Genomic DNA, 132122 nt, shown 5'->3' with positions numbered 1-132122 from the left:
ACTTCTTCGAGACGCATTCTTAACTATGCTTGAACAGCACAAAAAGCTTATTAAACATTTGGTAATTTCCCCATAAGTGCCACAATGCTGGATGATAATGTCCCACTGTGTTTCAGCTTCCTACCAACATGCTTATATTTTGACTTATTAATAAAGGAAAACACAAATGAAGCAATGCACTTCAACCACTATAAAGCTGTCAAGTCAAGTGGGATTCATCCAAGCAAAGTGTTTTAACGCCATCCAGCCAGTTTTGTAATGATTTATTAATTTATTGCATTTATTAATGTACATGATCCAGGGAAAGACAATGAACTGTGTCCGGTCCTGCAAGACTGCAAGTAATTCAGTTCTCTGTTAAGGACAACAGACTTCCCCAAGATTACAAAGTTTTATGTCAGGTCTCTGGTCTCGTGGAGGAAGGTGAGCAGTCGGACACATTCGGACACATTTGAGATCTGTTATTGTGTGTGCATAAAGGTTTAATCAAAAGACTGTTTAGATGCTTTTTCAAGTCAACCCTGGAAATGCTTATTGACAAATCTTTATTTTTCTCTACTTTTCATTGACACTGACTGTTAAATGTACTATACACAAATGTTAGTTTGGTTTAGCTGAATGCTATAGTAACATGTAACATCATCAGGACACATGTAGTGTCCAGTAATAGAGGCCTACGTTTATGTAAAACAGATTTTGATGTTGAGTGGGTTATTTGTACGTAATGGCTCAAACAATTAGAGTACAACAATTTCACTGGTAATCACCCCTTCTGTTTGTGTCAAGAAGCCATGTGCAAGTGGGTGTACTGCAAATTGTAGACATTTGTACATTTGTAATGTTGCTTTTAAAATTTCTCAAAATCTGTTGTGAACAATTAACTAGTGTTCATAGATTTCCAATGTTGGACACAGCCTGAGTGTTTTTCAGTTTATTTTGTTTGAATGTGTGCGAATGACACCGGCTAAAATGTTCTATTCGTAGATTAATTATATAGATCTCAACGATTACCTTGTATGTCCCTGCTCACAGATGGAGGGTCTCTCTCTAACGCGTATGTAACTTAGCAGCTATTCGAGGCACAAGCTTAGCCAATAAGCTGCTGCTGATCCTGGCTTCCAGAGGAACATGTATACCTCTCACTTTTCACTGCCTGGCAGTGCCAATTAGGCTGACATGACAAGTTAGCCACTTCTCACCTTGATACAATTTGAAGTGTGCCACTTGTTGTCTAATGCAAAATCAGGGTTTGCATCTAAAACTCTCTTGGCCACGTTGTGCAAAGGTATACATCTTTGTATGGTACAGCCATCTCCTATCTAGTCCACCTGTACCCATCTCATTTGTTAACGTAAAACAACTATTATAGCCCTGGTGCACGTCTGTACGCCAAGAAACTTATTTCTATTTAAGTATAAGTTTCGCGAGCGATGTAGCTCTAACTAGACGGAAAGTTGGGTTAGCTTGGTTGGATTTGTAAAACCTTTATTTGTATCACAACTGTAAATAGTCGTTAATGTAGCAGCTTCTGCCCAATGCAGAATACTTACTGAGATCAACCACCTCTGCACCCCACCAACCGTCACAACAGGGCCATGGCTTGGCCTTGTTGTCGAAGTATGTGGACTTTATTTAATATGAGGGTCCTGCAACATCTTTTATCGAAGAAATCAAATTTGCATAATTAGTATTTTTCTTGTTTTTTTTGTGTGAGCTTGTCCCAGAGACTCCACAAACTACCTGGAGATACAGCCTGAGGCCATTCCGAAACTCCACTATACTTTATGCAGATTGTTTTGAGTAAAAACTTGGATGGAGCAAGACTAAGGAAACGGACGGACTGAAAGAATCAAGATCAACATTTTGCTTGTGGTGTAAAGTTAGCGGTGCAGGCCATTGAGTCTGCTCCTGTTTAGTTGGATGAGAACCAGTCGGATGTGAGGAAGGATGGGAAGGTCTCGTTGGACCTAAACCCACCTGGTGCATGTGCTGTATGACGTCCTTCTACCAACAGCAACAACAATGCTGATGTTGTTTTACCATGTCGTCATGCGCAGGGGCAGATTTATCTGTAGATTTAAAAAACGTTGTTGAAACATGGATTTTTTAAATCTGCCATTGCTGAGATTATTCAACTCGGTTGACTTTTAAAACTGCACTACGTCGAAACACACACTCACTGTAAAGGTGGGGTTATGTTAGGGACACGCTACTTAACACAACAGGTCACACCTCTTCAACTCACCTTCATGTGCTTCTGAAGATTACAGTTCACTTGTGTAAAGCCTGACCTGATTTGAAGTGAGCACACACACACACGCACACACACACACACACACACACGAACATGAAAACATTACATTTTACTTTGTAGTTCTCTAAACTTTTAGCAAACTGCAATATAAAGTCAATTACTGAAGGAACGTTTCAAAATCTGGTTGGAAAAATCAATACATTTATCGTCAGAAAGAAAATGCAGATAATGAGAGAAGAGCTCTGCAAAGGCGTCAATACATATGAACTAAAACCCGAATGAAGTGGTGCACTTGGAAACATTTTCTCACGCCTCTTTCATCACAAAAAAAGAGTAATTCAAAAAGTTTTCAACAGGTGATACACACAATTAACATTCAGCTTTCTTCTAAACTACGCTGCCAGCATGCTTCGTCACAGTGTAATTGGTATAGTTGTCAAGGACTGTGCACAGGCCTATGATCTGATAGGACCACAGGCTTCAGTCCCTTCAGGCTGTAAGCTCGTTGTGTAAGAGGCATTTGCTCGGGTGTGGGGATGGGAAGAAATGATAGATGACGCTAGAGGAGGTGGAGTAAAGTACAAAGTAAGATGGCATTGATCCCTGTTCTTGGACAGGAGAGAAGAGGGAGATATACTGAAGCAGGAGAGGAGGGGGAGGTTTCCTAGGAGGGGGGGAGCATTGAAAGGGAGGGAGGAGCCCATGGTTCCTTGCTTTCTGACCTGTTCGTTTGGGAGCTCCACCCTGGCTCAGGGAGGAAAATCTCACTCAGGATTTGCTGTCGGGATCTTCAGACAACTGAGCTCGAAGGACCTCTCTTTTTCAGATTCAATTTTCTGGAATATTCATTCAGAGACTCAAACCTGCAGGAGTCTTGAGCGGGAGATTTCCATGTCTGGTATGAGAAAAATGGGTTATTTTGTGTGTAGCCGTTATGTGTATTTGCTCTAATGTATTAACAGAGTCCAGCTTGATTCTTTAACTACTACTACGACTTTCACAGTACAATTGCATTTAAACATGTTGGATAAATGTTTTACAGTATTCATTTAGTGTCTCAGATGAACTATGGTGATTGTTTGGATTTATAAGATGAAGTTTCAACATTATAGTTTGTCCCATGAATGTTCATCATTGGTACTTTTTAACTTGTGCAGCTGCATAAGTGTGCAGGGTTTGAAGCTAATCTATATCTACCTCTGGGATTAAATAGCTCCCTAATGAGCTTCCACTAATGTCCAAGCTTCCCTTAAGATAGAGCTCACACCGCAAGTTCTCAGCACAATGACAAGTAAGCTACAGAACTTTAACAGAATCACCACCACTAATTTTGTTTTTAGCAATTCAGGACTGACATAAACGTTTTTTCAAAACAGCCAAGAGAGAACAATGATGATTCATTTTAGCCTTAAAATATTACCTACATGAAGTCAAAGGCTGGAATATATCGGCAGCATGAACAAATACACAAAAAAATACTATAATAATTGTAAATGATGTAACAATATAAACAAAGCAGTGGGATGGAAATATGAGAGTAAGAAACCTACTGCTCCCACTGTGTGGGATGGGTTATAAGGATTATTGGATAAAAGCGTCAGCTAAATGACGTGTTACGTAATACATACCACAGGTTAATTATAATAGATGAGTTTTGAAAGTGGCAAGTGATGGAGAATGTCTGAGGTGACGGGGGAGAGAGAGTTTCAGAGGGAGAGGTTTTTCAGCGGTTGAAAAGGAGAGGTGAGGGGTGTAGAAGGAAAGAACGTTTTTTGTGTTGTGATTGACGTCGTGTTAATCACTAATATTGAAGTGGGGGCGCCAGATTTGGTGGAGATGTAGAGCTGGTTGTCGTCGGCATAGCGGGAAATTATATAAACCCATATCATATGTTTTTGCATTTATAAACATTGTCTGCTGAGAAACTTTAGGTGATGGATAGATTGTGTGGTTTAAACATTTCCCTCAAATTTAGTAGAGTTTTAGTAGAAAGAAAAATAGGAATTCTAAATTCTGTTTTAATGAGACCTGAAATAATAGGTATCTTCTGATACCTAATAGGTATCTAATACCTAATAGGTATCAGAAGTAGAACATGTTAGAATCAAGATAACGTATTCAAATGTTATTTCAGACTCTGATTTGTATGTATACAGTTGTAATTAATTGTTGATAGTTGGCTAAAACAATATTTATTTCTGTTTTTCTGTCTTGCAGTGAGTAATATGAGGAATATACCTTTGAATGGGCTAGATCCTGGAATCAGACGGCAGGGCTTCCATTGAGCTTAGACTGGGAAGCAGCATGCTAACAAATCGGTGAACCGCTGCGGCCTGTCAAAGCCCCGTCCTCGTCACCACCTGCACCACCAACCCTGCTTCGGGGGTGACTCCAGACACTTCCACTCAGCCCGACAACCTAGGCCTACGCCATGGATTTCCTTCTACCTATTAGAAGTCGAGACAGGATGGCTTTCTCCAGCTCTGAACCTCTTCTGGGACCTCACAGTAGCTGCACCAGGCACCACTACCATGGCGTCAAAAGAAAGCTGCGGCCCGGACGGATTATGGGCTTTGTTATCAGCATGGTGGCGGTCTGCATATTCTGTTCATGGAGTGCCTTGTCACTGGTCACAGCAGTGGCCAAGGAGCTGGTGTCATCCGCTGAGGGTTCAGCAGATGCGGCGGTGCCCCAAAGAACTCTTATGCAATACCACAACCTCTCAGCCGTCCCAGAGGACAAACCGGTGGCCATGAAATCATCTACAATAGAGATGAATCACGGGGACTACCCAACAGACTTGTTTACCGTGGAGGAGAGACGTCAGGGCTATGTTTGTTTTCATATGTTTGGCATGCTGTACATGTTCATAGCCTTAGCCATTGTCTGCGATGAGTTCTTTGTTCCTGCACTCACTGTTATCACAGAGAAGCTGCAGATATCTGATGATGTAGCAGGAGCCACCTTCATGGCAGCAGGCGGATCCGCCCCGGAGCTCTTCACGTCTGTTATAGGCGTCTTTGTCTCCCACAGTAATGTGGGTATTGGTACCATCGTGGGCTCTGCTGTCTTCAACATCCTGTTCGTGATCGGGATGTGTGCCCTGTTCTCCAAAGAGGTGCTGAACCTCACCTGGTGGCCTCTGTTCAGAGATGTATCGTTCTATATCGTTGGCTTGCTCATGCTCATCTACTTCTTTCTGGATAATGAAATTACATTGGGGGAAAGTATTGGCCTGCTGTCGTGCTACACCTGCTATGTGACATTCATGAAGTTCAATGCCAAAGTAGAATTTGTCATAAAAACCCTGCTGGGCAGCAACCAGGTGGACGAGCTGGAGGCGGCACCAAAGGTGAGTCTACTCCGTCCATCATTCATCTATCTGTCCTCTTCAATCAGTTCAGTTTTCCATCCATCCCATGCATCCACTCATTCATACATTCATGTTATCCTATTCCCTCTCCTTTGATGCCTACTCATTCATTCATCCATCCATCAATGCATTACGCAGTGTTCCCATCACAAACAACTCAGAGGTTTTAATTCATAAAAACTGAAGTAAAACATCTCTCAAAGCTGGAAATTGCAAACTGCGATTCAAAAAGGGAAAGTCCAGGTCTTGTATTTTAAGTGGACAGTTAACTGATGAGTGTATTGGGTTACATAATTTCTAGAAGGGATGACTGGCTGTTCCTTTGTCAGTATATTTTGGCTGGAATCTGGAAATCTGTGGATGACTGATCTCAGAAAGGCACTTGTTTGTCACAAGGAATAAGACCGTTTTTGGCTACTGACCCCATGAATAGTCACGCTCTTATACTGGGAATTACACAGGGTGTTGAACAGACAGACCTTTGTCAAGTAGCCAAACCTTCTTGACTTCTTCTCTTGAAGGATATAAAGCTTGGTCTTAACCTGCCACCTGCTCGCACAGTGATCGACGTAGAGCCCGACTGCAGTCTCCTGTTGCTGACTAAGACAAGGAACGGGCTTCATCTTTACCCACTACTTTTATCGAGTCTCAGAATAGGGCTGAGCTGGTCCTTAAAATGTCCCACCTTTGATCACCTCAGACCAGCCTGAATTTACAAAGATCTTTCAGTCAAAATTTTGTATTCACCCCATTTTAAAATAACTTTCTTTTAGTGACAGGCAAAGCACATGATAGTTTTACAAGGCTTTTGAGGGTTGAATTGGAATTTAGCATATGGTGAAAATAAAAACCATAAATCCTAGTAGCAACTCTTCAATGCCACCAACACTTTCTTTAGCTCCCTTCGTCTTCTCCCTGACATTGTAAAAAGTCTTCTGACTGTAAGGAAGGTCATTGCTCTGAGTGTTTTTTTGTCTCATATTTATCATTGTGACATAAGTATTTTTCCTTTTACAATGTGAGTCCCACTCACAGGATGTTGATTGATGACAAGACACTTACCAATCACTTCATAATCACCCGACTACTCACTTTATGTTAACCGGGAGGAGACAATGCAGTCATTTTAAGATTAGTTTAGAGTGCTTTATGCTTTGTTTAAAACAGCAGATTCCAAACAATCATGTGATAATAATAATAATAATAATAATAATGATGTTACACAGTCTCTTGATCAAGTCTGTCTCTGCGTTTTTACCTGTCTATGTTTGTAATTTGAGGTCACATAGGTTGCTGTCTGATGTAATCTCAAACGGCACACAGGTGGCAAATACTAAATGATCTAAGAGCAGTTTGCTCACAGCCTCTCAGACCGACCGTCACCTTTTCTTCATTCTCCAAATAGTTTACTGCTGCACATCATCTGGGTTTGTTTGTCTGGAAACATTCATTACAAGTAACGCACATGTTATTTCATTATAGGCCAATTATGTGAGATATTTTTTCCATACAATGTATACAGAAAGAAACTGTCAAGATGCAATAGTGAAAACACTTCATAGAAGGAGGTAACTCATTTCGTGGTGGTGATTCAGGCCGTAAAAAGTTAGAGGAAACAGACAAGTTCATGGTCACCTGCTTTAAAAAGTCCTCTCCTTAAAGGCTTTGCTAACTGTTTTCTTTTTTCTTAATAGTGGATTGAAAATAATACGTTTGTACCTTTTAGTGTCTTCATCATCCTTTTTGTGTTTTATTTCAACTTAATGCATTCACATGGATTCAGTTACTGTCAATTAGACAGACCCTTTTTCCCCAGACACATGCATGCAACATCTGATTTGTGTTTCCCATCGCCCCTTTTCATTATATTTTTGTTGTAAACATGTGAGCATGTGCGTTTGGGTGCTGATCAGCGTTGTTACAGAAGCACTGTTTGACATGCGTGTCCTTCTGGGAATCCGCTGTTCTTCAAGCTGCCACCCCTCAGCCCAAGAACAGCTTTTCTCCTTTTGTCACCCGGCACTCGATGTCCACTGGCTTGCCCTCATGTGTCGGTAACTGCTTGATAATCCCTCAGGTTAATGCTCTCCAATCCCCTTAGCGCCACTAATAATAGTCAGATGCTCTCTGGGAGGAGCAAGAATCAGCAGATCACTGGAAGAAAACCGAATGGCTGCCGTGTCCTCGACCTGGAGCCATGCTCAATAACCTTTGTGTGGTTTATATTTGATTATATTCGAGTGTTTCAGGTGGGGTTTCACAGTGAATAGAGTGCCTACATAGAGAGGGAGAGAGAGGAGATTTGATGGTCTTCTTGCTGATGGCACTAAAGTCGACAATCTTCTCTGATCCCCTTATCAACTGCTTACCTTTCGGTGACGGCAGAAAACATGCACCTCGGCACACTGTCCCTCAACCTCTGCAGAGCACTTACGACATGTTCAAATTTTCCTCGCATCCAATAATATCAGACCTGGATTACAATGCAGCAGCAAAAGTGCATCTGCAGCTTCGCAAAATGTTTAGCTGAAGGTTTCTTGTCATAAATATCCACACAGAGAAGGAAGATGAATTGGTCAATCGTTATTATAGATTACATGTTGTTGTTACAGTTCTATTATTGCCTTTAAGAGAAGACAAGATCATCTAAGATGCAGGACTCCAACTGAGGATGCACTTTGAATTGTTTCATGTTGTTATCCAACCAGACACAGCTGAAATAATACAACCCTTATTCAACTACAGTGACACTTCATGCAGTCCATATGGTTCTGTTCTCGGGTCGGCCCAAAGCCCGTCTCATGGATTCTTTACTCGCACAGCAGAGCTGACTTTTGAATTTCTGATTATTGTGATCATGATCAAAACCCTCTGTCTGTGTTCTGTTGAGCGCATGTTGCTTTTCATCCACTATATTTTCTGCATTAAATTGCAGTGAGAATGAGCACTTGTGTAGCTGAAAAGGATTTTAATAGCCGATGAAAGGGAATTGTTTGACAAGCCTTCACAAGACCTGTGAAGGTTGTCGCGGGACTTTACACGCAGGCTTGAAAAGTAGCAGTCTAAAAGGAGTGATCTCTGCAGATTAATCCTACCTAAGTCCCACAGCTCGGACAGTCAGTCAGAGAAAGAGAGGTTGGGAGAGGGATGTGGGGGCGATGGAAATGTGTGGAACATCTGAAGAGGTATTCCGACTGTGTCTCAATGATGACAAAGATGATGGTTGGGATGAAAGATGGGAATCTGTAAGCTTTTAAGATTTTGAATTATTGTGTTTCTTGACCGGAGTCGGGACCAGCAGGAGCTGCTCAGTTAGTGTTGGAAAACGTTTTAACCTTTGAGCTTTTACCTTCTTGCTTTGGGTCACAAAGCGGTTGCGTTTGATCATGAACAAGCCTGGATTTGCTTGATGGACAGATTTTAATGCCTAAATGCTATTTATCAAAGTTTGGATGCCTATCATATGTAGGTTCCCCCAAAAGAAAAAGTTGTAATGTAAAATAAATTTCCCTGCGGCTTTTAACGATGTCCCATGACGAGCTGCTCTGTTTAAGTCAGTGACAAGAGATGGAGACCGATAAACCACAGCTGAGCTTTATGTGAAACTACAAAATTGACAACATGCCCCTTCCTACTTAAAGCAAAATTGTTAGATATTAGCAGTGCAGTGAAACAGCTGATTTGGGAGCTACATGTCAGTTATCTGACTGTTATATTTGATTTTATTCCTACAACCTGCTGGGCGACAAGCAAAAAGTGTTCTTGTTTTTTTTCACTTCACATGCTGGAATTGATTTTGAGGTTTTTGGTGATCGGCGATTGGAGTGAACCTGATGAGAGATTTAACGTCATGACTCTCCAGAGTCATGTGAGCAGGTTATGGAAGGTGTCCATAATTTACTTTGTTATGTTAATTGTTAACATATATATATATATATATATATATATATATATATATATATATATATTAACAATTAACATATATATATATAACATATACATATATATATTAACAATTAACAATTATATATTTATTGATATATTTATGTCCACACTAAAAACTTCTAATTATTCATAACAAATCAACTTGGCTATGAGGACTTGGTCACACATTTACGAAATCACATTGTGTGTTTGAAGCCAATGAGTAGTGGACAAACATGTGACAAGTGTATAGGTTGCTAACCCTTTAAAAACAACACTAGTCTTGTTTTTACTGCCATAACAGCTGTAGTCTGTTTTTAAGTAATACATGAATACAGAACATAACATAAAATTGGTCCTTATTATATTACATTGTAACTGCTAAGCTTTCTAATCACTTTCACTCCATTTATTACAACAACACGCTTATATTGTGGTTAGAAATGGAGCCCTTTGCTATATTCTTCCCCAGCAAACGTGCATTGATTCATGAACTTCAAACATTCAATCAAAGCTTTTTATTCAGCTTGACTTTGGAGCAACGTGACATTTTTCCACAGAAGGTCACGGGGTGGTTGCTCCCGTTGTGATATTACCCTCCTCCACTGGGAAAGCTACAGAGTCAAGTAGAGTACGTTTGTGAGGAAGATGACCCGCCCGAGCAAATCATTTCAAATGTTCCAGTTGAAGCAGTCATTGCTAAACATCTTTTTTTGTTTACGTTTGACTAAACAATGTCTCATTTGTGTGTCAGTATTTCACTACTGCATGTGGTTACATTGCTGTGATTACTCCAGTGGAAGGATTTTACATAGTAAAAGTAAATTCACTATAGAAGATAAAGATGTCTTGTTCTTGTGAGTAAACAACAGCCGTTCTTTCCCCGGTCGTATCATCTCTGCCCGTGTAGTACAATCCAACAACACCACACAGTCTAAACAAATATTGGAAATATGAAACTATGAATTTCTGTAGGCCTTATGTACTTGATTGCATATAATATATGCATTTACGTGACTGCCTCTACGCCACATGTGATGAGTAAACATGCGTGTTGATTTCTTTCTCTCTGTTTCAAAAGGCCGATGCCCCCGGGGCAGCTGGAGACGACGAGAGCAAGCTGACCGTGAGTTTGTTTTGTGTGTTTGACATTCCCCGTATGATCCCTGTGGCATCTGATGCAGGTCATGATCATGGGCCTGCTTGTATTTACAGTAGTCTGTATCGGTCAGTGGCTGACTATGTATCGGTCAGCCTTCTTACAAAAAGAAGCTGTATGCCATTGAAACAACTGCTCACGAAGGTGTTTTTCTTCCATCACCCTGTAATTTGGAAATGTATAATAAGTGAGGCTAAATATTGATCAAGCATTGAATATAATTTATATTTATGAATATTTCTGCATGTGTGATATATTTATAGGCCAAACCGAGGCTGCAGAGGGAAGGCAGCTGTGCCTCTCTACACAACTCACTGATGAGAAACAGCATCTTCCAGCTCATGATACACACTCTCGACCCTCTCAGTGACGAAGGTATGGGTAAGCAAATAAAGAGCACAACACCACACAAACATACACATGCACACAAACACACTGATGGAATAAGATATGACATTAGTACTATGAAGGAGAGACTGTGAATGCAAATTAAATTAACAATATTTTCTTAAATAAACAGCTTCAGGGGAAATAATGTTTAGGGTTAGAAATAGGTTCAGAAAATGTTCATAAGCACAGCGTTCGGTTGTGGTACCATATTGGAAGATCTTCATTCATCCAACAACTTTCCGGAGCTCTTTCCTAGAAATGAATCCTACCGCGTTGAAAAACATGTTGCTCCCCATTGCACGTGCTATGTATATACAATACTCAACCACAGATGTGCAAGATACACTGCTGGGCTGACTGGGGCTCTTTGATTTCAGGACAATTCAAAGAGAAGGCATCAATCCTTCACAAAATGGCCAAGCAGAAGTGTAAAGAAGAAGCTGCCTGTGCCAACGGTGTCGGTGAGCAACCGTGCTTTGTGAAACTATGGGAGCATATTTGTCCCACTGAAAGAGGAAGTAACAAACCAATCATCAAATATTTAACAAATTAGAAACTGTCTCTGTCGATGAATGATGAAAAAATACTTAAAAGTAATGGAATGACTGGACCTTGGGTAAAGAGAAGTTGTTGCCTGATGTTTTCCCTTAACTTCTCCCTCTTTTAGCCTGAAACTTTTTTAAAAGGGCCTTTTTGCAGAAGTAACAATATATTTCTAAGTGAAAGTAGGTTGTAGTTTCAATGACTAATTTGTACATTCCATCTGTGATTTGTTCTATTTGCTGTACGCGTTGCTGTGTTACACTCGTGAGGAGGACCTCAGAAAATTAACAAGTATCTTTTGTTTGTCAACATAGGGCCGCCCTCCCAGACACAAGCTTCAAGAAATGCAAATTGTACAGTTTCTGCTCTTTTTTATTTACATAATTTTTCACTTTTCTGTTATTTCAAATGAATACTGTTCCCGTAAACATGTTCCTTAAACCATATTCTTATCTGGCCTCTTTTTCTTTCCTCAAGCTGATAAAAACATCCCGAACAGTTCAAATGTTGCGGTGGAAGTCACACCACCCATGAACGGTGCGGCAGGAGGAGACGAGGTGCGCCTTTCATCTTTCAGCATTCCTCCAAGTTCACATGTTAAACCATAGATTTTATATTGAAAAATCATTATGTAAATAGTTCATGAGTGAATGTAAATGAATAATGTACAGTTGTTTTAAAGTAAGGAACTCTTTCTTCAGGATGAGGAGGAGGATGAAGACCAGCCTTTGAGCTTGGCCTGGCCAGACAGCACCAGGAAAAGGTTAACTTACCTCATCATCCTGCCCATAATCCTCCCACTGTGGCTCACACTGCCCGACGTCAGAAGAGAGGTGACAACACACACACACACACACACACACACACACACACACACACACACACACACACACACATATATATAACATGTAAATGAAAAAAGTTACAGTTTGAACACAATGCAATCATTGATAGAAATCCTTATTTTTTGATTGCTGGTTCAGAGAAACCTAGAATTACTAAGATTACATGTGTACCTTATTGTGTTCTACCACACAAACTGCTCTATACTTTTCTCAAAATACTGTTTGATATAATGACGTTTTAATTAAAGGCTCTTGACAGGGCCAAAGAAGAATCGAGTGGTCGTTTGGTAGATGAACTAAAACCTTGTTTCTGTTGGGTTTTTAGACCTCAGCGAAGTTCTTCCCTATCACTTTCATTGGCTCCATCAGTTGGATTGCTTTCTTCTCCTACCTGATGGTGTGGTGGGCTCACCAGGTACTTCATACACACACTGTCTCTACTTCCATGTACACCGACTCTGTGGTCTATTCTACTGCCGAGGCCTTTCTCATGAATCAGTCCAGCAGTCGGTGTTGAATGTGTGACTACGCCGGCTAATCCCAACTAATCTGCCGTGATCCGAGGCCAGATCAGCCTGCAGCGCTCTATTTTGACCGTGCAGATGCAGACCTGGCCTTGCAGCAGGAGGTCATGTGAGCAAGATGGAGCCTCCGGCTGCTTTTTGAGTTCACACGAGTGCAGAGCGCTGTTAGTCAGTCGAGCTTTGTTAGGTGAAGCGATGGATCTTTATTGTCCCTTCCTGGCGCATTCCCGTCCTCACACCTTCCACACTTCCCTGCCAGGTTCTAAACTGTGCGACATTGAGCCACTTATTCTTGCTTTCAGGTTGGAGAAACGTTCTGGATCACAGAGGAGATAATGGGTCTAACAATATTAGCAGCCGGCACCTCAATTCCTGACCTGATCACCAGTGTGATTGTAGCGCGTAAAGGCCTCGGGGACATGGCCGTGTCCAGCTCGGTGGGCTCCAACATCTTTGATATCACCGTGGGGTGCGTCAAGCAAGAAAACACTGAGTGTAGCGTCTGTTTTTTGTTCGTCACTCGCAACCTGAATAACTCCTCTGTGCTGTTCCCCCTCCAGTCTACCGTTCCCCTGGCTCGTCTACAACATCCTCAACGACTTCAAGCCAGTTGAGGTTAGCAGCAACGGCTTGTTCTGCGCCATTGTCCTCCTCTTCCTCATGCTTCTCTTTGTCATCATCTCCATCGCGTCTTGCAAGTGGAGAATGAGCAAGATCCTGGGCCTCCTCATGTTCATGCTTTACTTCGTCTTCCTCGTCGTTAGCGTGATGCTTGAGGACAAAGTCATCGTCTGCCCCATCACCATCTGAGGGAGAAAGAGAGACAAATATGATGCACCAATGCGCTCACGTGCACAGTGGGATTTAGGAGAGAGAGAGAGAAGAAATGCCGACCCGGACACAAACTGTCTCTTATCTGTCTCACTTACATACACAGTAGAAGGCGGCATGCAAACAGACACACACACACACATGCAAGTGAAAGGTGAAGAAAACTAAGCGACACAGGTTGTGGATGGCAGTTAGGCGGAGACTCACTGACTTAAATCAATTCAGAAAATTCCTACCGGTGCATCACACACGTCCAGCAGTTGGCAAACAAGCCTGTACATCATCGACCATCAAAAGGAGGTCTCTCTCTCTTTGTACCGTGTGACTACATCCAGTGGTCTTTGGGTTGAAAACTGATGGACAACTAATGTGAACGCCAAGATGGAAAGTTTCAATTGAAGATCACCAGAGATTGTTTTGCTTTTTTAACGAGAGGACCAGGTGGCAGAAGTACCTCCACTACTCATGCAAGAGGTTAAGCGCATAAACCCAATACGGGGGCTGGAAGAGACTTTAATTTAGATTTGCTCATTTACCCCCTATATGGCTTTGCAATGGCATCAAATGAGAAATATTGAGTGTTAAAAAAACGTTTTTCAATACAGTTTATTTGAGGACATTTTTGGCAGAAATGATTACTTAAGTCCTATTCATGGTAGGATACTATTCTATGATAAGATACATAAATGCTAAATAGTTACGTTAGGGCTTACACAGATAGTAGGTTCTATGGTGTCGTCATGCTCAATATATTCCAACTTTTTCATGTCATAAGCTCTTGAGCGTGTATTTTTCAGTTCAGTCTGCCTTTACGTTGCACTTTGCATTAAAACGTAATAACCAGGTCAGTGTGGCGTTTCCCAGCAGATGACGCGGTTTCGACAGACTGGCGGACTGAAGATTAGTCTTCTCCGTTGTGTTTTACTTCATGAACTCAAAAGGTTTTTCATGTATTCCTAAAGTTCAATATCAACAGGTATCCCCGGGCTTCTTCTGCCATGTTTTGATGTTAAACAACTCATGTACTGTATAAGATATTACGCCACTATGCTCACATGTTGGGACATAGAGGTTGAATTCTTAGAATTCAATTATTGTAAGAAACAGCTAAGTAATCCTGTAATTTCATTGTAAAACCAAACATGGACTATCGAGGCTTTATTCATTGCTGCACTTTAGCTTTTGTCTAAACGCTCTCTTTTAGATTTAAAGTGAAGTAACGTTGAGCAAAAAGCATGTGACTTTATCGTCACTAGGGTCCTGCTGTAGGTATCAGTGGGTATCTGTTTCAATCAAATCCTACAATCAAGTTCATCTGGATCAAACAATAACACAATAAAGAGCTGTCTCTAACTCAATGAATCCGTTTCCATTTTTCTTATTGTTTTACAAAATTCAAGTCAATTTTTCTTCCTTGAGTTTCAATGAGCAAAGTCAAACTGTCCTTAAAACCATCCAGAAACATACTTACTAATGTGTGCGGATATAATAGTGACCTATTGCCCATCACATAAATCAACTTTGTCCTTTTCTGTCTTCATCACCGCTTGTTGCATGAATGCTTCACGTGCGCTACAGCACACAGCGTTACACTTCTTTATGTTGCATGCTTTCAAATATACCTGAAGCACACCTGAATTCCCCCAGAAATATTCATCAGGGTCCTTCAATCGTATTGTAGACATCTCTGGATACACTCTCAGACTTTTATATCCCGTCCTAAATTCCCAAGAAACCTCATTTTTATTGACAGGTCAAATTGATTGTCCATTATTTACATTTAACATACTGTATACATTATTTCTTTGGATGAATGAATTGGGTTTTCCTGGTTACATTGCCATTGCGTTATAAGTTTAACACTAAAGGGTTACAGGTATTTCTCGCATAATTTAAAACATTTGTTTTATTGTGTGAAAATGTGTGTAAAAGATTTGTAAACTATAACACAAGACTGTATATAAGCTTGTGTTTATATTCACAGCCAGCACATACTTGAACTCCTGCTCTCACATTCCAGACATACACTGTCTTTACAGCAGCGTTGCACTGTCTTGCGGTGGTGGATTATGTAAAAGTGTGTACGAGTGAGCACATTTTGAAATATATGTAACAATTCATCCTCGTTATGTTAAGTATGGAATAATATTTATGTGCTACTTGAATTGTGTATCATACTGTAAAAAATATATATCATTCCTCTGTACAAAATGCTATATTATAAAAATTAAACGGCAATTTTCATTGCAGGTGTTGGGAGTCGATTTAGAAACTTTTTTCTGACATTTTAAATCCCACCCCCCCCCCGAAAAGTCGGGTCACTTTTCCCTCACATACCGCTCACAACACCGGTCAGATATGCAGTGTCATCCATCGGGACGCAATCTGCTTTTCTTTGACACAAGCCTCTTACAGCAGCAGGCCTGGTCCGCTGCCTGATCCGCATGATGCAACAGTGATTCACTAAACACCTGTGCTCAACCAATAAACAACATGCTCACCTGTTCCTCTTCACTGACATCTAAGGACATTCACTCACCAGACTTAGTTGAGGACAAACTTGCCATGTCTTTGTCCCACATGTAAACGTGTCCGCTGCAGACGAGTCCTCCAGACAAGCATCTTGTGACCGGAAGGAGATTAAGGTTCTAAATAATTCTACAATTTAAGTCTGGACTCAGACTGCGGGCTGAGGATTTAAACAAAATGAATTTGAAGCACGTCTTTTTTTTTTATTGGTAACGTTAGAGGTTATTTGAGATGAGTGAAGCTACAATGAACTGTGAAAGATGTAGATACTGAGAGCAACAGGCGAATGTTCTGAGTGTACAGGTACATTTTCTGTTTCACAATTGCTCATTACTTTGTGCATAAATAAAGAAAACAAAAATTTATGTGTGTCCACATAATCAGTCTCGCATTCCATTTCCGAGCAGCAGCAGACTTGGCGCCATCACCGGTTTGAGACATCCTTCTTTGCTAACTGTAAGAGAGAGGAGTTAATGATCCCCGCACATCATTCATTCTGGGGGGTTTTCTCTTCGTGGTGGCCAAGGGACTTTGGTAGCTGGTGACCTGAACAGTAGAAAAAAATGCTCAAAAAGTATTTAAAATCTCACTAGGGCATGTGAACATGAAATATCAAGGCTGCCTCAAAGAAAACGCATCCAACCTGCTTATAAGAGCCTTTGATCGTTCAGTCAAAGTGAATAATAAATCTGATAAGGAGACCATTTGTTGAATTGTCAGTCAGAGGGCAGATGCAACGCGCTGTGATTGTGTTGTTGTCGCATGTCGCACTGTAGACCTGCAGGCGGCGGCAACGCGCCGACAAACGTCAAACCCAAAGAAGAAGAATGAAGCGGAAGCTTCAGCTGCGTTTAGTTTTGTAACAACACATTTTATTGTTTGAATGTTGCGTGGATCCTGGACCGACTGTTCTCGCGTGCCCCTTCATCCTCGGCAGTGCGCGGGATCAGCAGCATGGACCCGTCCGAGCCACAAGGACCGGAAGCCGGTCTCGGGCCACAGCGGAGTCCCGAACCCGAACTTTCTGCAGCGATGCGGGCCAAAATCGAGCGGAACAGGCAGCAGGCGGTGATGCTCCGGCAGGCGCGACTAGCGAGCCGCTCGCTGGCCGCAGTGGAGGGGGCCACCTCGGCCAAAATCTCCAGGACCATCGACTCTGGCGCAGGCTTCTTCATCGAGGAGGAGGAGTGCGGGGAGGAGGAGCAGAGGACCAGGAAGGTGGTGCATCAGCCAGGTGCGTGTTTGCGTGTTTGTGCGTCTGCGAGCGGGGGGCGCGCCGGGCTTGTTTAAGTGTTGCGTGTGTTTTGTTTGCAGCCCCAGTCATCGAGCCGGACTACCTGCTTTGCGATGATTGTCAAAAACCCTTCATGGACTCGTACCTCAGCAACAGCTTTGACCTGTCCGTCTGTGATAAGTGCAGGTACGCACGCACGCACACGCACACCCGTATGGGCACGAACACGCAGACGCTGAGTGGCTAAAACATTTAATGTGGTGTTTTCGTGCTGCTTTGGAAAAAAAGCATAACATGTCTAAAATGTCAATGAATTGAAAAGTGTGAAAAGTGTACGCCTCTTTGTCCCTCAGAGACAACGAGGAGAAGCATAAACTAATCTCCAGAACTGAGGCCAAGCAGCACTACTTGCTGAAGGACTGTGACCTGGACCAGAGAGAGCCTCCACTCAGGTTCACGCTGAAGAAAAACCCTCACAACCCCACCTGGGGGGACATGAAGCTTTACCTCAAGCTGCAGGTACCGGCTGGATGAAAGGAACCATGTGTCAGTACGTTGTTCCGTGTCATCTAACGTCTATGTTCAGCAGGAACTATGATTTGCTAATGTTACTGTAGTTTTCAACAAAATGACCTGAGGCCTGAATAAGTCATCGGAATCTTAAATGTAATTAAACTCCATTTATTTGAGAGCACAAAATAACAAATTAAAAATCTGCCTCAAAGGGCTTTTCTGCTGGTCAATTATCATCATCTGTTTATGTCATTATTAAATAAAAGTACCTTTTGGATTTTTAACTGTTGCTCTGAAAACAACGACATCTGTTCAGTTCAGAGGCCGTGGGCTCTTGAGTACTTCACAATTTCATCAACTCCAGCAGTGAACCAGAAAAACTGTTGATCCATGGAATAATCATATCGAATAGAAAACAGTAACATCTCCATGATTGACAAACAATATTCCTTTTCTTTTCCTTGATTTAGTTCAATCAAATCTATCCTAATGGATTGGAGTGGATACGCCCTCAGTGTTTTGCATGTGTTAATGGGTCCATGTGAATCGTGTATTTGTACGTGTTACCCAGGTGGAGAAGAGGTGTATGGAGGTCTGGGGTTCAGAGGAGGCACTGGAGGAGGCCAAAGAGACGAGGGAAGAGAACCGAGAGACACAGAAACAAAAACGCTTCAACAAGAAGGTCAAAGGTCGGCCACCTGTCTTAGCGCAAATACCAAGGCATTTACATAACGAATTGTCGCCACATCAACATTTGTATTTGGGTGAGCGTCGGCTCCATGCGCTCGGGACGTGACGATCTTTCATGTTTGTGTGTCAGAGCTGCGCAGGGCGGTGAGGAGCAGCATGTGGACCAAAGACACCAGCGTCCACAAACATCAGTACGGACCAGAAGAGGTGGTGGATCCGGAGGAGGACCTCTACAAGAAAAGCTGCACCACCTGCGGACATGAACTCACCTACGAGAAGATGTAGATACTCGCGCTCGTACACACCAACACGTATTGCTTTGATGGGAAACGAAGCCTCTCAGACGGTTAATGCCTACAGCTGTGTTCTATTTCATGGATTTCTACTGGTATTTATTAATAAAACAAATTCCGATTAATTACAAGGGGCCAAAATCTCCTGTGTGGCACTTGAAAATACCATATTGCGTTAATGACCAGTATAACTACAACTTTTCTACCTTTTTTTAGGAAAACATTTTGAGGAGGATTCCATTTTTAGGATTTTGTTTTTTTATCTCTGCCACATGATTCTGTGATGTTTTCATCATGTAAAGTGTGTTAAGCTTGACTTCACCCTTTGTGGTATTTGACTCAACAGCATGAGAGCACAAGTCCTATTTCATTTCTCCATTTTCTTTCATCATTCACTATGTAACTTAAATTTCCAAATTAGAAATAAGACCTTTATCATTCACCTACTCTTGGCGAAGACAAAACGATCCGTAGACCTGTCTGGACTGTAGTGGCTCGGCCTATGAACTCATACAGCTATGAAGAGACAAGCTGCCATTGTACACATTGATATTCATACTACTGCAATACTCAAACTAAAGATGTCAAATTCAACAAAACTGATGCTTCAATTTTACAAGTATATTCCATCATTTTTCTCACTGTTGAAACCCCAAATAAGTTAGTTTCTGAAATGTAAAACTTTTCTCTGCCTTGTTTAGTTTGACGCTGAGAAAATCATAATATATATAATGCAGCTATTTGATGGGCAAGTCATTTGAAATACCTTTAAGGAAAATGCGGAAGGATTAAAGCTCCTACCTAGTTACTGAAAGACTAACCAAAAAATGACGATCTAAAATTGAAAAACTTAATTTTTTCCAGACCAACCTACTTGCCTTTTAACCATTTAAAAAAAATCCTCAGATGCAAGAGTGATTCGTTTGACAAATTATTCACTTATGGTATGAAGTGTTAAGTTTTCAAATAACCAATTCATATGTAGACAGAATGTAAACTTGTGCAAGTATGAGTGCTCCTAATTCCAAATGTTTAGGGGTTTTGCATAAGGAAATGGATTGTAATTCAAATACTTTCATTTTAAGCATACAATAAGCTGCGTAGGGCTAATAAATTAAATGGGTCCTTCAAATATCCTAATGAATCTACAAGATTACATTTGAACATATTGAAATCAGTTCCCTTTAACATTAGCTTGGTTATTCGACACAGGACTGCTAATTATTTCATCATTTGGCTCAAGAGTGGCGCCATATTCCAGTTCTAAAATCTCTGAAGCAAAGCCATATCACTGTCCTGACAGTTCTCTTTAATCAAGACAATACACATTTACTGTTCACGACTCAGGCTTTCACCGGTTGTCCTGTGTTTAATGTCACATCTTTATCTTCACTAGTCATGGGTCAGGAGTTAATATAACAGCAAGAGACAAGTGTCAATGTACAATCTTTATTTATTCACTTAAACACGCAAGACAAACAACCACCTGGTTTAAAATTCAAAGGTTCCCTGAGGTTCAGATGTCATAAACACAAATGAGTCATCCGTACTGTCGACCTTGACACCCACAACTTCTCCCTATAGTGCAGGAAGAGAAACAGAAAATGTTTTCAAACCTGAAGTTCATGGAGTCATTTTATGAGAGCGCCCTTTTCCTCAGATGTGGCAGAAGCGCTATGCAAAGTCGTTAAATTTGGTGAGAATCGATATACAGTAATGAAGTTTGCACTCCTAAACCATTTGTTAGACGTTGCTACTTACATCTCCAAAGTACTTCTCTATGAGGGCATGAGCAGCCTGGTAGACCAGATCATTGTCGTGGTTCTGCAGCATCTCAATGCGGTCCAGGCCTCCCAGCTCTTCCACCAAAAGGGTAAGTTTCTCCGTCTCGCCAAGCTTCTCTGCTGCCTGTCGTCATGTACAACTACTGAAACCGATCTGCACGTTCCAAGTCACACTACTGCAAGCTTTACAATATAGTGCAAGAATTTGATTTTTTTTTCATCCCCTCACCAGGAAAATGTTGTTTATTGCTTCCAGTATGACCAGAATGACTTTTGCATCTTTGACCTGCAACAGGTCAATGATTGCCTCCAGGGCTCCGCTCTGCACCAGATTGACCACCTGCTCCACAGCGCCACCACTGGTGAAATTTGTTACTGCCCACACTGCCTCCCTTTGAGTTTTAAAGTCTCCCTTAAAAAAAAAATAAAGATTGTTGAGCTACTTTCATAACATTTGTTGTCCATCAACATCCATGAAAACAGTCCTTTTTTTAAGTACCACTACAGTATGTTCAACATGCCTAAGAGGGGAAAAGAATCTAGATTGTGACGGCTTACATTTCTGAGCTGTTCCACAAGAGCAGGGAGCAGACCGCAAGTGATGAGCTGTTGGATTTGTCTACTTGGCCCAGCAGCGATGTTGGACAATGCCCACGCTGCCTCCTTTTGCGTACTGGGCTTCGGGTGCCTCATCAGTTGAGGTAGGACTTTTAAAACGCCAGCATCAATGGCCGTCTGGGTCTGCAGGTCGGACCCACTTACGATGTTGCCAATCGATCGGAGAGCTGGGGTCTGGAGGTAAAAAAAAAAAAAAAAAAAAAATTAATGACTTGTGAAGGTGCAGACCTGACATCTCGTGCAGTGTTCAAACCCTGAGTTGTAGAGCACGTTGAAGAAATTGAAGGGTTGAACGACCCACAGTACCATGACACTGAGCTCCTCGTGGCTCATCAGCTCCACCAGCCGGGGAACGATGCCAGTTTTCACCACAACATCAATACGTTCATTGTCACCCTCAGACAGGTAGGAGATTGCCCAGCATGCATCAGATAAGATGTCTTTATCGTTGAGATGGAGCAACTGGATCAGAGACGGTAGCAGCTGAAGGAACAGTTACAGCACATGAGTCATCCTCCTGGAAAGGATTGAATCTTCTGTGGCTCTGAGAGCAAAGCTCAGTCACTTGCGCTCTGGGGCCGCTGGAATTTCACTTACCTGCTGGACAGCAGACAATGGTGGAAACGGGTTCTTATTACGGCACAAGTTGGACAATGTCCATGTCAGGTTTCGCAGGTAGCCAACCTGTGATGAAAGCATTAAGACTAGAGACGCACTATTCAGACTTTCACTTGATGTTTCAAATTAAACTCAATAGCCAGTCGTCAAAGCTCCTTGAGGCTAGCAGCGCAACGCTAACTTCTCAGCAAACATACACCCACAACTCCAAATAAACGGTTTGTAATTTAGTTGATTGTGGAGAATTTTCTTCAGACGTTAAATGCTGTCAATGAACCTAAAGTATAATAGAAAAAGTGAAGTGACTAGTTTTAGCTACTTTTGACTTACGGGTGTGTCTGGGGAGATGCAGGCAAGCAAGGCTGGGACAACATTGCACTCGATCAGGATGTCCCGATAAGCTGCACCATCACCTGTTTTTTAATGTTAGTACAGCAAGGAACAAGGATATTATGTGTACTAGATTTATTTTTGCATTAGCGTCAATTATATAGTCGGACATGATTTTTGAAATATATTTTGCACGTCACCCGCAATGTTTCCAAGAGCCCAGACAGCCTGTTCACTGATGTGCAGCATTGGTGAAGCAAGCAAGGCGATGAAAGCTGGTACAGCCCCATGTTCCACCACCTGACGAACAAATGCATGCAGAGGAATTTTAAGCCACTGAGCACTCGGGTAGCCATGCTGGTGATTCCCCATGGTTTAATACGGGGTTCACACCTGTTGAGTGTGCCAAGATGTTCCAGAAGCAATGTTTGTAAGGGCCCAAGCGGCTTCAAACTGCAGAGTGGCCTCATCGTCCATACTCAAGAAGGATACAAAGCGGGACAGCAGGCCTGCATCGATGATCTCCTTCAGAGGGAGATTGCGCTCTTGAGACAGCAACTTCCTGGAGGAGGGGGGAAATGGAGGACAATATATATCAGGTTAGGTTCACCTACTTCCATGTGTTTTAATGTGCAACAGGAAACACTAGACATTTAAAGTAGCCCAATAAGGTGTTTGGTAAGACTGCAATTACGAATACCCTGGATCTCAATTTGGTGCTCCAGCCCCCAACTAGCAAAATAGTTCATTAGGGTTATCAAATTGGCATTTTTTGTGTGACACAGGTTACACTAGTCCATCACTACCAGTGATCAGTCGCGATACCAATCACTATTGTGATCAGCATCACCACAATTATGATGATCAACTTTATTTTATTTTAAAGCAGCACACAGGTGCATCATGTGCCGCACTTTTCGGTTTACAGACATTTAAAAAAGGCTCCCCGATGTTCTCACCTGGCTGCCTGACATCCCCGAGTTTGTGACTCCCTGGAGTCGGAGTTCACGTCTCTAACGATGTCCTCGATGGAGAGTAACGCCACCTAAATGAGAGGCAGACGCAGCGTTGGAGGCTCCGCTGGCTGCAGCGACATTGTAAAAAAAGGTTTCCGGAATACCGACCATCTCGTTGGAGATGTAACTGGGAGAGTGGGCCTCCTCGTCCTGGAGAGACGACAGCGAGATGTTTCTCCTCTTCAGGAAACTCTCATTCTTGTGCGCTTTGCGGAGCTCCACGCACACGGAGATGCGTTTCTCTCGCAGTTTCTGCAAGAGGTCGAGATGCGTTGTCGGTCACAAAAAGAGTATTAACACGTACGACAGTGGAAATTCAACCGCTTACTGTTGGATCTTTCCCTTTGTTTTTGAATTTGGAGATCCGCTCGTCAACAACGTTTTTGGTCGGCATGGCGGCTGTTGACGGAGAGTGGACGCGCTCTCGGCTTGACGCAAACCGTCAGCACGGCGGTTATAAGGAGGAGAACCAGCTCAGGTGGACCTGATTAGCTGTGATGATTGACACGCGCAGCTGCTTGCGTGTCAATCAATAAGCAAACCGCTTTCCCTTCAGCTCCGAATAGGTCTGGCAAAGGTCTGTAAGCTTTTTTTGTAGAACTACATATTTTAGAATAATTGGTATTTTTTTTATTACTTTGTCTTTAGTGGCCATTATAACATTTAGTCCAAGGCTTTTGTTCTGACGTAAATTGATGTTCCTTGTGTGTCTTAGATGAACTTGTACCTTGATGTACGAATTGCTTGAAGTTGTTTATTGAAGTCTTTTGGAAAAAAAATATACAGAATTACTGGAAATAGTCAAACAAGTAACTCGGAATCATGTGTTCTGAGACAGTAGGTGGCAGCATAGCACTAATTTTCTCTTATTTAACGTTTGAGTGCGTACATATGATTTAATTGTTAGTATGTATTGTTAATTCCTTATGCATCAATTATATTTTAACTTCATCACTCCAGGAATAAAACTTAAATATATTAGAAAAAAATGGATAAAATATCTGAAAGAGGAGAAAGTGACGCAGAGAAATAGCGTGACAATGACGGAGTCTCATCTTCCTCTTTAACAACCTGGAAGTGCTGAACAATTGCAGCTAAAGTGGAGGTTTCCCCCTCACCAAGTTGTGATGACTTCCTCTTGATAACACATGTACACAAAGACATGCGCACAAGGGTCTTGTAGCTGTGAGCGCTTAGACTTTTAGCGACCTCAGAGTGTAGGTCACGACCTTCGTCATGGTTGTTTCATTTAACGCAGCACCTTAAACCCTATTTCTGACACTGAGCGTTCTCAATCAAGCGCACGTCCACATTAGTGGCGAGATGCGCCGTTCTCGGCCTACAAAAGTTCCCTTTTCTCTTGTAATATACATCTGTTGACCCGACCTTGGCCTTGTAAGTTAGTATAATTAAACAAAATGTATAATATAATGTGACAGAGCCACATTTAATTAATTATTCAAGTGTGCAGCTCTGCTTGTTTGCCTCTTTAAGTTAATTATTGCAGCACAAAGCCCTAATAAAAACAGTTTATTAAGAATAGTCAAACAAACTAAAAAGCCAAATGACCAAAACCGAGCAAGATGAATGTTTTACTTTGAAAGATCGGAGGCCACAGGCATAGACAGATACATGTTAATTTTGTTGACATATCTGCATAACAACCATATCAAATCGTGAAGTCTGTTAGCTTGAAACACATTTTTGTTTGAGACTTACCAACACGTGGGATCGGTTAAAGCTATTAAAGCGGACATCGATTTATCCGCTGAAGTTTGTTGCTGAATGTGACCCTTTGCAGTTTAGTGTCCAGTACGGATTGAACATGTGTCTGATTTTTTTCTACCACTCCAGGATAATTTAAAAGCAATGAATTCCTTTACAGGGTGACACTTAAATATTTCAGTTCTCTGTTAGTGTTTTCCCTCTGTCAGGTGTGGGAACACAAAGAGAATGAATTGACGATTGAATTTGTTTTCTTGCTCTCTTGCTACGTTCATATTTTGATTAGCGTAAAAGTCAGAATGTCCTTCAGGGGACGAGCGTGAACTTTTTCCTGAGGTATTAACACTTTACAAACAAACATCGGAGAATTCAGCTTTCCCCACAGCCCCACTGTCTAGTCTCTAAAAAGAGTCACTCGTTTAGCAAAATGCTAAACCCGTGGACATCATTTGTGGCATAACGACCTGTTGATGTGGAGCTTTCTGCGGTGTGTGTGCGTGAGACAGACCTGCTCTGGTTGCCCGTGAGATCATCCTGCTGGCCTCTTGACCTGGAAGTGCTTATGATTCGTCAGAGGCACCCTGAAGGGTGTGGACTGTTCGTGCCCTGTTGTCTTTGACTCCTCAGTTAGTCCGAACAATGTGAGGTGAGTGGAGGAAATTCCACTGCGGTTCAGGGCCTCTCAAACTCTCTCTCTCACACACACACACACACACACACACACACACACACACACACACACACATACAAATCAGCAAATCAGCAAATACAAATCAGTGTACACAGACACATTCGCTTTCACATTTGCTCTCATGCTATTCCTTTATTGAAAGACATGCATGCCGAGACTCCTTCTCAGTTATATTGGATAATAATGATCAAAAGTTAATAAAAGCTACAGCTTCAAGTTAATCTGGCTAACGGCTATAATAACCAATAATACATTTGAGTTGCAACTCAAGCATCAATGTCTCATTCAAATCATCACTAATTATTTATTTTATATATATATATATATATATCACAGATTCATGATTTCTTATCATTAACAATAGCAGTTTAATTACTAACGTGTTGGTTAAGTGAGAAATTCTGTAGCATTTTATGATTAATTTGATTTTGAATGACGTTTAGCAACCTGGCAGCCCAAAGGTTGCTCACCAAGGATGACTTATACCTGCATCAAGTGGTCAACAGTGAGCACATCATTTAGTTGACACCTTTGTGGCAGGGTTTCATTTCACAAATCAGGACCACATCACTGGTATTTATCCTTCCATCCTCTGACTCTTATACTTCCATCCCGATTCTGCCTTTATCCTTTGTTCTTTTTTTTTCCATTTAATCTCTTAATTTGTCCCTTGACTTTTCTCCATCTCCTTCTCTCTGGTTCCCAGATCAACTTGAGGTGTCTATGGAAAATCGTTAGTATAGATTGTTCTGCAGTGCTGCGTCAATACGCACACACACACACACACACACGCACACACACGCACACACACACACACACACACACACACACACACACACACACACACACACACACACACACACACCCACACACACACTTGCATAATGTCTCCCTGCATTCAATACCGGAGGGATGCCTCAAGCTTCTTTGGTATGGACTGTAAAGTGTAATACTGAGGACAAACACAACACATGAGATTGCAAATATAATGACAAACATTCACGCTGTGTTGTGAGGACAAAGGTGTACTTTGTCCGTCCACGTAAGTCAGCGGTTCTTATATATCAAAGCAGAGGAGAGAAAAATAACCACAAATGTGAATTGTGATGAAAAGAGAAGTTTGAGTGTATGTTTGTGCACATGAAATTAAAGACGGAGGGAATTTCCATGGAGAGCAGAAAGAATTTCACACTGATATAATTTTGAATTCTCAGACACGTGTGCGGTATGTGGGCGCTTTCTTTTCCAATGCTATCCGTCAGTCTTCATGCTGTCAGGCCTCAGGTATGACACCTGTCATTGTAGTATTTCAAGCATCCCTCTCACTCTTCCTCTCTGCCCTTGGTCTGTATCCTTCACATTCTTACACCCACTCAGCTCCATTAATATTTCATGCTGCCACTCCAATACCTGCCTATCAATAACAGGGAAAAGACACACCTCAGGTCCAATCCATCATACCACCGTGCTGCAGGAGCGTGTGTGTGTGTGTGTGAGAGCGTGTGCTGATCGATCATTTGTTTTTTGCTGACAAAGCCCTAGTCGGTGGTGTGTATAAACAGGCTGAGGGCTCATCGGCTGAGGGATCGAAATAAGCCATTTATCATTTACAACAGACACAAGCATTCACACACTCACATGTGCACATACACACAATCACACCCACACACGGATACAAACAGATGTTTATTGGCAGACAGGGTTTAAAGATCAATACAAATTTTCTCTAATGATCGGTCAAAAATGATGTTTCTGAAGTTTCAGGAGATAGACGGAGGAAACAAAGTTGAATAAAATTAAGTTCACAAAATGTTTCATTAGTAAAAAATACAAAGTGATTTAAAAGCTTTTTATGTGAAATGTTTTGTCATGTAAAATGTTAAAACGTTCCTTCATATTAAACCTTTAAAGTGATGCCATCTCAGTTCCTCCCGTCCAGGTTCTAGTGTAGCGTGCATCCTGATACCAGGTTCATTTCACGTGTTTCTTATTTTCTGTTAACATTCAATTACTTACAAGTAGGATGTTTGCATTTGTGCGCCTGCATTCTAATGAATAAAACACAATACTAGATAAAAATGTTACTACTGAGAGCATTGCATTTTGGGGTGTTTTATATGAAATACGTCTCTAAGGACTTTTATTTTCACATTTCATATGTGTTAGACGTCTTTAATATGAATAGAGATGGAAATCAAAACTACAGCCGTGGTGCTTTTTAGTTTCTACATCTCTAGTTAAAGAATTATATGGTTATACGGTCCAGTATATTACAATTGCAATGCTATTTTAAAATGTTGTTCAATTTCAAATGCTTTTTGAATTCCCACCAGATAACTTCTGAACTGCACAGTGTTAAGGCAACACAACAAGAATGCCCTATAAGACGTAGACAGGATGGAGACGCAATGCAAGACCGATGCATTGTGGGTAACCCCTTTAATCATTAGGACTGTTTGTGAATGCAGTGAAAAGCCATGAAAAGGTTTCACTTTATTGCCCTTAAGCAAGCCCAGTCAAACAGTCATCAGCACGTAAATGTGAGGCTCCCTTTAATCCACCTGCATGCCTTGCAAGTAGCTGTGCTATTTCAGCAGATTGGTGACATGCTGTAAAAAGTGAGAGCACTAAAACAGTTTACAGTGTAGAAAGCACACCAATGAACCAGTGCAAACAAAGATACTGGGACAGTCTACCAACTGTCCATGCATTGTGTTTCCCAACTATCTTTTGCAAGAGTTTTTAAACACTCATCCCAAATGTTTGCCTGCAATCATTACTTACATATGTAAATGCAAAAATAAACAAAAAAACTGATTACAAAAGGTAACTTCTCCGTTTGCGCTCCATGTGTATGCTGATTTCCTCGGGGACAGGTAGCCTGGAAGAGACTGAGGGGCATTATCTGTGGATCGGCCCACTCCCCGAAACAAGAAAGGGAATCAAAGCAGTGGAGGAGAGACAGGGAGGGGCAGAAGGTGCTAGGAGATGCCCGCTAGAGAACTTCAAAGGTGAGCTCAGAGTTCATATAGATATGAGGCTCAGACAACCGGGCAGAGCCCTCACACACACAATAAAAAAAGACCTGAGCACGTACACACAACATACTCTCGGTGGGGGGGCAGCTGCCAATACTTTCCACAATAACATCCTTCATTCTTGCTGTGTGTCAGTGAGTGAAGAAGCCAGCTGGCAGGCAGACACAAGGAGGAGGAGTTTTGGGGCTTTAGGGGTCTTGTGGGTGGGTGTTGTTGTGGGGGCGGACCCAGGTATCGGGTGTATCTGGGCTGAGAGGCCCCTTGCATTGGCATCCTATTCACCTGCTGCCCGGGCCTGGACAAAGGCTTGGGCTCTGGGGCTTCGCTGGGCCCGAGACAGGCCAGGTAACACTAGAGGGTCTTAATGGCTCCAAGGTGAAGGGAAGATGGTTAAAAGAAGATTACATGGGAAAATGTTGGGTTAAAAACTGAGCTTTTTGATGATCTGAAGCTCCACCATCAACACAGTTACCTTTTTCCCATGTAGCCGGGGTTTAAACACAATGCTTCACGGAAACTACTTAGTATTGTTGATCTAGAACTTTCTGTATTCATTCATTTAACAAGCAACGAGGTGGAAAGCCGAGTGAAGGAATAAATCAGCAATGCGAAACACAATACCAGTATTGTGCTAAAATGTACAACAAAGTCCTTATTGAAAGAGTGAACATGAAAGTGCACGTATAACGTCCGCGTGTGACCATAATGTTTCATGAGTGACTGTGCAACTGATCCCTCTTTTAGCGCCTGTGTGTTCCTGTGAAACAACGTAGTGACGTTTATGGAAGAAAAGACGTAATTAATTTCTGGAATCTACTACACACAGCTACTACAGATGGCTGAATCTAAACAGTAATTACCATACCTAAATATATATAAATAATTATAACTTCTGATCAAGACCTTTTTTGAATTGTAAAACGATACTGAGACAAAAGTGATACACCAAAGTACAGTGATTGTAGTGTGACATTTTTAGATTTCCTACTTTTGTATTGTATATATTCTGTTGTGAGTGGGTTTTTTTTACCAGCCATGCTTTCCTAAAAAAGTGGTTCAGGGTAGAACCTCCGCCCTTAGAAAATACGGTTTGGAGCCTATATTATATTGGAACCTTATTTCAAAAAATTATGCTTCCAATATTTTAAAATGTTCGTCATGTTGTAGCACAATTCAACCAGATAGTCAGAATGCAGATTTAAATTCATGGCCATGTATTTTATTTACTTGTTGAGTAGGATGCTGTAAAGTTGTCCATGTGCCCATGTGTGTAGAGAGAGAGAGAGAGAGAGAGAGAGAGAGAGATGCACTGTGGGTAGGATGGATAACGTAGAAACATCAAAGAGCAATGGAAGGAAGAAACAGCTGGTCAGTGTATGTATGTGTTTGTGTGTCTGTGTGTTAGTATACTGCGTGTGTGTGTACATGAACACACCTTCAAAGGGGATCCTAGATGTGCCAGCCCACCTGACTTCAAGCATCGCTACAGGTACACGTACACACTTGTGCATACACTCTTGCAAACTCACCAACACGCATTCTCTGGAATAAACACACACTGAACATATACAAACCTCACCTGTCTCTTTGTGTGTGCGCATGTGCCTGTGCGTGTGTGTATTTCTTGTTGGTGATTAAAGCGCACCAGGGTCCCACACAGGTAAATCACAAGTTCTGTGGATGTTCAGGGTTGTGCACGTCCCGACATGTCCAGACTCAACGCTCCACAGCTGGGCCGCTCGGCCTGCGTTCAGCCTCCCTGGACGAGAGAGCTAGACATGAAGCAATGAGGTGGAAAGAGCAGCAAAGCCATCAGGAAATCCATAGGAAACTTTGTTTTAACATCTTCAGAGCATTGAATTCCCAGCTTCTAGTCCTGCTGCTGCAGGCTGCTAGGCGGCCATGTCCAAGTCCCACCTAATGCAAGTTGTTTGCCACGAATATGAGCTTGGAACAACTACATTTCGGTCACCATATTTCTTCTTATACTGTTTGCTGATTAACTGTTACCCTCTTCTCCTCGGCTGCCGGCAGGTCAAAGGCTTTGCCCTCATAAATCTTAGACGTAGCATTGAAGCATGTGATGTGCGGTGTCATTTACAGCTTTGTATTGTGATACGACAAGTGACAGAATTACTGAATGGGGCTCTTGATGAGCGAACACACTGCTTTCTTTCACTTCCAAGGTTCGTCAATGAAGAGAAAAAATATGATACACTGCTGCTCTGGAGAAGAAGAGAGTGAGTGTGAGAGTGCATGTGCCTACCTGCGCTCATAAGTGTGTATATCTAAGAACGACCTCAGGTGACGAGGTTGTTTATCTCTTGGCAGGTCAAAGCTGCTTGGAAGTGGTAAGGATTACACACAAACACACACACACACACACACACACACACACACACACACACACACACACACACACACACAGAGTTTGAGAGCTTCAGTCAGGAAAGGAAACTCCCTGGCTTAGAAGAGCAGGGATCACTCATATCCTGATCTTCTGATAGAACACGTGCGTGGGTTTCTGTGCGTGTGTGTGCGCGCGTGTTAGTGTGTGTGCATTTGCATGATTCTGACAGTGCTCTTAAGTCTCTATTGCCATAGTCAGCGTCCGTATTTGTTCATGAGGTAGTCCACGTACAAGAAAAGCATTCCATAGCTCTGCTGACACTGATTCTACACACACACACACACACACACGGACGGATGCTTTTGTCAAATATTGGCCCTCAACTCCACATGTCGTAATGACTCAGGTACGGATTCTGTCATCGTAGCAGCTCTCAGTCTCTCTATTTCTTTGTTGAGGTCTCTCTCCATTTAAAGCTAAATCACCGGTGAGGCAGAGGTGACACAACCACAAAATAAGGCATGATGAAATACCTTCTACCTGAGTGCGTGGTTGTGTATGTTCGCACAGCGGCTGTGACTGGTGAGAACAAGCCCACCAGTGATAACATAATTATTATAGTCACCAGTGCGTCTAGTGGTTTCCTTGTACACGCATGCTATGGTTTCATTAGGGCAAACTTATTTGTACTTGCATTGATGTGACACGCAACGTATATGCAAATGCAGTTCTCAAACTCTCTGCTTTATATTTTTTACTGATGAGACGCAGCAAGACCCACATAAAACCAGGGTTCCTAGGTTTTGGGGTGTGTGGGTGTTACCTTTTAACATACTATAAGCTATCCTTAAATACCTGTGTGAGTTAAAAGGGTTGGTTTTGGGTACAAACATTACTGCTCATTTCCCCAGAGGATTCTTTTTTTTAATCTTCAATGATGGTAGTGGATGTGCTCTTACTTCAGGTGAGCTGCCTACCTCCGTTACTAAAACGTTTCAAGATTATGCCTCTCAATATTCTACTCTACCATCTCTAAAAGTACATTGTTTTACTCTATAATTTTGCTATGACATTGTTGCATCAGCATATAATATATATGCTTTACTCTCTTTACTACTATAATCTAGATATCATCTAAAATCCAGACAAGCTGAGTGTGTGTGTGTGTGTGTGTGTGTGTGTGTGTGTGTAAGGACTAGTTCTTTGTGTTTGTACCGACAGCTACATGTTTCATAAAAGATCATCAGATAAAAGCATCGAGAAAAGCTGTGTTGCTAAGAAGCCATGTTTTGTTCTGAAAATCTGGCAACTATTCAGCCTGAATGTTGTCTACACCTCTCCTGTAGCTAAGAAAACAGTAACACACGCAGACACACACACACACACACACATTCATACACTTCTTGCTTTGAGAAAAGGTATAATAAAACTTCTCTGTCAGTCTTTCATGTGTGAGGCTTAGGAGCTGTCACACTAACAGGAGGAAACCACCATGCTTTGATAGGCCGTCCATATGGAACGGAAATCTGCACACAGCATGCATGGACGTGTGTTGATGTGTGTGTGTGTGTGTGTGTGTGTGTGTGTGTGTGTGTGTGTGTGTGTGTGTGTGTTTTCGTGCCAAATACTCTAAGGTTTCATTGCTCAATAAGGCCACTTGATATCAATATTAAATAGCGGTGAGACTAAACCGATGCGACTGATTATTGGAAATCTGCAGGACGCGACGTATCATTGTATCCAATTATTTATAAGTCGCTCCCAACACTGTACATCTGCCTCAGAGACGGTTCTTTACGTAGCAATGTTTTATTAAGCAGGTTTCTGTTTTGTCTCATTCACATTCTAGGTACTTGCAGAGTGTGATATTGCAAATGTTGTAAACAAATTAGTTCCAATCAGTTCCACACATGAATAAGAAATGTAGAAATGCACCAGCAAAAGGATGCTTGCAAATGTAAAGAGTGCAGGGGCCTCATTTAACAACCAGTTCATGTTCATGATTATTATAAAGTAAAGAAATCCAGTTGATTATGAGTATATTTCTGATATTACATCTACACACACTGGATCTGTAATGCAGAGTTGCTTGTTGTCAACAAGAGCAGCAAAAATATGTACAATGAGATCAGATAATGTATTGCCTTTAAAGGAAAAATCCTCCAGCATCTCTGGGATTTCATTCAAGAAAGTTTCTCAGCTGAAGCTGTCACACACACACACACACACACACACACACACACACACACACACACACATATACATGATTTGTTACGATATGCATTTGAAATAGTTTAATTTACATAATTTCTTTAGTTCAGTTGTTTCCATACCAGTGGTTATTACGAGCGAATGAGGTCAGTGGTGGACACTTCCTCTGAAGATTTCCCTACTGTTCCTTTAAGCATATTCAAATACACTCGTATGACACTTCCTCAAGTGGCCTGTTCAGCATGCAGCGTCATGGGGAAAGGCGATTCATTCGACATTAGACACGGCACCAATATTTTAAGATGTTATTTAAGAATTTTGTTCTGTTAACTACTGTATGTATGGTGCAGTAGACCAATAAAGGCTTTATCTTAGATTTACAGAAATACATGTCTTTAGAATTTGGGGTTGTATATCGGTAATTGGTTTGCCCGTAATTATACCTGTTCATCACTCTATGGGGATGCCTGCTCACATCACTCTAAATGTAATCACATATATATATATATAGAAAAATTATGTTTTATGCAAATAACTAGATGCACAGTTGAAGCATGAATCCTCCTTATGTCACCTTATGTACTTAGATTAATTTAGCCAACCATTTTGTTTTGCTCATTTCCTTTAGTTACATACAATAGGTATGTAATCAATTGAATTAAATCAAAATCAACCTTCACTCAAATTGGGTTGTCAATAAACTCAGCCTTTTAAATCATACCAAATAGGTCTGAAACGTCACAGAGGGATGGAAAAAGCGGGCAACACAGAATAAATGAAAAACAAGGGGGGTTAGAGGAGGTGCAGCTCATACGCATAGTGGAAGGACTCAGCCACTGGACGCAAACGCATTAAGGGTTGATCACAAATAGGAGATAATCAATTCCACATCAATTGAATTCACATCAAGCAGGGGGGAAATGCCTTTCAACAGAGCAGAAGAGGCCTTCTCCTCTGCCATTGATGGTGTGTTTGACACACATTTGTCATGCCAAGACCCAGTGGAGAATTTCTACCGATTATTCGGTAAAAATCCATAGCTTTCTGCTCCCCTGTCGCTTCTGGAAAATCTCCCGTCGACCGCTCTTGTCGTTTGCCATCTCAAGGGCTTTGTCCCCGGTGCAGTGTGGAGTCACCTGGGGTATTGGGTATTTATGATGACTATACAGACTGTGGTGAACTTAACAATCTCACAAACACACACTCAGAAACACACAGTCATCCCCCATGATGGACACACACGCGCTGTTCCATTGATCTGCTAATCTAGTCGGGTAGGGAAGTGCAAGACTCTCATTTAGTTAAAATCATTACTCCTCCCACAAGATAAAAAGGGAAAATTAAGAGATTTGGAGAGAAGGGAGAAAACAGAGGCTGGAGGGTTGAGAGGGGAGAAGAGCTGACGAGAAGATATGAGAAAAGGAGAGAGAGTCTGTGTCCCTTTCTATCATTCCCATCTCACATCATTCACACACACACACACACACACACACACGTGTGTTAGAGGGAAGTCTTTGCAGCGGTCGATAGCACTTGGCGAGTGATCTATTGACAGAGTGGGAGCGTGTGAGAGATGAGTTCAATATACTTCAATTTAGCTCCACTTGCTTTAATTACTTCCACTGTGTGTGTGTGTGTGTGTGTGTGTGTGTGTGTGTGTGTGTGTGTGTGTGTGTGTGTGTGTGTGTGTGTGTGTGTGTGTGTGTGTGTGTGTGTGTGTGTGTGTGTTAAGCCCCCAGAAGATGAATAGTGTTAGACTATCCGTGACGGCTGATAATAATACAGCTTTGTCTATTTTTGAATTCTGGGTCCGGTGAGTTTAGAGTCCAACAACCATCCCCATCAGGAACAACCCTTCATGATGGGGATGGTCAGATTTCTATCATTTTTGTCCATTTTTGTGGCAGCTTCCTCCAGCAAACCAGAACATGGTAAAGGATCAATCTGTCCCACCCAAATAAATGTCAGTTGTTGATGAGTCCTGAAGGACACACTAATCCCCACCTGCTTTATTAAGCCATGTGAAATGCTAAGTTATGACCATTATGACGGCCATGGCTGAGTGGTAGAGGAGTCTTGCTTAAGTCCATCCATCTAGGATGGAGATATTTGGCTAAAATGACATAAAACTGTAGACAAAGACAGAATTGGTTTAACGTTTTTATATTCCCCAAAGCCTTTTAGAGAGGATTAGCAGGGCAGGTCATCAACAACAGCAATTGCACTTACCAGCATCTCAAGGCTCCAAATACTCTAATACTCCCTGACCTATCCTTCCCTCCACCCCTCCTCGCGTGGTGCATTCATGGATGTTTCTGCTCCTACTAAGAATTTAAGAATGAATTAGTGAATCCAAAGCATTGAGCAAACATGACCGCTACAAAGCTGCACAAATGATTTTTCACTGCAAGGGTGGTGAACAACATGAGAATAAGTGTCCGCTGTCAGATCTCTAAACCCCTCTCTTCCCTCCCATCAGTTCCCAGTAACTCTTTCTCTTCACTTCCACTCACTTTCAAGTTGCTGTTTCACTTCCAGTGAGCTCATGTAAATGACAGGAAGTTTGAAAAGAAAAATCACCCAGAGTGCAAGGTAAAGATGTTGGCAATGTACATCAAATAATATGGTAACGTAGTTTAAAGTTTTGCAACTGCTGTGTTTCTCACTTGACCTCTTATCTTTCTTATTTGACATTCATGACCAAGAGGCCAGTTCTTTCCCACACCAGATAATAAAATTGACTTACAGCCGCTCTCCATCCTATAGAGAACGTCCAGCTCCGCCAGCTTAAGTGTTTATTCTGCTTGAGTTCAATGTCACAATGAGCCTTTCCTGAAGAATTTTTTTTTTGTTATCTGAACACCTGCAGGTTCAACTGAGTTTGTTGTTTTGATCAGAAGTGTAATTCAGTCAGCTATATTAATAAAAGCCATGAGGTGGAAACAGTTTGCAGTTACAAACAAACATGAATTTTATTTAAAATCCTTGCACAACGAATAATGGATGTTGATGTGTTTGGATAACTTACGAGGGAATTTGTTTGTTTATATGCTGGCACTGTTTTGTGACGTGAGGGCCAATGAAAATTAAATTGCAACACACATTGTAAACTAATGTGACTTTTATGACCATCTAAGAAAAATACTTAGTTGTTCGTAAAGAAAAAATATAACGTTATCCCGGGAAACGAAAGCACTGACTTTTTTTCTCAGCCCAATTTTATTCCATGTTGCTTGTAATTTGTGGTTAGTGGATATGAGCTGAAGACAGTGGTTAGTGGGGTATTTGACATGGAATCCTCACGGTGCCTTCTGCTCAACAACATGTTCTACGGCGGCTTCTGAACCGTCGATGATAACAGGGTTGAAAATATGTGCACCGGTGTGAATCTTTCATCTGCAATATGTCAGGTGACGCTCTTTCATCGAAACAGGCTGAGAGAAGAAGGATGGAGTTGCACTTGGTTTACTTTAGCCTGCGATGTGCTTTGACTGTGTATTGTTGTGTCCTCTGGAATTATTTAACACTGTGTTTTGGCAAACCTCTTCTCAAAGTTTCGGCTCTACTTTCTCATCACAAAGATCAAAAATCTCAAAATGGTTTCTCAAATACCTCCTGGTAGTTCTGATCTTCTGACTGATAAGCATGGTCTCAACTGTGAATTCCTTATAATAAATTATTGGTTTGCCGGAGAATCTTGTCTGTGCATCCAACAATGACGCAGACAGGTCTACAATGCAGTTACTTGAAAGTCAGGTGTATCGAAAGGGCGACTTGCACGTCGGTGTCAAGCACCGGAGGACATGACAAATCGTCTGTAACACAGTAATGCTGACTTTAAAACCAAAACAATGAGCTGACTAAGAATATCTGTAGCGCTCACAGGAACTGCAGAGTTGTTGATAAAACTCAACAAGCAAAACACATTTCATGCTACAATTCAATTCAATTAATTTTATTTTGTATAGCCCAAAATCGCCAATTACAAATTTGCCTCAGAGGTCTTTACAGTCTGTACACATACGACATCCTCTGTCCCGAAACCCTCAAATCAGCACAGGAAAAACTCCCCAAAAAATGAAAAAACCCTCAGCAACAAAAGGAAGAAACCTTAGGGAGAACGTCAGAGGAGGGATCCCACTCCCGGGATGGACAGACTACAATGGATGCCATGTGTACAGAATGAACTATGTATAATACATTCAATTCCTACATACAACTTCACACGGTGCCAACAGTCCAGACTTTTTATAATGGTGATCCCTCCTTCAAGTTCAAGTGCACTCGTGCCCACGAGCTTCGCTCAAACATGAGGCAGATGGATTATCTTCAAAGACGTCGGTCACGTAGAGACGTTTCGATGAACAGATTTGAACTCTGTGTACTTATATTGTCCTGTGCAACTACAAGATTCTGTACATTGAAATTCATTGATATTTAGTGGACCTCTTTCCTTTGTGTGATGGGACAGTATGTTGCTGCATAACGTGATTTCAATTTCAACATGAGGCCTTTTGTCACTCTAAAGTTGGACAAGTTCATGACTGTCTGATATGTCTACAAATTTTGGAAAGGACACAAGGACACACGTGTTTTCTTTTTCCTTTTTGCTCCAATTGACCAGAGCTGAGTCATTCGCACAGCACCATTAATCTCGTGCACAGAGAGGTGATGACAGACGGTGCGCGCATGTCTTAAGTGTGTGTGTGTGTGTGTGTGTGTGTGTGTGTGTGTGTGTGTGTGTGTGTGTGTGTGTGTGTGTGTGTTGACGACTGCAGGAAGAACACCTGTGTGGACGTAGATTGGTACCAGCAGAGATCACTAACTTCTACGCCCATTGAGGAAAAACACTCACACACTTTATGGAACATAAAAGGAGCAGCGGCTGAAAAAAGTAGTTTTTAAATGGGGAAAAAAACATTTTATAGCAATGAATAGATTATGGAATTTGAAGGGTTGCTTTTATTCAGCAACCGTTTAGGCTTTAAAGATGAGATAATTTTCTTGCTTCTTGGGAGACAAATTTGAGAAGACATTCATGCTTTTTATGCACCTTCTACTGGACATCAAGTTAACAGCAAATATGCAACAAAGAAGTAAAAATCCTTTTTTCACAGGTAGTCTAACATAATTTTTCTCTCCTCTAGTTCTTTTGCTCTGGTTATTTCTGCACGGACCATTACCTGCTGGATCCAAAAGTGGAGATGTAACCGGTCTATGGAAAACCCCACAGAGGACAGGCCGAGAGCGAAGAGAGGGGGTGGATGGTGGATATACAGCAACACATGCACATACGCACACACAAGCCTTCACACATCAGTCAGACTACCGTCAAGTCAGGAGAACCCCTGGCTCACCTTCACACAGATTCACAGATCACACACACACACACACACACACACACACACACACACACACACACACACACACACACACACACACACACAGAAGTTGTACTGACATGAATCTACGCAGTCGCTTTGACTCATATAAACATGCCTCCCCCTCCCTGCAAACACACACACACACACACACACGCACACACACACTTCAAAGGAAGATTGTAACCTGACAGGCCGGCAACACTAAGAACCCACATGCTGCTTTTTTTTCCAATTCTTTCACTCAGAAACCCACCTGTTTCATACGAACTTTCAAGCTGTACTTCTTTTCTCTCTTCCTCTCTTGCCTAGTTTTAAGATCTCTGTGTTTGTGAATGTGTGTGTGTGTGTGTATGTGACACACACTCTCAGTCGGTGTGTGCATACTGGTACTCAGTGGCTGTCCGTCTGATGTTCTCTCCGGCTCATCCTACACTTTCAGCCCTTATCTGAGGAGTGTACACATGCTGACCAATGTCGTAACTAGACACAATGTAGCCATGCTCCTGCCTGCACAACTACGCAGATGTGAAAATCAGCACCCTGCAATCGCATCGGAAACAGCCTGTATGCTGGTACCGCCCAGGCAATATCTCCTTGATGTGAAATGCCGCTGAAGACATGAAACAATTTGAGACACATTTGACAGAGCTGGTGTTTCCCCAGAGTCAGGCAAACAGGCCAGATGTTGAATGGTACAGGCTGACAGGTAACAACGAGATCTGCTTCAGTACTCTGTGAGGTCGGTCTTTGTTTTCGCTGCGATCCCCAGTACGCAGGTGTCCTTTCTCTGTCACGGTAGGGGGTCCAAGCATTGTCCTTCACTCACATAACCCCATAAAGACTGTTAGAGCACTTAGCTATGCAAAGTAGAACAAAGGTTGCTTCACATTTCGGGGGGGTAAATTCCTACATCACTCAGGGTTCCCAAGTAATTCTAGTGCTTCAGGTGCACCAAGGTAATTCCAAAGATTGATAAGTTGCTGAGGTCTGGTAACTAAATTATGCTTACTCCAGTTTCAAGCGGCTTTACTTTAATCTGATTGGACTTGCATTATCAGAATACCTACAAAAGAACACACAGAGATCAACAAAACAAGCCCCACTTAGTAACTTCTGATCATAACACAAGATTATTATCAGCAGATGGAGTTTGCACAGATATTTTTCCACGTTGTTAAGATTTCAACGCATTGCAAACGTTCAGATCTCGCAACACGTGTGTAGAGTTTACGATTACACTTGAGACGGATGGATTCCTCTAAATTGTTTGCATATTTCAAATAACTTATTTATCATTTATTTATTATAACTTAATAACAATTGTTTCACATTATTATCAGCATCATTATGTACTACAAAGGGCGTGTTGGCCCCCACAGTGCAGTATGGCATATAGTCTTCTTTGGTTAGTTTACAGAGGCAAAGGTTCACCTTCAGTGTTACTATAGAAAGGGCCTCAAGAATGACAACAACTGCATCTGTCTGGCAAACTTAATACTATCTTGAGTTGTGACGAGTGATCCGAGGCTCCTCAGTGACAACCTTGCTGAGTTAAAACACAGCCATGAGCATTACACCAAACGCAGATGTCCAGCTATACCCTGCAGCAAAGTCCCAAGTCTCTTTACAGAACTGGACTTTTACTAATTCAACAGTATTCATCTTGGTTTTGAAAGTAACTCAACCTATTCCTAAATCTCTGAAAACAGCACCATGCATGCTTCAAAACTCCAACAAATCCAAAAGTTTGACGGACCTTAAGCTGTGATTTAAATATCACTGTTAAGTGATTAGTGATTAAGGGAGAAGCTTTATGGCATTCTGGTCAATGTCTAACCGTAACCATCTCACCAGAATTCAGAAAATTGGAGGCTGCCATTTAGACTGATGGACCTTGAGGCAAGACGTTTTCCACAGCTGTTTTTCCACAAAACACAGAGCTGCCCTCATCAGGCGTAGAAAAACAAGTATCCCCTTGTTTATCAAAGTGTGGGGTATTTTTTCGGCCATAACAATTTCTGTAGCAACGCTCTTTCTGTCCTCGTAGCAGTCTTTTTCTCACCTATTCTATAGTGACACCTGGTCAATTCCGTTTCAGGTGTCATGAAAAGGAGGGATGACTCATCTGGCTGGGACAGGCGGGTGAAGAGAGAGATGAAGGGATGGTGAAGGGGAGGATGAAAGAGTGTGTAGTGCACTCGGCCTGCCACTCACTTGTCTAATTGCAGTGTCTGTCAGAGGAAGCGTGTGCTGTCTCTTTATATTGATGACTTTATGTTGTTTTTCTCCACCTTTCCCATTACTGCCAATCTCTTTCAGCCGGAGCGTACTCTTAACTATTTGTCGCCTCTCCGGCATCTCTCTTTCTACTTCCTGTGTTTGCGTGAGACAGTTTGACAATCAGTCATTTAAATATATCTAATGATTAAACATGATAACTTGGGAAGTGTTTAGAACTGCAAAATGCATTAACACAACAGTTTTTTTATTCTTGTTTTTATTTTTATTGGTAACACAGTCATTGATTGTCTGTTGCTAAAATGATTCAAAGGACAGTTGGATCTGGAATTCAAACTTGTATTTTCCCATAATCCTGTAGGTCAATGTTACGTGTTTTATCTTTCAGTATGGTATCTCACACTTTACTACAAAGATGAGATCATAGAAGAAAAAATGTTGTATTTCTGGAATCTGTGCTATTGCATGAGGAGAAAAGGCAAAGCATGCTGCCCTGCCACTAATGGTATTGGTTATTGTTATAGGAGTCACATCGTTCTAACTTTATCAAGGCATACTGGTGGTTTACAGTCCTTGACAACACAAACTGAAGAAAATTGTAGGACTGAATAAAATAACAGTTATCCCACTGGATCATATGTCAATGGAATGGGACAGGAACGTTCAGACCCATTTTTAAATCGTTTATGAATTCAGGCTGATGCAGTACATAAAAGATGAAATACTTAATCTTGCTGTCTCCATTTCTTAACAGACTCTATGAGGAATGTCCACTAGAACACATTCAACCATCCTAAAAATAATAATATGGAGAATCTGCAATGTGCCGGTTAGTGCTGTGTATAGAATATAGAAAGATACTGTATGTTGCAGGGGAACTAAAGTGGTATTGCCGCTTTAGTGAGCTGGTATAAAACCGTTTTATTGTATTCTTTCTGTGGACAAACTGGAGAAGCCTTGTGAAGTCTGAGAAGTTTACACAAGTGTAATAACCTGAGTACTCTCAACTATATTGAACTCAAGCTGGGGTTGAAACTTGAGAGTGTTTACTAGGCAATGGGGAGGAAAGACATTAGCATTGTGGAATGATTTAGGATCCAGTGGCTTGACTAAAGTCAGAATATCTCTGTCTGCCACATCGACTTGGACCATTCTCTTTATTTTCACATTCTTTTGGATATCAGGTTTAAGGTTCATGACGTGTTGATCCAACAACAGCTTCAGATAAGCAGACCGGATATCCACATGATAAATGGACACACCGTAATAGTGTCAGAGAAGTGATATGGATATACCCATTACATGATGAGAGTGGAAAGACTGCAGAAAAAAAAGAAAAATGTCATAGCTTGTTCTGGATCGCTTTTTTTATTTGATCTCATACTTGTAAAAATATATTCTGAAAATAAATAAATTTGAAATAAATATATGTATGTCCTAGGAAACAAAGACGTATAAATAAGAATACAATCTGTCAACGGGTTTGTAAAGGTGTCTTTGACGGTCACGTGCTAACGTTTGTTGCTTGACCGCAGTTAGTGGAAGAACAAGAGAAATCCTTCACCGGGTTCTTGAATGCGTCTCTAGAGTTCCCACAGAACACGCAGCGTCCCGTAGAAGGACACCACGGAAGAAGTCCTTATGAAACTCCATTGGATCCGCTCTTCTTTGCTTGTTCCTCATGAAAAGTCATATGATCTGAGTTTCAAAGGATTATCCTTCCAAGACGTTTCAGAAGTCTGTATGTTAACGGAGCTTCCCTCGGCTCTCTGACACATTTCCCACCACAGACATGGCCGATTTCCAGTGCATGAAACTACCTTTTAGTGTAAACCAGCCAGTGGATTAAGCATTTTAATCAATCAGTTGCCAGCAGCCACAGTGTTTTGAATAAAATGTACTTAAAACAGTGTAATTGACAAGACTCATCAGCCACAGCAGTAAAAAGCAATGTACTAGCAGCAAGCTGTTAATCTCACTTATTAGGTGCCGCACTTTCATCCTCTTGAACATGCATGTTTGGACTTGCAGGGAAACTTAAACAAATCCAAAAGTCATCTGTTTAGCCTCCGGAGCCAATAAAGGGAAAATATTGGGGCCCAGATGTGTCTCAAGGGACCTCGTCATCGTCCACAGAAGATCCCCGGTACCAATCAAACTCCCCCGGGTAGTGTGGTCAATAGAAGGTCTCTTTCCTCCCTCCGTGCCACTGGTGGGGAGCGTTTATTCGGTGCACTTTTTGTGATCCCCATATCAAAAGGATCTTCCATCTCACTCGAGAAGGGGTTTAGGATTAGATGCACTTTCTTTCTTTCCTTTCTGGCTCGTGGTAACGCAGCGTCAGTCTCAACTCTGGCCCAGTATGTCCCTGTATAGCTCCGGTACTCTATCCGGGTCTACGGGCCTTGGTAGGAAGTGAGTGAACCTCTGATGTCGTCTCGACCTCGTTCCATCCCGGGAGGTCCCATCTTTGTTCAAAGCAACAAAGTAAAATGCACCCTTTTCTCCATGCCGGTAGATGTTGGACGAGTAAGTGTTGTACCAGTTTTCTTCAAATTGCTCCCTAAAAATGGATTCTGCTGACAGCTTCTCCTGCAGGAAGAAAGACAACCAGAGGAAAATCTGAGTATAGCAATGCAGAATGTGCCTCCTGTTTTATACATCAAATATGTTTATAATTGATAAAGTAAAGCATGATAGGCTTCAGAATGTTCACAATAATGTGTGTACTCACCGATCCATATAGTTCTCCTTTGCTGTTCATGGCGAGGTAGAGGCTACTGTCCACCCCTCTGATGCTGACCAGTCCCACAGCCAGACTGATGAACTCCAAAATACCTGCACACACACACATCACTTTGCATTACATTAACTTGTTATACCCCTATTAGACTAAGCACAATAATATAACTTGAATAATAGTCCTACAAAGTTTCTTCCACTGATGGTCGTGCAAGAGGCATCAAATTGAACATATCTGAAGGATTGACCGAGACTAAGACTGCATGCACTCAGTGCAGAAAAAGAGATAAATTATAAATTGCACAATATCCTCAACTGCTGTCAACCAAGGGTGGTTGTGTGGAACAGCCTTTGACGTGAAGTGCAACCAAGAATAAATCAAGTGTCAGAAATGCAACAGTATACAGCACTCAGAGGTCTGCTTTTGATCTGCAGTACGCTGCCGATGTTTACCTTGATGACTGAAGAAAAATTTGCAAACTCATCTCAAGGAGTAAATATAAAAGTGTATAAAAATATAAAAGGAGTAAAAGTGCGTTCTAAATACTCAAAGTATGAAAGTTTTGAAATGATTAATGTTTCTATAAATTCTATAAAATTATAACACCAACTGCTGGCCACAGTTCAGGGTTATGGCAGCTGCTATCACAGTGGGCTACTTCATGTGCTATCATTTTTGATAGTAACCTGTATGGTTTTTGATACATCAGTGTGTGTGTGTGTGTGTGTGTGTGTGTGTGTGTGTGTGTGTGTGTGTGTGTGTACTATCACTACTATCACTACAAATAAAATACTACTAATAAGGTTAATTTCAGAAGGGATGTGTACCAAATCTGCTGTGGTCCTTTCTGGTGCCCTGCACGGTGCCGTCGGGACGGATCTCCAGGTGGAAGCCGGTCCTGCAGTAGAGCTGCCGCCGCCTCAGAATCCCCTTCAGGTGGCTGAGGTCCGCCAGGCTACGGGACAGCCTCTCTGCCGAAACCAGGTTCTCCTGCTGCTGCCCATGTCCCGCCGTCATCATTCCTGTCAACGAGTTGTAGTCCACGGCCCCGGCTGGGGTGAGAAAGAAATGAGAGCCAACGGGAGCCGGAGCGGCGCCCGCGGGGCCAAAGCTGTCCACAAATCCGTTGACGAAGCCCCCGACCTCCGCCGCTGCCCCCATTACAGATGCGACAGCCGACCCGGTTCACACCAAGAGCGGCCCAAGTCAAGGTCCAATTGATGAGTACGAACCGGCGAATGAGGAGCAGCCCGTGATGAGGAGAAAAGGAAAAGTTGGACGCGTTGGCTGAGAAAATACCCAAAGCGCGCGTTCAGGCGCAGTCACCAGAGAATGAAGACTTAGATCCGCGCTATATCTTGATGGATGCAGATAGTCCCGAGTGCAGCCGCCAGTGTTCCTTCTTCCCCACTCTTCTACTGCTATTTATCCCTCTTTACAGTCCCCTGTGCGCTCTCTCTATCCTCCTCACATCGGGATACTCCCCTTTGCTCCAGAGCACTTCAGGACTCTCTCTCTCTCTCTCTCTCTCTCTCTCTCTCTCTCTCTCTCTCTCTCTCTCTCTCTCTCTCTCTCTCTCTCTCTCTCTCCCTCCCTCTCGGACTCTCCAGCTCTATATTTCTGCGGTACCCTCCACTCTCTCCTCCAGCGGCAGCGTGTTGTGCAGCAAGACAAGCCCACCGAACTCAACATCTATAGAGCATATCACGCAGTTCACTGTTGCGGAATTCCTCCCAATTGCCATTTTAATGCAAACATGTTGCGATATTCTCCCGTCATGGCTCACATGTGGCCCCATCGTCCCTCTCCTCATCGTTCTGCTGTATCACCTTTGATGTTCAGTTTCACTGCAGAGAGCCTACGGGGACTTGGAGAGGAAATTAAAAACTACTTATACAAATTACCATCGCAGGCGTCCCCCATTTGCCTCCCATTGCAGCATCAGAGCGACTTCACTGAAGCTCATTTAGCTGCTATGTCCAATCGGCCACTCAGAAGGGAAGGGATCCAACTTGAGTGTGACAGACACGGAGGGGACAATGGAGACAGTTTGTGTGTGTGTTCTGTCAAACAGCATAAAAGTGGCATTTTCATTACCCTAAACGCTTTACAGTCCCACGCCTCCTTAACGAAATGACTCAGGTGCGGCCATAGAGAGAGAGAGAGGGAGAGAGAGAGAGAGAGAGAGAGAGAGAGAGAGAGAGAGAGAGAGAGAGAGAGAGAGAGAGAGAGAGAGAGAGAGAGAGAGGGAGGAAAGCCCCCATTTGCGTGATTTTCGCACTTGGCTGTTGATTTATGGCCCTCCCCGTTTTATGTAACCCAGCCGCACGTTAACAGCACCCGCACAGATACAAACACACACACACACACACACACACACACACACACACACACACACACACACACACACACACACACACACACACACACACACACGCACTCACACACACCTGTGCAAACGACATCACTTGACTGTCAATCCCTTCATTGATCTTTTCACTGGGCTTTGAACAGCGCAGGAGCCCATATTTCCTTAATTGTGGTCTTAAAAGACGAATCAAAGACACAGAGGCTTCAAAGTGCAGGGATCTTGTAAGGGGATCAGGCAATAACAACCAGAAGAGGGGAATATACCTGTTTGAACTGCAAGCTTCGATAATACCTCGACACTTGATACTTGAAGGGCTTCAGAAGATGTTCATATAATATACTAATGCACGGTGGTTTTATGCATAAACATACATTTTGGGACCATAAGTTGATCATAGTCCATGTATTTGTGTGACAAACATAATGGTGGTTCTCTTCACTGGAACTCGTTGCATTCATGGCTTAAAACGTATTGTACACACAACACCATGCAGTCTTACATTTAATTGTGCTTCTTTTGCCGATTTGTTTTTTGCCCCCCCCCCCCCCCCCCCCCATTCGTGGATCTTTCGATTTCTCAAATGTGGGATTTCGGTAGGCGTCAAACCGCAGTGCAGCCTTTACGAGTTTGATTTAGATACGCAGTGGCACATGGGCCCATATTCTAGCCTATATGGCATTGATTTTGGCAGCTATGCAGAAACCCACTCGTGCACACAAAACACACGCGCGCGCACAGCTGCCCCCTCCGCTGGGAATCGCGTTGATAAATGAGTTGAAGGTGCAGAGGTGTGTAGTGTGCGCGTTAAACCTCGGTCAGTTTGCACCGTGTCGGTTTCTCCTGCATGACATGGAGACAGAGGGATTGTGGTACCCATATTTTACTGTAATCCCCATTTATGTATATTTATTAGTGTGGATGTGTTCATTGCACGTGTTTGTTTAAGAAAGACGGATGAATTCAGCGGGCGTCTATACGTTTGAGGCGTGCTCCCTCCTCCCTCTGCCCCTCCCTTCATTATTATTTATGACTGTAAAAAAGGGAACTTTTTTTTTCTTCTTTTTTTACCGAGCTGAGAAGATCGATTCGAATTGCTGCAGGCCGATCGGGTCCGGATGCATTGGATATCGACCTGCCCACAATGAAGCCATACGGTGACACGTTTTCACTCAAGCTCACAAGGTGCATGCACCGTTCCCTGTAATATGCTTTGTTTTAAATTATATTTTGTGTTGGTTTACAGTCCTGTTAGTCATATGACAGAGCGTGAAACCAGCTAACCTCCATTGCATTCATAAAGGAGGAGGAGGCCCTGAGGGTTATCTATCCCCCCATCACTCTCACCCAAACCCACACACACACAAAGAAATTACAACCTAATCGGATGCCTGGATAATGGAATAACTGAATAAGTAGCCTTGAGGTTATTAATGTGAGTATAGCCCGAATAAGGGTCAAGGGATCTCCAGGGGTCCTTGAGAGAGAAGATTCAGAAGGCTCCAAAACATAGACTCTATATTTTATTTAGAGAATGAATGAGCATTTAATGGATGTTCCCAAAGGCCATGAAAAAAATCAACCTCAAAAAAAGCTTGTTCCTTTATTTTGCAAACAGTTATCAAATGAGGGCGTGCACAGGTTAATGTGTTTAGAGCCCTGTTACTTAAGCTTGACAGAAGTGACGGTCAATATTGAATGCAGTCTCAGTCAATTAGGTTAAATGTGTCACAATTGTAGCCATTCAACTATTTGAGTATTTTTCTTACGGGCCGATTGTTATTTTGCATTAATTATTTAATATTTCTATCTCCATCAGTGAACCGATTAGGAAGCATATCAGTCACAAGGCTAATCATCTGTATGACCAAAGTAATCAAAGGATCTACTCAAATCAAATCTACTCAATCCTTTGAAGGGTTTATTTGTACCAAGAGGTTTTGATAGTCATTGTTTGATCTGTTTTCAACTTTTGGCTAAATTGTCCTCATAGGCCGGGGTGATCTCCTCTTCATGTGTGAACAGGTGATAGGCCATGTGTTCAACTGCTCTCCTTTATTCTCTCTGCATCAAAGTCATAAGAAAAGCCCCATCAGGTTAACATCAGTCTCACATGTAAAGACTTAAATGAAGGGTTCATCTTTGATATTCGTTTGATATCTGCTCTCGATTGGCTCCTTTGATCCTGAACTTTCCACTGGAAATCAGATACCACACTGACCCTCAATCTAAAACTTATTTGATACATTTTAGTATCATTAGTCACAAGATTAGTAAACAAGGATCTCTTCAAGTATATTCCAAGACTCACCTATGCATATACATTTGTTAATCTATTATCTTAAATGCCTCATGAGGCATTTAAGCTAATAGATTAACAAATGTGCTTCTCTAACTTTTTTTGTCTTTTCACTGATGTCCTGACACAGTTGTGGGAAGTATTAGTCTTGCCAGGTGGACATTTGCACAATAACAATTTTGAGGTGTTTCATGAGTATTTGAAAAGTATTACTGGATACTGTATGAAGAAATATTTCCGTTATTTTTTTTACTTTTATTTATGTGCAGAACACCTGAACACATCAGGTGTTCTGCACATAATATAGGTGGACGGTTTAATTTGTTCCGTGGTACAACATGAAATCCGATGGATTACGCTTGTTCACTGTTTACCTTCGACCATTTCTGCTTCATAATTGACCACGGTTAAAGTCATCTCCGCCTCTCACCCAGTAGCCATCAGATCCTCTCCACTCTGCGTGGGACCTTGCGCAGCCTTCACGGTCCCCGCACATCTCGCGATGAAAGCAAGAAAACGCGATCTTTTTTTCCCCCCCCTCAAAGTTGTCACCGTTCAGCGGCACAGCAGCAGCAACAGCAGCAGCAATGGCCGCTTTCCGAAGAGTGGCAGCGCTGGCCGGTAAAGTAAACCTCTTGGCGGCAGCGAGGTACGAGCAGGTCGGCGGTCAGGCGGCTGGAGGAGGAAGGACGCGCAGGGGTCTGGCCGTCGGGACGTGCCTGGCGACGGGAGGCGCCGTGGCGCTGTACTTCTACCGCGATACGACGAGCCGCGCGGGCAGCAAGAGGATGGAGAGGCGCCGCGTCACCGGTCCGCTCCCGACCATCCCGTCCGTCGAAGCCAAGGAGAAGGTAGGACGTGGCGCCGAGACTCCTCGGGCTGCGGTGGCGGGGCAGGAGCTGCGTGGTCGGTCGTTCTCGTCGGTGTGGGCGCAGAGGCCTGTGAGAGAACAGGCAGAGAGCGCTAGGTTCCGCACAGCACTAGACCCGCGTTTCTAAAGACCTACTTGTGTCCTGTCGCCACGGCGGGGCCGGCAGTCTCGTAGTTTTCCTCTCGGGTGGAATAAACGGGGTCATTCATTCCCAGCACGCCCAGTGGAAACAGTTTCCTCACCGTTTGGCCACAGGACGACGGGCGCGCGCAGACGCAGTGAGTGGCGCTCTCCGTCGGAGGTGGTGCTGAAAGGACAGCAGGTGGAGGATGGACTGCTCACCACAACGTTTCCAGAGGAAGGCAAAAGAAGTCGCTGGTGAAGTGCTAGTTCCCACGAGGCTAAGATAGTGAATAGTAATTTAGTTGTAACTCAAGTTTAATGTTAACTTCAACAGACAGCTATGAAAATCAACCAAGTTTTCAGTTGTGGAAAAACGTACTTTGATCCTTTAATCCTGCAAGTGTCAATAATCAAAATTGAAACAATCCCAATGCAAGATTTTGTTATTTACTTTTAGCAACCGAATAGATCAAATTAAAAGGTACGCAGAAGGTAGCTTTTCAATTTTTTAAAAGTTTATTATATGATTGTGTTATTTAATATTACATCAACTAACATGTAAACATGTTCTTAATAAATAAGAGAAGCCAACGCATAAAATACTGCAAGTGCAAATATATAGGGATTCCGCACACAAAATATAGAGTAAAATATTATAAATGCAGGTTAGACATGTTGTGAGAAAGGTACAGATTTAGTAAGTACGTCATTGGCCTTTGTTTTGGGACACTGTTTATTCACTCTAGACAAATACACTACGTTTTTGTTTTTGTAATTATCCATTTCAAGACAAAGATTATATAATTGTGGGATAATCAAATGTTTACAGTTAAAGTGGTGCAACTAATTTAACTGGAAGGGAATCTCAGAGTAGTCATTGCATTCAGAGAACACTTACATAAATAATCCAATACATACCGTATGTCATAAATACTGTACTTACTACAGCGACCAGATGTGTTGATATACTCACCAGCTACTTCATGTAGCTATGACAATAGCGATATTTCAATCAATCAAGATGTTTTGGGCCCAGCGACAATCCAAGTCCTTTGATGATGTATGCCAATACAAAGTCTGATCTGATGCCTGCGTTTACCTGCATGAGCACATAAAAGCTACAGGCTGATTGCATTTGAAATTATTTTTATAACACATGCAATCTTACTGAAATGTGTACAGTATCCTGCACATTAAAAATAGCGGCTTTTTTTGTAGTGCTACTGAAATAAACAGACACCTGTGGTTTATTTTAGGTCTAGAACGCATCGTATCAGTCAATAGTGTAAAGTAAAGGTTAGGTCTCCTGTACCAGGGAGGAAATAGTTGCCTTTGAGGAGACTGGGATGAAGGAGGGGTAATTTATCAGTAAGTTGGATAATACGAAGGCAGACGGAACGCATGACTGGAGAATATGGTGTATTGATGGCCACTCAACTTGGGAACAGACTATCTCCAGTGGGGAAAAGGGAAACACAGCATTCTGTTACTCAGTAAGTAAAGGTAGCCTACACAGATTCTGAAGGATAAGGCTTAAACAAAGCTGCGGGGGCCCACAAGTTCTCCGAGACCTGCAATCGGGGGACTTACTAAGACCTGCCTACTCTGATGACCAGAAGCCTGAGATGGAAGGACCAGACTCAGCTTAGGTTTCACAAGACCTCAGAAAAAAATGCATGTCTTACTTCCAAATCCATGGCAAACTGTAAGTTCAAGTCTCATACCACCACAACATTTATTAAGCCGAACGATGCATTCATGATTTACACCAAATTTGGCACTTGAACTCAACGAGGGGATTTGATATCGCGCTGTGTTTGCCCTGAGCGGCAGCCACAGAATACACAGGGATGCAGCACATTCAAAAAAGACGGTAACAGCTGATAGGCTTGCGAAAAGGGTGTGACTCTGCGCTTATTGGCTGGAGGCGCCCAGCTGATAAACAGCTGATATGACTCCTCTGACAGTGACAGCCGGTGTATATTATGTGCTGCTGGTGGGGGCTCAGGACGAGCGAGAGGCCTACGAGCCTCGCGTCAGGAGATGGTCTTCCTGCCTGAACGCTGGACCGTAACTTGTTATTTGTACATAAACGTGTTAAGGACTTCTGGAACGTCAGACTCAAAAGATGGGACATTAGCTTGCTAGATTGCTTGACTGATATCAGATAATTAAACTTAAAGAGGGAACATGGGAGGGTTAGGACGGTTTATTTTTGAGCAAACTGAGTAAATTTACTAAAAGCTGCAGCTGTTAATGGAGGACACCGGTTTTCCTGAGGGGGAAACACCCGGAGCATCTGCTACTCAGTCTGAGAAACAACAAGAGAAAGCAACGGTAACAGGTTTAGGACATTATAACTACACAAGAACAGACCATGCTGTCATTTCAAATCACTGCCATTTGATTATTTTTATTTTTTATTTAAAAATGAATTCCCCCAATGAATTCCTTTTTATGCCATACTTTTTACATCATGTTGTGCAGAGTGGCATGTGAACCTAGATGCCTTTCCAGAACTTTATGAACTTCATTCATTAGTGAGAGCCGAGGCCACGGGCGTCTGTGCCCACACACTTGAGTACAGTGCATTCCTACGAGGCCGGGCGCTCATCTCCTATGCACGCCTTCAAAAGCCCCCTCGGTGAACGGAGCATCAAAGCCTCATGAATGAATCCGTGTGCTCATTAGCATGTTAGCTGAGCCGAGCAGGAACCTGGCAGTGCTGGGCCCTGCGGCCAAACAGGTTTAATTTTGGAAATCTCTCTGCTAATTAAACAGCTTCATGCAGCACAATCTGTCGGCGTAGCAGCTCTCCAACAGAGAGAGAGAGAGAGAGAGAGAGAGAGAGAGAGAGAGAGATGCTAATCAGGTGGAAAGTAGTGACAAAGTAAAGTAAAATTTGTGTATGTTTGTGCATGTGTGTGTGTGTGTATTATTGTATTGCGGCAGAGGTGCTGACTGTTTATAATCCTAGAGAGCTAAATAGAGACAGTAAATGCCAAGAATATATGGATCTCCTCATTATAGAGGTTCAAAAGTAGAGGCACGGAAAGTTTATATTCTCCCCAGAGACTTTTCTCTCAACAGATCCGAAGTGACATTCAGACTGTGATCATTGGGGCACATTAATACCCATCACTGTTTGGATTATTTAACGCTGCAGCTAAATTGTTTGGCCGACACATTGCTCATCTGTAACTATGATGTTCATGCTTCAAATAATGTTGTGCAAAAGCCTAAAATAATAAAACCTACAAAAAAACTGACAACAAAAACAGCAGGAACAGCACAACAGGCAGTAATATTTTGTTTGGTCTTTGCATTTATGTCTGCAGGAAAGTCCGTTTGACTTTGAGGATGGAGACGTCTACATGTCGTCACACGAGCATCGCTTCCGCATTTTCAGCTCAGTGGAGTATGAAGGGCAGCTCTACATGACACCACAGAACTTCATCGAGTCGGTCACCATGAGCGAACCCAGAAGTATGTTCGCCATTTGTATGTTGTGTAGAGACCACGCTTTCCTGGCCCAAATTATCTTTAAACTTCAGTCAGAAAACATCTCAAGAGAAATTACATTCCCTAATTGAATCCCAGCCATTTCAGTTTCACGTAGTTATCCACTTATTTTTTATCTACCTCAACATGTGGTTTAGATCTGTATGACTGTATCAAAATTTGGATGTATTTCCATTTACTTGTGACATCATGCATTTCATTTCCTTTTGATAAAACTACCGACTATATTCACTTCGTATAACATCCATTTTACAGATGCTTTTGGATCAAAATATTACATTAGGGTTGTATTTTAGAATTGGTACAAAGCCTAATTTTGTTATAATCATGATTTTGATAACCAACTAAATTATACGTGTTATTAGTTGGGAGATGACCATCTCTGCTTTAAAATGTATGTCCCGTTGTAGATCTCAGTGTCCTACCTATTTCATTTTTTTTATTGCAAGTTATAAAACACAGCAACACAACTGTGCTTTAAGCTTGTCTTTTTCTGTCAGCCTGCTGCCAGTCGTAACAGATTAGTCCCGTCCAGACAGCCTCAAAGCAGATGGCTTTACAGCTATTGTTTAGTCTGCGGTTAATGTTAGTCAGACACACGCATACACAGACACACTCGACTTCTCCACATTCCAGTTGCTCGTATTTACCTTTTTCGCTCAACCGGTAAATATCTAAATCAGACACTAAACTTGTTTTTTTACTTTAGGACAACTGGTTTCAATAGGCCCCCAAAGATTATCACAAACACCAAAATAGCAATTCTGAATTCTTCAGCTGGTGTGCGATAGTATTGCGTGCAAACAGTGCACCTGTATGCGTGTGTTTACATCAGCCCTGGCTCACTGACATATGATACAGCCGCACATATCCTCTCAGCAGCCGACATCCTCTAATGCCCCCTTTGAAGTTGAATTAGATGAACTTTGTTGTATAAAACAGAACAAAAGTAGTATGTGCTTTTACGGGGACATTCCACATACTACAAAGACAAGCACGGGGCACTTTAGAGGGTACAAATGGGCCTGTGATGATGACAGTGTATATACGGTGAGTGTGTCTGCGTGTGCCGGTGTGCGTGTTTTGTGACTGTACTCGGCACATTAAGACCCATTTCTAGATCATACAGATGTTATCTGACCGAGCCCACCCAAACTCTCTTCTCCTCTTTCCCTTCTTCTTCTCTCCTCTTTTGTCTGGATCCCTGGCAGACAAGAGGCCCTGGAGGTCCCTGGCCAAACAGGTGGGGGACACACTCCTAATGCTTCTTTCTTCTGCTGTTGCAGGCATCGGTTGCACAATACATCTGTTGCAGCCTCTGCAAAGATAAAATCCAGATTTTTCCATGACTGTTGAGGTTCTTAGAAGGTTCTACATGTACAGTAGCATTAATATGTGATTGCATATCATTATCAGTTTTATTGTCACTGTATTTAAGGGAGAAGAGCAGATGGCGTCCACACAGCAATTAAATTAAGAAGAAAATATTGGTACCGTTTTGAAATCCTAATACATCAACTAGCAGTCTTCTTGTTAGCAGTGTTAATTTCATGCATGCAGTACACATCTCCATTACTTCTCTCTGCAGTACTACAGAGGTTACATGCAAAAGCAGGACCCATCTCATGTTGAGTTGAAAAGAAAGAGAAACTGGTGCTCCGCATATACAGTACCAGTCAAAAGTTTGGACACACCTTCTCATTCAATTCAATGAGATGTTGGCCTTTGGTCATTCGGTGTATGTCAGGCCACTCACTCGTAAATTGTTTGTTTTTATACCAGGAGCTGGAGAAAATTTTGTCCGAAACTCCCCCAGTATGGAGAGGATCCTCCAAACTGTTTCGCAACCTGAGAGAAAGAGGTCGGGAAAAACAGACACGCACACACACAAAAAACAGTAACAAAGGCACCATCATTATATCTACACACAAACAAACCTAAATACATGTATCAGAGTAGGATTGGGTTTTTACAGTTTGTTTTGCTTCGTAAATTAACAGCACTCGCAGCTTTCAAGTGTACGGATACGAGGTCTTAACTCTGTGTGTGTGTGTGTGTGTGTGTGTGTGTGTGTGTCACTGTAGGTGTCTCTAATCCGGTGTTTGAGCCATGCTGTCCCTTCTTACAGCCAAATAACCTGCTGAAAAAACTTAAAAATAAACCTCCTCTCCTCCTGATTGCATATTATATAATAACAAATAATACAGAACCAAAGACAGGGAGAGAGGAATAAACGCTCCTCATAATTAATGCGTTTGCATCAGCGCGTAACAGGAACCACACAGTCTGTGAGTGAATCCCCATAGAGATAATATAACACACTCACACTGGGAGTTGCTAAATATAACATTCCCTCTCTTCCTCTGCCATGACAATGTTTTACACCTTCTAACTAATGTGTATGTGTGTGTCCTACATTTACACTTCAGTGACCGGTATCCAGGTGCATATCCCTCATGCAAATTATTGTTGCTATTGTGTGAAACAGAAAGAGAAAACACAAAGACAACAGGGAAAAATAGATGGAGAATTAAAAAAGAAAGAAGAAAAGAAGACGATAGAAGAGAGATGCGAGGAGGGAGAGAGAAAATGAGACACCTAAACGAGGAGTGGGAGACAAAGAGCAGTTGAAAAAGTTGGAAATTAGGAACGAGAGACAAGAGAGAGTCGGTCAAACTATTCATGTCCTCATGGGGAAAAAGAAGATTATAGAAGGTGCATGTCTGTTGAAATTGCTAATGGAATCCTGCCAAGACCACACACACACACACGCGCGTCAGCATTCATCGATCATACATATTTGTTTTTATCACTGCTAAACAATTCACCCATTTATTAAATTCCACGTCCTTATAATACCGGCCCTCTTACCAGCTGTATATAAGGGAGTGTTTATATTATATATTTCTATGCGTGTGATGTCAGGACACGCTCTCCTCTTCATGCAATGATGAGCGAGGACAGTTAAAATCCTTGGGCTGGCTTGGGATTTCTGAGAATGACTGTCAGACAATGGAATGCTGCTGTGTATGTCTGCCTGTCTGTGTGTGTGTGTGTGTGTGTGTGTGTGTGTGTGTGTGTGTGTAGATCATACAGATGTTGTGTGGCACAGTGCCTTGTTTTAGAAACATCCAATGTATTCAAAGCCGTGATAAGCTCATGGTTAGATGATTATTAAGGTACAGTAGCATGCTGGTTATCTGCGTCTACATCTCGTAGTAAATGTAAATCTGTCATCAGCTGTCCTTCAAATCAGTAGTTGTACGAACATTTGAATTTGAATGATTAGGAGACTGTGGTGTAGATTATCACTGGGATCAGATTTACCAACAAATGCTCTTGTCATTATCAACCTTTTTATTTTAATGTGCATCTGATTTGAGACTAACACAACTTTAAAATGTGCAACTCAAGCATTCTTGCAAATACAAAAAATCTATGCAAACACCACCAATAGTAGTAAACTCAACTTTATATATACAGATCATTCATCTAGAATGATTACTACCTGCTGACCCATATGTTTTTATTGAGCCACCATAAAAGAATCAACACAGAATGGATTTTAGAAACTTGAGTTGTTTCTTCTGTTCTCAGTCTACACATGGAAAAGAGCATTCATTTCCAAACCAGCTGCTCCACACAAAGCAGGCAGCCATCAGGAGCACACAAGGCTCACACTGGTGGTTTGACTGGTGTCATGTTCACCTACATGCGTACATACACACACACACGCACACACACACACACACACACACACATGGGAAAGCAGTCCCCCGTAACACTCAAGCGAGTCACCCTGAACTATCTTAGCGATCAGACAGAAAGCGAAAAAGAGGGAGAGAGGGATGAGATGGAGCAACAAAGATGTCTAAATGGGCCTGAGGCAAGAAAGGATCACCTCCTAAAACATTTTTCACTTGCTTATCCAAACACAGACCCATGCACACACCCCGACCCACCTCTGTCTTTACTTTGGACACTCGGGGTGTAGAAGAAGAAACGGTGTGTGGCCAAATGGCTTTTGGCAGCTCAGCTCCAGAAGACACATTTTAAGATGCTATCTTCATGAAAGGAGGGATTATGTGTGTCAGTGTGTGTGTGTCAGAGGGCCCACGGTCTTTGAACATCTGTAAACATTGCCTGTGTGTGTATGTCTGTGTTGTGTGTGACCTTTTCTTTAACTCTCTCTGTCTTGGTGTCATTACCAGGAATCATCTCATACACAGAGTACCTGTTCCTGCTCTGCATCCTGACAAGTGAGTCAATTCCGTCTCTCTACACATCCTCATTCACTTCTTCTCGTCTCATACTTCCTCCTTCTGTCTCACTCTCACGTTACTGTGGCGGTATGCTGGGCCCATTTTAGTGAAGGTATATGAACTGTACTCAGGCCCACCCAGGACTTAATAAGAGGCAATTATGACACACATCCAGTGGGTTTCCCCTTCCCCTTGGGGTGAGCAAGAAACTGAGAAAAGAAGAGGAAAAAAACATGTCAACCTAAAGCCTTTCATGACTCAAACATAGAAAGGGATGTGAGGCTTATTTTAAAAAAAAGAAAAGAACGGCTGCTGCCACCATTACTCTGTGAGAACATGAATGTACTGCAGTTTGTATTGTATTGTATTGTATACCAAAAACGCATTCTGGAATTTCTAAAATAAAGACATAACGTGACTTCAGCTTAATTTGATTTGGTCAGTCAATAGCTATACCTCATATCTAAAAAGAATGGAAGGGTTTTATTGATTACTTTTGAATAGCACATTTAGATGTAGCCACGCGCCCCCTCTCCCTCCCCTCTAGCCTATTGGCCATTCTTCCATTCTCCCACACTCACCCTATGTGCTCTCCTCTCTGTGCTCCAGAACCTCATGCTGGCTTCAAGATTGCTTTCAATATGTTTGATGCAGACGGCAACCAGATGGTGGACAAGAGGGAGTTCTTGGTGGTGAGTCTCTGACACAGAGAGAAAATCCATCCCATGACTTAATTCCTTTGTTATTATTAACATGACATTTCACTGTCGCGGCGAAAGGACAAGCATTAAAGATATAGACAACAAGTGTGATTGTTAGTGAGTATGTTTTTGTTACTTTCAGAAGAATTTAAAAGCTGATTCTCCCTATCTCTGAGGACAGGGTATACATTAACTATTAGCATTTTTTTAGATTAAAATCTATATGTAGCACATGTCTTACTTTCCTCTGTGAGATGGAACCACCAGCTTTTCAAATTAAAACACTGCTGCAGGCAGGAAGTGATCAGAATCCCTGCGGGGCTGGTGGGAGTTGGGGGGTACATCAGCAGGACTGGGACGTAATGGCTGATGATCCTGTGGGAGTGGACAGGTGCTGCAATGGAAAAAAACATTCCCACATCAAGGGGTTTGGCGACGCTATGATTTTTAAAAATTCATTCAAATAAAGGGAATAATAATCTCAAAATGAACAGTGTCAGGCACGCTTCATACAGGGCTTTAAATCTGTTTTGTCAAGAGGACCCTAATTCCTTCTTGTATTACAGCTTCAGGAGATCTTCCGGAAGAAAAACGAGAAGAAAGGGAGGAAAGGAGATGTTGAGAAGTCAGCACAGTTGGTAAGAGATCGGTAACGCAGGATGAGGATGTGTATTTGTGTGTAAAGAGAAAAAAGCCTCTTAAGTATTTAAGGACATGGGCTTCAGTAAAGCCACTGTCTAAACTTGCAACAAGTTAAACAATTTTGTTGTTGTAATACAACAGTCAAAAATAAACATTTATTAAAAGTTAGGTCCCTCTTAAAATGGCATTTCAATACATCCATGACTGGAGAACATCAACTCTCAGTTACTGAAGTTGTGTGTTGAAAGTGACCCTGTCAGCATCCTCCCAAGTTAACTCTCATCTGTATTCATACAGGTATTATTAGCTAAATCCATCGTTTGGGTGCAGGCTGTCTAAAATAAATGTTTTTGCAGTATGTTTTTGCTTTTTACTCGTACTCGTTGGATTGGATACACTCTTGAAATAATTTGTTCACTTCTGGAACTTAAGTTTTGGAGAAACAGCTACACTCGTAAAGTGTAGGTTTAGAAACAAGCACGAATGAATTCCAAAATAGGAATAGGTCGGATCTGGTGACATTAGCTTTTTACTAATATATCAATACATATGTATCAATATATATCAATAGGCATATGTGTCGGCCACAGGTCAGTGCGGAAAGGCAAAATATTTTTCTCAAGTAGAATGGAAAATCTTCACATTTCATTTCGAAGAAATGTGAAGGAGCCTTGTCAAGAATGCTAGTCTGTGGTATGTTTGTATGTAAAGTGTGATTATGGGTTTATATATGATTTATATATATATATATATTTATATATCATCAGTCAGTCTTATAGATCTGTCCTGGTAAAGCTTTTAGCTTACAAGAAGTCATACCAATAAAATGTATTAAGTAAATTCAAGGACAGATAAATCACATTTTCCTCCAACACATGAGATGTCATGGGAAGTGAAATGCACATTGTCGTAATGCAGAGTGAGTGTTGTTGCCAAATGTGAACCCAGATGTGTTGAAAATGACTCGTCCCTCTGCAGAGCGAATCCGTGGCCTCTCTGCATGTACTAACATGTCTTTTACCTTCTCTCTTCCTCCCACCTCCTTTGTGACTGCATGCGCTGTCCTCCTCTTTCACGTGTCTCTCTCTGTGTGTGTGTGTGTGTGTGTGTGTGTGTGTGTGTGTGTGTTAGAGTATGCAGCTCTATGGATATCAGGTTGCCCCCATGAACAGCGTATGTATCCAAAACCGCAAACCCTTGGTTTCCTCTTAGATAAAGAAATTGATGGAAGGATGAACAAAAACAGTGCTGGAGGTCAGCTGGGATATTACATGCTACATGGTTTACCTTTAGAAAAATGAAGCAGTTTAATTGACAATTTTGTAAGATAACAATGAAACCACATTAGGAACCTAATTAAGTTATGCTAAACAGATATTTTAACAACAATAATTCAGAATATTCAGAACCTCCTCTGATCTCTGTAGTCGACTAAACTGTCAATATTTTTTTCGGAAATATTTCCTTTAGTTTTATTTTATTAGGGCAAAAATGTACAAAATATTGTATACTTTCATTTCCTATTGGTAAATCAAATTAAAGAATAGTTTTATGCATACACGCGTTAGATCAATACCACTCCCATATCTGTTTGTTAGATATAATGTGACAACCATCAGCCGATTAACATAGCTCAGCTATTGCACATATACGTCAATTCCAGGAAGTAACTCTGCCTGATAGTCGGCTCTGTTTTATTTACCTTAAAGAGAGATAGGATAGCTGCTAAGCCAACTGTCACTTATTTCACATAATATTTACTCTACGGACACAAAAGTGGAATCAAGAGTCAAGCATATTTCTTTCTGAAAATGTTGAAATTGTTCCTTTAATTGCCCCTCAACCCTGCATTATTAGGCATCTAATTTTGTGTAGGCAAGTGTCACTGACTGAGATTATTTGAATTAATCTTGTAATGCGACTGATATACCCGATGAGGGATAATCAAGCAAAACTCCCCCCCGTGTTGTTGGGAATGTTTTTCCTTACTCTGGGGACTCGGGGGGTGTAAATGTAAATTACCTTGGGGTGGTTAGGGTTCTGTATCATGCCCGACCTGGTCTTTGAAGACGCCTTAACCCTGACGCAGTCCACACGGCCCTTTGTTCTCGATAAAGCGCAGACTGTAGAAAGTCCCCTTGAAAGGATGAATGGATAGAAAGAATTAGCAGGGTGGAGAGAGACTTCCTTCGAGACAGGTTGTCCATCTGTCAGGTCAGCCGGGTGATTGAGCGAGGGAGAATGGCAGAGGCCTGGATGAATGGAGCGAGGGGTGGCAGCATAGGAGTAATAGATTTAAGGGGTCAGGAGAGATGAACTCTTACAAAAAGAGAGTGATGTGATTTAGAATGACTTGAGGCACTCTAAAGCTCCAGACCCAATCAGATACTCTCCAGGTCAAACTGTGCCAGGACGGGGGCCGTTGGCTTGGCGGTGTGTGTCTTCCTGTTTTGGGTTTTGTTACACAGGTTGCATTTGTCTTTTGAGTCTGTTTAGTATGTCAAATTTAACACATGACTTTGATGCGTGATGGATTTGGGGGTATTTAGCGACGAGGTTGTAGTCTGGAACCAACTTAAACTTCTGCTGTGTGCTGCGAAAAGCAAATTGCCCCATCTGGAGCCAGTGTTTGGTCTGTCCGCTCCTGGACACGGTAGAAACATGGCAACAAACGCTAATCCCTTATTTCTCACACACTTACACACACACACATAGAGACACATACACTCCTATACATCAGTGCTGTGATGGATAGCTGCGTGGCCACTGTGAAGTTAGGAGCGGTGCAGGGTCATTTTAAAACGGTTGCTGACTTCTCCCCGGAGGGACGGGCGAGGTGGGTGGTCAGGAGCCCAGCAGCGTGGGTTTGTCTTTTTAAAACGGCTCTCTGAACAGAGGCGGCACGACAGCGATGTGTTTTGCTGCTCCGCAAGATCTATTAGATGTGAACGTTTTTTCTGTCAAATTTTGCTTGAGTTTGTTGAATAGTTGTTTAAAGAATTTAGATCTAATGGTCTTACAGCAGATCAATAACTGAGGGTGTTTGTCTGACACTTGATTCCTGTTTTGTTCGACGCTAATGGTATTTTCAATGCTTGGATTGCAGTGGATGGGGGGTAATTATAGATGGATCAAACATTATAAATAGATACAGTACCACTACAACAGGAAATTAAATTGATAAAATTGACAAAACATGACTTCCAAACATTTACACTGTCTTTCTTCCTTCGCTTCTGTATTAGCCATTTTATAACAAACAGCATTTCATCAAAGTAGTTTTAGGAAATAATTTAAAGTATGTGTAGTTTGCTTTTTGTTGTAACCATTATAACATAATATGCACTTCAATAAGTCCAGATGCTGGATAAGCCTTATCGTGTAAGTACTTACCACTATTTTATATTGAAAATTGCTTGATGTGACACATGTGTATGCAGTATTTGTACTGTATATCTAATGTTTGGATTTACAAAAAAAAAAAATCCCTCCATGAATTTGTGTGTGTATTGAGATTTGTTGATGTGAATATTGGAGGCTGAAGCTTTCTTCCTGAAGTGGTGGAGCTGTAGGTGAACTGACCCCGGTCCTGCTTGACCACTCCTACAGGTGCTAAAAAAAGACAGTCAGGAGTTTGTGGCACGGAGTTACTGGGACGTTCTGAGGCGAAGCGCCAGTCAAGTCCTCTTTTCTGACCTAGCAGAGGTACTTGGACCCATCTGTCCTCTGTCCCTACATCCCTCTGTCCTTTCTGTCCTTTCTCCTGCCCTTTTGCTCTTCAGTTCTCTGCAGTTGATGTTACTCCTCCAATGATCAAGCTCGGCCAGAATAAGACCAGACATTATTTTCCTTCAGTGTAAAAGCTTTGAAGGCACAAACCTTTTAAATCTGCACCAATCGTACTTACTACTCATATTAATGAGGAGTGAAAGATTGTTTTTTGTAAATACTGTTTTTAAAGTTTGCTTGTTGTAGAAAAGGTTTGATCGCTCTAAAACGTTTCCTCTGGTTTGGCTTGATTCTGATCATCTCATCGACCGGCCTTTTCATCTTTCTTTCTCCTGTTCTATCCTCAACATTACTTTGTATCTATATGATTGTGAGGACTATATGCCAACCCACTGTTTTAGGAACCTATTAGTGTACAGACACTACTCGCATTCCTCCATTTCTTTTCTCAATTTGGGATTGTTTCTGCTTGGATGGGCTTTAAAAGACATCTTTTCACTAATCACAACACATTCATCTGAAAACTGAAAATACTTTTTTTCTTGGGATAACTTAAGGCTCCTCCAAAGGTTTCCCCATTTTATTGTGTCATTTAGTTATTCCTGATCAACAAATACTGCTAAAACTGTTGGTTCTTATTTCTAAATAATTGAATCCATTTATTGACGTGACGGTATTCATCCAATATTTATAGATAACAGATAATGTCATCTGCATATTCTGATAACCTGTTCTGTTCACTTGCCTTCTATAATTTAGTCTCTTTTTGTGTCATGTATGTGTATCTGTTCCTTGTTATCTGTGCTGTGTTGTGGCTAGTTTTGCAGCTTTGCCGTCAAATCATTCTCACCGTACACCTCAACATGTTTAATGACCCGTGTGTAATGATAGGAAAGCGGCCTACGGATCCCCCCGTTCATTAAAGCACCACACAGTTTTATTTTAATACACGTTATTTCAGTATAGTAGTACAGTTCTCTACTACTGAAGGAAGCCAAATGTCGACCAAAGCTGGCAGACTTTACCTCCAAAACATCCTCCTCCATTCAAGTAATTTTGGACGGAATTAGTGGAAACAAAGACAAATCCAGTGTTTCCTTTGCATCCATCCAATAACTGCCAAGATATTTCCCAAAAAAACAAAGACTTTACAACTCAAATCAAATCAAAATCTCACGTTTTGGCCGGTTCATGTCCAACATATTTTGTCTTTCTAATATGTCCGACACAAGGTTAAGTTGCTGGTAATGATTACTACTGGCTAATAGTGCTGGTAAGCTAAGTGACTAATGACAGGCTGTGTGCCATGTTGGCAGCGGAAGCTGAGGTGAAGATAATGACAGTGGAGCCTAACGGGACGGACCTTGTATCCCACCAGCAGCCTTTCATCCTCCGGGATGTCAGACGGACGGAAAAGACAAATCAGACAAAGGGGGGAGGTGTCAGGGTTGCGGGTGGGAGGCAGGACTCAAACGCAGACTTGTTGAAAACAAAAAGACTTTAATAGTCCAAAGGCCAAAAAACACAGGAACCGGGGGCAAAAGCACACAGACGAGAAACTACGGCGATCCAAGACGAAAGACAGTACATGCGTGGCTAAAGACAATGACGCGACAAGTGACACAAGAGACACATGGCTTAAATACACAAGGGAGGTGCAGGTGATTGGACACAGGTGGAAACTATTAGACGAACACAGGGGATGACGAGACTAGGCAGGAAGTGAAGTTACCCGGGGACACCCGGGTAACTTCACTTCACCACCGGTGAAGTGGAGTGGCAGAAAACTACAAAATAAGACAGGAAGTGAACCACACCGTGACAGTACCCCCCCCTTAAGGGGACGAATTCCAGACGGCCAACACTAGAGCGAACAAGGGGTGGGTGGGGAGGGAAACCAGAGACGTTGGTCGGACCACCCTGGAAACTCTGGCGGGCGGCCCGGCGGGCGGCCAGACGAGTGGGGAGCCTCTGGGGGTCGGCCCGGCGGGCGGCCAGACGAGCGGGGAGCCTCTGGGGGTCGGCCCGGCGGGCGGCCAGACGAGCGGGGAGCCTCTGGGGTTCGGCCCGGCGGGCGGCCAGACGAGCGGGGAGCCTCTGGGGGTCGGCCCGGCGGGCGGTCACCAATCCGGCTCCGGAGCGGCGACTGCAAGGCACGGAACGTCTCTAGAATGGCAGACTCGGAGACACGGGAAACGTCCGGGTTAGTAGTCGTCGTCGGCAGCTCGGGGACACGGGAAACCTCCGTAGTGAGGTCCGGCTCGGGGACACGGGAAACCTCCGCAGTGAGGTCCGGCTCGGGGACACGGGAAACCTCCGCAGTGAGGTCCGGCTCGGGGACACGGGAAACCTCCGCAGTGAGGTCCGGCTCGGGGACACGGAACACCTCCGCAGTGAGGTCCGGCTCGGGGACACGGAACACCTCCGCAGTGAGGTCCGGCTCGGGGACACGGAACACCTCCGCAGTCTGCTCCGGCTCGGGGACACGGAACACCTCCGCAGTCTGCTCCGGCTCGGGGACACGGAACACCTCCGCAGTCTGCTCCGGCTCGGGGACACGGAACACCTCCGCAGTCTGCTCCGGCTCGGGGACACGGAACACCTCCGCAGTCTGCTCCGGCTCGGGGACACGGAACACCTCCGCAGTCTGCTCCGGCTCGGGGACACGGAACACCTCCGCAGTCTGCTCCGGCTCGGGGACACGGAACACCTCCGCAGTCTGCTCCGGCTCGGGGACACGGAACACCTCCGCAGTCTGCTCCGGCTCGGGGACACGGAACACCTCCGCAGTCTGCTCCGGCTCGGGGACACGGAACACCTCCGCAGTCTGCTCCGGCTCGGGGACACGGAACACCTCCGCAGTCTGCTCCGGCTCGGGGACACGGAACACCTCCGCAGTCTGCGGCGGCTCAGCCCCCCCCATAACCCACCCCGTAGCCCCCCCCTCAAGGGCCGGATCCCAGACGGCCCTCAAATCACCAACGGGAGGGTGGGAGAGGACCATGGGATGGGAGGGAGGGAGCCTGAGTCTCGGAGCGGGGACTGGTCGGGTCGGGGGCATGGAGCGTGGGGCCGGTACTGGTCGGGTCGGGGGCATGGAGCGTGGGGCCGGAACTGGTCGGGTCGGGGGCATGGAGCGTGGGGCCGGAACTGGTCGGGTCGGGGGCATGGAGCGTGGGGCCGGAACTGGTCGGGTCGGGGGCATGGAGCGTGGGGCCGGAACTGGTCGGGGGCATGGAGCGTGGGGCCGGAACTGGTCGGGTCGGGGGCATGGAGCGTGGGGCCGGAACTGGTCGGGTCGGGGGCATGGAGCGTGGGGCCGGAACTGGTCGGGTCGGGGGCATGGGTGAGAGTCGGGGCGGCCCAGCGGGAACGGGAGATCGCTGCGGCGGCCCAGCGGGAACGGGAGATCGCTGCGGCGGCCCAGCGGGAACGGGAGATCGCTGCGGCGGCCCAGCGGGAACGGGAGATCGCTGCGGCGGCCCAGCGGGAACGGGAGATTGCTGCGGCGGCCCAGCGGGGACGGGAGATCGCTTCTTCCGCTTGCTCCTCCTAGGGTTAAGGAGGTCTCGGAGCTCGAGGCAGGCGAGCTGATAGCTCCTGGGACCAAAAACACAGTTTGTTTTCCGCTGCCAGAAGGGACTCCTTACGTCCAGGTAGTCCGGACCGTAGTCTGGCAGCGGGTCTGCTGAGCCCTTTTTTGGTCGCGTCATTCTGTCAGGGTTGCGGGTGGGAGGCAGGACTCAAACGCAGACTTGTTGAAAACAAAAAGACTTTAATAGTCCAAAGGCCAAAAAACACAGGAACCGGGGGCAAAAGCACACAGACGAGAAACTACGGCGATCCAAGACGAAAGACAGTACATGCGTGGCTAAAGACAATGACGCGACAAGTGACACAAGAGACACATGGCTTAAATACACAAGGGAGGTGCAGGTGATTGGACACAGGTGGAAACTATTAGACGAACACAGGGGATGACGAGACTAGGCAGGAAGTGAAGTTACCCGGGGACACGAGTGGCAGAAAACTACAAAATAAGACAGGAAGTGAACCACACCGTGACAGGAGGATGGGAAGAGGGAAATATTAGGAGGTCAAACAGGGAAATTATAAATTTGGGGGATTTTAAATTTGACAAAAAGTGAAACACGGATTAAAGGAAAGGGGGTAAATTAGAGAGAAAGAGAACAAACCAGATCAGATACGTTGGACACCTGAGAAGAAACAAAAAAAAGGGAAGAGATAAAATCAAAGAGACAACAAACAGGTGAGAGAGGCCCCAAGATGATGACACAGGTCAGCGGAGAGAACAAATGACGAGGAACAAAGTGTGAAGGGAGAAGAAGAAGTTTGGGAAACGCATTTAGGGGAAAAGAAAGAAGCAGGTTGTACTCTGAGAAAGATGTGTTTACTCAACAGATTAGTCAACCTTTATACCTCTTTGCTTTTGTCTAGAGAAGGAGGGCCTGAGTGGCAGGCTGAGAAGATGGGAGATGTTTGTCAGAGCAGGAAAGGATGGAAGGAGGTGACAAGAGGAGGGAAATAGGTGATAAGAGAGAAGTTGCGAAATAAAAATGAACAGGAATTGTTTGAACAGGTTGTTTTTACCTTGTAGAGTCTGACTGACTGACTACTAAAGTCGACAATGAGCTCCAAAGTATATTACTCACACAGGGTAAGGAAGACCGTTTAGTGCTTACATCAGTAATTACTGTTTTTACCTTCGGCTTCGTGATCAAAGTCTGTTGAGGCTCACACAGATGGACAAAGAGACACATGCGTGCACCAGGTGTTGGCTTGTGCCTTGTGGGCGGGGTGACCATTACGTCTTCGTGGGGATGATGAGCTCACACCGGTGCTGTCACACTTCCAGGAATGATAAGCTTGTTATGATCCGTTCAGCATTAAGTCTTTTTTCGAGGTCGGGCTGATGTTCGTATTAGCCAAAACAAAAATAATTTGGCGAAAGGGAGAGACATTTCACAGATTCTGTTCAGTGACATTTTTGGTTGACTACTTTTTCTTTTACACGATTTTCTCATCTTACCAATGGATCAAATCAGAATGTGAAAGGTTGCACTCATAGTACTGAACCCGCCGAGATTTACTACTCAACACAGCATTTTCCATGAGCTCTACAAAATGCTTTAGCTTCATTCAGCTCGTTCTTTTGGTTTGATGCTCCACAGCCTTGTTTTCAGCAGCTGCAGGTAGTTGTTTTCAGTGAAAAAGCTCAAACGAAACTAATATTCAGGAGCCGGCAGGCTCCAAACAGGAGGCACAGTGACTCGCGGGGGTCATAGTGAAGGATTTACCAGCTGAAGAGACAGACATTTCCCTTTGCTGGGGAGGCATGTTGGCGTTCACACTGACTCCAGTTTGCCATGAAATCTTTATCACGTGATAATATATCAATTTTGGGTTTGCTTGTTCTGCCGCCACCAATTAAATAACGCAGCTTTTACGGTGATTGGGGGAAATACAACACGGGTTCATAGCATGTAGATAGAGATGACCACCTTGGGTTTCATAGGTTTCCAAAAATCAACAACGGAATGCCGTCATCTCATGTGTCCATATTCAAAAGAGGGACAGAGGGATTGGCAGTATTTTAACTGTCTCTCATCAGTAGAGAGCAAAACAAACTGTTGAAGAAAAGAGGTGATATTGTGAAAGGAGGGAAGGGAGGCAGAGAAACACCACCTGGATGCCGTTGAAATCTATGAACAGCTCATTAGTCACCAAGACATCAGTGATGCGTCAGGTGAAATGAATTACTTTTGCCCTGTGTGCCTGTAATCAGAGGCTTCATGAACAGACCCTCAAACAAGTGAGAGACCAAAAAACAAGAAACGACACTGAAACGATACGCCTGTAACTCGTTTTAGTTTGTCTGTGTTTATTTTAAGAAAGTCTTTCCAATCAAAGACTGAAAGACGAGACTGCAGCGCAAGTCAGAATGTCCCACTAATGTTTATGGTCCCAAAACAGGCTTTACTTTTATTGCTTTTTTCCCCCAGAAGACATTTTTATCCAGTGAGTTAGTTAGTTAGTTATCAATTACAGTGGGATTTCTTCAGGGCTTATGCGCTACATCTCTCACCGTACCTGGGAACGCACCAACAACAAGTTCAAAGTCCAGCATTTGTCTACCCCATTAGATTTTAGTAGATTTTGTAGATTTTGTTTTTATTAAATATCACTGTTAGCATTAAGTCGTGACATAGAGAAATCTATGATGAGCATCCCCGGGTTGTGTGTATTATTCTTAAAGGTTTAAAGACAACAAGGAGCAGCACTTGCCTAAGTTCAATTTTAAACTATATGTTTTCTCTCCATTATTATTCCTGAGCCTCAGTTATAGTCATTTGCTGATTTTTGAAAAACTAAACACACAATTTTTTCTCAATCAACAACTATAACATCTGTGAAAGACGTGAATCGTGCACTTTGCTTTTTGTGAAACTGTCGTCTTGTTTGACATTTTCCTCTTGTCCCACGTCGGATTTTAGGATTTTGCTCTTAAGGTAGAACCAAGAATGGCATCGTGGCAGCGATAATAATTATGTTGATGATGAAAAATGGCACAACAAATAATCCTCCTCTGCACACGAGACATGAGATTCCAGCCAATCCTGTGTCTTCATAAACCTCAGCATGGCAGTGGATTGGACGGGAGAGAGCATGAAAGTGACGATTGACGTCCTCTCTTTCTGCACTGACGCTGGGTCTCAAGTCTTTCCTTGAACTTCTCTAAATCGCCTTCTGAGGTACACATGTCAGGGAGCATAAACAGGGATGTACCTAAAAGGCCCAAAGAAGATGGCAAGAAAGCAACAGATTATAGCATGAAAACAAACTTGTTGAATATGTTTCAAATGACCCGGATCCTTCTGTAAACAGAAACTGTGGAGGGAAGACCGAGATTGAAGATTGTGTAAACAGAGTAAATATATAAAGAGGGAGCGAGAAAACAATCAAATAAAGAATGCAAAGCTGCAAATACAACGCTATGATTCTCGTCAGTTGACGGAACAAGGTGGAATCGGCTCGCGTTCTCTGCTTCTGTGGGATTCCTTGCGTGCTGCAGCTGCTGTTGTTGTTGGTTTGAGGTGCAAATGGTTTGAAGTGCATGCGATGTGGTGTCCTCAGTGTGTCTGTGTATGTTTGGCAGCATAGTGTTATGTGTTTGTCCGTCTCACCCTCTTCTACCACATGTTATTTGCCTCTTTGTTGAACATTTGCATGAGTTTGCTGCTCGTTGTGCCTCGATATCTTTTTGTGTACTGACACCTGAGCAGTTGTTGCGTCCTCACCAGACCAGTAGTGGTCTGTGTTTCATGCTGCTCGGCAGTCTAGGTAGCATGAAAATAAAACGGCGCATCTCTCCCCTTCCTTGCTTTAAAAAGACAACGATAGTGGCTATCATGACTGTTAATAAATAAAATGGACAGAAACCTTTTGGTCCATTTTACGTCATTTCCCCATTCGACCAGTATCGGACTGAAAGCTTTGACGGTGACACGTTTCCGTCAAGTTTAATCAGCTGAAGCCGCCTGTTATTTGTTCAAAGTGATCCCATTCAGTTAGGAGGTTACACAGAAACGTTGTTTCTGCCTAGACTGGTATGATGTCATCATGGCCGCTTGAGCTGGTTCATTCGACTGACCATTTGTTCTTTGTTGCTCCTCTTGCGCACGTTCCGTACCAAAAACCTGCATCCCGCCAGCCTGGCAGCACAGTGGCCATGTTGGATTGATGGTTGACTCGTCCCGCCCACTGCTTCCCCGCTGATCACAATAGTTTGTGTTTATTGATTAGTCACTCATTGATCCTCTGTATTCCTTCTCTGATGATTGGCAGCGGGCAGATGAGAGTATCACGATTGACACCACCCTTTTGGTCCATTTCTTTGGGAAGAAAGGGAAGGCAGAGCTTACATTTGATGACTTCTACAGGTACTAAACAGAATGTAGGGAACAGCATGAAATATATGCCAATACTGTATATAGTAACGGTAGTATCGTGTTTCTTTTGATAAAGCTTCAGAAAACATCTATCTATTCTCCTATAGGTTCATGGATAACCTTCAAACAGAGGTGTTGGAAATTGAGTTTCTGACCTACTCTAAGGGGATGACCACCATCAGTGAAGAAGACTTTGCCAAAATCCTGCTTCGATTCACCAACGTGGAAAACATCAGCGCCTACCTGGAGAATGTCCGCCATTGTATACCTGATGAGAAGGTACGGCCAAAGACGTGCTCACTGTTTGTTAGCGGGGGTCGTTTATGTACGGGTAAAGGTACATTCTTACTTTATGCTCTAGTTTTTTTTTTTTAAATGATTATATTAACAATGCAAACCGTGCATTGCGCCTCCTTTTGGGGAATCACTGGCTCCAAAGGATGTCACAGTGATAATCAGTTTAATGAGCTGCTGTGTATTTTGAAGAAAAAATAATCCAGAAAAGAATTTTGCATTTGTAATTCTCAATTGGTGAAATGAATTCTGCTTGCTTTATGGGAGCTCCCGCCCTCCAGCCATCTGAAGCCTCCATAATTTCCCACCACTATCTGTGCCTGAAGCTGTTGTTGCTCTCCACACTTCAACGCTTCACTGCCTCACACGACCACAAACACACACGACAAAGACACAGTTGACTGCACTTCCAGCTACATGTGAACATCTTATCTATCTATTTATTTATCTATTTACACAGTGGCATGTAGTCTGTATGCAACCCAACTCTATTTCTGTCCCTTCCTTCTTTCCTTTTCATGCTGTGGAAGAAGCAGGAGGTTGGTCTCGGCTTTGTACAAAATGCAGCCTGCCGTTACAATCTGTCAGTCTAATCTGCCATTTTGTTAGTTTGTTTTTTCATCTAAGGGAAGATAACTTGTTTACTTTTCAATCGATCTCTTTATCTAAATCTGCCTTATTTTTACGTAAACCTACAAAAGACTGCATTTCCGTATTTGTTTAAATTTTGAATGAACTATTAGTTGGATCTCAACTCACGGCAGAGAGCATGTGGTGGCCACGTCTGCTTGTTGAATGGCTTCAGCACTCTTAATGTCTGCAAATGGGTTATGCAACACTGCAAGAAGGTTTGAAATCATGCGCACACAATCCTGTCATTAATGACCTTTTCAGTCATTAATAGGACTATTTCATGGAATCCCAAAGTTATTGATCGATAGTGTGAGTTATGGTGAGCTGTGCTTTGTTTTGGTTAGTTGATATTTTGGACTACAGAGCGGATGTGTCTTGAATGCTGTACGCACGTCTGTTCCTTTGGACGCCGGTCTGTGCTGAAACACTCGTTCCGTTTATTATAAAGCTACTTTTCCTCCGGTGAGCAAATCTTTTTATGGGCTATTCACATGTCTTGTCTTCTGCTATTTCAGGGAATCACCTTTGATGAGTTCAGATCATTCTTCCAGTTTCTCAACAACCTCGAGGACTTTGCCATTGCCATGCAGATGTACAATTTTGCCTCTCGCTCCATTGGACAAGGTAGGAAGGGAGCAGGGGCTGCGGGCGCCGGGGGTCTGAGCTTTTATTTCCTTCTAGCTTAATGCACAACAAGTGGCCTAAATGATCAAAGCTGTTTCTCCTACCAGATGAGTTTGCAAGAGCGGTGTATGTGGCCACTGGGCTGAAGCTGACACGGCACCTCGTGAACACCATCTTCAAGATCTTTGACGTGGATCACGATGACCAGCTCTCCTACAAGGAGTTCATCGGCATAATGAAGGACCGGCTGCACAGGGGGGGAAGGGTGAGGAACTGAGTGTGAAAGAAACAGAAGGATTGTTGCCATTTGACAGAAAGCACTCTTATTGACTTAAAACAGTAAATAGACAGCTTTGGCTCAGGACATAAAAGTGGAATATCAGCATGATGCTGAACCCCAAATTGCTCCTGAAGACTGTGGATAATCATTACTTATCAGCTAACAGCTACACCGCCTACTGTTTGAGCTTCCTTGCATTCATTGTAAGGATCACAGTATACATCGGGAGTTTAAAACGGCAATTACAGGAAATTAATAATGTGGCCAAAATGGAGCAGAGGAGTCATTCTGACCGTAAGTCAATTTGAATTGAACACAGATGCTAATACGTCTAAATATTGGCATGGTTGTTTTTTTAAAGAAGTTAGATTCTGACCATCCAGGGTGAAAACCTTTTGGGAGAATATGGTTACAGTATTATGGAATTCCTAATAGTGATTTAAAACTGTGCTTTACATACTGTACTGTACATAGTGTTGTTCCCGCGGAGAGATACTGCTCCCTAGTGGCGTATTGTGGTACAATCCTCCCCTCCAAAGCATCGTTACAACAGAAGTGAGACACACACTTTTGGTGTCAAAACTTTTTCCGATATACCGCAAACGTTAAAAACACTGTTTAACAGTCAGTTGTTCCATTTATGACCTTTGGAAGCTTTCTTGACCTCACGGTCGCAGCTTCTTAACAGTGATCTCTCTTTCTCTCTCCCTCTCGCTTTGCTTTGTTTGCATCCTCAATCCTCCTCTCTTTCGGACACACTCATCTGTTGTCATCGTTCACCATCATTGATGCAACCTCTGTTGTGTTACAACACACCATCTGTTGTCTTGCCTCGATCTTCCCACCTCTTCTCCCTGCGTTTTCTCTTCTTCCTCCTTGCGTCTTTTCTCCAACCACTGACCTCTCAGGGCTATAAATCTGCAGAGCGCGCCACCTCTTTTAAATCCTGTCTGAAGAAGGAGCTGGCGGGCAGATAAGTAACACCTTCAACCAAAAGTCTGAAACTGCTTTGACCGTTTTACATTCATATCTGTGGTTTATGTATTTTCACCTTTTAGGTGCGTTACCTTAATGAGTTAACAAAGTAGGTACATTTGAGCTTGATCAGGGGACAACCACTTCATTTTAGTAAAACAACCTTTTACATGCTAATCAATGTTTTCACTTTACTAGCTAGCTAAGTTTGTCTTAGATGGTTAGATTTGTTTATATATTTTTAAAGTCAACATAACAATTACATGTAGGCAACTTCCTGTAAACTGCAAGTAAGTGTAATTGCTACACAGCGTGTACAGAGCTGCAACAATGGGTTCATTACTAATCCTGAATGTGTGGGCAGCTTAAAACTATATTTTTATTATTAAATAATTTCCCCTCCATTCACATCTTTTATCCAACAAACAGTATGCAATAAATGAAAGACCTCTTGTTGGGAATATTTGTAGATATGGCATTAAAAGAAGTGAGTTCTGACTCCCTGCATGACCGTGTCTCCCTTTGCTGTTTACCAGGTGAAGGCCCGACACCGCACCTCCTTCTCGGCTGCCTTCACTCCGGGCGCGAAAGAGCACCAGCTCCGCAGGAACTGATCTCTGTATGGTCAGACTGATGCCCTGTGAGATGATAACGAGGAATTCACTCATTGTTTTCATCTTCATTGATGCCAAGTACAGTGTGCAGCAAAATACAGAGTTAGTTTTTTGGTTCTATTTGTTCTATTTTGGTGACGTCTTCGTTTAAAAAAAAAAAAAATCTTTAAGATATATATATTATTTTGAATGAAATATTACATATATATAACTATGCCAATTTCCGCATATTTTAAGTTAGATCAACCAAATTACATTTTTACTTAATATATTAAAAATGACTTATCACAACAACAACAGATGTTCCAGTTGTTATAACTGAAAGAGCACTTCAGTAACTCTTCATAATTGCATCCTTATACAATGAATAAGAGTAACGAAAAACACATTAAAGTACATTAACATATCTAAGATCAAAGATGAATTTGTAGAAGCGCATGTAGATTGTTTTTTATTGATCTCAATATTATCTTATCTTATTTTATCTAGTTAGTAGTTGTTGCTTTTTAATGCACTAAGGGTGTAATCACTATTGTTACAGATGAGATGATATATGATGCTAATATTACTACAGCACTGGGAACTATTTGACGTGAATGTAAAAGAATAAAACGGGAAGAAAGGGAAGAAATTTAGATTTTTCCAATTGTAATTTCAATATTTGATATTTTATTAATACTCTCTTTTAACAGACAAATAATTATACAACATAAATTGTTTTGTAAAAATAGATATGCAATGTATGACTAAATGTAATGTCTTTTGGAATGCCTTGGTGTGAAATATGGAATATATTTAAGTACATTTCAAATGAATAAAAGACTAGGAAATGAAAAGCCACTGTCATAATGTTAATTATTCACGCTCTCGTTTTCTCATTTTTGGAATGATCTTTGATATTTGTCCTGCCAGTGAAGCTGATGAATGTTCTTTCATGCACAAATAAACTATTTTAAGAAAACGTGGAAAGGCCTTGGTGTTCATTGATCAAGGACCAGTCGCAACCAGTTTAAAATTGAAGACGGCGGACATATTACCGCCTAAATTTAGTGCTAAAGCCCACTTAGCGTTAACGGTAGTTGTGTGTTAGATTTTTACGTTACTTACGTATCGTTAACGCTCATTTCTGAAGTCTGAACTCAGTGCGAGGTCTTAAGTTTTAAACGGAACTAATGTCTTTGACAGGTTTCTACCAGGAACATTACAAACGATGCACCATTCAGCGTATCATGTAGAGTTTAAAAGAAACTAAAGTAACATTAAACCCGTTGAGAATCGCATGCGTCCTCCTGTTATTATATGAATGCAATTATCTAAATACCCCGGGCTCTTGTACAATCATGTAATCTATCAGTAAATATTAAATATGACTTAACGCCTCGTCTTCGAATTCGCAAAGCATTGTGGGTCATATGAAATTGAATTGTATCAATACATCGGCAGGTTTAGTAGTTTGGACCACAGTTGCATTGACATTGTTTTGTTACGGTAATGCTTTGTTTATTAGTATTTGGCTGGTTGTTTTGGGAATTATTGACGAGAAGCACCATAGCTGAGAGTGATAGTCTGTAGAATTGGGTTCTGTTAATCTAGAGAAGAGAGTTAAGACTATACTTTCAGGGATCATTTCTATAGTTTCTGACTTGAGAAATGCGTTTCTAATTTGTTTGGTCTCGCTAACCACGATGATGAGATGCGATATTCCCCACTGAGCGCGAAGCGGGCACAGAGAAGTGATTCACTTCACACGCTCTGTGTCATTGATGACCGTTCTGTACTTCCTGGTGGAGTTCAGAGGTGGGGAATATGAACAGAGTGGTTACCGGAATTTGTTAAAGTAATATAATACAACGTAGTAGACATATCGAACCAGCGGGCGTTGCTCTAGTCAGGATCAAGCCGAAGATCAAATACAAACTGCATGACAGCAAATTAATTCGATACTAACAGAGTGAGCGCTATCAAAATACAAAACCATTGATGACCGTTCTGTACTTTCTGGTGGAGTTCAGAGGTGGGGAATATGAACAGAGTGGCTATCAGAATGTGCGACTAGAATTAAAAATGAAAACTGTGCTCCAGATTTGGTAAAGACCTATGAAAGAAGATGATTGTACATTATCATCAAAATGTATTAATCTCTGATAAAGTGTAACGTGGTTGTTAGTTGCCTTTTAGCGGCCTCCTTCCTTTCACTCTGATTTGGACAGAAGAGAACTATATCAACATATTGCTTGTGCAATGTTAAAGTAAACTCAGCTGGACTTCTGGTGGTTCTTCGGCCTTGGATTGATTGAATCTCATCAGTTATCTCCGTACCTGGCGAGTCGCCTCGTGGCGTCAAGAGGCCCTTGAAGTTTAGGACTCTGTGTCAGTGCAAGTCACCAGAGAAGGGGGGTTGTTTGGCTGACACAAATGAGGGCTTTGAACCAAACCTGGTGAAGAAACAGTTTAGCTCATTGACCCTTTAAGGAAGCTCCATGGTTGTCTCCCACCAGTTACCTCCCTCTCATTGTTCTGTTGGAATTTGGCCTCCAGCTTCCTCCTGTATGTGTTGTAGCATTCCCTGAGCTTGTCCTTCAAGTCCCCTGAGTCCCCTGAGTTTGCCCGTCTCTGCATCTGAAGCGTGTTTTCTTCTCATTGAGAAAACATTTGAGGTCCCTTGTGACCCCTGGCTTGTTGTTGGTGAAGTAGTGTTGAGTCTGGGTTGGTATGGTGGCGTGTTCACAGAATCAAATGTTATTCTGTGGTGCATTCCGTCACGCTGTGGATGTCCCATGTGGTCCCCCTGCATCATCCCAGTCCGTCAACCCAAAGCAATCCTGCGTAGCTTCTTAAGCCTCTGTCCAGCTCCTCAAAGTCCTTGGGTGGTCACAGGCTGTCTCTGCACCACAGGAACACACGTTGGTGGTAACAAAAAGGAGGAACCATCAGTTGTAGTTAGTTTATTGTGAATCAGGTTTAATTTCCATGTTTAAGGGCATTACGACTATTCTTTCAGGGATCGTTTCTATAGTTTCTGACTTGAGAAATGCGTTTCTAATTTGTTTGGTCTCAACTGAGCGCGACGCGGGCACAGAGAAGTGATTCAGTTCACATGCTCTATGTCATTGACAATAAAAATATAAATCTTGAATTGATGACCGTTCTTTACACCCTAGTGGAGTATAGAGGTGGGGAATATAGACTTAGTGATTACTGTAAATTGTTAATATTTAATGGTTAATTATGTATTTTTCAGAATTTGCAAATGCCTTAACAATTAGGATAGTTATGCGTGAGAACTATTTATCTGCTGCTAATTGTCTGTCACACCAGGGTTCCTAATTCTGATCTTCAAAAAATATCACTCTTCAAGATGTGCGTCCCTCCCTCACTGAGAGCAAAACACTCGACTAGGTCTCGACTCTTCGCTGTCCTTGCGCCGAAATGGTGGAACGAGCTCTCTGAAGACATCAGGACCACAGAGAGCCTTCACATCTTCCGCCGCAAACTAAAGACACACCTTTTCAGACTCTACCTCGACTAAAGACTAACAAATTGTAGCACTCAAATTGTACTTGTAACGTCACTCATCTTAAGCAAATTGTAAATTGGCTTATTTGAGGAAATTGCACTTTCTTGTTTCTTGTTCTCCTGAGTTTGTACCCTATGGTTGAATGCACTTATTGTACGTCGCTTTGGATAAAAGCGTCAGCTAAATGACATGTAATGTGCAACAAAAAGCTCCTTCCAAATACATTTCTCACAGCCATTTCCAAGACATTTCTCACAGCATCAACCTTTGCCCGAGTGTCTCCTGTATTCCTACAGCCTACTATCATCGAAGTCACCTTCCTCTATGTTATATACTTATGAAATTTGAAATGTAGATTATTACTGAAGTTTTGGTGGCGATCGCCGAAGAAAATAACCGGCAAGAGCGTCACGCAACAAAGTATCAATCACACGTGACTGGACCAGCTGTAAGAGGGAGGGGCTTAAAGAACAACCCTGAGTGAGGGTGGTTGTCCTGTGAATGACTTTTTGTTTGTTACCGCTTGTTAGTTAAGACTATACTTTCAGGGATCATTTCTATAGTTTCTGACTTGAGAAATGCTTTTCTAATTTGTTTGGTCTCGCTAACCACGATGATGAGATGCGATATTCCCCACTGAGCGCGAAGCGGGCACAGAGAAGTGATTCACTTCACACGCTTTGTGTCATTGATGACCGTTCTGTACTTCCTGGTGGAGTTCAGAGGTGGGGAATATGAACAGAGTGGTCACCGGTATATGTGAAAATAATTGAAATTAAATAATATGTTGTATTAAGGAACATCAATTGATAGAAGTTGTGACCATGGAGGGTACATTTAACATGATGATCTAGGACCAGGGTCGTCCCATCAGGTCAATCGCGATTGACTGGTCGTTTCTGGATTTACAGAAAAAACAAAATCAGAATTCACCCTCAGCGAAATCAAGACTATACTTCAAGGTATGACTTGGGAAGGTGTTTGGTGTTGCCAACCACAATTATGGTGAGTTGTAATATTCCCTTCTGAACATGAATGTGACACAGAACAATGCTTTTTTTCCCATATAGTCTCTGTCAATGACAAATGTTCATTGCTCCCTGGCGAGCTTTAATGAAGGCAATTTCAGAGTGGGTCCTGAGAAAAGTAAACGTTTACTGGTTACATACTTAATTGTATCTTTTTCAAAGTGCTGACAAATTTGGCGGCAATTTACTGAAGACAGACATACAAACATTGTTGATTTGCTGCCATTTCTAATGTTTTGTGTTGTTAAAGTTATGGAAAGGAAGAATGATAAACTATACACCATGTTTCACGAATATAGAGATGGCAGTAATGCCCCAATGAATACAGCAAGCTCCAACAAAGGCAGCAAAGTAAGAGAGTAAACATGGATGAAAATCATTCTCGATTTAACACACTTTAATATCAGCTTTGCAGATATTGGATATGGAGGAAAATGCAAAACACTGTTTTGTGATTTACACAAAAACAGAGCTCCAGTTCAGGTATTTTACTCATTCAATGGTGTGTTGATATGAACTATTAATATTGAGTAATGTTCTCATATCACATCCATGGGAAGAGAACAATTAGACCAAACAATGTGTATTCGATAGAAATACAGGCAATGTGGAAAATAATATAAATCTACAATCGGAGTTTCAATTTACTAAACATATGCAATGAATAATAAAACCTATCGCTTGGAGATCCAAAAGGGAAGGGTTAATATGGAAATAAACTCTTTTGAAATTGTTTTGATCCATCAAATACATTAAAGAGTAAACCAGAGAAGGAAAAGGGGCGGGTTCCTCCCTGAGAGCAGGAAGCTTTGCGTACGCTGCTGCGTGACGTATTACGTAAAGAAGTTGATCAAGCTTCTGCTGTTGGCTCGGACGGTTGTTTTCCTTCAGCAATAATTATCTCTCGCTTAAGTACAATTAATTACGATGCCAAAAAGTACATACAGACCCGGAAGAGACATTATATTCGAAAAGTTAGGACATGCCATCTGACTTTGTAACGTAACCTCAAAGCCAGCTCCGTGTGGACGACGAACCGAGTCGTTAGTCGCCCAGCTAACAGAGGTTAGCAACACCCAGCTCCACACCGTGCGCTGCTCCGTCTCAATTCCTCCTCCATTCCGTCTTCGTCTGTAGACGGCCTTTACATTCTGTCTCCAAGTTCAGTCCGTGGTTTCGCCAGGAGAGGATGAACTGGCTTTTCCCTCAGTCCAAAGGCTCCGGACCTCTCCCTCCTCTCAGCAGCCTCCAGCAACAGAGACAGCGGCAGATCGAGTCACTCAAAGCCGCTCACCCAAGGTAACGTGAACGGCTACCGGGTCGCCCCAACTACACCCCGGGGCTGCTGGTCACCGTGTGGAACACAGCACTAGTTTTCAAACTCAGTATGTGGTCTGTACACTATCTCTCCGCCACTTTACCAGCCTACAAACATCAGCGATGTGGACTAATCGAGGTTGACGACGAAGCTAATGTTTACTTAGCATAGCTAGCCGCCAGGCTCTCGGCAGATTGAGAGGAACAACTCTAGGCTTTTACGCATTATGGTCTAGTGTTTAGTGTACATCACTCCCTGCGATTCGGGAGGTATGTTAAAGTCAACCAATCCATTCTACACGAACCCAAACCCACTGCATTGACATGTCCTCGCGTGAAAGCCTAATGCTCGCTAACCTCTCCTCGTAGCTAGCCGGCTAGCGTTAGCTAGTCATGTCAACCATTCATGTCTATTTGTAGCGATGATGACACGAGTTGTCTCCGGCTGGTTAATGTCCTGTGGCCCCTTGTAGTGTTTACCACGATAACGGATCAGGCGTTAGGTTTTAGCAGGAGCCTGATTAAAGTATTAGCCTTTGTTTACTAGGGAGCTCTGTCATCTCCGTGACAAGTTGGTCTCTATCTCCTCAGTGAAACATTTACTGACGATACAACACACTGTTCTATTATTTCACATCTGTGTGTGATGATGGTCATAACACTCGTGGTGTAGTATTTGGGTAACAAAGTAATTGGATTACACAGTCGAGGAAACGATACGTTCCATAAGGATGTGCAGTTCATGTGTGTGACATGTGCTGTGGAAATTGTTTCTCCTGACGTGACTGTGCTAAATGAATACACGGGGGGGGGGGGAGGATCTTACTTTATTATTATTTTAAAACACAGTATTATTGGTACCAGTATCGAATGAAGTGTGTTAAACGGGTGTTTCATGCAGTGATATCAGGTGACCGTCGCCGGGGGATTGTTGTTACCATGCAGTCTACTGCAATGGGACAAAAGTGTGTTAGCTCACCTCTCTTTTGATATCTCTGTTATGTTGTTTTGATGAGAATTTGAGGTACTGTGGGATGATCAGTACATGAGCAGGATGTTCATGGACGTTGGTGGAACAATGTGCGGATTGTCACAAATCAAAACCCACCTCTTCACACTGCTTTTAATGTATGACTGTATTGTGTGCCTGTTTCGTGTGTTTGTTTGCTTTTATTTATTTACAGCTTATCATTTAGGATATTTTAAAATGTTTAAATGAAATGTATTATTATAATTATTTTTATTAAGAGTTCTGATTGTATTTCTGTTTCCCAAACAGCCTTGCAGAGATCCAGAAGGATGTGGAGTACAGAATACCATTCACAGTCAACAACTCCACCATTAGTGTTAACATGTGAGTACATTTTTGCCCACGTAGTCAAAGTGACTGACATGTTTTGGAAGACTACATGACACACTTCTTGTCAAACTTTTTTTTTTAAATTCATTGGAATTAATGAACTTCAACTAAGTAGTTGAAATAAATTTAAAAAAAAGTTACATTACAAACACCTAAAACCCCAAACCATACCACATAAGGTTGAACCATTATTTTATTATTCTTGTAGGGTTGTATTCCCTTTTAATAATATATCATTTTATCCATTTCATTTATTTTATTTATTTTAAGTACAGACATGCATTAATCTTAACTATTACATAAGAATACAATGATTTAATAAATATGTGTATTACTGCCTCACAAATTTCTATGAGGAGGGAACAGCATCATGTCATATTTTCACAAGAAAATTAGAGAAGAATACACTTAGTGCTGAAAACAACACGTCTCACTGGCTTTTGTATGCTCATTAGAGCTGTTTGTAAAAGACTAATATTTTCCATCCAGTTGCCAATTTTAAGAACATTGTGTCCGTACATTGTGGGCACACATGAACATAAAATAATACCTTGTTCCAATATTGAGCACCCAGTACTAACTGACTTATGTTACTGTGATTCCTGAACGCTGATTCTCTTCTCTTGTCCGCTAGACTGCTGCCTCCACAGTTCCCCCAGGAGAAGCCGGTGGTTAGTGTCTACCCCCCGGTTGGTCATCATTTAGTCGACGGCAATAATGGCACCATGATCACCAGCCCCCTCATCACTAACGTAAGAAGTGTTCTCGGCCTTCTCGCTAAGGTTCATTGAGGAGCTTCTAGGAATATTCAACGAGTTTAGGTAGATAAAGTTGTTGTGACATTTACAGATTTATAATACAATAATAATTGTATTAATTGTAAATGTAATTGTACAAAGAGCCTCACGCTGCACTCCCAGCTGCAGTGAGAGCAGACAGGGGATTTACTTTTTAAACTTTTTCGAAGTTGTTATTCCATATTTCTATGAAACTCTTCCTTTTTGTGTATGTTGCAGTTTGGTATGCACTCAGATCTGGGTAAGGTCATTCAGACTCTGCTGGACGAGTTCTGGAAGAGTCCTCCTGCCTTGATGTCTGCCGGCTCTGCTGGCTTCCAATAGTGAGCTTCCTCTTTACTCTCATTGACACTTAAGTTATCTCTCATTATACTTCATTACACAATGTAGTCTGGGTGTTCTGTTGTCTTGGTTTGCTCCAAATGTTTTTTTTCCATCATTTCTACATTGTGTCATTGTAGTAATAAAGTGTGTGTAATTTGTTCACTTCAAAGTTATATAAAACTTGATTTCCGGAAACATGTTGGAGGCCTGCGTCACAATTTAAAAGTTCAGTCTAGTGATTACCTCGTCTTCCAAATTCTTAACTGCGAAGCTGGTAAATAAAACCAATAAATTAAGACCTAGCCTGTTACAACATTTTTTCCTGCTATGGTTTACTCTTGGAATAAATTTGTAATGATTACTTTAAATAATCATACATCCTCTGACTTTCACCCAGCAGTATGTACAAGCCTTCGGGGATGGCGCCTTACCCCACTCAGGCTTATCACTATGGTCCTCGTCATGGGGGCCCGAGCCACACGCCGCCCCCTGGTTCAGGTCCAGCTCCAGCGCCAGGGACCGATGGTGCCCAGGGGCCCCCTCGAGCTCCGGCCCCTTACGGCCTGATCAGTGACCTGCCACTGCCTGTTCCTACGGGAGACTCCCAGGTACAATTGCATGAAGTAAAGTAAATATATTCATGAAGCAAGGCAAGCATGTAGTCCAGCAGTGACCGCGTCAGGTTCATCAACCTTTTAAACAGGGGTTGCAAAAGCTAGTGATAACCTATGATCCTCCTGGCCGAGCTTTCAGTTTTGCTGTCTTTTCCTGCAGCTGATGGCTTTAATAATTGACATTTTTTGAAGAATGTGACTCACTGATTCCACTGCTGTTCATTTCAGGCCGGACTAAACGGACACATGTACAAGATGCCTGAGATACCGGAGTCTTTCCCTGAACTCTGTGACTTGAAGTAATGTGTTTCCAAATATTATAGACTTAACATCTTTTGTGTTTTATGACCCATTGTGTAAGCATGTTATAATGTCAGAGAAACCATTCATGTCTTTACCATTATTCGTTTTCTAACTTACTGCTGAACGTCCACCTATGTTTACCCCCCCAGCATGACCCAGTTGTCGGATATGTCTGAAAACGAGGACATGTTACTGGAATTGTTTGTGACTTTGCCACAACTGAAACAGGTCACTAGTGATAAAGAAGAGCTGGTGACCAATATAGTGGACATGGCAAGTAAGTTTCTCCTTTGCAGCTGGACCAAAGGTCTTCATAGGCATTGATCATGAAATGGAATGGAGAATTAGTTGAGCTTTTATGTCATTTACAGAGAAAAACCTTCAGTTGGAGCCGCAGCTGGAAAGAAAACGACAAGAAATGCTCTACAAGGTCAGATATTACATCCAGTGTCTTTCGCAAACTTTCCAACAGACACACACACACACACAGGCGCACTACGAGCAGACGCACTACGAGCAGACGCGGGCTATTGTCCGGCAGCTGGTGACTCGTGTTTTTGTCCATCGGCAGTACGAACAGCTGACTCAGATGAAGTTGGCCTTTGAAACAAGGATGCAGAGACAGCATGATCTCAGTGAGGTAAGAAGCTGCACCATGGATGTGCTACGGGGCAGCGACTGCAAACAGCAAATGTTTAATGTTAATAAGGTGCTGGACTGCATTAAACACTTTTAAAATAGACAAATAAAAAACTGGTGCCTGAAAGTATGAGCTGATGTAAACTTCAGTCCAGAGTTAACTTGCAGCTACATGTCAACATGTGTCTCCTACTGCGCACAAGCCCTCGTGTGCAGTGAGGATTGTCTCCGGTTAGATGGGATTATGATGCCCTACCAGTGAACTGAAAGACCACATTGTTTTGCCCTGTCAAGCAGTTAACCACTGAATATGTTTGCCTTTCTGTTTTCCTCATCCCCACTAGAGTTGCAGTCTTAGTACTCTACAGGCCCGCTTAAAAGTTGCAGCTCACCAGGCAGAGGAGGAGTCGGAGGAGACGGCCGAAAACTTCCTGGAGGGACGCGCAGACATCGACGAGTTCCTGAGCAGCTTCATGGAGAAGAGAACAGTGAGATGTTCTGTATTTGTGGAACAATAACCACAACATTTTTTTTCTTTCTGAATGTGATCCAAACTTATAGTTACCCTTTAAGAGGAAAGGTGGTATGACTGTTTGTGTTTTAATCCACAGCTTTGCCACAGCAGAAGGGCCAAAGAAGAAAAATTGCAACAGTCCATCAACACACATGGACAGTTTCCCCCCAGCCACTAAAACACAAGGTACCAAATGCATATGACTGTCATTTTCCTCTTTGTGGAGGGATACTTGTGGGACTCAGCTGACTATTTCACCACAGGCAGCGCTCGTGGTGGCCTCCATTTCTATCAGGGCAAAACGCGTTGTCATATCCTCATTCTTCTTCTTACTTCTTATGTTTGGTCCTCAGATTTGGTGTTTTCTCAGCCAACTGCTGCCAACTTTAAGGATAAAGACATTTGCTGGGACAAAAAGCACACTGTGTCAACAATGGGCACTTTGGAGAAATAGGACGAGAGTGATAGAAGTGGTGGGCAAAGAAAACAGAAGCCCACTGTGCTCCGATCTGGACTACAAATACTTTTGAAGTTGGCTTGTGTGAAAGCAAGACGGAGAGTCTATTGAGATACCACAAGAGGCCAAAACTGGGAGACCACACTAAGATTTGATCTCACTGTGGGTGATTTCTTTTGCACATGCTTTCTGTTCAGATTTTACTTGACATGAATGACAAGTTGGTATTCTTTACTGTCACAGTGGTCATCGAGATCAGATTTGTTGTTGTTGATGTTAACTCATCTGGTAGAAATTATTTAGGACAGGGCTTTTTTTTCTGTGAGTTAATCTCCCATCAAATAACAAACCTGATCACTGGTCAGTCTTTTTTTTAATTTTTTGGTTCAGGTTTGTGGGGGGAGAATAAAATGTTTCTTCAAGGTTTATCATACACTTTCTCTGAAGTTGACCAGTTTATTCAAAGAGCATATGTACACTGAAGTTATCGAGATATCCATATAAACGGTAAGCCTTCTACGTGAATTCCGGTATTGGAGCACGTGTATACATGCTGACAATGATCAACAGCAGAACCCGTCTATTTTCTGACACCATATGAACTTGTAATTGTTGACTGACTCTTAACTGAAGAGCCTCAGAAGATTTGGGATAATGTTGAGGAATATTAGGGTTACTTGCTACAGTAAAACATGATGACATTGGATACTGTATTTAAATAATGTTAATAATAGGATATATTGTAATCAAAGACTCAGACACCTTGTATTATATGTTCTTATTTAATTTGTTAGTGGAATAAAGCATTTAGCATTAATCTTGTTTGCTGTTTGAAAATGACTTGACTCGCTAACCTTTTTTGGCATCATTTAACTATAGATTTTGATCACAGCACAAATACTACAACACTTGATGCATTGTCTGTTTTTAATTACTCACGTTCAGGGGAGATACTTTTAACGTGCCTCTCAGTACAAACACTTCCATGTTTATCTCAGGACGAATAAGGTCTTTACATTTAACTATTTATACCTGTCACCTTTTTTCTGTATATTGCCAAATACTAAATAATATACCTTTTAACTTTATCAGCAATTTATGATCTACAGTATGTCTATTCCCCGATTAAAGCTACTGAATAAACACAACATATCAGTTTTAATGGTCAGGAGCTTCAGAAGCACACAAGGCTGTTTTGTTGTTGTGTTGAGAATGAGAGTCTTTCCAAGCGTACTTGCCGGTGTCTGTTACAAGTTCAGCAAGAAAATTAATTAAACCTACAGTTTTTGTCCTGATTATTACGTGAAGCTGTGACTGGGAAAAGTCAGTTGTACTACTGACAGACTTTTTACGTCAATCCTTTTATTAGTTTTAAATCAAGTATTGTATTCAATATTTGATTACCGTCAATATCAATATTATTCTAAATATCCTTGTTTAGTTGCACAATGGTGGATATGTGGCGATATCTCACCACACATGCAACTTCCGGTAAAAGGCAGGAAGTGGAGAAGAAGAAAAGAAAAATAACAGGAAGTGTTTATTACTGGAGGGCAGATGGTAAACTTTTCCATGACCTATTATGACTATAGAAGCTCGTTTCTGCTGGTGATTCCGAACCTTAATTCGCCGGAAAGCTAAACTGCAAATATATAACGTTATTCATCAATACAAACCTCCAACTTGGCGCTGGTCAGTAAGTTAACGGTTAAGTTAGCTCAATTTAGCTAACGTTACTTTGCGGCTGTTGAAGCAGTTGATCTAAGTGAAGTTAGCTAACCTTAGCATTAACATCCGCTAGCTAACGTTACGTTCCAAATACAAAACTTTAACTTTGTTATTATCACCGTATCGGACAACTAACGTTGTGCTAACAGCAGGTTGATGCTAAGTAACTTTCACTAAAATTGGTGATTCCTTGATGGGCGTTATTTTTTTTTGTGTGCACTGGTGGATTTATGAATATACTATACTATAGTATACTATACTATACTAATTAGTTAAGTAAAACCCTGCCGGTATCTTCTTGTCTGCGTTGTTCCAGAGACATGTCAAGACAGATGGGAGACAGCCATCGACGGTTCCTACAGACCATGATGGCCAACGGCATCGTTGATGAGCAAGGGGCGACGACGCTCTATCAATATTGTTGTGAAACCCACAACAGTGAGTCATTTTATATAACGAAACGTTTGTAAAGTTATTGATCCAGAATAGATCTCTCTGTATCAGGGTTACTTACTCCCTTAATTGAAAGTCCTCTGCATACTTGCATTTGCTTAACTTTTTCACCCATTAAGTCCAACTCAATGTTTGCCCTTTACATTGATCATAAATGGTAATGTAATGCGTTTCTAAACTTTACAAACTCGTCTTTGTAATGTTTTAGCTTTTGGTTAATTAAAATGGTTAACTATACAGAAATGGAAATATTCACAATAAAATGAATGTATTTGCTGCATATTATTTCTAATGTGTATATACCTTTGTTATACTCGGGTGAACCCAAAGCTGCATTTCTACTAAGGTGGACATTACAATATCAGTTGAAAGGAACAATACATTATTTGAGAAGTCCGGGAAATTACAAGTAGGACACTTGGTATTCAAAAATTGTCCTTTTTTGCAGCACAGCATGCCCCTGACAAGCTGGATGATTTCATTGATGCCATCAACTTAAAGCTGCAGCCTTTGTTTATGCAGATCAGAAAAGGGATGTCTGAAGACAACGGCCACCAGTTTTACGCATTGGTATGTAGGGTTGGGTACCGAGCTCCTATACGACCGGTACCTACCATAACAAAACACAATGCAGATTTTGGTGTTTCCTTTCGGTGCCTGAGCCAATTGAAAATTGTATTTATTTACATTACTGTGATGACTGCGTCCTCGCGGCAGCTGACGATAGCCTACTGCTTGTGTAGCTACAGTAGCTAGCCTTCTATTTGTATTCATTTAAGTCAGTGTTTCCCCTCTGTTTTTAAAGTCTGCACGTTTTTTCGTTGTGCACGGCACTACCGCACCAATGGATGCTGGCAGACACTTGTGAATACACACAGGAGAGCACGCGCTCGCCAGCGGTCGCAGAGCGTGCGTCCGCAACCTGAAGTATTAAACCGAGGGTGTAGCGTTGTTCCTTCAGTGTTGGTCATTAAGCTACATTGAGCTGCAGACATGTGACTCCATTTCCTCACGCGAATGACGGCAGATCGTTTGATTCTTTTCGTCTTTATTTTACACAACAAATTGTTAAATCAATAAAGAAATAATAAATTCTATCATATACATACAAGGACAGTCCATCCAACATAAATGCTTTCATTATATGTTACATATCTTTAGCTCCTGAACAATGAGCATACATCTAAATCCAGAATAGATCTCTAAATCTAAAATTAAATGATTCATTTTCCCCAAATTCCAATGAACTAATGGATACACTTCAAGGTGTTACAAAGGGGAAAAATTAAGTATAGTGTAAACTGTAAACAGTTCATATATTGTTCATAGTTTGAAGTTAAAAAGCTACTCCCTGTTTTATTTGAATTCTGTCCAGGTGAACATGGCTGAGACTGATGTCACCAGAATGTCTTCAGATTACGCCGACAATGAGCTAGAGTTGTTCAGGAAAACAGTAAGTGAAATTTTCACAAGAAAATCCTGCTTATCCAGGTTTTCTAATCACTTTAGACCATGCATTTGTAAATGGAGGAAATCCTATGACTATCAAGCTCTGGTTTTGCCCTGTACTGCTATTTACACTCTAACCTGACAACACGGATGAATCTATTGCAAACCAGTACAACAGCCTCGTTTTAAAATTCCTCCTTTTGTAGAAGTATGCATCAACACTTATAGTTAAACTAAGCAATAAATCAAACTTGCACCATCCAAAACACAACTTTGCTAAAACAATCACAAATAGTGAGCAGAAAAATCTCGGTGACACCATGGAAAATCTGGAGTCTGATATTAGAACATGGGAAAATGAACAAATGAATAACTTGGGCTGCTCTGAATCAGATGGACTTGATTGTGGGCTCTGAGAACGGCAAGGCCTCGTCCACCGAGATCCTGAACAGCGCCGACACCCTGACCACGAAAAAGCTGAAGAAGAGCGAAACGGAGCACCTTTTGAACCGACTCGTGCACGACAAATGGCTCAGTGAGGTAAAACACGGTGTTTCCAACACAACGTCAAAATACAATGTTCTCACTGCTTCATTTCCTTCAAATGGTTAACTATCTTTGTCTGGCTCAAAAGGTATGTTTTAACTAGGGCTGTCAAAATAAATGCGATTAATGTGGCTGAGATTAATGTTAAAATATTTTAATGTAGTTAGCGTACGTTTGTTTTCTTGCGGGAACGGAAGCTCAAGATTATAAAAAAAGACTTTAAAAGATAAACACACATTCATTAAAAACAACATTGTAACAACAAAAGAAACATTCATTATCAATTTCAAAATTTGCATTTGATACGTTAATTTTATTTAATATATTGACAGCCCTAGTTTTAACATCAATTGAGCACTCGTATAAAAGACTTCTACCTAATCTGCCTTTCCCTGTCGGGAAATAAAGTTGATGAAGAGTTTTGCAATTTAGTCTGGTGAAAGATGCCAAATATTATACGGGATTGCTGCCTATAACTTAAAATGAGAAATAAACAATGCAATCTTAAGATAGGCTATCATGTTTGTAGCTTTGACATACTTGTTCATACAAGTTAGTCACCCCATGTCTTCTTCATTTTATTTATTTTTTCAACCATTTAAAATACTACTACCAACTAAAGTCATCTAACTAGAGCAATTTTGACTAGTATCCTTGCTGTGATATTCCAGAACCTCTTGCTCTATTTATGTTTGTTTAATCGGTGTGTAATTTATTTTTGTTCATTAATGTAGAAACGGGGTGAATACACTTTGTCCACCAGATGTATTATAGAGATGGAGCCATACATTCGTACAATGTATCAAGAGCAAGTCAAAGTGTGCCACATTTGTCACAGCATCGCCTTCCAGGTAAATGTTCCCCCTGTTACTGTTATTTATCCTAAACGTTATACCCTGTGAAATAAACCAAAATTAAGTCCATAACATTTAGCACTTTCAGTACTTCAGTAGCAGTAATTTCATTGAATCACTACCTTAAGTAAGAAATGCGTTACTGCATGTATAATAGCTTAAAGGGAAATACTCTTCTCTAGCTAATTTTTAATTGTGTGGCCGTGGCATTACAGATACATTTTTTTCTATGTGGCAATATAATTCTCAAATCAAATCTTGTAATATAGTAAGTAAATATAGTTGAATATTTCTACTATTTTAAGCTGTTTTGATTACAAGAATTTGAGAAATTAAAGTAAGAATATTGCTTTGGAACCCCTTTGAATAATGTGTTTCTGGAGTTCTGTTTCAGATTATCTTTCTTATCTTCCATTTTAAAACCAATGTTCACTAGTTTAATACAAAATATTGATCAAATCTATCTTTTCAGTGCCAAATGTGTGAGAATCCTACTTGTGGAATAAAAATACACAACCCATGTGTGGCCAGATACTTCAAAGGAAGAGCAGAGCCGCGGTGTCCAGCTTGTGATGACTTTTGGCCGCATGAAATCCCTGGTATTTATTGTTTATTTACACACAAATTAGATCTACAATAACTACATACATCCATATTGTAATGTCCTAAATGCAATTTATTACTTGCAAACTGCCATCTTACAAATTGATTTCCAGGTTATTTTGCATTTCAAATGTCATGTCTTTTTTTTAAAAAGGTGAAAAAACACGAGTCATGCATTGTTCTTTTCGTCTTGTCTTTTTAACTTATCTCATCAGATAGTATATTAGTTGCTTGAGACGTATTAACAATGAATGGTTGTTTGAATGACAAGTGTCAGGAAACGGCTGGCTGCTTTTTTGTCTCATGTATTATTTGTGCTCTCTGTTACAGAAGTTTGACGACCTCGGTCTCATTCCAGAAGATGAGGATTTAAGCATCAACTTATTGTTTAACTTGATTTGTTTTTAATGTAACTTTGTAGTAAACTAAACTATATTTAAAAGTATTTCATTCTCTTTGTTCTTTCTTGGTTATTTTTGTAAAAATAAATGTGTTTCACTGTTTTTGTGCATCATTATCAGTATCATTATTTATGACAAAAAGCAACGCCTTTTATTATGGTGCTAGTTTTTTGTACCATATATCTGCTAATAAATAAATGTGTTTGTGCTTTTATTGCAAATATATTTCAATCTTGAAGAACGCTGTTGCTAAATTCCAAATTGTGCGTCTATTATCTTCTAACCCCGGTATTTTATCATTATAGAAAACTGAGGTTTATACATTTTCACAAAGGTTGTAATGGATCTCCGTATATGAAGTGACATGACACACGCTGGTGAACGTAATTCTTTATTTTCTTTTTTGGGGTGAAAATACATTTATTAAACTTGTAAACAATCTCCACCTTTAGAGCTTTATCCTCATACAGGTCCGTTAAACTATCGCACTTGTTAAAATGTGCATTCGTCTGTAGCCGTAGCCGCACTGTCAAGTTCACATTCACACATAATACAAAAATGCGATTAATTTGAACCTTTCAAAATAAATGTAATTTATCAATTAGAGAGAAAGTAGCATAACGCGTCTATAATTAAAACAATACAATATCATCTAGGCATACATGAAAAAATAAAGTAAATAGAAGGCAATCAACCCAAAACAAACCTTCCATGGGGTTATTTACAAAAGTCATGCAGCTCATGATAAAAGTGTGGAGTCACTTCAAATGATATTTTCCTGAGACGAGTTCTGCTCAAGTATCTTTAGGGTAACAATTAACTTGATCGCTTTTCTAAACCACGGATAGAACAAAGCATATATGAGTGGGTTCAAACAAGAGTTGAAAAACAGCAGCCAGGACACAATGACCCAAGATGAAGCATTGTTTGATATCTCCTGTCCTGCAAGAGCGGGGTAATAGAACGGACAGAAACTGATCAAAAACACCAGGATCACCATACCCAGAGTCCTGGCTGCTTTTCTCTCTGATTTCTTGGCGGTGACTTTTACCGAAACAACCGCCGTGAAATGAGACCCGACGCGCGCCTGAGACACCGCCACCGTAAACACTCTGACGTACAGAACAACGATGACTGAGCAGGGCACGAAAAACGTCAACACTACGTCGATCGCGCCAGAGACATTGTTAATCACCACTTTACATTCCCCATCGCAGGAGTTATCTCTGTCCGGCTGCCTGAGATGGTCCTTTAAAATCAGCCCGTTGTAGAGGACCGAGGCGGACCAGCACACACACACACACAGCTCAATTCTGCTGCGGGTGATTTGGATCGGGTACTGCAGAGGATAACAAATAGCAACATAACGATCAATCGAGATGAGCACCATGTTTCCCACAGAGGCTGAGGTAAGAGTGAAACTCAGCACGGAAAACAAAGTGCACAGGAGGTCGCCGAGCAGCCAGCAGGTTTCTATGACGTTCACCATTTCTGACGGCATTACCAGCAACCCCACGAGGAGGTCTGAGATGGCCAAAGAGAGCAGGAGCAGGTTGGTGGGGGTGTGAAGCTGTGCGAAGTGGGAGATCGAGATGATAACCAGCAGGTTGAGAAGGACCGTGAGCACGGCAATGGAGGAGAGCAGTGTGTAGAGCAGGATACTCTCAGTGCGAGGACGCAATAAACCTCTGCAGGAAGAGTTCAGGAGCTGAGGGAAGCAGAGCTGTGCTCCCTCCATGCCGTCCATCATGCAGTGCTGAGAGGTGATGACCTGAACCTGCTGACTTCAAGATCCTCTGAAGGTACGAGATATAGTGCAGCTTACTCTTCTCTGATGCCACTCCACCCTTCCTCAACTCCCCAGTCACCTCCTCCTCCTCATCATCAATTGCCTTTGTAAGTTTATTCCTCCCATTTCTCTTTTGCTCCCACGAGACATAAAGCAGCACATTAGTTTCTTAAGTGATGGAAAGCTACTTCTCTTAACTTTTTTTTCGTTGTTAAAGTTTTGTTAAAGATTCGTTAAAGTTTGATGACCAAATTTGTGAATATGTCAGTCAGTTACCAAATCATGCAAATAATTATAAGGTTGTTATCCAGTTATCCAATCCTAGCCTGCATTAACACAATAAATCTAAAGTTTAAAAAGTGTGCCCACTATGTAAATGCATGCTGAAACAAATTGAGTCATTATCATGATTTATTGTTTTAAACTGTATTCCTTATTATAATGATATAATAACTTATTTATATGGTAAGTTACAGCTTAACAATACGCACACAACTTTTCCAAAATACATCAAAAACCAATCAGGCAGTTTAAAATAAATAAGATAAAATCTGCCAGATATATAAACAATTCAGATGGTAAATGTGAGTTTTTAGAAGAGATTTAAAAAAGGACATTGAATTTGCCTGTCTCAATTCGCTTCCACAGTTTAGGGGCCCTGATCACTTTTAGTGACCAGTCAAGTACTTGGGACTGTTCACAGCCCGATACCGTCATTATTAAAACGAAGAATGTTTACGAGTGAACGGATCAGATTGAAGAACTTTTGTCAGAAGAAATGCATAAATATGACCGCTTATACAGGCTGTCATTGGCGGGTTGTAGAAGCGGGTTAGATTCATGGAGGGAGATCTCCTCAAACGCCGGTTTTCCAGTCGAGAGGTGCACAAAGTTGTGCAGGAAAATACGGGACAAATGTGTCCGCGATGAAAAGCAGCAGTGACGATGCACGGGGCAATAAAGTCTATGATAAATAAATAAACAAACCAACGACTTTCACATACAAAGACGTGACTCTCTATGTCGTCTTTGACAAAAAACACGTTACTCCACCTATTGTTCTGGCGGTGAATTGCTCTGCAACACACGCAAGACTTTTAGAACCATGAATTGAAACAAGTGCGTCGATGCAACTACGCAGACGCAGAAGCATGTGCCAGCCTTAAGTTAACTGCTAGCGTGCCCTCCTATCTTTGCGAGGTTTGACCCGATCTAAGTCTGTTTTGCCTTCTCTTCTGAAGCAGAAGAGACTTGAATCCTTAAACTCTCAGTTTGTCAAAACAGCACAATTGAGATTATTCACTGATTAGGGTGTCAAGCGGTTGTTGTTTCGCATTTTGAGGAGTTTCTGGTGAGGGCAATCAACCTTTTGTTTCCAAAATGATGGGGGAGTGGTCAGCGGTGTAGCCGACTTTCACTGACGAGTATTTAACTAGAGGTTGAGTGAAGCGTCAGCTTCAGCGTTTGCAAAGCCTCGCCGCATGAAGATGAGCAGGACAAAGACATGGGAGTCTTTCGCGGGAGTCAAGACGAGCAGGACGAAGACAAGGGAGTCTTTCGCGGGAGTCAAGACGAGCAGGACAAAGACATGTGAGTGTCAGGGTGCGGGTAAGGCATGCAGACGTCAAACCAAAAAGACTTGACTAATAGTCAAAAACTCAGAAAGGGCCAAGGGGCAATGTGGCCGTGATAGCGCTACCACCGCCGGGTTCCGTAAGGACGCACGGACACGCGTTGAGAGCAATAAGTCTTTTTATTTTTCAAGGGGTCAGTGAGCAGGAATGAGGCCGCTCGTCGTGCTGTTGCTCGGCTCTGCTCTGTCCTGCTCAGCTCTGCACAGCACAGCTCAGCTCAGCTCAGCTCTCGTGCTCCACTCTCGTGCTCAGCTCTGCTCGGCTCATGTCCCCCGATCTGGATCCTACCAGAGACAATCAGTGCAGATTATTTCCACCTGTGCTTTCTCCTCACCTACCAGCACCGTCCGCTGAACCACTCCCCCGCTCTCCCCCCTGCAGTTGAGCTAACCACGCCCCTCCACCACAGGCAAAAATAGGCAGGAACCAAGAACATCCAACAATCAACAATGACGCGACAATCACGAAACAATCACAATCACATGGGATGACAGGAGACAAGAGGCAGAAAACTACAAAATAAGACAGGAAATAAACCCCACCATGACAGTACCCCCCCCCCCCCCCCCCCCCCTCAAGGGCCGAATTCCAGAAGGCTCAAAACTGGCAGAGAGCGGACAAGGGGCGGGAGGGAGGGAAACCAGAGACGTTGGTCGGACTGCCCGGGAAACTCTGGCGGGCGGCCAGACGGCCGAGGGGCTTCCGGGGGTCGGCCCGGCGGGCGGTCAGCAGTCTGGCTCCGGAGCGCCGACTGAACGTCTCTGGAATGGCCGGCTGGGAAACACGGAACGTCTCTGGAATGGCCGGCTGGGAAACACGGAACACCTCTGGAGTCGCCGGCTGGGGGACACGGGAAACCACCAGAGTCGCCGGCTGCGCGGCGCATGAAGCCTCTGGAGTTGCCGGCTCAGCCCCCGCCATAGCCCCCCCCTCAAGGGCCAGATCCCAGACGGCCCTCAAATCACCAACGGGAGGGTGGGAGAGGACCACAGGATGGGAGGGAGAGAGCCTGAGTCGGGGAGCGGGGACTGGAGGCGTCGGAGTCATGAATCTCGGGGCCGGGACTGGCTGAGTCGGGGTCAGGAGTCTCGGGGCCGGGACTGGTAGAGTCGGGGTCAGGAGTCGTGGGGTCAGTACCGATGTCGGGGTCAGGATTCGTGGGGCCAGTACCGGGGTCGGGGCCAGGAGTCTCGGGGCCGGTACCGGGGTCAGGGCCTGGAGTCACCTCTTACTCCTATTTTCTTCTTTCGCTCCTCCTACTCACAAAGCCGGCAATCAACTTGACTACATCTTCACCAGAAATTGCTCTACCACTAACGTCTCTGTTACTCTACTTCATGTGTCTGACTACTTCTTCATCTCTTACTCTCTCCCACTCTATAACTAACGACCTTGCCCCATCAACAGACGCTGTACCTGTTTGTCGCAACATTCACTCCCTCTTCTCTGGCCTCCTCTGTTCTATCAGCCCTGCCTTCAACTGACTCCTTCTCACTCTTGCATCCGAATGCTGTCGCAGACTCTCTCCCCTCAACTCTTTCCTACTCTCTAGACTCTCTCTGTCCTCTTACGATACGATGGACTGGCAAATCCCCTCCGGCTCCGTGGCTGTCTGAACCGGTGCGTGTCATGAGAGCCACCATGCGAGCATCGGAAAGGAGATGGCCTAAATAAAAACAACCTGAGGACCTGCTTGCGTTTCAATCTCTTCTCTCTTTTTCTGCTTCTATCTCTGCTGCCAAAAGCTCTTTATACCAATCCAGAATTGAATCTTCATTTTTTTAACACCCAAAAACTCTTTTCTATCTTCTCCAACCTCCTCAAACCCCCTAGTCATCCTCCCTCCTCCACCCTCCTTCCGGGAGACTTTGTCAACTACTTTACCAAAAAATCGTGGACTTACGCTTGTCTTTCTCAAACCCACCTCCTACTACTCGTGTCCCACCGACTTCACCTCGACCGCCCTCACTTGGAAGGCTTCCAATGTCTACTTTGTAAGCAGCTGGGTCCACGATCTTGGAATCAAAGTAAAATTAAATGAAGCTTAGGCCAAAATTCAGTCAGGAAGACTGGACAAGCTGTGCGGTTCCCGGGTGGTCTCCTCTCTCCCTGGGGGGGCGCACGGCCAGCTGATTAGAGGCAGGGTCGGGTAGTACCAGCCAACCAGACGCGGGTGCCGTTAACGTAAACCAATTCCATCGGTGCAGGCAAACGTTAAAACAGTTTTCCTCACTTCTGCTGTCAGTTGTCATTTCAGCACGCACCAAGGAAACCCGCCACCACCCTGGACACCTCCAATCTACAGCAGAACCTGGCATATCAGGAGATTGCAGCACACTTATTCTCTACCATCACCACCAGTGTCTGGACTCCCAAAGGGGGGGAGGTATGCCTCATCTCGGCTCGGCATCCCGGCCCCCGGACTATCCTACGGCAGTCCAAGCCCCCAAACTTTGCAATATAAATATTTCTGCCTCATTTTATATTCATAAATGAAGCATTGTTCAAATTTCTACAAGTCTCTCCGGATTGAAATAACAGCTGCAGCATTGCTAAAAACTGAAAAGTGTTGAATGCATATATATTCACCTCCTTCTTCTGTCAACTTAAACAGATCTGGTGTGACCAATTCCCTTCACTCAAGTCACATTTCTAACCACATAATTAGTAAATAGGGTCCACATGTCTTCAATATAATCTCAGTATAAATCTACCTGTTCTGTCAAGACCTCAGAATTGTTAGACCATTACTGAACACAAAGTACAATGAAGACATAGGAGCTTACCATATAGAATTATGATTAAACATTAATCAGAGAAGCAACCCAGAGGCTGGGGGAGCTGCATCGCTCCAAAGCTGAAGTTGGAGAATCTGTCCACAGGACAACTATTGTGGCAAGAAGAAAACCCGCTGTTGAAAGTAAACTATAAGAATTCTTGTTTAGAGGTTGCCACAAGCCATGTGGGAGACACAGCTAACTGTGGAAGAAGGTGCTCAGGTCAGATGAGACCAAAATGGAACGTTTTGGCCTCAATGCAGAACGCTGTGTGTCGTTGAAACCCAACACTGCCCATCACCCTTAGCACACAGTCCCAACAAAGGATTATGGTGGTGGTAGCATCATGCTGTGGGGATGCTTCTCTTCAACAGGTACGGAGAAACTAATCAGAATTCAGGGAAAGATGGATCGAGCCAAATCAAGGGCAATCCTTGAAGAAAATATGATGTAGTCTGCAAAAGACTTGGGGCTGGGGCGGAGGTTCATCCTCCAGCAGGACAATGACCCGAAACATGCAGCCAGAGCTCCAATGGAATGGTTTAGAAGATCAAATCATGGATGCTTTAAAATGGCCCAGTCGAAGCGGAGTCCAATTTAGGATCTTTGGACTCTGAAAATTTTTCACAGACTGTCTCCATCTAATCTGACTTAGCATCAGCTTTTTGAATGGACAAACATTTCCATCTCTAGATCTGCAAAGCTAGTGGAGACATACCCCTAAAGACTTGCGGCAGTAATTGTAGCGAAAGGGGGTTCTGCCACTCAGTTACCACCACTGTTATGAACTTAAACAGCTCCAGAATTATTATCTATAATATCTATTTTTTATTCCTGTGGAAACAGCTTCTCCAAACAACTGTGCTTATTTAAATTTCTGACCAAAAACTAAATCTGACAAGATTTGGACACATCATAGAAACCTTTCAAAACTACCTTGGCCGATCACTCATTGTCACTGGAGAACTCGATGGAAGTAAATGGGACCTCTATTAAGCAGTGGAGAAGTGGAGCTAACAGATACTAATACTATGTCTTTATAACAACGCTTTTTATAAGCACTATACAAATAAACAATAATGTTATTGTTTTTATAATATATACACATTTTTTATTGCACGTTTAACTGTCACGGTAGGGAAAGCACAGATGTAAATAACATGAATAAAGGCTGCATTCCATATGGCCTTTTGAGTTTGCGGACCTTAGTAATGTTGTGCTACCTCACTGTGTCATGTAGTCATCCACAAGTTTCATCAGTAACAGTTTGTTTTCACAGACAAGTACATTTGTTGTTTTACCCCTTCTGAGGGTAGAGCTCACACGTGCAAAGGGAATATTATTGCATCATGTGTTGATGTTGAAATGTGTTTATTAACACCTGGAATTCACATGTGGTTTAAGGTGTTACCAGACGTTATTACAAAGTGTGAAAATTTCCCTCTGGTAAACAACACAGCAACCTCATCAACCATGACATTTGTTTTTCAGAGACAAATCCTCTGAGATACTGATGAGGCAATGTGTTTCTGGAAGGTTAATACGAAGCCTAAATAATTCTGAACTTTTTTTCAAATATTAATTTGGTGTAACCAATTATTTTTGAGACTGTGTGTTAACTAACTTATCGCACATTTTGAAATTCATTAATCATGATAAAAATAAAAAAAATTAAATCTTACAAGTAATGAGTAAACACTTTATAAAGCATATATTTGAACACAAAACTTCACACATATGATCATCTTGGAGGCAGAATTCCACCAGGTGGAACATGTTGAACTAGCGACTCTCCCTGCTGTCCTCGTCCACTTTGCTCCAACTCTCCATCATTTGACGGCTGTGTTTGTCAACACTCTCCCGACATTTAGCCAGTTTTCCAAACCACTGTCTTTTAGGGACACAGTGGTGGTCCTCCACGGTAGATGTTGAGATGGAAGTAGCTCAGCAGCTAGCTTAGCCTAGTGCTCTCTCCACCTCGAGTAACGCCTCGCTCTCTCCTGTCTAACTGACCGCAGCTAGTGGCGTTTTTTTTCCGGGATCAACTTTGCTTACTTTCGGCACTGCGAACGTTTTTTAACTGCGTTAAAATATTTGATCGCATTAACCCCGGCCAAATTAATCGCATAATTGAATGCGTTCCTTTTGACAGCCCTAGTTTTAACAGATACAAATATTTTCAACCACATTAGTATTTCAGCACAGAGAGAGATAGTAATATTCTTGCAGTGGAGATGTTCGTCAGGATCGACTTGCACACCGGGTTGCAGCAGAGCATTTGTATTTCCCTTTGCCTGGTGCTTTTTCCCCATGCCCTGCCAAAGTGAATGTGGTATTTCACTAGTGGTGAACATCCCCTACTTTCTAAATGCCTCTCGGGGAGCCTTTTCAGCACCGGATCATGGCAACATCTGTAGAAAATGGAAACTGTTGGATGCTTGTATTGGGAGCATAGCAGAGCAAAAATCATTCCTAAAGTACAGGTGGGGGTTCAACGGACAGGGAATCAGGTCACAGTTTGACTTGACAAGGGAGCTGAGGCTAGCCTTTAGGATCTACCGAAAATTTGACCAATTTATTTGACAACCCTGTCTGAGGTTGTTCAATCTCACTCTCGTGATCCTGTTGCACTCTTCCTCCATCCTTGTCACCTCTCACACCACCATCGAATTTATTGCTGTCTGTTTGACCTTGGACGACAAACGTGGCCCCTTGGCCTCGACCCTGCCCACAAGTGATGGAGTTCTTTAAGATCAATATTACCTCAGTTTTGTTCCGACATAATTCATTAAACATTACCATTTCTTTGTGTTTTTGAGTTCTTAACTAATGCATCGAGGGTATAAAACAATCAAGAAATAACATTACCTAATATCTAAAGCTTCAATAAAACGTTAACACAATTGTATTAATAATTCTAATTCAATTAATTGTAATACATTTAGTTAGACACATACACACAGACACCCCAGCTAAACAATGTAAAATAAAATGAGAAAAAATACAATTGCAAAAGAAGATGGGGCACTAAAAATAAATATAGAAAAAGAAATGAAGTTTATAGAGTTTATACATTGTAATGCAATTAGTTCTAAACAATAATAATATAATAATAATAATAATAGAAAAGCGCTATATAAAACCTAAGTGTCTCAAAGACGTTTTAACATAGTCGAAGGGGGGACGGTGTGAGGCAGACAGACAGGAGACAAGACACGAGGGGCGACATATACGGGCCGATCGCATACAACTACATAGACTGAAGGGTAGGGGAAGGGAGGGGGCTACGGGTAAGCAGATGAGAAAAGATGTGTTTTGAGGCGGGACTGGAATGTGGTGATGGAGTCGGAGTCTCTGATGAGAATGGGGAGTGAGTTCCAGAGCTTGGGAGCTGCCCTGGAGAATGCTCTGTCCCCAAAGCTGCGGAGTTTGGATGTGGGAGTGAAAAGTAGTCTGGCCGAGGTGGATCTGAGGGACCGATGAGGTTGGTAGGGGGAAAGGAGTTCAGAGAGATAGGGAGGTACAAGTTGGTGGAGGGCTTTGTAGGTGAGGGTCAAGATTTTGTAGGAGATCCGGTGGGAGACGGGGAGCCAGTGGAGGTCTTTCAGGACTGGAGTGATATGGTGCCATGATTTGGTGTGGGTGAGTAGTCGTGCAGCTGCATTCTGGACCAGTTGTAATTTATTCATGGAGGTGTTGCTGATGCCGTAGAGGAGTGAGTTGCAATAGTCAAGACGGGAGGAAACGAAAGGGTGGATGAGTTTCTCTGCTGTAGGGGGTGTGAGAGACGGACGGATTTTTGCGATGTTGCGTAGGTGGAAGAATGATATTTTGACCAGTTGACGGATGTGTGGCTCAAGGGAGAGGGTGGAGTCGAATATTACGCCAAGGTTGCGTGCCTGGTGGGAGGGGGAAACAGAGATGCCATCGATGTTGAGTGTGAGGTTGTTGGTTTTGGTGAGGGTAGATTTGGAGCCGATGAGGAGGAGTTGTGTTTTGTCGCTGTTGAGTTTGAGGGAGTTCTGTTGCATCCGGGCTTTAATTGCAGAGAGGCAGGCGTTGATGTGGGAGAGCGGTTGACACGGACGTGTGGCGGAGCCAAATGCAGCACAACGGCACGGAGTGTTTGGTTAACGCTTTTATTAAACACGGCCTCACAGCAGGCGTTCGGGTACAATGAGAGGCAGAGCAGAGTTCGGTCCTCAGGATCGGGGAGAAGATGCCGGGAGACAGCTGGTGCGATCGCTGGGCCGGTCGGGGATCCGGAGCACAGGAGCAGAAGCGCCGGGCAGTCCAAGGAGCAGGCAACAGAAACCCGAGGCGCTCAGGCAGGACTCGTGGTCGGGGACAGAAGGCTGAGGTGCTCACCGGGGCGGAGACAGACGAACGGGTCGGGAACAGGCAGGGTCGAAACCGGGAGATCAGTCCAAGGTAGAGTGCTGGAGAGACTTGCATGACGCGAAGAACAATCTGGCAATGACAGGCTGGGTGTCACGGTGCGGTTCTCGGTGGACCCCAAAATGCAGAGACAGGAGACGAGATGGTCTTCAAAAGGTTTAATCCTCACAGCAGGATACACAAAAAAACACAAGGCGCTGGAAACGGAGGAGACGACGGAGGTTGAGCTGGCTGGGCTGGAGTCGAGCACGGGAGAAGAGAGCCGGGAGCCACGAGTTGCAGCGGGTACGAGCGGGGATACTCTGGCACTGGAGTGACGAGCAGAGCCTGTCTTTATGGCACAAGTGATTAAGTGGGATGGGAACCAGGTGTGTCTCGTTCAGCACCAACCTCGCCCTCCGCCGTCTCCTACTGCCAGGAAAATGGAAGAACACAAAAAAACAACAAGTATCAAAAATCACACCACGACACTGGGTGTGCAGTGCTTATGTAGCGGGGCTGATTGTGAATGCGAAGCAGGTGTGGAAGGCAGGAGAGTGACTGATTGTGGATGCGGGGCAGGTGTGGAAGATCGAGCTGGCAGGTGAGTGTGACAGCGGTGGGTTGTGAGGGGTGTTGGTGCTGAGGTAGATCTGAGTGTCGTCAGCATAGCAGTGGAAGTCCAGGTTGAAGTGATGAAGGATCTTACCGAGGGGGAATAAGTAGATTATGAACAGGAGTGGACCTAGTACAGAGCCTTGGGGGACACCTTGTGTCACTGTGGATGTGGCAGAGGAGTTTTTGTGAAGGGAGATGAAGTGAGATCTGTTCGTGAGGTATGACTGGAGCCAGCTGAGTGCAGTACCTTCGATACCGATGGCTTGGAGTCTGGTGAACAGGATAGTGTGACTCACGGTGTCGAAGGCTGCACTTAGGTCCAGGAGGATGAGGATGTTGAGGGCTCCGGTGTCGGCAGAGGTGAGGAGGTTATTGAGGACTTGGAGGAGTGCAGTTTAAACAATGAAGATACAACACATTTCGGGCGGGGTGGGGGGCCTTCAATGTTCCTATATTATCTAAAGGGGCTTGACAGAAAAAGTTAGTACAGTTGCACTACAGACCAGTAGTGTACCCATCAAGAGGCTGTAATTTGTTCCTCATTAAACGATCCATATTAGAACTGTCAATTTAAATGCATTAATCTATGCAATTAATGTGGCCAAGATTAATGCAACAAATTATTTTAATGTAGTACCTTTGATTACCGTGGAAACGAAACGGCCACCAGCTGCAGTCAGTTACATTAGAGAAAGCAAGACGGTAACCCAGGATGCCATCCATCCATCCATTGTCAAACCGCTTATCCTGCACACAGGGTCGCTAACCCAGGATGGAGAGAGCTTTTTGCATTGGAAGTAAAACAAACAGTGGTGCGACATACAGCGGAGAACTGTGCAGAGGAATTCCTTCACCTGTCAAACAGAAGGGAGGTGAGTGGCAGACCGACCACTTAAAGCACCGCTATGCTAAGCTAGCTGCTAGGCTAAGCTAGCTGGAAGAGTTGCTACAACATGTTCCACCTGGTGGAATTCTGGCTTCAAGATGATCAAATGTGTGGATTTTTGTGTTTAAAATAACATTAACAAATAAACAAGTGTCTAAAACACGCTTTCTAAAGTGATTACTCATTACATGTAAGATTTAGTATTTAGAAGAAAAACAAACATTCATTAAAAACAGCATTGCAACAACAACATTCATTAATCACCATTAATTGAGATTAATGAATTTCCGAAACGTGTGATTAATTAGTTATTTTTTTTAATCTATCGCCAGACCTAATCCAAATATATCATCAAGAAAACAAAGTCTCATGTTACATCATTATTTTCATTATCGTGTTGTTGCCACCCGGTGGTAAAGCCGCTGCTGAAGTGGTTATGTGGCTTGTCGGACACTAGATGGCCCTGTTGGTAAAGCATTTGACATTGATTTAAATAAAAAAAAACAAAGGAAAAAAACCGCATTTCTCTTGTATGAACCCAATAAATAAGGTTTACACTCATCTCATATTGTCAACTTATCCCTTTTATGTTTGAGTACGTAACATTTGCATTTCAATCTCCCTATCCAGGTTTAATGTCATCTAGACCAGTGGTTCTCAACTGGTCTGGCTTCGGGACCCACCATCACCCCTCAATGACAAGCCGCGACCCGAATCGAGGAACATTCTCAACTTCTCAAATTTATTTAATGAAAATATGGTGCAGTTTCAACCTGAGATAGTATGGAGACAGAATACGTATGCCAACACAAAAACAAGTTTAATGAAAAAACAAAACAGCCAGCTGTTAATTCAAATTTTTATTTTCCCAGGCAAAGGCCCGCGACCCACCAGTTGAGAATCACTGATCTAGACAAACCTAAAATACTACTCAGTACAGTACATTTTTACTCAGTGCCCTGTCCAGGTTAAAATTAAAATAATAAGTCAGCGAAAATATATAGTTATTTAAAAATGTGAAAATGAGGATTTAGATTTCATACTCCAAAAAACAATCAAAGAAATGAATGCAAATAAATTAGGATTCTCGAATCTGCATAATTATTCGTTTTCATTAAAAAAAAGTAATATTACAATATTATCTATTACAAATAGTAATAGATAATGTTGTAATGCCGGGTTCAGAAACTCTGTATTGAAGCAATATTTCACACTTTACAAAGTATATGCTTTTTTTTAACCATGTTGTTTATTACGTGAGTTTTCTTTTGAGAAGGGAAGATGGCTGAGAACCGAGTAGCCGGTACAGAGCCAGTCCTGATGCAGATCTCTTTACGTTACAGAGTGATGCATCCTAAGGTTAGAGACCTCTTTATGATGGTCTTTATAGATGTGAACTATTACTGTTCTTACTGTGTTCATGGTGAACACTATAACAGCCTGTTCTCATTCAGATCATCACCACACTTCCTTAAATACAATACCATTTAAGCTTCAAATCAGCAGTTGAAATGTGTTTACTTAGGGTTAGTAGTATATTGAACAACATTTACAATAAAGTATAAGATCTGTTAGAGGGCTTCATCTAAATTGATTTCCCTGGTTTACATGTTTCTTTTCTTTATATTTTTAAACTTAAAATGTAAAAACGTACTCTGCCAATTTGAACCAAATTACTGAAAAATATTTTTTGGTCCTCTTGGGTGTCAACAGGAGCAGAAATGTTCCTTTTATTGATAACCTTTAGACCTCTTAGTTACTAACAGTTATTGTTTTGTCCCATCATTAATAACTTTGTTGTAGATTCTAGATGAATTTGATTTTAATGCTTTATATGAAACAAATCTGAATTTGTGAGAATATCAAATGATCCGAACAAGGCCAAACATTAACACGCCTGGTTTCACCCAGTTTTGCTTTCACACACCGCAACCAAATTGATTCTCATTTTAATTATGTTGACCCAGACTCCGTCTCTCTTCTTCATTGACAACAAAACCAGCGCAGGCCGGCAGTCTGCCTCTCACACTGTGCGGATGACACCTCCGTCTCTTTTCAGAGGAACTAGTCGAGGATCCACTTTGATGTCACTCCCCCGCAAAGGAAAGGTCAAAATAATAAATGTAGGCCCAATTGATGGGTTGGCAGGGGGGATTGGGGGGTTTCAGTACTGATTTTTGGACGAGTGCTCCCCTAAAGGCATAATGAATTCATACAGTCAGCCACGGCCAAAGAGGAAAACAGCATGGGTCCTCTTTCCATGAAAAGGTTGATCTAAATCTGCAGACGAGCCTGGCTCCTTCTTCCCACTCATTCTTCACACACATCACTCTCCTCTCTTTCTTAGCATGGGCTTGTCTCACACTCATATAAACACACCCATGAAGAAATACTCCAAAATGACATCTTGTCTCTTCGACGCCCACCTTGGCATGTGCATCACCGCCTTCTCACCTTATTCTCATCGTAAGATACTCCTCAAAGAAACCCTTGATTCAAGAGTCAAAAACCCAGAAATACACAAATAGTTAAAGACTTCTTTGAAGACTCCTCAGGTCACCTGGGTCATGGGATATCTGTTGGTAGGTCAAAGGCAACTGAGCTGTACCTTGTCTGCTGGCCTTTGATCTGCAAACTTGTGTTTTGTAGAGAACTTTATTTTAAATTAGAAGAACTATTCAGATATGTTGCTTAAGTTAAAGAGGTGATGCCTGAAATGAGTGTATGCAAGTAAACTGATAATGCTAAAAATGTAAAAAGTATTCACTGCGAAAATGTTCCAAAACAATGAACAGTAAACACTTATTGTTTTATTTACACTATTGGAAATGTAAAAAGTATTTTTTTATAAGATAATGATATTTGTGAATTTTATGTAAATTCAGAATTTGTAAAGTTGCTATGGCAGCACTTAAGTCAAATATTGCAAGCATGTCAATATTTGTTTTTTAAAACACTATATCGTAGTTGTAGATGGAATAAAGTGGCTGGTGTGGATTATAATACAAACAGATGATGTATGAAGTGATAATAAACATGAGAAGTTCAATTGGTGACAAATACACCAGTATCAACTATTTATATATCTGCTTATTTCATGTACTGTGTTAAGGACCATGTATTACATGTGTATAATGCTAATCATAAGTGCTAAATAATAATTATATATATATATCCCCAGGAACTGAAGCTATCCAATAAATGACCAGTATCAAAAAGCACATTCTCTCTCAAACGGAATGTTGATTGGAAGTAAATATACTCCAGTTAAGTACAATAGGCTCCACCACTGAAGTGAACAGACACAGACACACATGCTGCTGTCATAAAACTGGGTTATCGAACTTAAAGGGAAACTAAGAGGACATTTAAGGAAACTGGTGTTGCATTGTTATTGAATACTCCAAACATTTGCTGACACTAAGGCCCGGTCTTCCCGCATCGACAACGAACACTCGGATAAACCGATATAGACTAATATTTCTCACGGACGAACATGCAAATCGTCCCGATCAGCCACGACCCCCGCGCGCCGAGGCGGGATGCGCATCCACGCCGACCTGCCGGGTTTTCTCGGCTGCGGGGCTGAACTACGCGCGTGAATCACGCATCACCACGGCAACCGGCGTGCGCGCCGCGTGCCCCCGTCAGCAGCGTCAGTGAGGTCCGATCCCGTCCACAGGCGACACGCGAGCACAGCAAATCCACAGTGAGTGTATGTTCTCTTCTCTACTCGTATCGTTTCCCTGTTTAGTCCGCGTTTCACACACCGATTCTGCGGGTAAATGGAGGCTCTCCCCCCTGCAGCGACTCGTCTCTTTAGCGGCGCGATTGTCCTCCGCTCCAGTGAATAAACGGACGCGCATCGCATCTTTAATCGGGGGTTGCGTGGGCCTCGGTCGCCGTGCCTTATTTGCGCCACCAACGCCTAACGCAAACGGCTGTGTAGCTTATCGAAGGTCCTCTGGGCTTCTGGGACATTAAGTAAGTCCGCTACTCATTAAACGCCGTACATGTTGAGTGTGGCATTCGAGATAATTAAGGTATTCAAAAACCTTGTCTAAACTAGATAGAAAATGAGTTTTATCAGCCTTCGTTCCTGTGCTGCTGTATCCTGCTTGCACAGCCTGTATGTATGTCTTGTCTCAGCAGTCTCCAATGCAGCAACTTCAGATATGCTTGACCAGTGAACCCTGGAGAACTTCAGTCACAACGCAGCCCGTCTTCCCCTTCGGAAACCTGTGTCCTCCCTGCCCTGTCAAATGTATAAATATATGCAAGATTGTTTCTAGACAACGCCAAATTTCTTTGTTAATTAAGGGTAAAATGTGCATTTAAAAGATGTCGCTGACATTATTTCTTCAGCCGAACTCTTTTGCTGTCCAAGTGTTGTTGGAACAATTAAACAACAGCCGACGCATTTGTTAACGACAGACACAGGATGAAGTGTTGGGAAGGAAAAAAATGTTGTCAGTACAGACGACCACTTTAGCCACCCACTCAGCAAGGACAAGCAGGCTACTTCTTGAGTACTGTACTCACTTGAGATCTCTCCTTTTCTCCATTGACAAATACCGCTTTTAACTGCTTAGAAATAACATTCAAAAAATAAAAAACAACCGATTCTCTATCGAGCTACAACTTGTTATTTTTCCTAATTTAGAGGATTTTCCTAATTTTCCTAACCATTCACTGTTTGGTGGCTTGGTCTCTGGTAACCAGCCCAAAATCTCAAATAAGGTTTCAACGTAATTACAACATATATTTCCTTCTTTATCAGACAATGGGTGCCCAGTAGCCTTTGTTAACAGTCTTGTAACTCCTTTATCATACCACCTTCCCTCTGCATCAGGGATGTCTCCTGCAGTATAAAAACTGTAGCTCTTTCCTCCTGCACACTGTATCATCATTGTGAGTCACTGGCGTCATTGTGGCCTGTGGGGTCTCGGCTGAGGGAAGGTGTTGTGTTGCACTGTGAGATAAGCGGATCCTCACCTCTTGCCTCCACATTTGGATGATTAATTAATCGAGGACAGAAAATAGAATCATTATCAGAGCAGAGAGGAGTTTGGTGCCGGTGGTTCTAAACATTAAGAGGAAGAGATGGGGCTGATGTTAATGTTATTTATACTCAGTGGATATGAAAGACTTGTCGACTTGAAATTGTTGGATGCACATTAAGAGGAAAGCATCAATATGAGGATGCAAACACAGAAATATGATTTCACTTAAATATGCCGCCACTTTAGACAATACATCACTCCACTTACATAATAAGTGAACGATTATGTGTTAAAACCATACGTTTGTTGTTTCACGTTAGGTTATCTGCAGGTCTATGACTTTTGTCTCCAAGCAATTGCCAGGGAAACGCCAAAGACGCCGTCCAGCATGACCTACCGGAACATAGAATTGCCATTTTTTTAACCATTATGTATTGATTGAGTTTTATTTAACAAGCTAAGAAGTCAACTAGAGTCAACAACTAATGCTAACATCATCATGCCAACATAGTCACAACAATAATGCAAACCTGCCTGTGTTCAGCAATGTTTACCAAGTTCACCATGTTAGTCCAGTGTGTCAAGTCGCTGTGCTAATCACAATCAGAATCAGAATCTCTGGGCTTGTTTATACATTTGATTCTGAAAAAACACAGTGCATACAATAACAAGGAACATACAAAAGGAATTAAGAAAAGGGAATATAATATAATTTAATATGGACAAATTAAAACTAAAATCAAAGTACTGAGGCTGATGGAGAATACCATGAGTTTTGTAGAAAATCCAAATATTGAACAAAAATATTGACTTGATGTTTAGCCCGAGGTTGACCCATATACATCCAACACACGAACCAACAAGCATTGCTTATCAATCTTATTTCTTGCGATATCAGACATACTTATGTTATTCTAATTGACTTTTTCTGAGGACTACATTCCTTTTGTCCTTCTTCTATGGTATGCAGTCCTGTTCTGTTCTCCCTGATCACACTGTCATTATCAGAGCACACAGTTTAAGTCAGTTTGAGCTGTCTGTCCCTGCTCTCCAGGTCTGTCCAGGCATTTTTAGGCCCCCACAGTAGCCATGGTGAAAATAGGCAGCAATCTGTCTGACAAACTGGAGAAGCAGCCGTCAGCGGACGACGGCTTCGATAACATCCCCCTCATCACACCCCTGGAGGTCAACCAGCTCCGGCAGCCGTTTGCAGACAAGGTAAGTGTGGCCGATCAGTTTGTTGTTGTGCCTACCTGCTCATGTTGGTCTTTGTCCAAAATACCGTGATTCTAAGTAGCAGGCAGACCACGCTTTAGTGCACTAAGGAAATAACTAATACAGAAGGGGGCTGTTCTCACCTTCTATTACCTCCCATCACAGGTAAAACCTTGGCCTCAGCCCACTTAGGCAGGCACCTTTTAATGCCAGAGGAAAGTTATCTCGTAATCATATTTTTTGTTGGATGAAGCACTCAGGGTTCCGCACGCTGATTAGATGTTGCTGAAACATCAACACAACATTTTTAAGGCATTGATTAAAATTGTTTGCCTTTGCAAATTATAGTTGTGTATTTTTGAAGATGGAAATTTTATTTTCAGTGGGTCACAACCTGCGCTGAACATCGACGACCACAAAATCCATCAACGATAATGTGAAACAAATCATAGGTAATTGGCAGGTTTCAAAAAGAGTCACAGCAACGGTACATTGTGTGTGCTTCAGGTCATTGTGAAGACGGTGACGCAATATCAGCTGCAGCAGAAGAAGAACAAGCTGTACGTGCCCAACATCAAGAAGCTGAATATCAACTTCTACAGTGATGTTTCTGACAAAGCCAAGGTACAAGAACGACTCCACATCTGTAAATCCATGTTCCAGACCAGAAGACCAAAACAAGAAACACTCACAAGAATCAACTGTCTATCCAAATTGTGATGTACTACACTACTGGCGCCATCATGTAGCTAAAAAAAATATTAATTGAAAATGTCTCCTTTGACGCTGTAGATTATTTTTGGTATTTAAAATAGTCCCTAAATGTACTTAATAGAACATGCTACATTCTGCCATAGTCAGGTGTTTTATAAACATATTGAGCTTTTTTTTCAACCACATTTTATTCAGGGGTAATCAATAGGATTGGGGCAGAGTTGTTGCTAGCCAGAGAATATGGAGAGTCAACCAACATCATTTGATTATTTTCATGTATTGAAGGCACTTGCTGTTGTACGTGTGTGAGTTAATATGTGTGTTGCTGCGCAGATTACAGGTCTGATCCTCATCACTTTGGCTTTCCTGACCAGCTTGCTCCTCCTGCTCATGTACAAAGCCATGTGGTACGACCAACTTACCTGTCCAGAGGGTTTCATTCTTAAGGTAGGAAGCACGGGCAACACATGATAAGCTCTCACAGACATTAAAATGCTGCTTAGCATATCTCAATTCTTCATTTTCACTCTCCCTGCAGAAAATGGAATGTGCATAACGTTTGTATCTGCAGACACACACCATACAGATGTATAAACGGGGATTTACATGATTTAGGGACGGAAAGACAATCTTCCTGCAGCACAGCAGAGACCAGCCGAACCAATGAAATAGCCTCTTCCTCCGATATCACAGACTTCTTATTTCATTTCCAGGCCGAAGTAGTCGTGTGTGCGTCACCCACTCAAAGGCTAAATACACAGTCTACTGCGCAGCTGGTACTTTGCTTCTCGCCGCACCCTCGCATCAGTCACTTCGGGAGGATTCTCTGAAAACTCAAATTAATGATCTCCCAACGACACCTTGGAGGCATCGTGTAGCGAGCTGGGGCTGCCATGCATGTTAGTTAAAGACCCGCTCTCACATAAGAGATGAGAGAGAGAGAGAGAGAGAGAGAGAAGAAGGGAGCTAGAGAACCAGCTTTCTGGTCAGGCACAGATTGGTGCGCCCGCTTGTGAATCGGAGGGGTCTTTAATTAGGCCTGAGCGTGACTGAACTGTGATTAAAGGCTTAGCAGTAAGGGGGGAAGCAAGGAGGGGAAGAGGGAGGGAGAGGACCTTCCGGCAAGGCTTTTGAAGTTTTTTTGCCGGTTACAGTTGCTTTCAGCATTTTTTCCTGCCAACGCGTTGTGGAGGCATAAAAAGAGGAGTGAGGATGAAGGGAGGCAAAGTCACTGCTGTGCTTTTCAGAGGTTCGACCCCTCACTGAGGTGGAAGGTCAGGTAGTGGATCCTCGTAGGAGAAGCGCTCTGGAGGTCAACACAACTCAGTGGGCTCTTTCCATAACATAATATTGTCAGGAGGGAAGCTCAGTTTGTTTGATTTAATTCAACCTTGTGGTCTCGTACACACTCACCACCCTCCTAAACAACAAGTCAATTTGAGTGTAGAGATGTTGCACATCTTGGTTTTCCTAAGTGAAGGCCCGTTCTAAATTGACCTTGCAACCGTGGTGTATTAGCACTGTAAACCCTGAATTATGACCTTTTTTTAACTTCAACATTAGGTTTCCACTGCTCATCTGGTTATTTCCACCTACCTTTCTTCTCAGTCACACATGACTTCATCTGGAGACCTCTATGAATAAACAAACCTCTTAGATCTTATTCCGTAGCCCTTTACAACAAGGAACACAACATTTTGTTACCAGGGAGCAAATTAGGAACTAACTAATAGCAAACCATTCATTAATGGCCAGTTTTACAATAACTCCTATTGTACAAATTGTACAAAAGGTACTTAACCAATAGCTAAATCATAACTTTGTTATTGCCCACCATAATTCCAGTTGTTGTGTCCATTGGTTCAATTACCAATATATGTAAAGTGTTGTATGACACTGGGTGGTTACTCACTACTAAATCATAACTTTATTCGTTACCAAGTTTGTGCCATAAACTGTATCTGGAACAAACCTGCATCGTGATGAACAGGTAATGATTCTGTGATAACAATTCAGTATAGTGCTCAACACCAAAATAAAAACTAATAAGAGTGCTGAAGACATGAGTCGTGAAAGCTGCAAATGAGTTAGCACTATTGTACTTCGAGTTCACTAATCTCAGAATCAATGGATGGGTTTTTAAAACGTGCTTCTGGTTGGACGCCTAAAATAGGGTGTGCGGTAACCTTGTCATCTCTGAAATAAAATCTGTCCTTACCTCTGCCATGAGTTTTGGAGTGTCTAAGGCAGCTGATAACAAGTAGCTAAATGACAATACAACTTATCCTCAGTTCTATTCACCTCCACAGTCTTGTTGTGTATTCTTATGTTCTTGGTCTTGTTCTTGTTCTTGTAAACGTTTTCAGCAGTATGAAATCTACTCAAGTGTATTAATCATTAATTCCGTAGTACACCACGAAGTGATGCATTTCAGGTACAAATATTTTGTCTATATTGACCTGCTGGTATGGACTTATGATAACATCCAAGCAGTTTGTCTTCTTGAAACACACAAGGACCAGTTTTTCGTTCTTATCCAACAGCAGAAGCATTGCACCCCGGCAGCTCTGGAGATGTACTACACAGAGCAGCAGGAGGAGCAGGACCCGGGCGTCCGTGGCGGGGTCAACGCCGGGCTGTACGCCGCCCTCAGCCGCCTCAACCAGGTCAAGAGGACTGGGCCCGAGCTGCCATCGCCGTGGTTACCAGTCGTCAGTGCTCCGAAAGAGGCCGAAGCGGCCAAACAAAGTAGTGAGCAGCTGAGAGGAGCGCTCGAGAGAGAGGAGTGACGGGTCCGACAGAATTGCTCCCGTTAAACGGAAGAAGTGATGATGGGGCGGCAGAGTAGATACAGTTTTGATTGTATTTGTTCAGGAATAGATTTTACTTTCCCTCGTAGTCCATCAAATCACTCATTTATACTGGGGCTCCAAAACCATAAAGGTGTCTGTATAACTACTGACAATTTAAATCAGCTCTGTAAACCTCATGTTTACTCAACTTCAATCCAATTAAATTCCGTTAATTTTTATATTAGCGTCTAATACCCAACTTTGTGTGTGTGTGTGTGTGTGTGTGCGTGTGGTGAGATGTTGTGGTTTGAAGCAGGAATGTCATTAAAGTGTTGAGGAATGTGCCTGACTTTTACAGTGTTACTGAGGCGTGAGTAATCGCCACCATCTGCATTCAGTGTGTGTACATACACACTGTAAATGCTCACGTGAACGTGAAAGCATATGTATTGCATGCATGTTTGCAGTTGTTTGCTTTTGTGTGCACGTGTGTGAATGTGTGAGTGTGCGTGTGCCCGTGCACATGTGTGTGTGCATGTATGTGTACTTGTCTACGAGAGTTGAAGGTGTGAGAAGAGAAGCGAAGCGACAGCTCGGGCTGCAAAGTGAAGTTTTTAATGAGATCACAGCCAGTTTCTCCTCATCCCTCCGTCTCCTTATCTCGCCGTCTATTCAGTTAGTTTCTTGGAAGAATGTATGAAATCGTCAGCAAACAACCTCACACTTTAAACATTAAAATAAAGAACTTTAATTTACCTTTTTTGTCTGCAAATGAAATTGTGCATGTGATCATCTGGAGGAGGTAAATTGCAGTCCTATTAGATAAAGTCAGGGTTTTCACAAAGAGGCTTTGGAAAGGATCAAAGTATTAGAAATGTACTGAAAAAGACCAAGCTCTTTGTCATTGTGGATAAATGTGTGTGAAAGGAATTCCCAAATAAATAAAATCATCTCCATTTTAACATAAATGAATGAGGCAATTAAGTTTGCAACATGTGAATTGGGCTGAAAATATTCTGATGCCACTGTACATCTCTTCATTATGTTACCGAGGATGTGAGCAACTTAGTGTAATTGTGAATAAAGTTGTAGAGCTTTTAACTTATTACTACAAAATAAATATCTAAATTTCAATAATGCTGTTTCTAGATTTGTTTTTTGATGTATGTCGCCATGATTATTGTGTAATACGTGTTGTTTTCACACGTTTTCTATTTCATTAACAAATGTACAAGTCTATTATTTGGTGTTTTTTCGATGGTAAAGTTGTTTGTAGATCTTGCTTTGTTAGGGGTCAATAATTATTTTCCTATCTTATGTACATCCACGTTTTAAGGGGAATACTTATGTGGATTGTTTCTTTCTTCACCCGTCAAAAGAAAAAATGTCTTCTCTGTCCCTTTCTCAAATGTTGACTTTCAAATTTTCCGTATCAGAACTCTTCATGTGAGTATGTGAGATCACAGCACGGCTTGCGCTTCAAGTTCAAGTGCCAAACATTTGCTGCAGACCCATCTGCTCTGATGTAACTGACAGAACACAAATACATGACTTAGTTGTTAAATTCTTTCATTCATAACCCGGCTCTGTTGATTTACATCTATTACTTCTAATGACCTCAATTAATGACACTGAAGAAATTGTAGCAGTTTTATTTAACAGAAAAAAAACGTTATGTGTTCCTCAGCCAACAGCAACTAACTGAACTTTTTAGTTAGAGCGGAGTTGGCGGAAGGACGCTGCCTCAAGCAAAATCATTAACTATTATTATACTAGTACGATATACTATTAACTACTATTATTGTAAAACACTTTGTTACTGGCAATTAAAATACAGACCAGTACACATATGGACAATAACATAAGTTGTACTGGACAAGGATACATTTGACCTTTTACCTCACTATAGAACATATATATCATTCATATTTTGGTGACATGCTTAATGCAGGCTTCACCTCTGGTTCAGCATTTGTGATCTATTTTATAGTTTCAAGGAGAAATACTGTAAGTATGTGATCTTATTCTCTTGGTCAAAGATGATCAGTATGCATAGAATTAAAAAAATAATTCCTTTCAACCAAGAAATTCACAGCCAAGCCACATCCTCTCTCTCTCTCCCCCCCTCTCTCTCTGCTGGGTTCACTGCTGTGAGCTTGTCTGTATCTCATTTACACTCACGAATTTTCACACCATCGCGCAAACTCAGGGGTGTGTGGATTGAATTTTGTGTGTGTGCCATTGAAATTATATGTGTGTTTAGTAAGGTATTTATCCAAGTGTCTTTGGGTTGCACACGTGCTTCCAAGTGTGTGTGTGTGTGTGTGTGTGTGTGCCTATGTGAGCCCATGCTTAGCTTGTTAATTAAATCTACATTACACACTGCTTAGCCTATATGGTTTCCCCCCCAATGTTACAGGGCGACACATTTTAGACGGTATTGGCCCAGGGCATGGAACTGGAATAAAGTGTTGAAAAAATATTTATTAGGGCATTTACAGATCCCATGCCTGGTCAAAGCATGTTGTGCCAAAAAAAGTCTAGATTCAGGGCCGGGGGAAAATCACGTAAAATCAGCCGAGTAGTCACATAAAGGCCGCCAAGCCTCGTTTTCCTGCTTTATTGCATCAACAGATCTGAACAGTAAAATAGCAGGTTGGGTTTTTAATTTGTCCTGATCGCTCGTAGTCCCCTTGTCCCCCTGAGAAGACTGCCAGCGTGGGACGAGCCAAGAGTCATTAAGCCACTCATAACATCATTTCTAGTCCTATTCACCACCTTATTTTGAAAAATATGCATATTCTCCTTCTGGCTAAGAGTGAGTTGACCAACATCTTGCCCCTCCCTTTTCTGTATGTCAAATAGGAATCTGTAGCCTGCGGCTGGTCAGCTTAGCTTAGCTTAGCATAAAACCCAAACCACAGTAAACAGTAAAAGTTTCAAAGGAGTGTGCCAGAAAATCTAGAATTCTGGTGTATCTGCACAGATATAACAGTGGCATCAACCTTCTTGTATAATTCACTGCATAATAAGCGTATTCACTTGTGGAATGTGGTTAAAAGAATTATAAGCTTTTTATGAAATTACGACTTAAAAACAGCAGAGCTCTGAAAGTTTTTGAAGTTTGTCATGATACATCATAAATGCAGTGTTGAAACAGGTGAAAGGACACATTTTTTGTCCATTGATCACGGCTGCAAACAACAAGGATAAATAATATATGCATTTTGCTTGCAATGACACCAATGTGCAACAATTACATTTTCGTTTTACATGGAGTTTAATTTCAGGGAACTTTGACTGCACTGCCCCCATTCAGCATGAGTATTACCTCATCCGTCCACATTCATCTGCATGTGGGACTGACATGGTGCATGTTATTAAGAATCCCACTGCTTTTCTGGGCAAGACCCGTGCTCCGTAACATTCAATTCAATTGACAAGGCATCATGCCTACAAGATACTTGAAACCCGATCCGCTCAGGTCTGATACTCTTACAAATGGGCTAACCATAAACAAACAAAGTCAATGCTTAATCTCAATGAATCGTCTCTGCTTTAATCGGCGAGTATGATGCAATAAAATGGAGTGGGGTCCAAATTGACGAAGTAGACGCTTCAGTGGATTTTTCAGTGTAACAGAATGTAATTAAGTTTGATGAATAGCAAGAGAGAAAGCAAAGAAGCGCAAGGCAGACAGCAGAAAGATGGAAGGGAAAGCAGAAGAAAAGATGAACAAGAGAGAAATGGCAGAAGAGAGGGGGCCAGGCCTGGGGAGAGGAGGCGGGGGGGTAAGGGTTTGGGTAGGAGAAGAGGAGGCGGTGGAGGCCAAGGGGCCTGGAGGTGGTGGTGGTGGAGGAGGGTGAATCCAGGCTGACCCCTGTGTCTGTGTGTGTTGTTGTGTGTCTCAGTGGGTTTCCTCTGCCCTGGCGCCAGCTGGAAATGCCTCCACTAAGCACAGGCAGTACACACATCATCCTCCATTCACCCCCATTCAGTCCCCTTTGATGAGAGTAACACTATACATGCCCAGCGCGCCTCACAGATCCTATCAAGCTGCTGTTTAAAGGGCAAGAGCGAGAGCCGGGGCGGCTGATCATAACTTATCGTGTTTTCGGACCCACTGTCATCCAGTTTCGTTGCCCTGCGGAGCAGATAAAAGGGAGGACAATTGAGGAGGTTTCTTAATTGAAGTGACGTTGTTGTTACAGTGGTGGAGGTTTTGTGACGTGCGCTGCCACCTAGAGGTCATCTCCCGTGGTTGCAGAGAGGAATGTGGTATTTCTCTCCTTATTTTGAACCAGTTTGATAAGCAGAATGAGAGTATTATCTTTTCTAAAAGGCCATTGAAGTCACTAAAAAGCTGATGTTGAGGCATCTTCCCTGTGATTTATCAGGTAATTATACGCTGTTGAATATACATTACATTACGTGTCATTTAGCAGACGCTTTTATCCAAAGCGACTTACATTACACTTTAAACCCACAGCTTTTTTCACATTTTTGCCCGGGGAGCAATTAGGGGTTAGGTGTCTTGCTCAGGGACACTTCGACATGGAACAAGGGGCAGCCTGGACTCGAACCACCAACCTTGTGCTTCCCAGCACACCTTCTCTAACCCCTGCGCCACGACAACCCCTTCGGTACCTTCGGTACCTGCTGTCGGATTAGTCACAGTTGCTCTTAATAGTTGATCCTCTTTTTAAAATGAATCAATGGCCATGAAATTAGTCATTAGTCTGTTATGTTGCCGTAATTTTGCGTGCAACAAAAACCTCGCCAGTAAACAATTATCCGACTGACGTGGCGAGGTAAAGGCCCAAATCTGCAGCCCAGACATGCCGTGAGGGAGAAAAACCAACGGCTTTGCTTAGCTTAGCTTTGGTTTGCTTTGTTCTGGCCATTAAGGAGTCGAAATATTGTCATTACTCGCAGAGCAAATCCTTTTACGACATCCTGCACTTAAACTTTAAGCTAATAGGTTAATTAGACAATTGGAGTTTGAACACTGGAAGTTGGTTTCTATTAGAGACGGTAACGCAGGGAGAAGTTAGCTGTTGCATGCTCTCTACACACACTCACTCACACACACACACACACAGAGAACAGACTGGTTTGATTTAGGTTTGCGGTGCCCTCCCGTAGCAGGATCAGACAGGCAGAAAGGGACCAAGTAGTGAACTCCAGTTTAGCCTGAGCCCGGCTGTCTCTGCTAAGCTTCAAGTTGGAACCCTCCAAATTGGGTTTAATCTGTGTTTTGCTTTGGCAATTATCGACCCGCAGAGCCGCATGGCAAATAGGGATGAATGAGCTTTAGATGGGCCTGGTTGAGAGGAAGGTCACCGTGTGATTAATGGTTATCTGCGGAAAATGTATGTCACACTGGACCAAAAGGGGTTCATCATACTGTCTATTTGTTTATCAATCAAGTTGTTCGCGGTCTGGTTTCTGTGTCATGTAATACCAGAGTTGTAGTATGGTAGTTTTATGACGATGAAGATAAGGTCTGTGAGGCCGCTGTTCATTTAAATACCTGGTAATTACTCCCTGTTCAATGTGGAAAAACACACATCTTTTCTCTAAAACTTTCAATTGATGAAGTGCTGAACTTGCTAGGCAGGTTACGTTTTCAATTTTGTTTTCTAAATTTCAGATAATGGGCCACTGCTGAAACAGTTGACTCATCACAAGCCTGTGGGGGGAAATCTTTTCTCTTCAAGCTCTCCAAAATCAGAGTAAAAACAATTGTTGAGGGAATCTCAGACTTTTGGTCCTCAAGTCTTGTATTTGTCCTAAATCATATGTGACAGTGTGTGGAGTTTTGAAGGAACTTCTCACGTTGTATTATGGAAAATGTTGGATTGTCTTTTACTAGAGCATGTTCTTCAAACCTCAGCTGCTTTGATCTTTTAGAAAGCCAAGTCTCTTGTGAGTTCCTCAAATTTAAGTTTCATACTGAACATCTGGATTTGCGATTTAAAATAATGATTGAAGACACACCTGCTCTCTGTAACCGTATTATTGTGAATATAACTCATATAATACCGATTAATGTATACATCTTTTGGTCGCCTCATCTCAGATCAGGGTGACAAATGTATCACTGTGTCCTCTTACCATCGTTTACTTCTCAAAGATATGCAGTTTTTAAACCAAAAAAAAACAGCAAATCCACAGAATTGAGAAGTAGTAACTGAAATTTTACTTCAACGATAAATTATCAGAGTACTAACCTCATCTTTTTTTGATAGATATACATTATTGATACTTTTTTGCTTTGTAACATCAACATGAAAAACACGAGTGATGGAGTATGTCTATCTCTAAAGGAACACAATGATCATATTGAATTACTAATACAACCAGACCACTGAGTGTTTGCTTTCCTTATTCCCCCTTTTCACGGTCCGTGGTAGTATTCTTAAAGGGTGTAATGCTCTATTACTTTCTGCTTGTGTGAAATATATGCATCTCACATGTCCCACTTTTGATGTCCCTAAAGTTACGCACTGCAGTTCTCTGACTAAATGTGCTGGAGCAAAATGATGTTTCATTAGTGTTGAGAAATCTCAATTTACAGACTGTTTATTGTTCAGGGAAATGCAAGTGAGCAAATAGGGGTGTGAATTCAAACACAGTGGTGTTTCCATTTCCACAACTGTTCATCAAGGCAAAAATCTACAACAATCACATCACTTAACTGTAATTTATAGTATCCCCATAATCCAGTGACACATCGCTTCTTTGCATTAGTAGTAAACATACTTATTCCAGCATTGAGCTCGCTATGTGTCCACGCTAAATACACATCACAAATGGGCTGTGTATGCAGACAAAAAAATGAATAAGGACTTATAATCTTCCATATCAATCAAATACAATTTGTGCTTGCTTTTTTTTCATGACCAGACCAGTAAACATGGGTGCGGCTAGAAAGTTCTTGGACCCCTGACAACATCTCACAACCCCCAACCAGTTTCTAATCTTTGACATGTTCCAGGGATCCCGTTCAGCATCTGGTCCTCCCGAAAAAAAGGCATCAAAGCCACGAGATCCACGACGATGCCCTCCAGAAACAACTATTTATTCTTTGAGTTTTGTAACTGTAACTACGTACTGTAACTGTTTGGTAACTATGTAGTATCTCTACAGTGCAGTACAATAAATACAAATCAGAAGACAACAAGGGAAGAATAAATGTTTTCACCTCCTTGATCCCTCAGGATTATTCTTTCAGTATTCTGCTTTATGTCACATGTCTGTGTTGTCAGGTCCACACTCACCTGTCCTCTCCCCTCCCCACTCGAGCTGCCTCTGCCCAAAGCTTCAGTAGTAGTGCAAGTGTTTGTTATTTATCTGTTCTCTGTCCTGATCATGATTCTGATCCAAATCCTGATCTGCTTAGATCTGCTTAGTTTGTCTTATGACTTCTTCCCTGGTTATTCCTCCCTGGTTTATAACAATAACCGTAGAACATTTTGGCTATTAGTCTGTTTCTGTGTGTTTTGAGTTATACATTTGTGTTCTGTGCCAAGAGACCAAGCTATGAGCTTTCTCAGGTAATTAGTTTTGTATCGGTGACATCGAGGTATTTAGTTTGGACTTTTGTTGTATTAGTAACCACCTAATGTATCTGTAGCAGTTTTACAGCCATTGACCTTTATTTAGATCTGTTTAAACAATTACTCAACTTGCCTTTCATTGAAGCTGTTTTCTAAAGGTTGATTTAATGAAATTATTTTTTTTCTATGATCCGCTTACCAAAATAGCCATTGCATTAGCTGTCGGAAGCTAATGTGTTGCTAATTTTTGTTTTTCCCAAGAGTTTTCCACCTAGTCCCGCCTCACTGTCCTTTAATAGGCACAGGGCAATTGCAAGCTGGCTAACTAGCCTGCAAAATTGAACAACTCAACACCAAAGAATGTTGTTCATCTTATTAGTTTATGTTCTTATGGCAGTAGGAAGGTGCATTGCTATCTTCAGATAATATGCAGTCACAGCACAGCAGGACTACGGTTTTGGGCCCAATTACTAATCCCACTTACTACCCTGCGTGTTTGATGGAGACAATTGGTTATAGTTGACCTCAAGCAGTTAGGGTCAGTATCGCCCATTGGTCAGGGCACAGCGCCTGAACAAATCAACACACCTTTAGCTTACCTCTGCGACCATGGCACACCTGCAGCTCGATTCCTGCAGCTTGATTCCTGCACAGGGCGGTTCTTACCAAGAAGAGATTCGTGATCATGTCAGAGGCCTTCCTCAACACACTGGCTGCATGTCTGCGCTACAGTTATTTAAGACGTCACTTTTTAACACTGATTGCTACTGCTGACATATTCAGCAAAATCCCTCAGTGGGGTGGCTGACTCACACGCCGAGCCGACCGTCAGCAAACCCACTGAGATTCATTTGAAGCTGACGTAAAGCGGCGCAGCAGCAGCAATCCCTCACGCCGCATTGAACATCCTCGGCTTTCTGTTATTAGGCAACTACAGTTTCATCACCGGATCTTCTTGCATGTGGTATATCATTAAAGTTATTCTTTTTTATTAAGGGAATAAAAATGTCACTATCAATTTGAGGAGTGGGTCTTGTTTCATGGTGCAGCACAGAACATGAGTATCATTATCATGATTATCTCTTGAGCAAAACAATCTGCAATCTACTCTTAAAAAAAAGAAATTTGCTCATTGCCTCACACTGACCTAATGACATGTTTTCACCCCTTACTTAATGTGACAGTGGTCAGAACGGCAGAAAACAAATAAATATGTTAAGGAAAACACAATGAATTTGAAAATGATCGAACAACTGTCAACAAATAATGACAGTCGGTTTAAAAACCAAAGTGACCCTGCTGCCAGAATCCTCTCTCCAGGAGGATGTTGCCAGTCTGTAGTCATGTGAATGCAGCATTTGGCTGTGATTTATGCAAAGGCCGAGAAGCATTATGAGAAAACATTTTCCAAGCGCAACAGCTTGCAGCAGTTTGCATTATATGGGGGGAAAACCACTGAAACCAATATTTGACAGGCCTCTGTAATGAAATGGATATATTTATACACATTTAATTGGTTCAAAGGCGCTGTAACGAATGCACTGCTTCACCAAAAGTCTTACTTATGCTACAGGGGCCTTTAATGAAAGTTACTACAGCCATAATTCTCCCAGCAGGCCAAGACATACAAAGATAATGCTCATAATGAGCTGGAAGACACAGTAGATGGAAATCAAAGCTATGTTTGTATCAGACATCTGGAGATTGACTAATTCAATGATTAGGTTTAAACAGAAATATATTTGCTTTTGCTCTGCGGATTAGTGTGTTTGATCTCCCTTATTTTACATTACATTACATTACAGGTAATTTAGGTGATGCTTTCATCCAAAGCGACTTACATTGCATTTTTAACCTGTGGCTTTTTACATTTTTGCCCAGGGAGAAATTAGGGATTAGGTGTCTTGCTCAGGGATACTTCGAGAGGGACATGGGGGGATTTGAACTGCCAACCTTGCAGTTCGCAGCACACCCTCTTGCAGCTTAGAAACATATTTACTTAAGAATAAGCTGGAACACAGGACTTCAAGTGGATTAAAAATATAACAATAACGAATTATTTGAAAAAAACATTTAAATTTGAAATGGTTAAACATCCTCTTTTGTTAGTGGAGCACTTTGTGAAGCTGTTGGGAATGCATCACGGTCATCAGTGCTACTGCCGTCTTAAAACTGTCTCTTCAAGTGAGTCTGTGATAAGTTACAGATGGACCAAACGTGTGGACAGCTATGTTGTCCGTGCACAGCACATCATGTAGAATGTAGAACCACACTCACAAACTCACAAACTCACACATTTGCAAAGCAGCAGGTGGAACTTCAGTACTCTTAATGCACTGGCGAGAAGACATGAACACAACACTCTATTTAATGTCACAGAGAGAATATTTTAATGACTTACAAATGGGGGTTACTGCACACTGCCCTGTGGCATTCATTTACAGTGAGGCTGAGACTTACTGGCATGAGGCAGCACATACAGCAAATTCTTAGACATCTAAATTATAGGGGGCCCGAAGTGTCGTGGCTTCGGATACATGTGTGTAACCCCTGTGGTCTCAAACCCCCCTCGTTCAAATTTGCGTCTTCCCTAATCAGTGCCAAATGGAGATTTTTTTTTCTCCTTTTCCTCAGCTTGGGCGATGCAGAAAGAGAGAGGAAGGAAGTCGTTCTGTTCAATGAGAGCCTTCCATTTTTATTTTTTACGGACGCGTCACATAGAGCCCCCCCCACATAAACGCAGCAACTCTTACAATTACCAACGCTTTCATGTGTCCCAGTCAGCGGTCGGTGGGGAAGGAGGGACTATTGCTTATAATTAAGAGGTATTTGTTTGGTAGCTGCAGGGTGCTGAATTCTTCATACACATGGCACTTTTTTTTGTCTTAGCAACACTGTCGGACAGAATCTGCCGAGCGAATGCAGTACGTAAGTAAGACATATAGCTCAAGGGTCAACCAAAGACAAAGAGTCTTCTTCTGAGATAGATGGGTTTCTAAAATCAAAACGTGATTAAAAAATAAATCCAAAATTCCTATCAACAATAATGGCCATTGTCAGTGGTGCTACTTAAATTAAAAAAGCGGAATGTAAGGCTATTGCTGCACTTTTAATCTCGTTTGCACCTAATTCTACAGTAAAAGATTTCCACACTTCACCAAGCATATGTTAGTGATTATTAATTAGTGTTTTGCCTGCATTTTTAGGTAATAAGAGAAACAACCAGTAAAATTGTGAGTCCAACCATACCAAGGCAAATGCCTACAATTAAAGTTTACAATGTGTTTGTTTTTCAATAGCTTTTTAACATTCAGCTGATGCAACAACTTGGCAGATGGAGGCTCAGAGCAGCTAGAGTTGCTCCTGCAAGATAAACAGAGCTGCAGCAAGTCAGAGTGAAGGAGATTGATGTTGAAGGACAAAGCCTCTGCCAGCGTCCTCCTCAACCATCAAGAGGAGGCAACAATTGTGACAGAAAGTACAGATTATTCATGAAAGTTTCTCCTTAACTAAAATGTCCTCCATTTTTAGGACTAAAATTTTTTCTGGGATATAAAAAAAGTAAAGTATGCGCCCTCACAGTAGAACTATGTGCTCTATTTGTGGTATTTTGTCTATGTTTTAGTTATCGGATGGTTTTATGTATGATGTGTTGAATGAAGTCTGTCCTCAATGAGCTCAAGTTTCTGTTACTTTACAATCCTGCACTTCAAAGTGGGGAGATATTTTAGATCATGTTTTAGGCAACACATTTTCAGCATTCGACGGGAAAATATTGATCTTATATTTATCTAATATCCATCTTTACCCATATTAATTAATTTTGCAATATCTGCTCACAACGTTCCTCAATATATTGTCAGTGTTACTACAGCTTCATTTATGTTAATGACTCCATTGTCATAGAGTTTCATTGTTAAATTGGTATTAAAAAACAACAACATTTTGACACTAGTTTGACACTAGTCCACCAAACACCGTCCCGCTGCCAAACTGTAAAAACTCACTCCCACACCACGCAGCTCAGTTGCTTAGCCGCAAAATATATGCAGTGCATTTGTAACTTATTTTTAAACAATTAAAATCTAGTTTTGAGTATTGAGACTGTTGGACAGATAAATATCCAGCCTACTCCTTTAACTACAAAACAGAGTATGTTTTGATGGATGCTGCTGATAGTCAATCAAATATTAGGTTGTCATTACTATACCTGCATGTGTTGTATGAATGTTTCATCCTGTTGAGAAGTCTCCTGCTGTGAACACTGAACCTTTTTTCTGCTTCATACTCAACCTGGTCAACCGTACAAAGGGGTCACTTTTTCTCTGGCCGTCTCCGGGGGCGACGCAGTCATTCAGACGATTGACGGAGAAGAAGTCTAATTCTCCAAAGCAACACTCTGCTCGGCACTATTGTGTACTTGTGTGTGCGGGGGTATTACTACCATGGCACTGTCATTTGGCCCTGCTGACATGGCAGAAAAGCGTCTGGGTCACAGAGTCAGCTGGCACCAGAGCTAATGGGCCTGGTCTCTGTGTTTGTGTGAGTGTGTGTGTGTGTGTGTGTGTGTGGACACAACGGTTTTGTTACATGCGTGTCTATTCAAATGAATCGTTGTGTGTGCATGCAGATACACATTGATACACTTGTGTGTGTGTGTGAGTGTGTGTGTCCCTTCTCGGCCCCCCAGCTCTGCTCTACAATGGGCGGTGCTCTGAAACATGGAGCTGGGTGATGACAGGCCGATCGGCGGGGGACAATACGCTGTAATTTGTGAGGGGCCTTGCCGCGAGAGGAATGATGGGTAATTAAGAGGAAGACACTGAGAGACACGGCGGGGGCTCGGTGACAGGCGACAGGCCATTGGCTGTGCGTACCAACATCCAACAAACCCGGCTCTGGTTCTCCCATAATACACTGCTCCCCTGCCCTGCTTCACGCACGCACACACACACACACACACACACACACACACACACACACACACACACACACACACACACACACACACACACACACTGGCCCTGCTGTCCCAACGACATACCACATACTGATACTGACTGTGTTTTGAGTATGTAGGATTTTCCCTCAGGAAGATGTAAAAAGTTAGCTTATTTTAATAATAAGGTTGTGGGGTCATCATTATTTCTGCAAAGCTTTAGCCATCAGTTATAAGATTGAACACTAGACATCATTGTGATATTTGCTTTATTTGGAGGATCAAATGAAAAACCTTTACGGTCGCCACTCTGACAGATCTCAGCAGTGAACCAGTGGAATTTTGTAACTGGCAGATGGAAATGACGGTCCGAACAAAAAATCAAAATTCAACTTAATATTTGGCGTTGAGAAACATTAAAACATACAACGCTTAATAAGGAGATACTCGCTCTTTGAAAATTACCCTCAGCGGTCAGTTTATTAGGTATAGATTTTAAGGGAGGCTTTGACTTAACTTGATGTTTTGGAGGATTTAGTCTGTGGTTTCTATTACTTTGTCTATCCCTTTTGAGAGTACCTGTGTTCTCCCCAAACTCCCATTGCAGGGTACTGTAAATACTAACATCGAACTAGCAGTTAAAGATGACTAAAAGGAATAAGACTACATTTTCGTCAAAAGAGTACACTCTAAAAATTGTCACCGTAAATTAATGGTATTTTACTGGCAGCAAGGACGGCAGGAATTTACCGTTATTTTACGGTATAATAGCGTAAATGGTTTTTACACTATGTCACCGTAAAATGGATTACTGTATATTACCGTAAACTTTTTTTTAAATTTTACTGTGAATTAACTGCAATTTACTGGCAGTCAACGCTAGTAACTTACTGTTTTATTTACAGTGCCCTACCGTAATTTACGGTATGTTGTCGTATATTGGATTACAGTTTGTTACCATACGATTACTGTTTTTGTGTTATAAATACCAGAATGTTACCATATAACCGTATGCTTTTGCATTTAATTCCCCACAAATTAAAGAAAGACAACCAAACTCATTTCGGTCATAGTGGTTGGAGTTTATTAGATGCCTTTAAGACAAAAATGTTAGGCATTTATAACCAAAGAACAAGAACCAAGAGCAAAACATAAAATATGCCGCATGCATACAGTACAATAATAAAAAAATGAATCATGAAATCATTAGGAACAAGGTAAACTAACTGCAACGATACGTTATGGAACACTTTCAATTGACCGCAGCAAACGGTTGGCGTGCTTAATCCAGTGCCTCTGTAAAACAAACCAAACTAAAATATTTTTGGTAAAATTCATTCAAATTCATTGGTTAAATATTTAAATTAGAAAGTTGAGGAAGACAACAAGATGTAAGGAAGGAGAATGTTAATCACGCTAGGCAAATAACACTTACCAACGTTACTTGGAGAGACGAGGCAATGAGAAACTCCGATGTTGAACTGCACTGACAGATGTTCTGTATGAACTGAGATTACGCGTCTGACGTCACGTTCACGAGCAGTCGGTCACGATTAACACTCAAATGACTTTTAGGTAATGAACACTTTGAATAATATAAATATGTATAATCTTTACATTCCAACAACTGAAACGACAGCGAAGGTGGCGCATGGGATAGGGAGGGTGTGCTGTGCAGCATAAGGTTGGTGATTTGAATCCTGGCCGCTCCCTATGCCAAGTGGATGTGTACCTGAGCAAGGCACCTAACCCCCAATTACTCCACATAAAATGATGTCAAACCATGGGTGTTTTGTATAAAAGTGACAGCTGCATGTATAGTAATGTCCTGTAAGTCAAAGTCATCATCGTATCTCATGAGATACTATCTCATTATGATGACTTACAGGACCTGTTTTTCAGTGGCAGACATGGGCTTCCATACATTAACCTACAAAAGATGTAGATGGCTTGTGATTCACTGCACTTGTATGTGTATTTCCACCACTTCATAAAATATATGTAACATGCAGTTGAATTACGGTAGTCTGCTATTATTTTAAATTAACAGACCAGTCTGTAAGACTGTGAGACCCAAAATCTCAAATAGCTGCCAGAATGAACTCCTCTGTCCCTCCCCCTGTGGAATTGTAGTGTTTTTGGGGGCCAGCCTGAAGGACAGAGGAGGCACTGAAGCGTTACATCAAATGATAAGAAGTCCCGTGCTCCCTGTGCGGTTTGACTAACTATCTTTTTACCAGACCTCCTGTCTCCAGGCACGACAGCGCCATGTGAAGAAGCTCGCCAATTGTTTTTTCGAACCATTACCGTTAGAGGTGCTGTGGTGCTTTGCACTGTTGCCTCACAGCAAGAAGGTCCTGGCTTCCATTCCACCCAGCGGCCTTTCTCTGTGGAGTCTTTTTTCGACAGTCCAAAGGCGGTTGATTAGTCACTGCAATGGACCGTCTCCCTTCTCTCGCCTGATGTTGACTGGGATTGACTCCAGCGCCCCCGCAACCCCGTGGATGAGGATGATGACTGATGATCACTACCGTCTGTTAGAAGGCAACAAGTATGTGAGGGAATCCTTTGAGTGTACGTATTAATGTGTGAACACACAGAACGCATAAAATTGTCATGCTGTTGTCAGACAAGAAGAACGAGAATATTAGGAAATAGTAACAGGAAACACTCGATCAGACAGAAAAAAGTTTCCTTTGGATGGCGAGAAATACGAAAAGCAAAATACAAAATAATACAATATTTATATATTCAGTTTTTTATTATTATTATTATGTTAAAGCATCTCCATAGCATATCGTCAAAAAAAGCTGTCTTTGAAATCCAATACCTGCAAAAGCCATTTTCGCAGAAAATCTCCCACATTTTCTCTTTCCTGAGCATTTCTTCTCTTCCGCTGCAAACCTTTTCATCTTATGGTGGTTTTCACCGCATTACCACAAGGAATATAAACCGCAGGACCAAATCCCCAAGGTACGCGGTACATATAGCCTTCATTCCCACAGACCCCAAAACCCCATATCAGCCCACGTCTGCACATCCCTCCCTCACATCTCCATCGCAGCCTGTAAATCACCAGCGCTCACTGCCCCAGTGAATAAATTTGCTGGAGTCGCTGACTAATTGAAAGCGTTGCAATCTGCTTGTTCATAGTGGCGCTGAATTGAAAACACCAGGGGAGGAAGACGGGGAGACGCTGGTAGTGAAGACGGGGAGGAGAGAGAAAGAGAACAAGGGGGGGGGGGGTCGGGAGGCGACAGAGGGAGGGAGAGGAAGAGGTTTTGAGGAGGAGGGAGAGGAGAGGGGGGTTATTGGGATGCTGATAAGGGAAAGGGAGGAAACGCTGCTGTGGAGGAAGTTCAAGGAGAAACAGAGTCAAAGAGACGCAGAGGGAGATAACAAGCAGTTACTCTGTTGTCAAAAAGTCCTTCAAAATAAACCAAATGTTTGTTTGGTTTCTGGTCTCATCAGCGGTTTGAATGGCACATGTTTAAATGTTTGTTTTTTGGGAAATAGTTGTTTTTCTCAGCGAGGAAAATCCTATCGTTTAACATCCCTATCCAATCGGAGGAACGTGAGAGTTTTCTGATCGAACGATATCGTTTATTTATTTTAACACTGACCCACTTTTGGGACTGTCTAGTTTCTAAAGGATTTAAGTTTATGAACGATAATGTCCTTGAAACCTGGGCTTAGTGTGTAAGTGGGCTAAAAGAAAATGAAAGTGTACATGCTTCTTAGATATAGACAAGGGGAGCAAAAGAGATAGATTAAGAGAGCGCTGGATGAGGAAGAGGAGAGATGGGGGGCAGTGGGGGGGGAGTTGTCTTTGATCTCAGCGCATGTCTGCCATGCTGTTTTCCTTCAAGGCTTCCTGGTAAGTTTCAGTAGACACCAGTGGGTCCACTCCAAGGGATCGGACGCTAATGGATCAGTTAAAGGGGCCTATGCTTTATGGCCGGGCTAAGTGTTATCATCTGGGGTTAAAGACACTGACCATAGAGCAAACCCCTGCCAGATAGCCGCTCCTCTTGGGGATTACAGTAGGCCCTTTGCCAAAGTAAGGAGGCAATTGAGGGAAAGTGGGCTCATTCTTTGTTTTGGTTTGGTTCATTTGTCTCACTCAGATCCATTTCTTGTATCGCACTTTTTCCCTTTCTCTCCGTTGCTTTCCACTTTTCTCTTGTTCTCTCTACGGACACACATCAGGGAATACCTCCGTAAGGCTTCCTGAGCGCTGTTCGAAACCATTTGTCAGTAGCGCGAGACATAAAGCTGACGATGGATTCCAGAGGCTTGGGGTGACCCCTCTCACACGGCAGTTTATCCATGGGGCCTGTCAGGGCCGACTGCTTCAAATAGGACGCAGGGCCCGTCAGATAAGGATCACAGAGACAGAGACGTGCCTCCTAAAGTGATCATTCTGTGTCTGTGTTTTTGTTTAACGGGCGACCCGAGAGCCGGATTGACGGCTCATAGGCACGCTCTAATTGAATGTGAAAGATTCAGTCATTAAGTTAATTGGCAGCTGGTTTTGATCAGGACCTGTCACACTCGCTCAGAGATTTCATGGCATCATTTTTGTAGTCAATTGGGAAAGTGAATACCAGGTCTGTCCGTGCACGCCGGACCTTTCAGTTGTGGCTTTTCATCACGTCATGTTAACAGCACGCGTTGTGCCAGTGTGTCGCTACTGGTGCAAAGACTACATGGTTCAGTGGGCCAAGTGCAGCCGACTTAATGTTTTTCTTAACTTAATGTGTTAGTTTTGCAAATCTAGTACATATTAGTTACTTGTGAATGAGCTGATCTTGCCAACCAGTGGCGCCCGTAGACAAACCTGATCTTACTCCTCTGTGCCTTGTTGTTGTCCAAAACTATAACTGGGAGACGTCTTCCCTCCATATCATATAAATATATCATTTAAAGTTTGGTCTATATACCCCATCTTGCCATTCAAAATTACTATCGTATTGTATGTTGTAAAAGTGACAGTGAAAGATTACGCCATTTTTTAGTTTATTTGAATATTTCAAAACAACAAGAAAAGTTTCACCAACTCCAGTGATGCGTTTAAGTTAAAGGTAAAGTGATTTATTACTTTAAAAGGTATCTGTCTTGTTTCAGTTAAAATACACTGAAAGAAACAAAACAAACCACCCGTAAAGTGACCACTATGTTTATATTTGACGAACCATCAATCATGAAATGTTGCTGTCTAAACTCCTTGTTACACACCAAAACTTCCCAGTTGAGTAAAAGAGGGAACCAATCGTAAAATAGGCAATAACACGTGTTTCAAATTGGCCATTGGTTAATGATTGGTTTACAAGGCTGGCTGCTTATCAGCCCAGTGGCATTTCCCCGTGTTGATAAAGCACCAGGGAGTTGTGGGTCAATTAGTTTGCCACAGCAGAATTTCCTGCAGACGGCCAATTAAAGCCCTCGGCCCGTAGTCATGAAGCACACTCTTCCTGTTGACGGCTCACGCAGTTATTCTGAGCCTCCGGCAGCATGTCACTCTCGTTCCGGCTCGAGCGCTATTAAGAGACGGCTTTAGGGGATCTTCATAGTTAACTGAAACTTCTTTGAAAAAAGAAAGCATGTGTGTTTGCGGGGTTGTTCGGTGCAACGCCGTGATTGAGGTCCTTGCTCTCTGCTTTTACGTTACTGGAAAGTGTGCGCGAGAAGATAAACACATCATATAGGGAAATAAACAAAATCAAAAAGGGTAAAACAAGTTCATCTGTTCAAAGGAGCAGTCAGTGCTTAGGGGTGATTGGAGTGTAGGCTAAAGTGATGCAGCGCAGACAAAAGACGACAGTAGATGATTGCAGGGAATCAATTTTCCATTCCGCTTGGCCCTTCGTCTTCACAATGGCCTCCGAGAGAGAACCTGCCCTCTGCAACCAGGGGAGAAACACTTTTATTATTATCCTTTTGCTGTTTGAGGGAAAAACAAAACAAAAAAGGGCCGTCCAGGCTGCAAAGAGTCACGCTAAACACAGCTGCATTGTGGGACCTCAGTCAGGAGGATCGTTTCCGAAGAGCGGCAGCGGATTCACAAGCCGACGTGTGTGTGTGTAATGGAGTACAAAAATTACCACTGAGCTCCGGCGACTTTAATCACCATCGTGATGAAATCCTACAAACACTGCTTTTTTTTTTCAAAATACAAACATCCCAATCAACCATTTTGCAGAGAGTGTAAAACTTCAAAGATGAACCACATAATTTGATCAGATTCGCTCGCACACTTCAGAGCAGTGCGTCTGTCTGCGTGCCAGGGGCCTCAAATAAAACAGAGTTGGTTCCCGGGATCACTATCACACTCGGGGCTACGACTACATGCACAACCACTTATGATCACTCATGACAAGTCAGTGGACGCGGCGGGCGTCAGCTGATCCACGCCAACAGGCACCGGGAGCGGCACCCCGTGAGAATCCCCCTTTAAAGCCCAATTATCCCGTGGAGCCCGTGTCGTTTCCAAAGGCCAGTAGTAGAAGATGTTGGCCCCTGATAAGGGACACATGTGTTCTATCACGTTTAATTTAAGCAAGGTTTCTTGAAAAAGAAACAACCCTGGAGCATTGGGACAAAACAAACAGATTTAAGCACATAACAACTGTATTTGTAATAGGAACGTTTTTCATGGTCCATGGAAATTGCTTTTCGTGAGGCTTATTTCTTGTTTGTTTTTTTCAAAGGCAGCACAGTGAATCTGTTTCTTTTTCTTTTCTTTACTCAACATCATTTTGTCTTGGAGAGAGCACCATGACGACAGCTTTCCAACCTTCCAAAAGCCTCAAACAATGCCGTCCCGAGCATGTCACCTAGAGTCACAAGCCAGAGTCCTTCTCGGCTTTTCTTCTCTGTGTCCTCTTTCTTTTCATTCTTGTGATCTGCAGTTGGGAATAAAGACAATGGTAATGTGTTTTAACAGGATGCGCGCAGAGCAAATATAGAGCAAAAGAAGTTGAGCTGCTACATTTTGATTGTGTGCGATGCAAACATTGCATACAGTGACTTTGATTTCTTAAAACAGTAAGTGAAATCCCTGTTTGGCAAATAAACCATCTTCTGTGTTTGGGCGCACATAAAAAAGTTTTGCCTTTTATAATATTTATTAAGAACAAAAACATGAAAAAGAGGAT

The 132122-nt window shown here is 42.3% G+C and overlaps 10 protein-coding genes, 3 non-coding genes and 1 pseudogene across 26 annotated transcripts; 10 read left to right on the top strand and 4 right to left on the bottom strand.

The window, feature by feature from the left end:
• Positions 1-2815: 2815 nt before the first annotated feature.
• Positions 2816-15196, top strand: slc24a2b (solute carrier family 24 member 2b). Of its 2 annotated transcripts, none has more exons than XM_040187200.2 (11): positions 2816-3152; positions 4472-5606; positions 10633-10677; positions 10974-11085; positions 11478-11561; positions 11958-11996; positions 12121-12200; positions 12345-12476; positions 12814-12903; positions 13315-13481; positions 13573-15196. In XM_040187200.2, the coding sequence occupies exons 2-11, from the start codon at positions 4686-4688 to the stop codon at positions 13820-13822; spliced, it is 1920 nt and encodes a 639-aa protein (XP_040043134.1). In that variant the 5' UTR covers positions 2816-3152; positions 4472-4685; the 3' UTR covers positions 13823-15196. The 2 variants fall into 2 exon arrangements, with proteins under 2 accessions (XP_040043134.1, XP_040043133.1); XM_040187199.2 differs by having other exon boundaries at positions 2874-3152; positions 10974-11091.
• Positions 15197-17175: 1979 nt separating this feature from the next.
• On the top strand, positions 17176-19418 carry xpa (xeroderma pigmentosum, complementation group A). Its single transcript, XM_040187202.2, has 5 exons — positions 17176-17606; positions 17687-17792; positions 17960-18125; positions 18691-18808; positions 18940-19418. Exons 1-5 carry the CDS (start codon positions 17327-17329, stop codon positions 19092-19094), a joined length of 825 nt encoding a protein of 274 aa, XP_040043136.1. The 5' UTR covers positions 17176-17326; the 3' UTR covers positions 19095-19418.
• Positions 19419-20535: 1117 nt separating this feature from the next.
• On the bottom strand, positions 20536-23965 carry kpna7 (karyopherin alpha 7 (importin alpha 8)). The gene is made up of 12 exons (XM_040187201.2): positions 23797-23965; positions 23577-23720; positions 23412-23497; positions 22846-23014; positions 22653-22752; positions 22453-22535; positions 22102-22188; positions 21811-21987; positions 21445-21678; positions 21116-21298; positions 20864-21010; positions 20536-20680 (listed from the first exon to the last, which is right to left on the bottom strand). The coding sequence occupies exons 1-12, from the start codon at positions 23860-23862 to the stop codon at positions 20594-20596; spliced, it is 1563 nt and encodes a 520-aa protein (XP_040043135.2). The 5' UTR covers positions 23863-23965; the 3' UTR covers positions 20536-20593.
• An 18495-nt stretch (positions 23966-42460) lies between these two features.
• LOC120825116 (fibroblast growth factor 20) lies at positions 42461-45299 on the bottom strand. Its single transcript, XM_040186530.2, has 3 exons — positions 44676-45299; positions 43840-43943; positions 42461-43697 (listed from the first exon to the last, which is right to left on the bottom strand). Exons 1-3 carry the CDS (start codon positions 45007-45009, stop codon positions 43452-43454), a joined length of 684 nt encoding a protein of 227 aa, XP_040042464.1. The 5' UTR covers positions 45010-45299; the 3' UTR covers positions 42461-43451.
• A 3745-nt stretch (positions 45300-49044) lies between these two features.
• micu3a (mitochondrial calcium uptake 3a) lies at positions 49045-74716 on the top strand. 4 transcript variants are annotated; one of them, XM_040186524.2, is made up of 15 exons: positions 49045-49366; positions 52848-52995; positions 54243-54274; positions 54814-54892; positions 57243-57290; positions 57903-57985; positions 58561-58632; positions 59768-59809; positions 62246-62341; positions 70232-70326; positions 70443-70614; positions 71778-71886; positions 71994-72151; positions 73075-73139; positions 73675-73813. In XM_040186524.2, the coding sequence occupies exons 1-15, from the start codon at positions 49103-49105 to the stop codon at positions 73679-73681; spliced, it is 1470 nt and encodes a 489-aa protein (XP_040042458.2). In that variant the 5' UTR covers positions 49045-49102; the 3' UTR covers positions 73682-73813. The 4 variants fall into 4 exon arrangements, with proteins under 4 accessions (XP_040042458.2, XP_077936623.1, XP_077936622.1 ...); XM_078080497.1 differs by lacking the exon at positions 59768-59809; XM_078080496.1 differs by lacking the exon at positions 73675-73813 and having other exon boundaries at positions 73075-73282.
• Positions 74717-75359: 643 nt separating this feature from the next.
• Positions 75360-75575, top strand: LOC120825902 (small nucleolar RNA U3). The gene has a single exon (XR_005713178.2). It is a non-coding gene; the product is annotated as a small nucleolar RNA U3 (small nucleolar RNA).
• A 1165-nt stretch (positions 75576-76740) lies between these two features.
• On the top strand, positions 76741-76946 carry LOC120825905 (small nucleolar RNA U3). The gene has a single exon (XR_005713180.1). It is a non-coding gene; the product is annotated as a small nucleolar RNA U3 (small nucleolar RNA).
• An 858-nt stretch (positions 76947-77804) lies between these two features.
• Positions 77805-78020, top strand: LOC120825894 (small nucleolar RNA U3). The gene has a single exon (XR_005713170.2). It is a non-coding gene; the product is annotated as a small nucleolar RNA U3 (small nucleolar RNA).
• A 198-nt stretch (positions 78021-78218) lies between these two features.
• On the top strand, positions 78219-78407 carry LOC120825904 (small nucleolar RNA U3; annotated as a pseudogene).
• A 708-nt stretch (positions 78408-79115) lies between these two features.
• On the top strand, positions 79116-85442 carry vps37a (VPS37A subunit of ESCRT-I). Of its 3 annotated transcripts, none has more exons than XM_078080488.1 (13): positions 79116-79365; positions 79463-79599; positions 80897-80971; positions 81612-81729; positions 81994-82097; positions 82496-82706; positions 82941-83011; positions 83165-83292; positions 83387-83445; positions 83587-83655; positions 83999-84142; positions 84266-84354; positions 84522-85442. In XM_078080488.1, the coding sequence occupies exons 2-12, from the start codon at positions 79490-79492 to the stop codon at positions 84344-84346; spliced, it is 1170 nt and encodes a 389-aa protein (XP_077936614.1). In that variant the 5' UTR covers positions 79116-79365; positions 79463-79489; the 3' UTR covers positions 84347-84354; positions 84522-85442. The 3 variants fall into 3 exon arrangements, with proteins under 3 accessions (XP_077936614.1, XP_077936615.1, XP_040042725.2); XM_078080489.1 differs by having other exon boundaries at positions 79118-79365; positions 82499-82706; XM_040186791.2 differs by having other exon boundaries at positions 79118-79599; positions 82499-82706.
• Positions 85443-85927: 485 nt separating this feature from the next.
• On the top strand, positions 85928-90761 carry nsmce1 (NSE1 component of SMC5/6 complex). Of its 6 annotated transcripts, none has more exons than XM_040186794.2 (8): positions 85928-86185; positions 86670-86791; positions 87255-87376; positions 88182-88259; positions 88649-88795; positions 89536-89652; positions 90128-90254; positions 90589-90761. In XM_040186794.2, the coding sequence occupies exons 2-8, from the start codon at positions 86674-86676 to the stop codon at positions 90594-90596; spliced, it is 717 nt and encodes a 238-aa protein (XP_040042728.1). In that variant the 5' UTR covers positions 85928-86185; positions 86670-86673; the 3' UTR covers positions 90597-90761. The 6 variants fall into 6 exon arrangements, with proteins under 6 accessions (XP_040042728.1, XP_077936620.1, XP_040042727.1 ...); XM_078080494.1 differs by having other exon boundaries at positions 86045-86185; positions 87260-87376; XM_040186793.2 differs by having other exon boundaries at positions 86045-86317.
• On the bottom strand, positions 90596-92895 carry LOC120825263 (trace amine-associated receptor 13c-like). The gene has a single exon (XM_078080490.1). The coding sequence runs from the start codon at positions 92407-92409 to the stop codon at positions 91423-91425; it is 987 nt and encodes a 328-aa protein (XP_077936616.1). The 5' UTR covers positions 92410-92895; the 3' UTR covers positions 90596-91422.
• Positions 92896-100035: 7140 nt separating this feature from the next.
• On the bottom strand, positions 100036-100921 carry LOC144383352 (uncharacterized). Its single transcript, XM_078080491.1, has one exon. It carries the CDS (start codon positions 100888-100890, stop codon positions 100144-100146), a length of 747 nt encoding a protein of 248 aa, XP_077936617.1. The 5' UTR covers positions 100891-100921; the 3' UTR covers positions 100036-100143.
• A 5275-nt stretch (positions 100922-106196) lies between these two features.
• On the top strand, positions 106197-113598 carry caly (calcyon neuron-specific vesicular protein). 3 transcript variants are annotated; one of them, XM_040187085.2, is made up of 5 exons: positions 106197-106449; positions 108798-108961; positions 109466-109582; positions 110006-110119; positions 112216-113598. In XM_040187085.2, exons 2-5 carry the CDS (start codon positions 108833-108835, stop codon positions 112459-112461), a joined length of 606 nt encoding a protein of 201 aa, XP_040043019.1. In that variant the 5' UTR covers positions 106197-106449; positions 108798-108832; the 3' UTR covers positions 112462-113598. The 3 variants fall into 3 exon arrangements, with proteins under 3 accessions (XP_040043019.1, XP_040043020.1, XP_040043021.1); XM_040187086.2 differs by having other exon boundaries at positions 106202-106455; XM_040187087.2 differs by having other exon boundaries at positions 106448-106724.
• The last annotated feature ends 18524 nt before the right edge of the window (positions 113599-132122 follow it).

The sequence above is a fragment of the Gasterosteus aculeatus genome, chromosome 9, assembly GCF_964276395.1.
Source record: "Gasterosteus aculeatus chromosome 9, fGasAcu3.hap1.1, whole genome shotgun sequence".
Taxonomy (NCBI): Eukaryota; Metazoa; Chordata; class Actinopteri; order Perciformes; family Gasterosteidae; genus Gasterosteus; species Gasterosteus aculeatus.
This window is presented reverse-complemented; position numbering and strand designations above follow the sequence as displayed.

Excerpts from the sequence above, each read along its gene's own strand:
- slc24a2b (XM_040187199.2), top strand. The coding sequence starts at position 4,686 with ATGGATTTCCTTCTACCTATTAGAAGTCGAGACAGGATGGCTTTCTCC. Across the intron at positions 10,678-10,973 it reads ACGACGAGAGCAAGCTGACC|GCCAAACCGAGGCTGCAGAG; the intron begins GTGAGTTTGTTT and ends ATATATTTATAG. Across the intron at positions 11,092-11,477 it reads TCTCAGTGACGAAGGTATGG|GACAATTCAAAGAGAAGGCA; the intron begins GTAAGCAAATAA and ends CTTTGATTTCAG.
- caly (XM_040187085.2), top strand. The coding sequence starts at position 108,833 with ATGGTGAAAATAGGCAGCAATCTGTCTGACAAACTGGAGAAGCAGCCG. Across the intron at positions 109,583-110,005 it reads ATGTTTCTGACAAAGCCAAG|ATTACAGGTCTGATCCTCAT; the intron begins GTACAAGAACGA and ends GTTGCTGCGCAG. Across the intron at positions 110,120-112,215 it reads CAGAGGGTTTCATTCTTAAG|CAGAAGCATTGCACCCCGGC; the intron begins GTAGGAAGCACG and ends CTTATCCAACAG.
- LOC120825116 (XM_040186530.2), bottom strand. The coding sequence starts at position 45,009 with ATGGGGGCAGCGGCGGAGGTCGGGGGCTTCGTCAACGGATTTGTGGAC. Across the intron at positions 43,944-44,675 it reads AAAGGACCACAGCAGATTTG|GTATTTTGGAGTTCATCAGT; the intron begins GTACACATCCCT and ends GTGTGTGTGCAG. Across the intron at positions 43,698-43,839 it reads AAGGAGAACTATATGGATCG|GAGAAGCTGTCAGCAGAATC; the intron begins GTGAGTACACAC and ends TTCTTCCTGCAG.
- xpa (XM_040187202.2), top strand. The coding sequence starts at position 17,327 with ATGGACCCGTCCGAGCCACAAGGACCGGAAGCCGGTCTCGGGCCACAG. Across the intron at positions 17,793-17,959 it reads TCCGTCTGTGATAAGTGCAG|AGACAACGAGGAGAAGCATA; the intron begins GTACGCACGCAC and ends TTTGTCCCTCAG. Across the intron at positions 18,809-18,939 it reads CTTCAACAAGAAGGTCAAAG|AGCTGCGCAGGGCGGTGAGG; the intron begins GTCGGCCACCTG and ends TTTGTGTGTCAG.
- LOC120825263 (XM_078080490.1), bottom strand. The coding sequence starts at position 92,409 with ATGATGGACGGCATGGAGGGAGCACAGCTCTGCTTCCCTCAGCTCCTG.
- LOC144383352 (XM_078080491.1), bottom strand. The coding sequence starts at position 100,890 with ATGCAACAGAACTCCCTCAAACTCAACAGCGACAAAACACAACTCCTC.
- nsmce1 (XM_040186794.2), top strand. The coding sequence starts at position 86,674 with ATGTCAAGACAGATGGGAGACAGCCATCGACGGTTCCTACAGACCATG. Across the intron at positions 87,377-88,181 it reads GCCACCAGTTTTACGCATTG|GTGAACATGGCTGAGACTGA; the intron begins GTATGTAGGGTT and ends AATTCTGTCCAG. Across the intron at positions 88,260-88,648 it reads TAGAGTTGTTCAGGAAAACA|ATGGACTTGATTGTGGGCTC; the intron begins GTAAGTGAAATT and ends GCTCTGAATCAG.
- kpna7 (XM_040187201.2), bottom strand. The coding sequence starts at position 23,862 with ATGCCGACCAAAAACGTTGTTGACGAGCGGATCTCCAAATTCAAAAAC. Across the intron at positions 23,015-23,411 it reads CGGGGATGTCAGGCAGCCAG|GAAGTTGCTGTCTCAAGAGC; the intron begins GTGAGAACATCG and ends CCCCTCCTCCAG. Across the intron at positions 20,681-20,863 it reads TAGAGAAGTACTTTGGAGAT|GGAGAAGTTGTGGGTGTCAA; the intron begins GTAAGTAGCAAC and ends CCTGCACTATAG.
- micu3a (XM_040186524.2), top strand. The coding sequence starts at position 49,103 with ATGGCCGCTTTCCGAAGAGTGGCAGCGCTGGCCGGTAAAGTAAACCTC. Across the intron at positions 54,893-57,242 it reads TCGCAACCTGAGAGAAAGAG|GAATCATCTCATACACAGAG; the intron begins GTCGGGAAAAAC and ends TGTCATTACCAG. Across the intron at positions 58,633-59,767 it reads TTGAGAAGTCAGCACAGTTG|AGTATGCAGCTCTATGGATA; the intron begins GTAAGAGATCGG and ends TGTGTGTGTTAG.
- vps37a (XM_078080488.1), top strand. The coding sequence starts at position 79,490 with ATGAACTGGCTTTTCCCTCAGTCCAAAGGCTCCGGACCTCTCCCTCCT. Across the intron at positions 81,730-81,993 it reads CCAGCCCCCTCATCACTAAC|TTTGGTATGCACTCAGATCT; the intron begins GTAAGAAGTGTT and ends TGTATGTTGCAG. Across the intron at positions 84,143-84,265 it reads GCTTCATGGAGAAGAGAACA|CTTTGCCACAGCAGAAGGGC; the intron begins GTGAGATGTTCT and ends TTTAATCCACAG.